We start from the raw sequence: 109040 nt of genomic DNA on the forward strand, positions 1-109040 counted from the left end.
ATGAGGAAAAACATTACCTAAATTCATTCGTCTTCTAATAACTGAATTCTTCTTAAATACATCAACGCTATTAAAACGCTCGTATCATCAACGATTTGACGGAGAGCATTCCAGTTAACCTGATGTAAAATAAATATGCTGGCTTACCGGGTTGGTGACGTATCCGAACATCTGCACTGAACCCAGCCATAACGTCACAAGTGGACGCCGAAGCTGGGTATCCGGCGCAATCGCCAAGGTCACCGGAAAAACCAAATAGCCCACCGTATTCCACAAAAATGACACAAAAACCATGTTGGCTTTCACCGCACGTCGGTGTTCCACCGTTCTTTCTATATCTTGCGGTGCGTAATCCACTGCCGTATTTTTCTTCCTTCGGCGAATTGCCAATCTCAGATAAATAACACCATAACCCATAGCCGCCAAAACCAGCGGACAATAATACCCGGCGACAAAGGTTAAAAGCCCAAAAACATCTTTTTGTACGATGCTGCAATTACCCAGGGGTATTAGCAGATATTTAACGCCCAAATCCAACCATCCTAAGCTTGCTAAACAAGCAGCAGCAATCCACAACACCGTGAGAATAAAAGTCTCCATATTTCGAGCGGAAAATCGCCGATAACAGTACGGATAACAGAGCGCCACGACACGGTTGACAGCGATGTATGTATCGATCCAGTTGGACGCGTAGCGCAAGGTCAACTGCACCGTCATGAACAGTCCACAGAATCGTGAGTCGACTTGGATACCGGTCGCTTGTTTACGGTACACGGACACCGCGACGATCGGATAGGAAACAGCACAGAGTGCGGCGTGGGCCGCTAAATAATGGGCGATTAATAGTCCGCATCCTGCTCGCAGTCGCCAGTGAGAAAAAATCAGGCCGGCTAACAGCGCGTTGACGATGGCACCGGTGTAGCATAGAGGAAGGTGTATGGACGCCCAAGCAGTTATAGAAGAAGTCGACATTAAGGAGAAACGCGGTGTCGCATTGCCGATGATCCCGCTGATATTAGCCGATACATTCATCGTTGAAGACTGAAATTTATGCAGCGATAGCCTGGTCATATAAACTACAATTAAACGGATATATCGGTTGATTTATGCCTAAGCAAAGCGGCTTAAATTAGGGATGAATGACGCAAAATTTTAGCAGCAGCAAAATCGACGCTTTGGTCGCAGAATAAAACTGGTTTTTTTAGCTTCACTCGAGGGACGCTTTCGCAAATTTGCGAGGAATTGTGCTAGAATTTACAATGCAACATTCAACTAATAAAGTGTAGAATCTGACAAAGCGTAGGCTAGAAAAAAAGCCGGTAAAAGAAAATGGCAACTGATTAAGCAACTGGTGAAATACTTTAGAAATATATAATTCCCAGCCGGTCTTAGTACGGGGTGGTAGAAGAGACAGCTCAGTACAGGCTTTGCTGCCGTGCTTATGGTTAATGAAACTTGATGAGACAATGAGATTAATCAGAAGACGCGTCAAATGTCAATACCGTTGATCCCATAATTATTTCTGGAGCTGACATCTTGAACTTCTCTCGCAACGTCAAAATCGTTGTCCTTCCAATAATCACCTTATTTCATCCATCCTCGGGGAACATAGAAATTATGGATGAAAAAATAGGGAACATAACTAAATTCCAACCTGGGACCAATTTAATCTACCATAAACTGAAAATGCCCACGTGTCAGGAGTCAGAACATGGCTTCGGAAGTTTCAGAATTAATTCCTGGAGGAGGTTAACAGGCGAACCTACTCAGTCCGGATTTAAAAACGAAAAAATTATATTGTATAAAAGAATAAAACTGGCGGAACCGGTTATTAATAACCTTTTTGCACCGGATGATGCAAGCAGCTTTCGGAGAATCTGCCCTTTACTGGTCATGTTACCATGTTGCTAAGCTAAGTACTTCCGTCACAAACAATAAGCAAAATGGAAATGTCCGCCAGACGTACTTGGAGTTTCGTATTTCACGCATGCTGCTGCGCTGCGGTGTGATAATGCAACGTCAGTGCGATATTTGTTTGATAGCGATTCCACCAGATTGTCTTGCACAAGAAAAGGGGGTCAAGTAGTGGGAGTTTGTTTTGAGACAGAAAGTCGTGCATGTATAAAAATTTCAAAAATCTAAAGAATATAAATTCTCCAGGGAAGATCTGGTTTTAAGTTTGAATCACTGAATGTTCGTTTTTGCAAATTTGCCTCATCAGACATTTTCAATTTTGGACATTTGAATTCTTATAATTGCTACTACACTTAAAAAGTTGTCAGTTTTCAGCCATCCTTTTTTGTAATTTTTGTAAGATCGGACTTATCATTGCCAAGCACGAGTTAATAAATTCAAGAATTTTCACCCTTCGAAAGTTACGAAAATAACGTAATAGGCATTTACAGTTTTGCTTCTCTCGCTTCCATGAAATTCACCAGTCGGGATGTTAGTCGCAACCGAAATTACTGACTGTTGTAATTTCCTGTAGTAAAGCCTACCAACGGATTGTCCATACTGCCAAGTGTTTCTGTTAATAGATCCAGTAGGGGAAGGTTTTTTAGTATCGACGGTTTTTCAGTTACCTCAAATATCCAATTTCCAATAATATTTTTCCGTATTGCCGAAAAATACCTTCGCACAAAATTTTACATTTAAGTTGGCTTGGATTACAAAAACCGCTCGGAAGATTATCAACGGTTTTTAATTTGGAAAACAGTCAGCCTTGAAATAAAATATGCGAGATTTGAAGAAATTCAAATTAGAAGGATTCTAGTGAGATTTTCGGATCATTTGTTAGCGATGAATATTGACGCATTTTGGGACTGTGTTTCAGCCATTGCTTTCCAACTATGTAGATGTTGATTTTTTAAAACCGTTTCGTCCAAATGTATGCAAATCGTTTGACCGAGCTCACAGTAGTATGCCTTTAATTTTAACGTTGAGAAACGGGCAGGCCCGTGAAAGCGAATATCCCCATGTATGGCCCGAATTCGGTACCAGCTTTTGGTGCGCTTTTATAAATACACTAGTAAGCAGGATGCGGTGGCCGCACGGTCTGCATTCTCTGGGTAAAAACATTGATTGAAACAGGGAATATGCAAACAAGATATTCAGTATTCTACAGTTCCGTAAGCAGTTCGATCTTCAACAATTCTTACTACCACGGTCAGTACTAGCTGACCACAACGGCGCTAATTTATTTCCCGCAGTGTTTGCGGAGAGGGAAATGCTTTCGGAGCGCAGCGTTCGCTGTCCGGTGCCTGTTGGCTCGCGTGAACCTCCCCGTATACCTTTCCAGACTCGACGGCACAGACGCGTCAGTTCCGCCCGGTATTCGATGCTCATGGCGAAGAACATCACCTAAAAAAATTGTGTCTGATAATTACTGAATTTTCTTTCGAACACGTATGTAAAAGGTCACCAGTCCTAGCTTCACGGAAGGCTATTACAAACTAAAAAACAAAATTAACTACCACCAGTACTCTGTAGAGGTCCAAATATGCCTGACCAGGGCACATTTTTCGGGTCTAAATTCAAAAAATTCTGATAATTTGCAAAAAGTTATAATACTACTACCCTAGTTCAATTAAAAAATTAATTTCATCTGCAAAGGCTCAAAGGGCGTGGCTAACCATCAATTAAATGTCAACGTAGTTTATATACTGTTTACTGCTATTTAGAGCACTGGTGCTGCGCAGTCTCATTGTGATAGCTTCGTTTTGATTTTGCGAGCGCCGCACTAGTTGTGGACCCTTTCAGTACGCCCCCCCCCCATGTCATCCCAGCCAAATTAATATTTGTCAGGAATTTTATAAAGTATTAATTAAACCGTAGACAAGAAGTGCCGGCATAACAGGCTGTATTAATGTGCTTTCAAATTAATAACCGATAGCAGATTTTGGAAATTTAAAATGCGCATCAGCGGTGAAACGGCCACCGCATGCGTATATGGGTTAAACATCAGGACTTGACAACTGGATCCAATAATTTGCTCGTGCAATACGGTAAAATTTAATCAACAAAAAATATAGGCTGAAGAGTACTAAGTACTGCACCAATACATTGCAACAGTACGGTACGTAGTGCTGTATGTTCATTTAATATTGTTTGGCCACGCCATTTGAGCCTCTGCAGATAAAATTATTTTTTTAATTATACTTGGGTATTATTCTACCTGTCTACAAAATATCAGAATATTTTGAATTCAGACCCGGAAAATGTGCCCTGGTGAGTTTGGTATAATAAAAACATATGGCTCACCGGGTTGGTGACGTAACCAAACATCTGCACCGAACCCAACCACAACGCCACCAGTGGACGACGCATCTGTGTATCCGGTGCAACCGCCAAGGTTACCGGAAATATCAAATACCCGACCACATTCCACAGAAACGACGCAAACACCATGTTGGCTTTCACCACACGCCGATTTTCCATCGTTGAATCCACATCTTGCGGCAGATTTTCCACGGCTGTGATTTTCTTTCTTCGACGAATTATTAGTCTTAAATAGATAATGCCATAACGTCCAGCCGCTACCGCTAATGGTAAATAGTACCCGACTACAAAGGTCATCAACCCAAACACATCTTTTTGTGCGATAGTACAACTTCCCGTCGGTATTAGCGGATACCTAACGCCTAAATCCCACCAGCCTAAAACAGCCAAACATACCGCTCCGATCCATAACACCGTTAGAACGAACATCTCCCAATTCCGCGCGGAAAACCGGCGATAATGGTACGGAAAACACAGCGCCACGACACGACTGACGGCGATGTACGTGTCGATCCAGTTGGCCGCGTACCGCAGGGTCAGCTGTAGTGTCATGATCGGTCCGCAGAATCGTTGGTCCATTTGGACAGCGGTAAATGGACATTTTGCTGTCCGCTCGATCCATTACCGCTTGGGCGTCGACATACCTTACCCTATGCTACAGCGGTGCTATTGGTAAAGCGCTTTTAGCCGGTCTGATATTTTCCAACTGGCGCCTGCGCTCGGGATGCGGTTTACTAATCGCTCATTATCTAGCTTCACACACCGCACTCTGCGCGATTTCTTATCCAACCATGGCAGTGCAAAATGCGGCGTCGTGTTGAAGATCCCGCTGATATTAACCGACGAATTCATTGTTCTCGTTCGAGATAAAGATAAGATACGATTAACAAACTACCTGATGCAGAAAGCACATTAATTAAGAATTAAGCCGCATTTTTGCTGAGTATGTGAACTCGTAAAAAATTACGGGAGATGGGGCAGCAGTAACGTGATACATTTCAAAATATTTTGCCATTAATGCCAAGCAGCCAGACAAACACTGGATTAGTACCTAACTTCAACTTAAGTAACTAATCCAGTGGTGAACTTGAGGAACAGGGAAACGGTTTTAAGAAGCGTTTGGTAGCAGCGACGAATTAAATTCCTAATTTGGTGGCTTGGGTACTTAAACGCGATGAGATTCACTGGGTCCGTCAAATGCCAGCGCCTCGGGTCAGGAAATTAAAATATTAAAGTAATAGAGTAGACCTCCGAGTAATAATTATGCCCAATTTAAGTCCGTTTAAGTACACCATAAACCGGTAGAGTCCCACGTGCCAGATATTTTGTGCGGTTATGAGTTATGACATTTGGCATTAAATAAATTTTTCACGTTCGACAATTCATCGAGAACTATTACCTCATTAAAAGGCACATTTTTCATTATCGAAGAAAACAATATTGCGTGTGATCGAAGAAAACAATATTTCAACGGGGTCCTTTATGAAGACTGCGTCGTTCAGAAATTTACAACGATTTACTTAGTGCGTAGTAGTAGTGCGTACGATGTTTATCATTCTCGGTCAAAGTGATGTTTACGCATCATATTACCATTTAATGCAGTTATATATTTTTGCTTTCAAAATAAAAGCAGTGATACAAAAATGGCCGAACAGATGTAATTAAAGTTTCCAGTTACGCACGTGCATCTGTACTCGCCAGTGTTATTCTTTTAATACTCGAAATCCTGTCGTCATAAATCACAATTCATACTGCTCCTGACTCCCTGCCACTCCGAACAAATTCTACTCAGCTCCGTTTGCCCAAACATTCTTACTGTCAGTGTCCTTTGCTATTATCGGCGGAGAAACCTGCAGAATGAAGGCATTCATTTCCGAGGCGCAAACAGGTGTATAAAAGGGTCACAAAATATTTTCTGGAAATACTATGATAGCTATTACTTTATTGTACAGTAGCCTATAGCAGATTACGTAAATATCACCGCTCGGGCGTCACAAAACGTTTTGCGACGGTGCCGTATTTTACCACGGAAAGTGTGCATGCGGCTGGCGGTTCCTTCACTGTATGAACCGCTAAACCGCTGCGCTCGACGCGATTTACAATGTGTCGTGTACAGACTCTGTATTATGCCGGCTGCACGTGATTTCGGCACACTTGTTCTCGTACTACAATAAAAGTACTCGTATTATACGTATGCCTAAAATTTGTGTGCAAGCATAAAGCAGTAGGCTTCGCATGATACAGTTAATTTTCCATCAGACATGTGAATAAAATTATTTTTGAAGTATCCTTCCAAGTTCCAACACATGCGGGAAAGCTTAATGAATATAGTGAAGGAGTCTGCCGGTTGTTAAGACTTTCAACTGAATCGTCTAAAAGTTTCTCTGTTTGTTGTAAATTTAGCTCCGCAAAGCATCCATAAAAGGTTTCGTTCAGGCTTTACCATAATTATCATAACCACGCGCCTAAATCGTGCAGCTCAGATTATCGTTTAATAAAAAAATGTGCCAGCACAATTTTACAACAACCGTAGCGCCAATCAAGGCCCAACGACCACTATCATCCTGTATAAAACAGTTCACTTGGGATTTTTTTAAATACATTTCCAAATGTTTCTTCGCATCCGGGAATAGACATATTGCTCTATCAGTTTATTACGCAAGGGGCTAATTACGGCGGGGTATAAGTATAGGACCGGTACCATCGCATCGTCCTCGACGTGCTACCTCGGCGTCTGCAAAACAAACGAAAATAATCATTCAGGAGAACCTGCATTATAATAGTTTACATTGCAAGTTCTCTACCTTAGTAGTGCATTCACTGTATTAAAGCTAAAAGAACGCCCATCCTTGGACGTCACGCTGTGTAAAACATACGGTATGCTACGTTGCGGTACTCTACCTGAGCACTTGGCCATACACTCGTTGCCGTATGTAACACCGTTCACACCGCACACCGGCATGTAGATTTTCGTGCAATGGCAGCGCACCGGCCCACCCGTGGCTTCCGCTGTATTTCCCTGTCCAAAGTTTCCTTGTCCGCCATTTCCCTGCCCCGGATTTCCCTGGGTCCAGTTATTTTGTCCACCATTTCCTGGTGCCCCGTTTCCATTGGCCTGTCCACCGTTGTTTCCCTGGCCCCCACTTCCCAGGCTCCAGTTATCCTGGGATCCGGTAAATTGCCTTGTATTTGTTCCCTGTCGATTCCAGTTTCCCTGTGCGGACATTCCCTGGTTGGACCACCCTCGCTGCCCGCTAACTGCCATATTAAAAAAATTTGCAAGTTAGACAAATGGACAGAAAATTTCGTTCAGAAATTCGACACACCAAACGATATTTAATTAGGCATATATTTATCGGTTAATTGTTGGCAATGCGACACAAACTCTATGTATGTACGCTTATAGTTACACTTAAATTCTACGAATATCGTCTATAAATAAGTATTAAGCCAATATTTAAATTATTTTCTTATGTATTTTGGTTTTTAATTAATTATTCAGTTTTATATTGTACATGGCAGACGTAATAAATTATTCAAATTAAATTTAGCTGCAGAATGGCGGCTTACCGGCAATGGCAAAAATCAAAGCGATGAAGGCTTGTATGCAAAAATTCATTTTCAAGATAATTAAGCCCGTATAAATAATTAATCGTAACAGCTAATACAGACGCAACAAATAATGCAACAGAAATAAGAAACAAAAATTTCACGTTAACAGCTGAGATTGAAATTATTGAGCGAGTGAATGCTGAAGTGGTACGCTGTGTTTTATAGAAAACCCAAATATTTCCCCAAGTAGCAGGTGCCGCAATGGACCCGGAAAGGCAGGAATACTTGGGCGGTGACATCGCTGTATTATTCTGACGAGGCAGGCATTTTTCCGGTAACAGTCATTCAGTGGGTCCTGTTGTCTTTAGTAATGATTTCATGGAAAAACATTGCTGTTCTTCCACGCGGTAGAAGGACGGCCGCGGCAGGAATCTACCGCGTCAGCACCCGGAGACACTCATAATGTCACGGACACTCGTGAGGGCTGCATGCTTCGGCTTGAAGTGTTTGATAACTGTCTGTAGTGTTAAACGCCAACGATATGTAGGTATTATGTACAGGTACATGTGTGTAGACAATATGTATCAGAATTTTTCAAAAATCCACTCAAACGGTTAGGCAGCATAAAAACACGGGAAACATTCAAGTTACCGACAAATAATCCATTGTTTATTAGAACTTTCCTGTCTCAGAACGTGACGCGGTTAGTAATAAGGTGGGTTGCAAGTGTGTTTTTATCATTCTGATAAAGACAGTTTTTATCCGCACGGGCATTGCGCACATAATGTTTGTTGCTAACTTGCTAATAGTTGCTGCATTATTGTCGACAGTCGATCATTATTCGTGCAACAGTCAGTCCAGCAACGGAGAATGCACATCCCTATTTAATTGTTCTTAATAAGAAATTGAAATCTATAGGGAAAAAATTGATTAGCGAGCGTATACCGCTTTGGTCAATATATGGCCGCCTCAGTAATTTTTTTAAATCTGTATCAATTAAATCTTCACTAAGGTTGTGCATAAAAATTGTTGTGTTTAATACAGTGTCTACTAAAACAGTGTGCTAAACTCGTAGTATTCGGACATGAAAGTAGAAAGCCTCACAAAATGCAAGCATCGTGCGCGTACTGTAAACAAACAGACGATTTTGCACCGAGCGAGCTCCGATGTCGCTGAGAATACAGCCCAATATTATTCAGATCTTACGACCCAGAAAAGAGTTACGCTACGCCCTTTGAGGCGCCAAACATTCTTGGTCGATCGATATAACAGACTAATAGCGCTCTGCCGCGCGTTTGGAATGACATAATAGAAGTAGATTCATAATTTACTACTGCCAAAGTGCAGGCATTGTCCTTACACGTGCCGATAGGAGCGCTCATTATGCCGATTTAACAATCTGTGAAGTTTGCAAAGGTGCAAACTGGGTTGACATTTTTCTCAGACATTTTTCTCAGACCACAATTAGATAAAATTTTTCTCAGAGCACATCGTTCACCTATCAATTTTTTTGCACTCGCTACAATGCTAGAAGTTATTTTTAAACTTTGTTATGTTAAAGTACCATCGGATAAAAGTTTCTGACATCACCATAATATTACCATCTTTGAAAGTTTGTAAAATCACCATCGTCCATAAAATAGTGATAGCGATAGGCTGCAGTCGGTAAGGCGGTAACTATAAGCGTAAGTATCATCCACCAAGTTTCTCCTGTGATCACTGACTCACTGGTTATAAAATAAAATAATGGGAATTCATTTGTCAGGAATAATTTTTTCTGAAGGCCAGATTTTCGGGAACTGTATTTAACCCGCTCGCACTACGGTCCCGCATACTGTTAAGCTGATGTGGAAGTTTTATTGTGCTAGCACAGAATAATCACATTGCGCAGAAAAAAGTATTGTTTTATCGTAATATAATTATTACATAGGCAGAAAATTTATAAATTAATCTCATAAACATGATCAAAATCTTGATTTAACAAGCTGTTGATTATGGATTGTGTACTGTTTCCGTAACGAAGAACGAAATATTATGTTTTTCGGCCAACCGTTTCCCTTTCTGAGCCGTCTTCCCATCATTAGAGTCTGCCAACTAATGAAGCAAGCACTTGCACCCCAGCTTGCGCTAGCTGTCGCATCTCATTTCGTTCCGCTTCCCGCTCACGCTCCCTCCGCTCGTGCTCTATTTGTTGACGCATGTCATGTAACGTATCGTGCAGCTTGCGCTGTTCTTGCTGCATCTGCCGCTGCTCAGCCTCCCACATTCTCTCACGGCGTCGCATCTCCTCCACCATATTCTGCCGCTCTTGTGCACTGGCATGCTTTGCCGCCTCCAGACGATCTTTTAGGTCAGCGAGGTGCTTATCGTGGCGCGCCTGCGCTTGCTGTTGCTGCTGTTGGAGTTGCTCGATTTGGTCCGTGCGTTGTTTAACTTCCGCCTGATGCCGTTTCTCCTGTTCAGCTTGGGCACGCTGATTACCAAGAATAATTCGGAACTCCTCCTCGATGTTTTTGGCGAGGTGATCTTGGGTGGCAGCAGTTCGCGGTTTCTTGCGCAGTAAAGAACTGAACTGCGACATAAAGATGGTTTGGCTTTCGTCTTTAATCAGCTGGTGCATGGCCAGCAGGAAAGGTTCTTCAATAATTTTGCCGCCTGTTAACTGCAAGACAGAAGCCGGGCTATTACGTAAGTACAGTAAACGATTTGAAGTACACTATAGGCGATAAACGGATCAATGATGTAATTGCAGGCGAATCCAGCACGAACGACTTACTGGCTCAGTCTGGCTGCAGAAACTTCAAAAACGATTTGAGGAAGTCTCAACGTTTTGCGGTTCTACGTTATGCCAACAGTTTGTCCCTTGATTTAAATTTTAGTCGATGTTTTCGAACACTGTTGTACTCATAAAATTGAAGCGGATGTATCGCAGCGCCAAAAAAATTGTACCAGTATGGCTCAATGCGGACGCTTCTAATTAGCACACACTGCACCTGACCAGGGTGAGTACCTAACGCGTCCATACATAGTAAGAAAATGTCCTTATTTATTTTGTGCTAAAGTACCTTTATTATCTAACGGTAAATAGCGTTAATATCTAGGCAAATAAATCCATAGGTTGAGTGATCTAAGCACCGAGACAAGCTGTTGCACGTACAAATTTAGCACGGAGTAGTACCGCAGAATCTGGTTTCGCTTCGGTCTAAAAGCGCTGCGAAGAAAGCGGTGCATTTTTGCAGCTATGTTTATCAATGATTACGCGTATAATATGTATCACATGTTATCTGCAGTCCTGCAGGTGAACGAACGAACATATTGCCATGCAGATACGAAACTTATTATTAGTCATAATATTTACACGTGTCGCTTGCAGGGTTTGGCTGTAAAATAGAATGATACCGGTTTAACAGTTCCGTTAGACAAATTAAACTCACCGAACGAATTTTTTCACTATAATGTTTGTGCGCCTCCCTTTCGGCCTTCTCGACTTCGTATTGCTCCATTACCTAATTTATCGTCGCAAACAATTAATTAGTCCTTCTGAACATCAGAAGTAGCGCTGTACACAATTAAGTGCTGAAATGGCTATAATACTAAATTGTGCTGCTTAAATTAAACTGGATGTACCTGCAGAATACCTTTTGCCTGCGGTACACTACCGCTTCTGAACAAGCCGAAAACATGCTGTAAAATAATAAACAAAGTAATGATTCATATACACTTCACCTTTTCCTAAAAGCTGAACGTAATTATTATCTTTCACCGTACAGTAAAATGTTGTCTTAACAAAAAAAAAATGGTTGCAGCTTTTATTTTATTGTATAATTATTCATCGGATAACTACGAGTATTGTATGGTGCGGCCGGGATGACCTTTAATCTTTAATGATAAATGTAAATGCCCTGGTACATACACTGTAGTTGACTTTATCTGCATTAATAAATCAAGGGGCCCTTCGGTATATTCACCTCAAGATGAAGAAATTAAAAATGCACATTATAATATATTAAGGGCACAGTGTAGCGCTTTTGCTCGGCGTACTTCAAGGTGGTCAGCCAGTTCGGAGCATGTCAGTTCACGTCGCTTATACTGAAATCGGCGCCGCCATTTCAGAAAAATCGTATCCAAGAGCGAAGGCACAGTATTTTTGAAATCGGTCTTAACCGCTAATCAATAAAAAACCGGATTAATAAGGCGCATACATTGCGATTTTTTATTTAAAGTTAATCGGTACCGCTTTCCGAGAGACGGAACCCTTCACTTTCAGCCGAATCCGAGATAATTGGCAGAAGAAAGGCTCGCACCGACGAATAAACGTTGATGACATCGCCGTGGGCGTCGGTGTGCTTTGGTGACTTCAGGTTACACTGCAATACAATCACTGTAAAATCCGCTGTATTTCTAATATGTAAACGAATCGGGACAACGCACTAAAAGAGCAAAATGCCACCGGTCCAGTCTAGAGCAAGTAACTGCCCATTTTTTATGTGGGTGTGATTTGATAAACTGATATCACAGTCGAAATATTATTGTGAGACGCCTTTAGCTGGCAGTGTAAGCGCTGCTTCAGTAAAAACGAGAAATACGTGCACGCGCGTTAAACTCAAATCGAATTTTCACTCACTTTTAAGTACGCATCACCATCATTCCATCCATGGACGAAATCTCCCCGCAGCGTATCGCGCATAAGTATGATTAAATCTTGAAATACCTTTTCACTGCCTGCAGCAGAGAAGCACTTGTACGCCTGGTGTAAGCCTGTAAGGAGCAAATGTTAATAAACTGTTCAATAACCTGTGCATAGATTACTCTGCAATTTCGATCCCAGCCTGGAGAATTGCGTTAATAAGTCAATCTGGTCGCGTCCAAAGTTCCGCATCACATTGAATACCTGTAGTAAACAACGTCACATTGTGTTTACTGCTGCTTCTGCTTATCAGCACGGGTGATAGACTGCCGGGTCTACGGGCCTGCACCGTGCCGGCAGAAACAACAGTCGCAAGTAAATAAAATGGCGACAGTCAGGCGCAGGGGACGATAAAGCTGACTTCCGGTTCTTACGTTGTTCTGTGCGTGCTGTGTGTGGTAAAACAAAGTCTGCGACAGTCTATTGAATGCAGTCTTTGAAAATGTCGCGTTTATACATAACTATTATTTGAGTCAGTCTATCCATGAAACATTAAAAAAAGTAATTGCCAAATAATTATGCCAGTCACAAATCTAGCGGTCGGTAGAGAAAAACGTTTAATGCTATTCTGGGAAACTGAATACGCGACTTGACGTTTTATATACATTAGAACATCTGGCTGCGCTTTCCTCAATATTTAAATTCGAAATCATTTTCATCATTTACTTTTCAATGCTTCGATATGTGGAGTGTGGACAGCCTATTGACAAATCGATTGGCAAAATAAATCAACAGTAAAATTCGAATTGATGCGCATTCCGGACAATCAACCAAGCTCTAAAGGCCATTGCCGAGTTTGACTAACCGTTACGGAGCTAAGCATGCTGGTAAGGAGGAACAGCGACGAATCCATCTGTGGATCGGCTTGTGTATCGAAAAGACCTTGTGTATCCAGGAGAAATATGGCATGCTTTATCCCGTCGTGACCTTGCACCAGATAGGGTTTTTTGGTTATCCAGATACCCTGCGTGCAGCCTTTGACCTTGTTGGACGTGATAAAGCGGTTTGCATGTTCTTCACTTTCGTACAGGTACGTGGAGACTGAAGGAGCCAATACACCGGCAACAAGCTGCAATCGAATACTATTTGTGTTTACAGCCCAGTTCAAGACACCCATAAGTAAATACTCGTAATCATGGACTTGATTGAACAACTGCATGCTCAGTTAAAAATGCATCTGTTAATATTATGTGGATATCACTAAGGGAGAAATGGGAAAATGTTTTGCGAAAAATAATGGAAGGTCAAAAATTGCGAAACTTCCGAGCTGAACCATAATAATATTAATTTTTCGGTAAATCTGCAGCCGCGGAGGCATTCACCAATACCATAACCTTACCTGCAGCAGGAAGCGATGCATCACATTAAGCAAAGTAGATTTTCCATCGCGGTATTTGCCCACAATCCCCACTGTGCTGACCCTCACATTTTGCAGTTCCGGATGGCGTAGTTCATTAAGCAGTTGCGCAGTGTCTTTTAGCTGTAGCTTACCCTGACCATTTTGCACGGCTACGTGAATTAATTGCTCAGACATCTTTGCTGGAGAATGGTTGAAGAAACGTTATATGATGTAAAGAAGTGTTATAAGCAATTCAAACCATCTCTATGTTACTGTTAATTCAGAGTGTCACACAGGCCCCGAGCCCTGTGACTCCAAGGTCATACGCCAAAGTTACTAATCTTGCTACCTCTGAAGAAGCATAACTTTCTGTAGAGCGAGATGGCATCTTACTGACGATAAAATTGAGCCGGGTCATCTTGGCAGGACGTTCCGGTTGTTTTGATATATGCATAAGCGATAACCTTATTATTTAACCTTTAGAACAATAATAACGATGACTAATAATGCCTATTATCGCCGTGAATATATTACCAGATAAAAGCGCGGGATTATCTTTGAAATTGAACACCCATCCCTCAATTCACCAGGAGTTTGTAGATTAGCACGATGATTTAATGTCATACGACTTGAAAAACATGAAGTATTATATTGAAGCAGAACTGTCATCAGTCATGCTATAGTCCAACCGATAAGGCAGCGAAAAGGGTGCAGCCTTAAATTGTATCACAATAACTGCTGTACAACCATTTGCAAACCTTGTAGCATAAGGGGATCGATCATTCGAAGATCAACCAGTACGGTATAAATGCCGGTAGAGGTGCCAAAAGTTTGGCAGAAAATATTGTGATTTGCTTGTGGCGAGAATCTTAATTACGACGCTAATCCGTAAAGAATGGCTAGACGGGTGTGGGCTTTAGCTGTAAAAAGGAATGACGACCTTTACCTCCATCAGATGAAGGATTTCATTCAGCGTCTCCAGCAGGACGACATTAAGGACTTACCAATCTGCCTGGTCGGCGTTGTGGGAAAATATCGCGAGGGAAAGTCAACAATGCTGAATATCATGCATCGATATTTGCTGGAGGTAAATGACTGTACAGGACTAAACATCGGACGCGGTAGACTTGAACATGACGCCAGTTTTTTTACTGTTGAATATCCGTGCACATAGTCAAGCAACCTTTACATGGCCGCCGCCAAATTTTGAAAATTCTTGTTTTTTCGTAAATAGGTGGTAGATATACTACCATAGTATGCTTAGAAAAAAGTTTTTATCTGAAATATCCAACGCAGTAGCATAATTTATGATCTAGTTGGACTGCTTTGGCAGTTTCGATGGAAACAAAACGGCTGAGGCTATTTTCCACTTATTTTAGTAAGAGTCTGAATAACTTTCGGTTACTTTAAAGTAACCGGTTACTTACGAACGGTTACGAACGGTTACGGTTACGATTACGATTACGATTACGATTACGGTTACGGTTACGGTTACGGTTACGGTTACGGTTACGGTTACGGTTACGGTTACGGTTAAGGTTACGGTTACGAACGGTTACTTCACTTTTACTTTTACGGTTTTCGGTTACTTTAAAGTCCCTAACTGTGGCAAATTTGCCACAGTTAGGGACTAGTTGTCTCTAATTTACCGCTTAGTGCCGTAAAATTTTTTTTTCTGATGATTTAATATCTTTTCTCCTTTTCACTGGTCGCAGCTGATATCTTAATTATTAAATTCGTGACCTTGTGGTTCGTGGTTTGCACCGTACAGATATGGCGAATGGTGGCTTACGTCGGCGAGGGTTGTTACATATCTAAATAATATGTTTCGGAGAGATCCAATATTCTGTTTTAAAAATTTGTGCATTCTGTTACCGTTATTAAAATTGACTTGTGAGTGCTTATAACTGAATTACCGCACCAAGGAAGTAGATACCTGGGTAGCTTACAATGCTGCAACAACTGCAAAAAAACCGACACTTAACATCAGAGTATGTTATAAAACTGTTCGACGTTTTTCAGTGCGATATTTTTATGCAATCGGAATATTTGGTCAGCAAAAGCTAGAAGCAGCACTTGCTGGTGCAACCAAAAGAATAGCTAAAACGGTACCATACTGCCAGTAATAATATCCAGCATATCAGATTAATTTTTTCAGCATAAATTGTGGTGGACAGAAAAACTTAAAATTAACCACAACCGCATATTTGTTTGTGTGCAGTGCGAGAAAGGAAGCAACGTCCGTATCGAAGATTATCTGTACCAGAAAGCGGGTCAAGTGGATATCTTCGAGACATCACCGGATGTGAAGGGTTGTACGCAGGGCATCTGGATTACCAGCGATCCGTACATCATTCATAATAGTACCAACGGAAATTGTGCAGTGTTTCTGCTGGACACGCAAGGACTATATGATACCATGAACAAGGACTCGCTCGATTCGGCACTGTTTCTGCTGACCAGTATGATCACATCGGTCACTGTACGTCGCAACTAGCAAACGATTTTAGTAATAAGTTAGCAAAAAATGCTGCAATAAATTTGCTATTTTCCAGATTTACAATGTTATGCGGAATATCGGACGGGAAAATCTGGATACCCTGGCACAGTTTTCGCGACTGGCTTCACAGATTCGCAGCCAGTTTTACTCGGGTCCGTCAAGGCATCTTATTCAGTATTGCATTAACAAACAGGCAACACACTGCATTTACAGGCCAGGAAAAAGTCTTTCAGGATTTGATTATTCTCACGAGAGACGCTTTGACGGGCAACGAGGAACATGGCTGGCGAGACGGACGACAAATGGTCGGTACTAAGGATACTCGTACCAAAAGTATTCAGCGATAACAGGGGGTTGTAATTGCATTTCTATACTTATTAGTACTTTGAGTAGTACTAACGGCCCGTTAGTACTTTTCCTAGTAGACCAGTTAGTAACGACGGGGGTAACGTAACTACAACGACTGCGATGTACCAACACAATGTACAGGTACAATTGGTAAGGTAATAATGTAGCAATGCCGATATGTTTGAACCGTGTAATATGACGCCGCGCTACGGCAGTTCATGGCACTGAAAAACCTTCAAGTAAATCTTACAGAATGTGCCTGTTTTAGTACCGTAAAATACTGCTATTAGTACCGAAAAGAAAAAGGTCAAAATTTAATAACTGCTATAGAAAAACAAAATGTATAAAACAGACAATATAACATGTGATTTGTAGGTTCAAATCGAGGACCCGGAGATGCGCAACAAAGATACAATCCGAGAAATCCAGCAGGCTTTCAGGAATCTGCGTGGTTTCTGGATGCCACGGATTGCCAGCGAACCGGATGAAAAATCGTTTCGGTTGACATCGGAGTGTAAGTCCTACCAGAATATATTATGTAACGCTCATTGAAAAGTTACCACACCAAGTTTCTGCGGTGGTGCACTTGGTGCACCACCGGACTTGGTGCTATCTTACTCTGGCATCTACGAACAAAGTAATCAAGCCCTACTATACAAAAACAAAGAAGGAATAAAAAAGCTTTAAGCTCTAATATGTAATCTGCACTCTATTTACACGAAATTAAGGAACAATTTACTATCCGCGGGGGTTAATCTGAGTAAATATTAAAAAGCGCTAACTTGTAAATAAAAAATAAGCAGAACTATGCCATTTTCGCAGCAATTCTGCCAAAGTTCAAGCATTATGTCGCCGTCTTCCTGGATGAGGTGTTTGGCCGTATGTTAACGGTGTTCGAGCATCGGCGCATCGAGTATCAGTGTGCTGGTTATGCCGACTTTCTTATGGTATGCCGCTTTTTATACGATTACTCTTTACTGCCATTTACTATATTTTACTATAAACAGCACATCGCCTCACTATTTGAAGATGGAAAAATTCCCCGAGCGGAAAGCATGTTGGATGTAAGCCCGCCAGTCGTTGAAGTCGAACACCTGCTAAAAACTGAAACTAAAAAGCTGCATGCGCAAATAATGTATGTGTTGCAGGCAATGGTGCGATTGGAGTTCCAAGTTGCGATGGAGACGGCTTTTGCCCATTACCGTAAACACATGTACCAGGTAACTGATCAACATGTACAGTTACAGGATAAGAACCTACTGTAAACATCGAAGATAAGACAGTTAGAACTTCGAACGCGGATAAGCGCCGGTGTTTACTTATTTACATTTCAGTGTACTGCACTTGCATAACTGCGCATAACTGTTTGCCGATATGCGCAGCCATTTAAAATGTGAGCTTGAACTTGAACACATAGGTTACGGTATCGGTGGGTTTTGTCGTGAGTAACAGGCGCTATTTGTTTCCTGCCTCCAAAACAGCGCTTATTTTTGTAGGCTGTGCAGATTGATCAACTGATTTCCCTGGATGACTTGAAACGTCACCATACCCATTTCAAGGCTGAATGTCGCTTGATTCCCGAGGCCGTTGTTCTTAACAAACAGACAGAACGTTCGCGGACCTTTGTCCAGAAGCTTGACCTCATGCTTGAGGAAGAATTCAGTCTGATAACCGGTAACCATCAAGCCCGTCTACGGGATGAAGAGAAACACCAAGCGGAGCTGCGTAAGAAAGACGCCGCGGTAATTGACTTGAAGCAAAGTATGCTGGAGAAGGATGCATCGCATATGGCGGCCATGGACGACATTAACGACCGCATGGCTAACATGGCCAAAGAGAATGAGGAAGGCCGACGTAAACTTCAGGCGGAAAAGGAGGCGCGGGAGGTGGAGCATCAGCGCGTCCAGGCCGAAAACCGGCGTCAGTACGAGGAAGCGCAGTGCGAGTTGAAGCAACTGCGCTGCGATATGGAGAAGGCGAAAGAGTGTCAAGCGACCACCTGGCAGCAGTTCATCCCTGAGATAATCGGAGCGGCTTCGGCGGCGTTTGGACAGGTGATGAAGACCTGGAGAAAGACCAGTCAGGCAAACGCTGCCGAAGCACAGACGAATGCGTTCATTCGACAACTGTCCACTCCGTCGCCAGCCACGGTACATACAGCTGCACCGTCGTCCCGGGCGCCCAGGGCCCCCTCCAGTGCCACTAGGAGCGAACGCAACTGCTAATACGCACTGAGTACTGATTTCATGTTTTATTCCTCGCTATTCTACTAGTTTCATTCCAAACTAAAAACAGTTTGCGCAGATTCCTTCGTCTCGCCATTTTAGCGTATAGGTGCAGTTTCCGCAGCAAGTTTTTTTCACGGCAGTTCGATAATTTGAAGCTTACCGTTCTGTTTGTCATATTATGCGTAACGTTTGTGGATACCTGAAAGCGGGATAACTTAAATTTTCGTTTTAAAAGTTCACCAATATTATCAGTTTGGATGTTTATTTGTTCCGTCTCATAAAGCGTCGATTTTATTAGCTGCTGTGCAAGATAAGATGTATCGTTTGATATCACGTACTCAACGTCCGACTAAAATGCGAAATCTGCTAGTCACTTCCTTTGGACCGCCCACCGGTGTCGTCTCATGGGTGATCACGTGACAACCCAGGTTTTAGGCCTGAATATAGTCAGTCCTGGTCACCTCATAGAAAAAACTGCTGCTGAGGCGACAAGTTGCAACAAATGTCTCCACGATAGGTAGCAGTTATTAATCTTGTTACGCGTAATGGCTCCATATAGAAACAAAATGCTGTGTCAGATTGTTCTGCATTTACGACTGCTATGGTTCAAGAAACCATTTTTTACACAGGCTACGACTCAAAGAACGCAAATCAACCGCAAACTAAAACAAATAACAGAAGCCCTTACAAATGTCCGAACAGCTGACCGAATCTCTACGTCTGTACCAGCAATTGTGTAAACTGATGGCTAGTGCACGCCCTAATGTGCCATAATCACCATATAAACTGTTTTAGTATTAAGCTGTTAACTCATAATACTGTTATTATAATTGTAATATTTGTTGTACAAACACCGGGTAAAAAACACCATGAAAGCGACAGCGGGTGTTTTGATGTTCATATTTCTGGCAGCTGGTAAGGAAAGATTATACTAATTGCAGTTTTGCAGCAACTGTATCGCTATACATACTAACTGTTACTACTATATTATTACCCAAATTAACAAAGCTAAAATTTATTCTAAAAGTTGCTAGATTTAAGATTCTGAATGGTAAACGGTCCGAAACAACCGCATATTTTAAGCTAAAAGACAGCAAATCATCTTTTGCAATCAAAACACAGCTTCCAGAGTCAATCATTCGTTGAATACTAGTCTTGAACTTGTGTGTACTATTCGCTGGTTACTTGAAGATACTGGGTTGAAAAAAAGGGATCTTAGTTTTATTGTGGTGTCTCTTCCGGTATGTTTCATTATGGCAGGCATGGTCAGCAAGACGGATTGTTTCTTCCCGTGTACCACCTTTCCTTCCGTTGGACCGGTGTGTGGAAAGAATGGGATCACGTACTCCAGCGAGCGCATAGCCTACTGTCTCGGTAAGGTCTACGTTTTGAAATTACAAGTAGTCTCAATTTTTAAGGGCGAAGAGCCTAACTTTCAGAAGCAAATGCATGTGTTTAGGGACCATCCATAAATTAGTAACGCCAGTAGGGGGTAGGGGGAGTCTTTAAAACGTTACTATTTATGACAAAGGGGAGAGGGGCTTTAAAAAAATGTGTTACGTTTTGTTACAATTATGACGTCACAATGGTAAAGCTTATGGAGGGGTTTTGATTTTATTACGTAACGCTTAGGGGAGGGGGTCTCAGTTTTGTTAACATTGGTGACACAGGGGGAGGGGAGTATTCAAAATCGTGAATTTTGGCGTTACGTAATTTATGGATGGCCCCTTAACTTGCCCATTTACATCTTTGAATTCCCCAGGTGTCGCAGTAGCTCATCAAGGCAAATGCGAGAAAAAGCGCTGCTTCTGCAGCTGCGATGGCGATGGATGAGAGATCTCGTTGTGCTTTCGGTTTTCCTAGAATGGTCAGGTAAACCATTGTCAACACTGTATCGACGCTGTCTTGTGAGTGTCGCAACAGCAATCGTTTGCGCCGGGAAAGGTAACTGCCGGTTGAAGCGGTCTGATGCGATTCTAACTTTTTCGAACTCAATTTTCGAACTCGATTTTTTTAGATTTAATATAATGGTTCAGCTGCTTATTCAGACTTGTAATTTTAGCGAATACCAAGGCCTAAAATAGTGTCCATTAATGGACAAAGTGTCCATCATTGAAAACAGTTTGTCCATCATTGCCGGAAAAAGTGTCCATTATTGTAAAATTCAAATAAAATAAGAAAATTAAATGGGGGTCTATGAATTTCAAATTAATTTTTTTAGATTGTTGTCTCCCCTGTTTTCGAGCTGTTTAGAAAGTTAAAACACTTCCCTTTATGCCTTTTTAAGCGTCTTCAAAGTAATCAAGGTCAAGGCAGTCAGTCAGCTATGCCTACAGTCAGCTGTCTATCTGCCTGTCAAACGCACGAATACTTACCATAAGATTCACAACCGATATTCTCTGCTGTCTTCTTGTGTGTATGAGTACTGCATTTACATGTACACTTTAAGAAATGATTTTTTGCGGTAACACCGTAACGGCATGATCTGTACAATACATTACTCCCGTTTAGCTAGCTTAAAAGCAAAAAACACATTCTCGTTGTCAACCATGTCGTTAAACGTTCCAAGAACAGAGACAGCGTTTCCCCGTTGTATCTCAATACTGATTTTCTGGCGCAAAATCATTGTATGTACTGCATTTACATTGTATTTACAGTATATACCTGGTTTCAATGGCTTTGCTAGCAGAAGATGATTCCCGCAGCAAATGAAATAACCAATAACTCTTTTATTACTGCTTAATTTAGGCTGTTGATTTCTACAGGTATTTACCGGTCGTCTGCTTACTGACCACTAAGTAGTAAAATAACACATGAAGGTTCATGTTACAAAGAGGAAAATTAATATATTCAGTATTTTTATTCGAATTTCTAACCATTTCTTCAGCCCACCTATTCGTTGACTTCGCGCTTCGCGCGAAGAGATTTTACTCGAACAAATGTTTTACACACTTATGCCAATTTCTTACAATATTCAATATTTGAAACACCACCCCGTATATCAGCAAAATTTGTCGTAGTGCGCAAAGGTCACGGAATCGCTTAAGATTTTTCCCGCCCCCCTTGGGGGGGGAGGGTGAAAACGTCCCCCCTCCAGGGGTGTCCATCATTGACTTTGCACTATTTTAGGCCCTGGCGAATACGTTAGCGTTATAGTAGGCTACTGAGTCACTGACCACCTGTACTTCTTTTTGTAAAGTATGATGCTTAGCTACGCTATGCTTTCAAGTATAGATCAACAGGATTTGCGCCCTATGGCCAACAAAAACGGAACGTGTTGTTTAACATGCTTAAAATTGCAGTAGAGTCAACTGATACACTGCAAGTACAGTAAAATCCCTCTACTACATACACCCTCCGTTCTCAGCTTTCTGAATGTTGTAAAGAGGTGTATGTTACATAGGGGCACTACCCCTGGGGGCGGTCGGTAATTTACCCCCCAGGGGGCTGTTGTAGATTGGTCAGTAGTAACTAAGCAAGGTGCAGCTGACGTTTTGTTTATTTATTTCATGCTATTCCTCCAAAAAAAACTCTGTCGCTTCTGTTTTGCGTACCGTTTCAAAAAGCTACCATATTACTGGCAGTTTATTCTTCAGAATTAACCGGTGATCTTTAATTTTTGATGCCTTTTTGCTGTTTTTTTCTGTCAGATCTGGTACTGGACAGATTTGAACCAGAAACCGGAACTTTCTTTGAAACTTTTCTCAACTTATTCAGGCAGCTGTATGTAACGCAGGGGTTGACTGTATGTTAAATACTGTCAGCGGTTCCAAGGAAGGTGTATGCTATACTTATAGAGGGGTGTATGTTATATAGAGAACTGCCCCTATGTTATAATCCACCGAACAGTCCGGTTCCCAGCCGCACGTATACAATAAAGAGGTGAATGTTGTATAAGGGTGTATGTAACGAGGGGTTTTACTGTAGTGCCAATGTTTTTACCAAACTCCACGAATTCGATTTCGAAGCCGAACGAAACAAGATAAACCGGTTTCATGCAGAAAATTAAATGTCCGGTCACATTTTCCATGTAGGACAAGAGAAGTACGTCCTTCAATTAAAACACTGATGTGTTCCTGTTGAGCTGTCTGTTGATTTTGGTATTCAACTTTGTAACCGCAACCCAACAGGCGGTTTTCCACGGTTTCAATTGTAGATGGTACAGTTTGTTTTTAATACTACAGCCCCTACCAGTTCAACTGGATGATGATACGATGTCAGGATGAGCTGTCGTTTTACTTTGTAGCAAAAGCCTTTTACTATCACGCAGTGACATTAAAGTTTCTTATTCGAGTCTTCGACCGCACATCACTACTCAACAATTTACATGTGTCATGTTGTTGAAACGTTGAAACGGTTGAAACGGTTGTTTGTTTCGTTGAAACGGTAGTAATCTTTTCTGCGGAAAGCCGGAAGCAACGGTACAGTCTGTACTAAAGCAAGATTGTCAGCCAACGAGAAGGACATTTTGGTCCGTCGCACCAGCATAATCGTGGCGCGGCAAACTGACGACCGTTTTTGGATTTTACTGCAGGGGGCGTATGAGATTAAATTTTCACACTCGGTACCCACCGTCGTTGCGTTTGCCGTTTACGTCCATGTCATGCATGGAAATTTCATACAGAAAACACAGTGTCAGTTTTTGTTGGATACAAAATCTTTCATGTTTGAAAAGAATCGTTGTTTGCATAGCATATTATTAAGGGAGGCAAGTCAACCGCGCAGTCAAAGCACTATTCCAAAAAATTATGTACCAGCTTAAAGAAATTACGTACAATATGCATAGCAATTACGTACGATATACGGGGCATATGTGCCGGCGAAACAGAATTTACAAAAATGTACATGTCGGTGCCGAATAAACGCAAAGCCAGACGACGCTGTTCCCGTTGAGTTGTCACTCCAAATTCAGCGTTAGCGTGATTTAATCCCACATAATTCAGCACCTATCAATAATTAATTTAACTGACAGCAACGGAGATTAGGAGCGTGTAACTTGCTACCAGGGCAAACCCGGCCACTGTACGGTGCTGAAAATGAAAAAGGAAATAGATGCCCAAAATTTAAGGCACACGTTATTTCGGCTGTAGAACAGTTTTGCAGCTTTAACATTAATAGCATCCGGCTAGATATTTCATCCGTTCGGACGGTATTCCCTGTTTACTGCAGCACATGTTAGTGTAAGAAGGACTGAGGCCGTTATGCATATTGAAGTAAAGCACTTTCAATTTTGTGTTACATAGTATATCAGTAATATACGGTGTAATTTGTGTTCCTGTACAGTCATGGTAAGCCCGATCGACTGCTTATTTTTCTGTGGCGGGATGGTTTGCAGCTCTCGCGAATCGCCGGTGTGTGGAACGAATGGGAAACGTATCTGAGCCAGTGCCTAGCAGACTGTGCAGGTAAATCTGTTGCTTTTCTTTAAAGCAATCAAAGCAAAGCAATAATTTGTGCAGCTACGAAATTTTATTTTTACGCTTTCCAGGCACCAAAATAGCTCACGACGGAGAATGCAAAAGCCAGTGCACTTGCCCTTGAAAGATAGGAGAACTCCTGTAACGCTCGCCCTGTAGTTGTAGTGCTATGTGAAAGGATGTGGAACTGCACAGGAAAGCGCCCAGCTATTTCGGAATGGAGAATACTTTTTTGTGATAGCGTTATTTTTGAATCCCATATGTGTTATTATAAGGTACAAGCGAAATCGCCACCAAAACGTGACGTGATTCATTGCATCTGTTACGTTTCCGCCATATACCGTAATTATCGAATTTGTGGCACCCCCGAAATAAGCGCACCCCCCGTATTAAGCGCACCGCCGCAATCATGTTCGAAAAATAATGGCACCCCCCGAAATTACGGCACCCGGTGCCGTAATTAAATGTTAAGTCTAATAAACCGGTAATTAGATCGTAATTTTTGTTTAAGATTTATACGCTAAAGTTAAAATTTTTAAACGATTACTACCATTTGCGAGCTAGCCATATACCGGTAACTAGGGCGCTCAGTTTCGGTACAGCTGGATGCGCTGTTGTTTCGCTTCTAAGATAATAATTCCTGGAATTTATTGTTTGAAAAATAACGGCCCCTTCTAAAATTTATTGTTTGAAAAATAAGGGCACCCCCCGAAATAAGCGCACCTCCCCGAAATAAGCGCACCTGCTCCTTGGCATTCGAACTATTTGCCGCCCAGTGCGGCAAATTCGATAATTACGGTAGCATGCAGTAAATTTCACGGTCTACAGCAACTCCACTGGTAGTAAAGTGACTTTCACATCACCAGTCGAGCGTTAACGCTTAAAATAAAATAACTGCTAAGGCAATGGATTCTTTACAAAGTTTGCAACGTACCGTTTATTTGCTTATCTTGTTGCATACGAGAAATTCTCATGCAATACATTGTGTAGTTTATTTGTACTGTAAAGGAAAGCTGCGATTGGAAAAAATGCTTAATAGTTGTTCGCATACAGTTTCTAGTCAGACAATGGTATATCGGAAGCTCATAATAAAATGCAAAAGCCCGAGCGGCAACTGTAACCAGAATGCTGAGACAGTCAGCGGAAATACTGAACGCTTGAGAAGGCAGTGACAGAAGACAATATCATTTTCGCACTTTTGCTAACCTAGCTTGATTCGACAGAATTCTAGAGTAAGGTTTACAGGTTTCTAGAGTAAGGTTTACAGGTTTACAGGTAAGGCGTGATTTCAAGGTTTACAGTTTACACGTATTATTCCGCAGCGATCGCTGGCAAAATGAAAGCGATTTCAATTGGATTGTTGGCTGCTATTCTGGCAGGTGGTAAGTACTTTGATGACCATTTAGCACAACTTTAACTAGTAACAGATTCTGATGGTCCACCTGTTTTTATGGCAGCCCTGATAAGCAAGACGGAGTGTTTTAATATTTGCTTCAGCAACTTTTGCTACGGCGGTGGGTCGGTGTGTGGAGCTGACGGAACAACATACTCCAGTGAATGTCGAGCGAACTGTGCAAGTAATCTATATTTTGTTAGCTGTTTGGATTGTACGAGTACATGGTATATACTGCAGCACTTCATTATGAAGACGAAACAAGTTTATCAAACTAGCATATTGTTGTTTCTTGACTATTTATATTTTTACAGAAACCACGGTAGCTCATAAAGGCGAATGCGAGAAAAAAGGATGCCTCTGTAGTTGCTTTTGCAAGGACAGGAGCTCTCCTCTTACGTTCGAGCTATAATCGAATTGATGTCCGTCAGCGCTAAGCCTTATAGAAGGACCTGCTACTTTGGGGATATTATTGTGTTTTCGAATAAAATGGCTGTATAAATAAATTAAAAAGGGCATTCTCGGCTGGCTGGGAGCAGACTTGGTGCTGTGGTTTTGGGCTCATTTTTTACATCATCGCTGTTTTGCCTTTTATGTTGTTATGGTAAATAAACCTGAAGAACGGTGGTATCCATGATCAGATTATAATTTTTTTTAATGTTTCTGTTTTTAAACACGACGAAAAAATGAAAATGCCGAAAAATGACAATACGTATGTGGCTGGAAAATCATTGTTACAATCACGTACTTTGTTATAGGTGCTTTTGGCGCATAGATGCTACGTCGCACCATTGCTTGCGGTAATCATAAACTGACCTTCGACCGGCCTTGTGCATGAGATTTGGTACGCAAATGGCGGTGTCAAGTTCACGTCTTAGCAGATGCCATTCAAAACAACTTATAGACGCAAAATAAAATGAAACGCAATGTTTTGTATGTCCTTCGATACGCAACGAGGAAGGTTTGAAGAATCGGTGTTTGCATAGTATAATATCGAAAAGAACTCAAGTCAGCTGCATATTGAACGACACAAAAAGCATGCCAGCACGATGCTAAGCACGATACAAAATCGCTTCGATAGATTGCAAGTACACTACTATAGTATTTGAAAAAGTCGTCAAACACCATGCCGAAACTCTGAGCCGCAAAAAGACAAAAAGGGTTCTACGCCTAGCGGATGCCATCGTAGACGACTCTGTGCCCATTGTACAACACTTTTTTGCATTCGACCGATAGCTGAAGGCTTGCTAGTTATTGCCTATTAACAGTAACAAACTGATAGGTACAGATAATATTATGAAAGCGGTAATCGCTGTATGCGTGGTCATCTTCCTGGGGACTGGTAAGGAAGTGCTGCCATTAATTTTATAGTAATTTTGCTTGGGGGCAGACTGTGGAATTACCTAGATTATTATTTCAGTCATGGTCATTCAGACGGAGTGTATGTTGCTCTGTCCTAATACGGAGTGCCGCCCTGAAGGGGCCGGTCGGGTGTGTGGAACGGACGGGAACACCTACGCGCACGATTGTATGGCGAATTGTCATGGTAATGTTCTGACATTTTCCAGTGAAATATAGCAACGCTCCAGTACGACATCGTACATACTAGTTAACTAGAAGTATAGCATCCATTTATCTTCCTAGAATCTTTAAATTTTTCGAGGTGCCAGGGTATCGTATAAAGGCTATTGTGGGAAAAAAGAAGAAAAGAAGCGCTTCTGCGGCTGCGATTGCAATGATAACAAAGCTCGTGTTGTTTTCCAGTTGTAGTTCGGAGTGGTGTGCGCCACGATAGGGAACCGCAGCTTAAAGTGCCCTGATATTCCGGGGATACGATATATTATTTGAATGAAATAGGTTTTATCTGTGCATCTGTACACGTGAAGGACTAAAGGTTAATGACATTTTGATGATCTGTGATGTAGTTGCGCGGTTTGAGGTAAACGTCTAGAGCAACGACAGCTTTGTTTTTACGTCATTTGGAATAACGCCGGCACAAACCTAAATACACTTCCTTGTCTGCGAGCCAACTGTCATCACAGACTCGCAGTATAGTACAATATAAAAGGGGATTTATTGGGTTATTCACATTGACAGTGGTTAAACTCAAAATCACGCAGTAATCATCATTTCAACACATAGTACACTTCATCCAGTCTCTTGACAGTACAAAACATTTCCTGAACATACGCAGCATTACCTCGCATCAAAGCAACACTGATTCTCTCCTTCAGAAACTGAGTGGACCGTTTCTCCTGTGTCCTCTCAAAAAGCATTTTACCGAGTGTAGACATCTTACATTTCGATTCTTTACCCCACACGCCCATTGTTTCGAAAACCAAAGCAGAAAAGTTGAAATTATCGCGTATATATCCGTGCTTATGGTTTTTCTTTGCCTCTGCCATAACGGCGGCAGCACCGGCCTCCTGGGACGTCTTGGCGATGTAGGAAGTGGCCATGGTGTCCGGGCAGGTGACGTCCCAAACCCAAGATTTTCCTTGACTAAAGGGGACCGAGGTCATGCCGTCCGGTCGTTTCAGAGTGTCGCGGTACAGGCCTGGTGGTTCCAGAACAGAAGGAATGCTGGCCGAATCACACGCACGATGGATGACATCTCTGATTTCGTTGTGACGAGAGATTTTCGCTTTCAGATGCTTACATCCCAACCCGTGATATCCCCACTTGTCAACAGCGCTGCAGCATTTGCACCGGTGTTCTATACATACTGTAGCGCCGATGCGCTGCGCGATGGAGATTCTCACTTCGGTATTTGACAGCAAGGTGCCGAGGCTTGCCACTGGAACCGCGTTAAGCCACAGTCCGGATTCGGGCTGGGACACAGCTAGCAGCCGGGCTTTATGGTTAACGGAGTAGTTTGACGTAATACTGCTTCTTTTGGAGGAGAACGACCGGTATGTCCAAAGCATGCTGTACAATATTAACATTATCTTGTTGAGCAGTCACGCAAGCACTCGCGTTTGCGGTATGAAGGCGCTATTAATTTAATTAAGGAAAGTGGACTGGCACATGGTGCCAAATTCATGTACAACGTACACGTCGAAACCTTTCGCTTTCGCGCGCTCCCAAAAGCTTTTTCGCGGTGATTTATGACATCCTATAGTGAACAAATACGGATAACTTAAGTCACCGTTTCTCTTTAAATTTTGCGTGAAAGGGCAGACATGCATGAAGATTGTTCTTGCACCGAACCAGGTAACAAATTGTTGAAATTCATTTCAAAATTTTAAAAAAATGGATTAAGCCTAGTTAGATATAATCTAAAAGATCATCAGCTCAAAACGACGTTTGGTACATCTGTGAGCGATTAAGTTTTTTGGAATTTTATTTCACCAACAACTCTCTAAACGGATATTGCGCGCACAAACCGTTTTCGCGCCAGTATTTACAAATCATTTGGCACAGAATGTCAGAAAACAATTCAAAAAGGTGTTTGTTGCGCTGAAACAAAATTTTTCGTAAGTGTACATACATGTACATCAATTTGTTGCCATCTGCCGGCACACTTCCCTTGAAAAGCTCAGGAAGATAATTATGTTGTTTTTATTTTGGCGAATACGGACCATCTTTTTTTTTAAAGTTTGAGCTTCCAGATCTCAAGAGGTGATTTACAATTGGCTTTCGCAACGGCCCCATGTGGAGGGAATTGGTACAAATTTTTATTTACTGTAGATGTGATGATCTGATTTTGATTTGATTTGATTTGATTTAATTTTGAGTAGCCAAGCCCGTAAACGGGCACTCTCACATATCCTTATCCGTTGAAGAATATCAAATATGCTAAGGCTAGTCAAGTCACCACAACTCGTTAAACACCAGTAATACGTACGCTAGAGAAGCAACACGTCACAGAATTGCTGTAGGCTAATACGGGCACAAAGCTGCGTCATGCACAAGGCACAAAGCCACAGAACAACAAGATCAGTATCACTCTATATCGCATCCGTATCAAAGTTGAGTCGAAGTTGAGGCCCCTTCGTACGTCCACGTACGGCATCGAAGTGGTGAATTGATCCACGTAGAATCCGTATTGATCACAGGCGTCGAGGAAACGTACACGCCACTCCGTACGGTCAGCGCTGATGCCGACTAACCACTTCGCACACAGCCTTGCGGGCCATTATGTTGTTTTTATTATGTTGTTGTTATTTGCGGGCCATTCTGTTTCGGTGATGCTGACAATATACTGTACATGTATACATGTCGGTTTTTACCAGTAAAATATTTCTCATAACTGATAAATTCCCCCTATTTAATGACACTGAATTATAATATCATCTGCGCTAACTGGACGCCAAATGATTAAAACGGATGTCTTTACGGTTTACTTGAAGAGGGCGTAATGAACTAGGGGAAATTTCACACAAATTGATTTTAGTTTACAACTGCGAGATTAGGAAATTCAATTTACGAGAGAGGAGATTCAGTCAAAGAAATTTCGGATGACTTTAAAGGGAAGAATGTGGTAATACTAAACCAGCTCGTTAATTACACCGACGTTACGGTCGGAACGGCATTTGGATAATGACAGTTCAATTATACGATCTGTTAGACACTTCTCTTCCATCTGAACGGGAGAACATATGTGATCGCCGACTTTTTTTACTAGTATTGCCTACGCATACAAAAAGAAATTTGTACTGTATAGAATCACATACCGCACATACCAACCTCACAGTGCGGTAGCCTGGAAGTGTGCGTGTTAACCTTAAAGGAGTTGTCTTCCCTTTAATGCCAAACGTTTCCATAACTGCTATATGGCTTCAGTCGTATGCTATAAAAATATTTTTGGACAATAATCTAATTTTACATCATATTTAAGCATATTTTAGTCCTTTTCTGGGGGAAATTATGATTTTCAACACTGGTGACACTTAAAAACCATGAAGGGAGCGGTTAACTATAGCTCAGCTGCCAACTGATACCGCTAACGTGTGTGCCGCGGCCGTCAACCCGATGTACTGGTCGTCGTACAGTATCGGAATTTTGATAATCTGTGTCATGATCTGCGCGCTCAACGGACTGGTACTGATTTTCTATCTCATCAACTTTCGCCTTATCCGGAATTTTCACGTCTACGTTTTTACCCTGTTAAGCGCCAATTTCGTATTAGCCGTGACTTTTGGACCACTGGAAATTCTCAATCATCTATTCGAGCGGTGGTGTGGGGGTACCTATTGGTGTACGTTCCGTATTTATTCTGCGAGTGTCATTCCGACTGCTCAGATTTTTATCCACACCACCGTAGCGTTGTGTCGGTGTTGCGCAGTGATCTTTCCGGTTCAGTATCGCGCTCGGCACACCACCCGTATCGCCGTTGTACTGTCTGCTCTGTGTTGGATTGCCGCTCATTTTTTGGTCGTACCTGCACTTGTGTTGGATGTCTTGCTATTCCGACAACCGGAAGCGGTGTATGGCTGCGAATGGAATTTCTTGGCCCTGCCTGAGCAAACCTGGCTTATTGTCTATCAGGCTGTGTCCTTTATTACGCTGTGCATCGTACTGGCACAGTATGTGGTGGTTTTCGTTATTCGCCGGAATCGTTCACGAAGGTTACAGCACATTCCGCACTCCGAACTGCAAAATAGCGGTATGTCCAACTTCTTTCGGCAATACGTCTAGTTTCAAAATAGCTATTGCAATCCAATAATTACAATTTATAGAAGAAAAACAGTTGGACAACGAACAATTTATGGAAGAAATTCTAAATTTAGATCACCCTTACAATGATTTCTGGGATTTATCATTTTATTTAGATTTAGATCAGGGGGACTAACAGAAATGTTCTTTTCGTTTCAAGGATTAATATTTTTTTACATGACACTTACTATGTACCTGTATGCAGTAGCACACTTCCATTACATAGTATGTCCTTTCCATGAGTGCAGTTTTTGTAGTACGAGTACGAGTACGAAAAGTACGTTTAGAAGTACGAGACGTCTATCTACTTGAGGCAGTCAAAAACCAACCAAACAAGCGCTTGGAAAAAGTTGAGATCAGCGTAGTAAAAATACGTAGTTGATAAATATATTTCGTATGTCAGACGACGAGAAGCTGGGAAAGTACTGTAACTGGCATCGGCGAATCTAAACCTACCTATTTCATCAATTAGCGGTTGGAAAGTCTGATATCAGACCACTATCAGCCAGCATCATGTACTATGATGTTACATAGCATGCATCGATGTATGCTATGTGGTATCATAGTACTAGTATGGTTTGCAGCCTGACGCAAAATTAATACGTAATACCGGAGAGAAGCGAAGGTCTTGTTGATTCAGCTCAAATGATTTTTTCATATGTGACCGTTCAAGCTACGACATGCCGGCAACGTTGGCGTACGAATCTATACATCAGTTTTGTTATTTTCGATCTGTTGACTGCATGTAAAGAGTGATCACATAAAACGGTGTTCGCGTATGGTAAGAATGACAGGGTCATACTGCGGAGAGACTAAGAGGCAAGATCGTTTACGCAGTGGTGCTCGTACAACTCAATTACGGTACTCACCATACGAAAGCGTTCTTTGGGCATCGATAGAATCGATAATGCTTACAAATCAAAATTAGTTTGATACAGCTTGGTCCGTCAGTTTGGTATAAGTTGCATCGCTGACCTTTGCAGGTATTTATATTCAGTCAGTGGGTGCGTCCTCGCATCGGTCAGATAAGCCCGACGCAAAGCCGGAAAGCAGCGCCTTCTTATTGCTGACGTTGTTGACCCTGACTGTCTTCTTCTGCTGGACGCCGTCTGTAATCATCGAACTGCCGATGTTAGCGACGATTGTCGACCCTAGCATCATGTACTGGATTTTCTCACTCGGTGAAGTGCAGGCTATAGTGGATCCCATAATTTGTGTTTTATCCTTGCCGGATCTTCGTCGAATAATTTTTCAGCAAATTCGGTGTTGATTTGAGGAAACCGGCATCTGTAAAAACCCGACAGTGTGGATAATCGTTGTTATTACTGCTGCAGCACAGATACAATCTGACTAAATGATGAGGCTACGGTCTATGTTAAAAGCCAGCGAACAGCCTTTCTTGCCCGCTGAGGCTGGTTGATCAATGCAGCTCCTCTGTTGTGACTATAAATAGACCGAAGACAGCGCATTCCAGTGCTGCCAAAAGCGCAAGCTGAATGCTGCTTGCTGTATCGATCGATCGGCACATGTGTGTGCGAGTGGGTAAATCCGTAGTCAAGCTGAACAGGCAGAGCTACTTTTATAAGAGGTCAGGACAGAGCGTAGAAATTTATGGCCGATGCGATGTAAGAGCACAAGCCCCACCTCAGAACCAGGCAGAGGGAGGGCTTCTAGCCTTCCAAATGCCACGTATTCCAGTTTACTCATTCCATTTACAACTAGACTGCAGCTACACACAGCGCTTGTGAATTCGAAATATCCCTGTTCATGGTAATAATCAACCACAAATCAACAAATATAATACAAATATGTCAAATGTTTGAAATTTAACTATCAACTGCCAGCGCTTGCCATCAGGGTTATCTTGGTGGCTATTGCTTCTTAAAGTGTAACATTTGAAATATTCTATGTGGATACAGGTATAAGCACAATAACCAGGAAATTAATATGACATAATAATATGCTATTCCAATTTTTATTTATTTGGTTTTACAGCGTCATACATTCACAGTAGGTCAACCACTCTACTTACACACTGCTGTATTAAGATTGAAAAAAACAACCAAACTGTCAGATAGCGTAAGGCTACTGATGGTTTATGGTGGTGAGTAACCTTTGCTGAACAGCAAACTCAGACACGACGCTAACCCAATCGTTCTGCTAACGTTGACCTTTATGTAAACTGATTGAAGCTAACACTGCAACAACATCAAGGCTAAGAAGACATTCTAGAGAACACTTTCCAAGACCAGATATTCCATAGCTGCTAGCCATGCAGGATGACATTAATTCATTCACAAGGAGTTCTTCTCCCTCAAGCATTCAGAAGCGATTTCTGATGCAAAATATGAAAGATGAGAGAACACGCCTTCAACTCAAAAGCACTCATAGACAAACCATGCGTCAACAATTTATTGATTGTTTTAAGAAAGATCAAAGTGCACTTAACACAATATTAATTGGCTGATACTTTCTAGCCACTTCCTTCCGTTGCAAACCACACCACAGTATGATTGTCCATACAAAATGTACTTCTACCAGTCGTACTCGTGACACGCTCCTTCTTTGGACCGTGACGTCCTCGGCACGAGCGTCCACAGGATCCATCCGAGCATCCATTGCTGGCGAAAACGGGTGAAACGTCGTTCTGCATGGGTCATCTTCGGAATTATGTGGAATTCATACGAAAAAAATACTAAATCGCTGCAGAGCTATCAGTCAACCGAACGCGAAATGAATGATTAACCAAAGGGCTCAAAGTTGCATAAATATCGCCTGTTGGAAATATTTTGAATGTATCCCACCCAACAGGAAGTAGAGCAGTCGTAATTTTATGTCGAAAATCAGTTTTGGAATTTCGAGGTTTGGCGAAACTGATTTTCGAGTATAACCAGGAGGCCGTTTTGCTCATGTCCGTGCTGTAAGCCGGATTTTAGTGCCGGCTTTTATCACGGTCGTCAGATTTCATGGACATCTAGGTTCATGTGCGTATTCTGCCATTTTGACGGACGTAAAGAAAAATGTGACGAAAGCCGAGTAAAAATAGGCCTTTACAACCACTAGAACCGTTGGCTACATGGAGGCCCCGGGTAAAACTCCTGGTGTAATACAGCTGACAGGTGGTGTCACGTGGTCAGGTCATGAACATAATACGAGAATAGAAATTTGAAGTAAGTTTAGAACAGGTAACGTCCAGTGATATCGCGACAATTCTCCACAAGAAAGGTTACGAAGATAACGTCAGGTGACAACACAACAGGTAGCGGTACAGTTTCAGGCCATCCACAGGCGTAGTAAAAAGCGATAACAATAACTGATGCGAGAACTTCTGCGGCCGACATGATGTGCCGCAGCGCACTCACAAAATACCAGGCGCCGACAACCAACCTGGCATTCTCTTTCAAAACATATACGCACTCCAAAACGGGCGCTAATGACCAACCCGTTTCCAAACTACGGGCGCTATCGACCAACCCATCCATCCAAATCCAGTCCCGCTTCACTCCTGCATCCCAATCCACTCCACCGTATCCTTCGGGCTTTCCACTCCATATCCACACTGCATCTGCTGCACAGGTCACGCGCTCCTTCTTAGGCTTTGAATATGCCGCTGGGGAAAATGTCAGTGAATCCGCAGACGCTAGACCAATCTGCGCTAAATTATTCGGCAAAACTATCCCTTATCGATCCATTCACGGTCGGAAAAGCACGCTTCTGTGGCGGATAAAGCTGCATAATGATGCTGCATCCAGTCACTGCACGTGGCATGTCGCGATTCATCCAGTTCCTTATCGACGAACGCATCTCACATTAAACAGCAGGGCTCTTTACATATGTTGTCCTCGCTGGAGGTCATTGATCTCGCTGACTCATTCTCATCTGCTTTGACTGCGAAAAACATTCCACTCAACCTTGGCGCTTCGGCCCGCACAAGGCGCTCATACGAAAAAGCGATCGATATAGCCGTGCATGCAAAACTAGGGAAACGGAAACCAATAAAACTGCAACTCAAAGAAAGTAGACAAAGAGAAACAAAAATGTACACTGTACGGAACATGAATACTGTACATGCGAAAAAACAACACATGGTGCAAACTAAACGAAGATGCAATTTTCACTTTGAAAAAAAAACGCAAATTAAATTAGAAGAAAAAGCCATCTTAACCAAAATGTAGTTGATGTAACTTAAAAAAACCAACCGAGCATAATGCGCCCGCGTTAAAAACCAAGGAAACAGAGAATTTTATTAAGAAGAAGTTATACCATTGTCAGGTTTCGAAAAACTGATTTTTTCAAATTGCTCATACGGCAAGAATACTATCTTATCTGTCAATTTTGGGCGTATTTTAAACTTTAAACACAAAAACTCTTCTCAGAGTTTTTCCTATTCTAGAATACGCCCCTTCTATGGTAAATTTGAATTTTTCAAAAAACAATGAAATTAGTTATTACATTTTGAAAATTCACAGTACAAAACACTAGATTTTTTGGCTTAAACACATACAAAGATTTTTTTCTCTTATTAAGACGTGTAGTAGAACCATTTTGGTTGTTATAAGCTGTAACGGTTCTGCTGTCAACGTTGGGCCCATCGCGCACAAGCGAATGTGCCGCTCAGACCACGAACACGGTATAACTTCTCGTTAAGGCGAAATGAGTAATCGACCTTTGGTTACATGCCGGCAACTTAGTGGTTCAGTGCGTTACGCTTCAATACTGAATGTCTGAGTCAGTGCAGGCATCTGACAACATATGAGTGCATCGCACCGCACGTACTGCTCCCGCTAATATATTCGCACAAGCCTAGGTTTTATTTGTTGACGTCCAACACACAGTTCTGGATGCAAGGTAAGAACAAACAGTTAGTTCTGTCTGATGGAAGAGTAAAAAATAAGCCGCTTCATTAAAATCAGTTTACAGTTTACGTATGTAAACCAATAAAAAGTGAAGTCGTATGTGAATTTCTCACCACTTTTAACTGATCATTAGGGCGTCCCCCGTAGCCAGTTGAAAATGATTTGATGATTAAACAGGAACTTACTTGTAATTTAGTTTCAGTGAAAGTAACAGGGTAATTTACCACAAATTTTAAAATCTGTAGCAACATTCTTAATTGGCTGATCTTTAGATTGCGATTGCAAAATCATTACTGACAGATAAAAAATTTTACACAAAAGGCGGCAAACTAAATCATTAATTTAACACTCTCAAAATTCCTCTCAAAATCTCATTAACTCATCACCATTATACAAATATTTTTTTTTACATTTTTAAATATGCACCATTTACAGACCAGGGCCCTGACTGTTCATGGCTAAAATCCATAATAATAAGTATCATTCACTCACAAAAACTTTTATTTTCAAAACACAGCTAAGTACTATATTCAATACTGTCCGCCTGTTGTTTTACTGTCATGGTTTATATTTCTTGATGACTTTAACCGAACAAGAAACAAACCGATCGACGATCATTACTTATTATATTTCTTCAGTTTTACATCTGCACTACTTTGTACTGTTCTTTCTTATCAAATCTTGGACTTATTGCCACGTTAGTTTTCTTACCGATGTATCATTTCTACCGGCAACCGACAAGTACTGTTGTTTCCTTTTAATATCTTTAAGCCGCTTAACAAACCTATCAACAGTATCTGGTCGGTCTTCGATAACTGCTGCTTTCAGTTCAGGTGGCATGTGCTCAAAAATCACTCGTACTTTCTCCTGCTCTGTGGCAAGCGGGTTTGTTATGCGAAGGTAGTCAAGAATCTCAAAAACGTAACCCAAAGGATTTTTTAACGGATTATTAGACAAGCTTAGTGTTTGTAGATCAAGGTCGTACGCACTTTTACCAAACACTTTAAGAAACTCTTTCTCAGTTTCATCCCAGTCCGGTAGCTTAGTTTTATTCGTTATAAACCATTTTAAAGCGTCTTTGTTTAAGCGCATCGGAAACATTTCTTTCAGTTTTTCGTTATCCCATTCGAAGTACTCCCCAAAAAGTTTGAATTTTATCAAAAAATCTGCTGCGGATTCTGAGTCTTGCCCAGAAAATGATGGCAAGTCGGTAACGTTAACCTTCCTCTCGACTTTGGCAGGATTTAATTTACTTAGAGCCTCAGCCAATTTATTTACCGCAGCTGCATCCATTTTGCTTTTCTTAGTTATTTCTTCAGCCGCTATTTCGTTCTGCAAAAGATCTAAATCTGCACTGGCCGGCCTAATAATTTTAACCTGTGAATCGTCAGTAAACGTACTATTCAGATCATCAACTCTAATAACTTTGCTCGCATCTGTTACTGGCTCTTTACTGGTAATCGGCATCACTTTGTTACTTCTACTTTTTATAGCTTTTTCGCTTTTACCAACAAGCTCCCTTTCACTTACATGTGTTAACGGTAAGGTGCTTCTTGTAGCAGGCATAGTTTATTAATATTAGCCATTGTAATTCAAGGTTAACAGTTACAATTATTATCATTAGAATTACTACTTAGAGCAGAGCTACATTGTCATTGATACTGGTACATGTTCATGACTTCATGCAACCTAGTACCGTACCGGCATGAACTGGCATTGCTGTCAATGTACGTGTATACATGTACAGTAATAATGTTGTGTATTATACATGTACAGCGTATACACTATGCAGTATACTCTGTATGTATCATCAACTGCTTAGTACGAGTATACGTCATGGGAGTACATTTGCACAAGTCGGGATAACCACGGCCGAACGGAACTACAGTCATACCGGCAATAAACAAAGAGTGAACACAGCTGTTACAGTTCAACAACAGTTATCATTAACATAAGCCTGTGCAGCTGCCGTTGTAAAATATTAATAATTATTATAAATGCATGATGCATTATACAATGAACAATACTACCGGAACGTGTTCTTGCTTGCTGTTAACTACATTTGAAGGCTATCAGCAACTGGCATTGCTGGTGACGGCCAAAAAAATATGTAAATCCCGAAAGCCACTCACGACTAAAAATCGCACAAGTGGTATGCCGGCAGTTATACAGACTAGCACAGCTATCGTAGTTTAACGAAAGTTACTAGTATCATTACCATAATAAATACTGTTCGTTGACCTTGTACACCTTTCTATCTCAATGGGTATATCGTCCCCACACTTCCGTCTGGGTTAAAAACTTCGACTCTTTGTACACATGGGACATAAGAACAAATATCACCTACGTAGTGCACCAACTGCTGTATCCCATTACTTTTAACGCTAACTGCTATCTTACTGAATCGTAACCCGGTATCAAGAACAAAAGTTAACCGATACCATTCACGCTGGTGTTCCATTAAAAGTCACGTAGTAACCACATTCCATGCAATATCGTGCAAAACGGAACAATTTTTTTAACGCAGGGAGAAATGACTCATCGCAACAAAATTAAACAGCATGCTTCACTAGACACGGCTATCGATCTGCCACTTACACAGCCAGTGTGGTTCTTCAACCACGAACTTCACCCGCTTCATCCGGTTGGCACCGTGATCGCCGGCATCCAGGTGCACCGAATCCGCAACAGCAAACACAAAGGTATCCCACTGTAGACCGGTAACAGGCAGGCGACCAGGTGCACAGGTAAAATCGGACAGGTAATAATGACAAATGAATTAAGTCAACTCGAAAAATCAAACAATTAGGCGGAAAAACACACTTAACGACTTCACCACCAAATGCCCTCCATGTCAGATAGCGTAAGGCTACTGATGGTTTATGGTGGTGATTAACCTTTGCTGAACAGCAAACTCAGACACGACGCTAACCCAATCGTTCTGCTAACGTTGACCTTTATGTAAACTGATTGAAGCTAACACTGCAACAACATCAAGGCTAAGAAGACATTCTAGAGAACACTTTCCAAGACCAGATATTCCATAGCTGCTAGCCATGCAGGATGACATTAATTCATTCACAAGGAGTTCTTCTCCCTCAAGCATTCAGAAGCGATTTCTGATGCAAAATATGAAAGATGAGAGAACACGCCTTCAACTCAAAAGCACTCATAGACAAACCATGCGTCAACAATTTATTGATTGTTTTAAGAAAGATCAAAGTGCACTTAACACAATATTAATTGGCTGATACTTTCTAGCCACTTCCTTCCGTTGCAAACCACACCACAGTATGATTGTCCATACAAAATGTACTTCTACCAGTCGTACTCGTGACAAAACTCTCCATTAACAATCTTATTTCTTCCTGGCAAAGTGCCAAAACTGCTGCGGCATTTCCCTTCATGATAGCCAAACTAATGCGCTGTTTAAGAAAGGCCGTGGATATGCTATTTGTATTTGTATAAACTGATATGTTATTTGTAATTAATAGCAGATTCTATGGCGGCCGTTTACTAAGCCATAATTCTGTAACAAACACCACCATTATAATAAGGGCTTTATTTACAATCATAATCATAAAGCGAGAAAACATCCATAATCACAAAATATAAATAATATCGGGTATGGATGCCCATCATGCCCTGGTAGTTTCGCAGAAAAATAGTTCCATAACCATTGACTTGTATCGGTACTGGCATTTCCAGTGTGATACCGGTATTCACGATAGCCATTGGTCAGACATGCTCGTTTGTATGACAGCTATTGGCCAAGCCAAGACCAATGTGAATTGCCTATTTCACCGGACCAGGTATTTTTTGGCCACCGGGTCCCGAAGACAATAGAATGGTTTGTTTGCACAGTCATCGCATCGGCGAATGCTTGAGCATAGGCAGATCATAGCGCGGCCGGACCTTGATAACTCTCTCTGTGCTCTATCGCTCTGTCTGTTCAGCTTGACTACGGTAAATCCGCTCGCATTCACTTACACAAGTATGAGTGTGGCTGTCTGTGCGCGTACTAGCTGTACAGACAGGTTTTCGCTGTCTTCGCTAAGACGCATACCCTAAACCCGTAGCTTCCTTTCTTGCTCGCATTGTACTTGCTTTACTGGGCGCGATAGTTAGCTGTTCCTAATGTGACACGTGATGATGTGTGGCTGCACTTTATCGAAGTTCCTGTATTCATCTTAGACAGTGCAATGATTTATGAATAAAGATGTGACCCTGTATATGGCAACAAATTCGTGTGTAATCATGGAAGCCTTCATTTTCGCACTGTCAAACACTTTTTTGCTTCATTTTATTGCATTCCATAGCCGAATGGCTTGTATGCAGTAAAGTGAAAACAGTTTGTGCGCACAACATCCGGTTGGGAAATTATGACTGTATTGAAGTTCCGTAAGATTTAACACAAGAAGGTGCCCTAGAAGTTTCATTATAAACCGATCACCATCAAAATTTTCACAGAAAATTAACCAGAATTCATGGTAACGAGTTCTGATCTTTTTTTTCAATGTTTATTTTTTTTAAACTCGAAAAGGATGATGGAATCGTGATTTTAGGTCAAAACGATCATTCTGCTTGTGTGTCATTTTGTACAATGCTGGATTGGGAAATTAGATTGCAATTTGACATTCGGTATATCTTCTTGCGTTAAAGCTTTTTTAGAATTTTATTAGAATTTCAACTGCCCACCCGAATTTTCGCACAAACGGTTTCACACCATTGTGTGCAAATTGTACGAAAAATCATTGGCTACAAAATGCAAAAAAAGGTGCATTACGTATCTAAAATGCGCTACAAAGAAAGTTTTATGCATGCACTGGAATTCGGCGCCGTGTACCGGATCACTACACTTAAAAGCAAGTCAAAACTGCATTTAAACACACAGGGTTTTGAATCTGGATCTCGAGCCACACTTGCAAGTTTATGTCGCAAACATTCACTTCAGCTGTTAAGAACATGTGAAAAAATAATCCGAAAAGAAGGGTCATCTCTGGAGATAGTCGCTGTCAAAGAAATTCATGCGAATAGAATTCTTCTAAATGAGTTCGTATTCTCTTCCCCAACTCTTTGATCATGATGATGGTGGCCGAACATAAACAAGTAAATGGTTTTGAGAGCTTTCCAGTGGTAATCCATTCCACATAAAGAAAAATTTTAAAAATAACAAGTAAATGAATTGAGTAAATCTGCTGTTTTAGACATTTCCACAATAATTCATCGCGCTAACGATGAAAGGATGTGACAAAAACCTTAAAGCGCCTGTAACTGTGGCATTATAACTGGTAAGCATGTACTACTAGTATGAGAGCGCGTAGGCAACGTGCTCTGATGCCGGCAATGTTTTCAAACATATAGTGGAACATCCTAAATAAAAAAAAGCCCAAAAGAGTTTACATTTGCAAGCAGCCTGTTTTACATCATCTTATTACTCATATGTTTGTCGCATGGTCTTGTGTGCACGTTCCGATGGTCTGATGATTATAGTCCATGTCTTTGCCTTTCTCATGCCCTTGAAACCCAGATGTACTGACAATGGGAGATTAAATGTCTGATATTAGGTGGATTTCCCTGATTTCATGTCATTTCCGGCTTAGGTTAGTATTTATGCTGTGTGATGAGTAATCGCATGTACAGTAGCTTCAGTAAGCGTCAACGATCGTTACTGCGGTCGTGTTGACAGTTGCTTATGCAACAGTTATTAATTGTATCACGTATGATTCTTATCTTTTTGATGATGATGCTTCAGAGCTGAATTGCTAGCTTGTATGAAAACGGAAATCCTAACAGATTCATTCTACCGACTAAGATCTTGGAAATAAATTCTGGTTATGAATCGGTACTTTGGCATTATGTGTATATGGTAATATACATCATATATCATGGCGCTCCTGGGTGGATTCGAACCACCAACCTTTCGGTTAACAGCCGAATGGCGCTCCTGGCATAACGTACCCGTGACCTTTCTTTTCCATATCATGGTTGAGTTGGAGTTAACTTTACCGGAATCAGATTATGTTATGCTTGATGTTAATGACCGTATAACTACTCTTCAAGCGGATACCGAGCGTCGCCTGCAGATACTGGAGGAGCAATTGAAAGGTCAGCAATACTGTTAATATGCCTTCAATCTGCTCTTGTTTTAATGCCGCGGTCGGTAAAATTCTCTCTTGCTGCTCGTTTACCACTAAGGTTCTTTTGGCTGTAACCGTGTCTAGCGTTGTCGCTAACGGTGTGCTTGGGTACATGTTGTATCAGGCGAAGAGCAGCTATATCTGCAGTCAACTTCTTGGTTAAATCTTATCTATTTTGTTTATATTGTATGTCGAGCGGTTCTGGTAAACCGCATTCCGATAAAACCGGTAAGGTTGCCGACAAAGCGAAGGACGCGTTAGTCGCTCCAACCAAATCAGCTAGTAGTGCTAGCCAACATCCCAGTGAAAGTGACCTTTCAGGTGGCGGTGGTCCGCGCCTACGCTCTGACGGTCAACCAGAATTCTCACAGGGCTTACAAGGTTCAGAATATCAAAGACGGCCAAAACCTGAGCAAACTGATAGTCAGTCGCGCACCACTTCTGAAAGCTCAGATACTGGGACGGAAAGCCAGGTTGTTACTGAAGTAGGTGAAACAACCGGCACCGAAAGTTCGGCACCAGTTAAAATGACAGATCCGGCTATCAAAGCGATGACCGATGGGTTTGCGAAGTTAACGAACACAGTGTTCGACGCCCCATCCAGCGGTCCGCTCCAGTGTACGGAGAAATTTAAACCCTCCGAGCACGATGCGCGCGAATGGATTAAGGAGTTCGAAGAAGCCGCTACACTTTCTAATTGGAAAGATGACATTAAAAAAGAGCGGTTTTCTTTTTACCTGTCTGCCGGTGCAGCAAAACAGTGGTACACGCTCAACAAGCCGTTCACTAACTGGGCCGCATTGAAGACAGCATTTCTGAACGAGTTTGTGAGTAAAGATGAAAAGTGGGAAACTCAGAACAAACTCCAGAACAGGAAGTTTAAGCAAGACAGCGAGACTCTGGTTGAGTACTATTACGCTATTATCGCTTTGTGTCGTAAAGTGGATGAAAATATGGCTGCAGATATGAAGGTTCATTATCTGCTTAACGGATTAGGTGTTCAGCTGCGTAATCATGTCGCGCTGTTAGATCCAAAAACACCTGAAGAAATTTTGGCAAAGTTGAAGATTTTAAAGTTTGAAAGCGGTAAATCTGATGCTGGTGTGCATAACGTTTTAGCCGCCACTTCGGCATCATGTTCGTCACCTAAGAGGAAAGGGGATGAGGTCATCCCAGCTGACGAGGTCGGTGCCTCAACGGCTTGTTCGAAAACGTATTCGCAGTCGGAACTGGACAACGCCGTCCGTGAGGCTGTTGAAAAGGCGATGGAGGTGGCGCGCGATAATACCGCTGTTCCTGTGCTGACTCAGACGTATGTGCGCGGCGGCGGCAGCAACACATTCCGTGGTCGTTTTAGTGGAAATCGTGGACGTGGGCGTGGCCGCGGTGGCAGAGGCGGACCGGCTTCTACTACAACAAGTGCGTCCGCACCAACCACATCACGTGAAATCCCGGCAGAAACGACTGAGGATGGCAAACGGTTTTGTACCTTCTGCAAACGCGAAGGACATCTTGAGGGTCGGTGCTTTGACAAGCGACGTGCCATGAGGAGCTGCAGTCCCGCGGAAACGCGCGAGGTGAGCACCGTAATTTAAACTAGATGGAGTGGCACCGATTCGGGGCGTGGCTACTCGTACTGATCCTCCCGATAAGAGTGAGTTGTCTCCTCTTGCTGTTTATCCAATCACAGAGAATAACGATGAAGAGTTGCAGTCATATCCTATTACAGCTAGTGCGTACGTCAATGGTGTCCCGGTGGATGCTATTATAGATTCTGGTTCAGCTGTCACTATAATGAGCTTGCGCTGTGCGCGCTCGTTAAATGTGTTTGTGGAACGCTATAGTGGCCGTTTGATTAAAGGAATTTCAGGTAAACTAACTGAGCCGGCTGGCATTACCTCGGTCGAAATTTCGATTGCTAGTTGTACAATACGTATAAATGTTTTAGTACTTGATACATATGACCGTGACTTACTTGTTGGTAACGATTTTCTTATGCAAACCGATTTGGTTATCGATTATGCAACACGTAGTGTACGTCGCTTCAGCGACGGTGCTGGTGAGAAATTCCTGCCGTGGTCGGCACGGGATGTCGTGGTGTGCGAACGTGTTAACATACCAGCCGGGCATGTCGCTTGGGTCAAATGCAAACTTAAGCGTAACAAGTTTCCTGGTCGTGTTACTTCAGAAAATATGGAATTCATAACTAGTCCAAACGCTAAACTATTTGCACAAAAGGGTCTGCGAACGTCGCATTCCTTAATAAAAATTGTAAACAATTGTTGTTACTTAAGTTGTGCCAATTTCTCACGAACTAAAAAGAAACTAGTTAATAACGAAGTCGTTGCGTGTGCCCAGCCGGTTTTCGTTGAGGAATCTGAACCGTGTTTGGCGACCGATCGTGTTGTTGACGAGCACCCGTTACCACAATTAAATGTTGGCAGTCAGGTGACTCCAAAACAAAACGAGCAACTTCGTGCATTACTGCGCAAACACTGGAAAGTGTTTCCAACGCCCGAGCGCCCAATCGGTGAAGTGACTGGTGTCGCTCACCATATTGACACAGGCACTGCTGGCCCGATGTCACAGCCGCCGTATCGACGCTCTTGGGCCGAACGAATAGTTATTCGTACTGAAGTTGACAAGATGCTGCGTCAAGGAATTGTCTGTCCGTCTTCTAGCCCGTGGGCTTCGCCGGTTGTGCTGGTGCACAAGCGCGATGGCACCACCGTTTCTGCGTAGATTACCGTCGCTTGAACGCAATTACGAAGAAGGACGTTTACCCGATGCCGCGTCTGGACGATGCCTTGGATCGGTTAGGTGGGTCAACGCATTTTTCTAGTTTAGATATGGCTTGGGGTTATTGGCAGATTCCGGTGTCGGAATCTGACCAAGAAAAGACGGCGTTTGTAACCCCTGACGGGTTGTACCAGTTCAACCGGATGCCTTTCGGTCTCTGCAATGCAGGTGCCACCTTTCAGCGGTCTATGGACCGTATCCTCAGTGAGTTCCGTTGGCAATTTGTAATTGTCTACATTGATGATGTGCTAATATATTCAAAAAGTTTTGAAGAACATTTATTGCATCTCGATTTAGTACTGTCGCGGTTACAGGCAGCTGGTGTTGTACTTAAACCGTCGAAATGTACATTTGCTACAGATCATACAAAATATCTCGGGCATATAATTGACTATAATGGTATTAGTCCTGACCCGGAGAAATTAAGTGCCATTGTTGACTATCCCGAGCCAAAAAACGTAACCGACATAAAGTCTTTTCTGGGCTTGTGCTCTTACTTCCGTCGGTTCGTTAAAGATTTCGCCGCTATGTCCGAGCCGCTGGTGCGCCTCACACGTAAAAGCGAGCAATTTGTGTGGTCTACTGAACAGTGCGCTAGTTTTGAAGCGTTGAAATCGGCACTCATCAGTTCGCCTGTGCTGACTCACTTCGACCCAGCAGCTGAGTTAGAATTGCACACGGATGCTAGTGCGCTTGGTATTGGCGCGTGTCTAGTGTCGAAAACTGACATCGGTGAGCGTGTTCTTGCTTATGTAAGCAAAAACTTTAACCCTGCGGAGACTCGGTACTCAGTCACCGAACAAGAGTGCTTAGCGGTTGTTTGGGCTATTAAAAAGTTGCGCCCATATTTATCAGGAAAATGTTTCCGCGTGGTCACGGATCATTGTGCTCTTTGCTGGTTAATGTCCCGTCGTGAGCTAGCAGGCAGATTAAGCCGGTGGTCCGTTTTTCTGCAAGAATACAATTTTGTGATTGTATATCGTAGCGGAAAAAAACACCAGAATGCTGATGCGTTGTCGCGTCACCCCGTGGAAGCAGCTGACTCCGCTGACATAGATTTCGACATGTTAGTCGCTATGACCACATCTGCTGACATGTCTGTTGAACAACAAGCTGATGGCAAACTTAGTACAGTTATATCTAAGCTGAAAGCAGGTGCTGCTGGCAAGGATACTGTACGCTATTGTCTTCGCGGTAATGTGTTATACCGCAAAGCCCTGGTGGACGGAGAGGAAGCGTTGTTGCTGGTTGTACCTCAACAGCTGAGGCGACAGATTCTGTACGCATGTCATGATGAATCAACGTCCGGGCATCTCGGCTTTTGGCGTACATACAATAGATTACGTTCGCGGTATTACTGGCCACGTATGCGCGATCACATACGTCGGTACGTACGTGGTTGCGAGCATTGTCAGTTTAGGAAAATAAATACAGAAAAACCTGGTGGTTTTATTGAAAGTATCCCGGTGGGAACTGCATTTGAAATGATCGGTATTGATGTCTTCGGTCCATTACCTGTGTCTTCGAAAGGAAATAGATATGTTATTGTTTGTACGGACTACTTAACTAAATACGTAGAAACGAAAGCCGTAACAGCGCAAACTGCAGGTGCAGTTGCAAACTTCTTAGTTTCTCAAATTATATTGCGGCACGGTGCGCCGTCAAAAATGTTGTCAGACCAAGGTGGTCCGTTCCTTTCCGCGGTCGTGAAAGGAGTTACAGATTTGTGCCAAGTTAAACATCTTAATACAACGGCTTACAACCCTGCCTGTAACGGATTAACGGAAAAGTTTAACAAAAGTCTTGCGGTCATGTTGAGTTTATACGTAAGCGATAACCAAAAGGATTGGGACCTGTATTTACCGTATATCACTTGTGCATATAATACGAGTACACAAGCGTCGACCGGCAAAAGTCCATTTTATCTGTTGTATGGACGCGAATGTCGCTCAGTACTAGATAGTCAACTTGGTGCTCTTCCGAGTAATAACATCAGCAACTTGCACGAATACAGTAAAACTATGATTGAACGAATCAGATTAGCTAGCCAGGTGGCTAAGGCTAATATCGACCAAGTGCAGGCTGGTTATATGTTGACTGGCAATTTGAAAAGACAGCATCGTGAGTTCAGGATTGGTGATCTTGTACTGCTGTACACTCCTGTGACACCGGTTGGTTTGTCACCAAAATTAATTGCACATTATTTTGGTCCATACCGAATTATTAACCGCGTGTCCAAGCTAAATTACGAGATTGAGTCAGTACGCAACAAGCGTGGAAAGCGCGTCATGACGGTTCATGTTAAGCGCTTGAAATTGTTTACTCAACCACTGTCGGATGATGATCTTAATGGCGATTGTGATTCGCAGTGGAGCGTCCCGATGGAGTCCGTGGATCCGGAACTGAAAGAGGACATTGAACGCACAGCTGTTACACCATCTCGTCCCATTCCTGATCCAACAGCCGGTCCGTTAACCGATACCGACAATCGCCCTGCTATCCGGACCCTCCGGAACCGCACTATCCGCAGCTCATCACCATAACATTTGCGTTTTTACTGCTTCTCTTGCGACAGTTGATTTTATGACTTGTTATTGATAATTGTGATTATTTTGTGATTGTCAGTTGCTGAAACTTTGTCTGGTGACCAAAGTTCTTAAGATACGGGGTGCTGTGTGATGAGTAATCGCATGTACAGTAGCTTCAGTAAGCGTCAACGATCGTTACTGCGGTCGTGTTGACAGTTGCTTATGCAACAGTTATTAATTGTATCACGTATGATTCTTATCTTTTTGATGATGATGCTTCAGAGCTGAATTGCTAGCTTGTATGAAAACGGAAATCCTAACAGATTCATTCTACCGACTAAGATCTTGGAAATAAATTCTGGTTATGAATCGGTACTTTGGCATTATGTGTATATGGTAATATACATCATATATCATTTAATGTTTGTTTGGTATTTAGTTATGTTTGTTTGGTATTTAGTTAGTTCTTAGCTAGGTCTTATAAAAGTGGCTAAAATCCGACATTACTGGCGTCTACGTGTAGTGTAGATGTAACACTGGTACCGAACCGTGGAAATGAACCGTTTGCCCGACAACGTCCCGTCGTCAGTGTCGGCATCCCCAATGTGGAAATCCGAGATGGGTCGGCGTGGCCATTAGTGCTCCAACACAGCCAGCCCGTCATCCGGGGCATCCAGATCACCGTACTTCATCAGTTGATGAACCCAGGGTTTCGTCTACATGGATCCTTGATCCTCGGTCATCTGCGCACACAGGGTCGGCATCGGCACGGGCTGGTCACCAAGGGTGCTACTATCGTCGGCGTTCGTCGACGTCCCTCACCACCGCGTCACCACACGCGCTATGTGCATTTCGCCTGCCATCGGGATCCAGGGAGACTAACACGACGTTTACGATGTCTACCAACCACCCAGGATTGCGCAGGAAGCTGCAGCCGAGCACATACTCGTATCCTGCGTTATCCATATTGTCATAAACACAGAAAATAAAAGTTAGTGCTAGAGGTTTCTGTAGCAAATCAGAAACTGCCTGTTTTTTTTTAAATAAGCAGTTTCTGATTGGCTACAGAAACCTCTGGCACGATCTTACGCGCAGGTCTTGATTGCGCTACCATCGCAACTCCTTTGACATCATCAGCGGATCCGGGGCGATCCTTTACTTCCGCTCCAGGTACCCGCGGCTTACGACCGACAAGTTTGCGGACTTGATTTTTTAACATAATGGAATTTGACGTTGATATCATGCATTTTACGATGACCTTTGTATTGTGGCACGGTGCTGACTTGCACACCAACATTAGTCGTATTAACCGTATCTATTCCGGCTGCAGGCAGTGCTTCTTCAGCGATGGATGCCGAGCTGTCCGTTGACCAACGACGCGCTATTCACACAGTGACTCGGCATTCAAGTTGATGGTTTCGCTGGTCCCGTCGGTTGAGTGACCTTTGGCATCTATTTCGGCTTGATACACGCGCAGCTGCTTCGCGGCGGTAGTATCCAAGGGTTGATACCGGAACAGCCAGTATTTGCTCCTTGGTGGCCCGTGCCGATGCCGGCCCTGTGGCCGCAGATGACCGCGGATCAGGAATTAACGACGCCACAGATCCATATCAGCTGATCAGTGCGGTGATCTGGATGCCCCGGATGACGAACTGGCTTTGTTGAAGCATGACTGGCACGACGATCCATCAGGAATTTCGAAATTAATTGCCGACACAATCGAAGGGGTGTAGTTTGGCAAACGGTTCATTTCCACGGTTTCGGCATCAATGTTACATCTAAACTTTTCGTAGATGCCAATGATTTCGGGTTTTAGCCACTGTAATAATACTCAGCTAAGAATATATAGTCAACTGATTTATATTCATAAAGTCCCCGCTTCTCTTTAAATCTTGCTTGAGTACATGCGTACAGAATAACCTAAAGATCTCTTTCGGTGACGCTGACAGTATACGAGGAGATTACGGTAGCGCATTCCAGCACTTCCCTGTACATGCTGCCGTAAGCCGGCTGTAGTATGACGATGTGGCCAAACATGGTGCTTATGTACCGCGCCAGATATAGCGATATGTACTGCCGTAATGTCCCACTCAAGGCGGGAGACGGCAGCAATACAGGGGATTACTGAAATACGCTTCTGTCATCCCCTCGTATGCACGTTGGCTTTTGCAATAAAACATTTCTTATAACGACAAATTCCTCCAGTTTATTGACACTGTGAAATATAATATCATCTGTGCTAACTGGACGCCCAGTGATTGAAACGGACGTGTTTAAGAATTACTTGCGCAAGGGCGTAATGAACTAGAGGAAATTTCACACAAATTGAGTTTTAGTTAACGGGAAAGCCGGCTGCGAGATTAGGAGATCTAATTTACGAGGGACGGGGTTCAGTTTTCGAGATTTCAGATGAGTTAACAGGGGAAGAATCCTGTAATACTAAACCAATTCGTTAATTACGGCGACATTACGGTTGGAACGGCAATTGGATAACTACAGACATTTACAGTTTATTTATGGGATCTATGTACGAAGCACCTCTATTTCATTTTCATATGAACGGGTGAACATTTGTGAATTGTGATCGCTGACCTTTTTACTAATATATTGCCTACACATATAAAAAGATATTTGCTCTGTATAAAATCCCAAACCGCACACGGAAAACTCTCATTGCGGTAGCACGGAAGTGTGGATGTCAAGTTCTAACGGTGGGAAAAAGGTGACAGGTGATATCTTAAAACCATGAACAGGACGGTTAACAACAGTTCACCTTCCAACGATACCGTTGACGTGTGTGCTGCGGCCGTCAATCGACTGACCTGGTCGTCGTACAGTATCACAATCCTGGCCATGTCTGTCATGATTTGCGCACTGAATGGATTGATGATGATTTTCTATCTCACCAGCTTTCGCCTTATCCGGAATTTTCACGTCTATGTTTTCACCCTATTATGCGCCAATTTCCTCTTTGCCGTGACGTTCGGACCGCTGGAAGTTCTCAATCATTTATTCGCATCGTGGTGCCGGGGTTCTTATTTGTGTACCTTCCGTATTTATACCGGGAGTGTCATTCAGACTGCGCAGTTCTTTATCCACACCACCGTAGCGGTATGCCGGTGTTGCGCAGTGATCTTTCCGGTACAGTATCGCGATCGGCACAGTGCACACCACCCGTATCGCCATCATTCTGCCTGCGCTGGGCTGGATTGCCGCTAATTTCTTAGTCGTACCCGCGCTTGTGTTGGATGTCCTGCTGTACCGGCAACCGGAAGCGGTGTATGGCTGCGAATGGAATTTCTTGGCCCTGCCTGAGCAAACTTGGCTGGTTGTCTATCAAGCTGTTTCCTTTATTACGCTGTGCATTGTGCTGGCGCAGTATCCGGTGGTTTTTGTTATTCGTCGGAAACGTTTGCGAATGTTACGGCAAATTCCGCACTCCGGACCGCAAGGGAACGGTACATTCAACTTCTTTTGACTCTACGTCCGGTTTAATAAGTCATTTGGATACTACTAGTAGTCAGTCGTAGAAGTACGTTACAATTAGATAATACACATTATTTGAAAATGTTTAACTCGGATACCGTATTCTACGAATATACTTAAGACAGCGTAGTTTTATAACAATTATGTTCTTTAGCTTGATGTTTACTTAAATTTTCCTTTTGATTTGGAAAACAAGGTTGTGCCTCACATTGTTTAACACTTTATAGAGAATTCGGCTCTGTTAATATTCATGCGCATCTGTTTAACTTTAAAGTCAGTTTGCAGCGGCCGTGGCACGCAGTACACAAATAAGCAACTCTACAACGATTCCACTGATTCTGTCTGCTTTGGCCATCGATAGAATTGAGGATGCTTTCAACTAAAATAGAGTTTGATTCAGCTGCATCCGTCCTTTTGGTAATAACTGCATCGTTAATTCATAGTTGGCAAGTTATCGCGCCCCCGAGTCCATCAAACAAGCCCGACGCAAAGCCCGAAAGCAGCGCCTTTTTACTGCTAACTTTGCTGACCTTGAGTGCCTTCATCTGCTGGTTACCGTCTGTAATCATCGAACTGCCGATGTTAGCGACGATTGTCGACCCTAGCGTCATGTATTGGATCTTTAAACAAATTCGGTGCTGAAACTGGATTTGCGAGAACCCGACAGTGTGGTCACTGCGCGGACAGAAGTCGTTATTGCAGAAGCCCAGGCGTTGTTGTATGCAGGTGCAGCAATTATTCGTTTCTAAAGTGTATCATTTACATTTCCCGACCCTATGACTGGCACTGACTGCACTCGAAATCAAATTTCTGTTTCTACGAACGCAAGAATTTACGATCAAGATTGCTTTTTCCTGCTTTCTGCGTTTACAAACAATGTTTTTTTTAAAACCTTCACTTTTCACCATGTATGAATACCGTAAAACCCGATATTAACGCCCTGGGCCTTTATTTTTTCGAGAGCTTCGGGAGGGGGCGCTTAAAACCGCAGGGGGCGTTTATTACGGGGGGGGCGTCAAATATTTCAAATGAATAACGCGCTCATGATATATAAGTTTTAACGAGATTTATATTTGTGGATACTAAAGGAATATTTAAAAACCAAGACATTTGCTAGAAAATCATGGTTTAACGGGTGTTTTTAAATGGAATTTACCTAACTTAAGAAGATGTACCATTTAGACTGTAACGACAACGCTCTAAAAAAGCGCGCCGCCGCAACTAATTAGGCGCCCCGGGGCGATAATTTCGGGGGGGCTTTTATTATTTCGAGAGCTTCGGGAGGGGGCGTTTAAAACCGCACGGGGCGTTAATTTCGGGGGGGGGGGGCGTTAATATCGGGTTTTACGGTAATCAAGGAAAACCTACATAAATCATCACTATATAATAATCGCGTAAGCCTCAACGAAATCCCCACTCTGTCGAGTTCGTCAGCTCCATCTACCGAATCGAACTTCTATGTCTAAGTATCATTCGATAGCCCTTAGTGGGTAGATTTGCCATCGCAACTCGGTTTTTAGAGAAAAACAAACGTTTAAAAGAAAACTTCAAAAAACTTTAACAAAGAAAGCCAATGGGAAAAGTTGAGAATCCACCCCTGCAAAGCTGACCACCCCACCACTGTCTCGACAGCTAAAACGCATTTTGGCCAGCTTTGCTGGGACCGAAGACGGATAGTACGTGTTTATGACTCGAGAACTTAGTATTGGTTCTTGAATGAAATTATGATTTTTTTTTTATCAACAAATGGCTTCAGAAAAAGTAAGTTCTTAGGAAAGAAAGACTGAAGACCTAACAAATTCTGCGAGTAGGGAAGTGCTCAAAACTGTTTCTCAAGGATCTGCCGTTCCCAGGGTTTGACCAGTTTAAAGTTACAATGTTTCCACGGGCGGTTGCCATTGGTACTGATATGCCGCCGAAGACAAAATTTCCACAGAAAACAAATTAAGCCGCAACTTGCGCACCGCAAGTTGCGGGTTAATTTGTTTTCTGTGGAAAAAATAAATGTCCGAGAAAGGTGGAATTGCACGTTTAGTGTTGGTGTTACATTAATTTTCATGTACAAGTATAGAACTTTAAGGTTTATGGACCGCAAGCTGGCAGCTGCATATCCCCCATGCGCTTAAGTTGGGTGATGTGTACTAACTGCAGCAGACCTACGAGTACATGGCTACAAACAAACTTTTTTATATTAGTGATTGCTTCACGGTCGTTGGGCGCGTCATCCAAGGTGGAATACTCCATTGATGAAAACGAGAAATTTTGCGAAACTCGAAAAAATTTCGTCAGTTTTTCATGGAAGGCGGAGCCGCAGGCGACGCCGAGCTGTGGCGCGAGCGGAGCTCGCGAAGCAGCAAGCAAGACAACCTGCTTTATATTTTCCACTAAACAAGCGATGAACGAAATATTACAACGTTTTAAAATGGCTATTTAGTTGTACTATACGTGTACGTACACTTAGCAACCGATATTACAAGATGTTGTTTGTCACTAGAAGATCATCAGTTGTACTCATATGAAAAGTAATAAAAATATTACTTTATGGCAAGTACTTCACAATGGCGTGAAGGATGAGATTTCAATAATAAATAATTAAAAATGAGTACTACGGGAACGTCGCCCAATACCAGCACCACCCCTGTCGGGACGACTACAACGCAGACCATGACAAGCGTCTCCGCTCCCGTTGATGACGGCGATGCCACCGGTCTGCCGAAGTTGGCCAGGTTTGACCCAGAGGTCCTGCGACTGGAGACATGGCGAATCCAGTTCGACAGCCACATGTAGTCGTACGCCATGGCCGACGATAAGAAGAAGCCACTCCTGCTGGGATCACTGAACCCCAAAGCGATGAAGATGCTGGCTTCAATGTGTCGCCCGAAGGAGCCCGGTGCGTATACGTTTGCAGAATTGTACGATAAGTTGAAGATTGCGTATAGCAAGCGTACAAACATACGAGTAGAAAGGGCGACCTTTTTCAGCATAAAACAGAAGTCGGGGCAGTCGCTGCTTGAGTTTTCTAATGAGCTTAGAAACCAGTGCGTAAAATGCGATTTTCCCGATACTTTTGTCGATGATCAGCTATGCGCTGCTTTTATGTCAGGCGTTTCTAGCGAGATAACAAGACGATATTTGTACTCATTGCCAGTTTCTTCAGTTGAAAAGTTTGATAAGCTGTTCGAGGAAGCTGTAAAGTATGAGACGAGCAGAGAAGATGCCAAGCAGATGGGGCCAAGGTCAAGTTCTCCAGATGTCGCGTTCATAAGACGCGGAGGATACAGAGGGCGTGGTCGCGGTAGGTTTCGCGGATCAGGGCGAAATGCCAGAAGCTCGTATAGCAATCGCGCAGGCAGAGCAGCGTGCTATGGGTGTGGCTCGTCAGATCACATGAAGCCCGATTGTCCTCATAAGAACGCTGTCTGTAATAATTGCGGTAAGAAAGGTCACCTTGCGAAAGTGTGTAAAGCGCCTAAGAGAGGTCGTGGCAATCGAGGTTTCAGAAGAACGAATTATGTCGAAGAAGAGCCATGCGATGTTTTACGAGCTGGGCCAACTACAGCGTCCTCGATTTTCGTACCGTTGACTGTGAACAATCAGAAAGTATCAATGGAATTAGATACAGGCTCCTCAGTTACGATAATGAGTAAAATGCTGTGGCATAAGATCGGTTCACCAAAAATGCAGAAAGCCAGTTCATGGTTACGCAGTTATACAGGTGACGTTATTCCCATAATGGGAACAGTTGAAGTACAGGTTAAGTACAGAGGCATAAATAAAACTGTGCAAGCATTAGTGTCGAAGCGCAGTTGCAGTATTATTGGCAGAGACTGGATAAGCCAGTTAGATTTAAGTACGTTAAGTCTGAAGCAGCTGCAGCAGGGCACAGTAAGCAAAATTAAATCCTTCACGTTGCAAAGTATTTTAGAGAAGCACAAGGCAGTGTTCAGAGATGAACTTGGTTGTTGCAAAAACTTCAAAGCACATTTGTATTTGAAAGAGAATGCCCGTCCCGTGTTTTGTAAGGCTAGGCCGGTTCCGTTTGCATTAAAGCAGGAAGTCGAAGAAGATATCGACAGGCTAGTCAGAATAGGCGTTTTAACGCCAGTTGATTATGCAGACTGGGCAGCACCAATAGTATCGGTAAAGAAACCGAAAAAGAAAGTGCGAACATGTGCAGATTTAAGTACTGGGCTTAATGATTCTCTTGACGTGCACCAGTACCCGTTGCCGCATCCTGATGAATTGTTTGCAAAGTTAAATGGAGGCGTAATATTTTGCAAAATTGACCTTAAAGAAGCGTACAATCAGATACCACTGGACGAAGAGAGTTCAAAGCTGCTGGTTATCAATACACATAAAGGGTTATTCAGGTACAACAGGCTACCGTTCGGAGTTGCCAGTGCTCCTAGTATTTTTCAGCAGTTAATGGAAAAGATATTTCAGGGATGCGAAGATGTCGCGAATAATTTAGACGACATTATCATTAAAGGTCGCACAGTGGAAGAATTACTGCGGAATCTAGAGATGGTACTCGCACGACTTGAGCAATACGGGTTAACGGTTAAGAAAGAAAAGTGTGATTTTATGGTTGACTCAGTAGAGTACCTTGGTTTTATTGTTGACAAATCGGGTAGATATATTTCTACAGAAAAGACTAAGGCAATTGTTGAAATGCCGCCGCCACAGGATGTGAGTCAGCTGCGTTCGTTTCTTGGCATGGTGAATCATTACTCGAAATTTCTGCCTAATTTGTCGAGTAGATGTAATTGTTTTTACGAATTGTTAAAGCAGTCTACTGTATGGAAGTGGTCAAGTCAGTGCCAGGAAGTATTTCAGTCGTTAAAGAGCGACTTAACAAAGACAACGCAGTTAGTACATTTCGATCCGAAGCTTCCGTTAATATTAGCCGCAGATGCCTCAAAATATGGTATCGGTGCAGTGTTAAGTCACAGGTTACAAGATGGCAGTGAAAAGCCTATTGCTCATGTATCGAAAACGCTATCAGCGGCTGAGAAAAATTACGGACAGATCGAGAAAGGAGCCTTAGCGCTAGTGTTTGGTGTGAAAAAGTTTCATCAGTACATTTATGGTCGCGAATTTATTTTGTTAACCGACCATAAACCGCTTGTAACAATCTTCGGCAGCAAGAAAGGCATTCCTGTAGTTACAGCTAATCGGTTACAAAGGTGGTCAATAATATTGATGGGTTACACGTTCAAGAAAGAGTACCGCCAAACCAGCCAGTTTGGGCAAGCAGACGGTCTAAGTCGACTACCGTTACAATCCACGGATCTATTCGACAAGGAATAAGCCGGAATAGACGAAACCATAAATAGGATAGAGAGCGAGGTGATGTCTGCATTGCCAGTGTCCGCAGATGTCGTTCGTCGTGAAAGTGAAACCGACACGGAGGTCAGTACGGTAATGCGTTATCACATGCATGGTTGGCCTAAGAAGGTGTCTGAAAATTTGTTTCCCTACTCGCGTAAGAAAGAGGCGTACTCAGTGAGTAACGGTTGTTTACTATGGAATCAGCGCGTAGTGATACCGATGTCACTACGGAGACGTATTACCGATTACTTACATGCTACGCATATGGGCATTGTCAAAATGAAGAGTGAAGCCAGAAGTCATGTGTGGTGGCCTAATATAGACGATGATTTAGAAACCGTAGCGGCAAAGTGCGAAATCTGCTCGTTATTAGCAAAAGATCCAGCCAAAGTTCCGTTGCAGCAGTGGCGGTGCCACAGGGCCCGTGGTATCGGTTACATACTGATTTTGCTGGACCGTATAAAAACCGTATGCTACTGGTAATAGTAGATGCGTTCTCCAAGTGGTTGGAAGTATTCGAAGTGAAGAAAGCAGATACAGAGAATGTGATTTCCATTCTAGAAAGTTTATTCGCCCGTTTCGGTTTATGCAGTGAAATTGTAAGCGATAATGGCACGCAGTTTACATCAGAGCAATTTCAAACGTTCTGTGTATCAGTCGGTATTAAACATATGACCACCGCACCCGGTCACCCACAGTCTAATGGCCAAGCCGAACGTTATGTTGACGTCGTAAAGAAAGGCATCGAAAAAGGGATGCATGCAGGGAAAGATCTTAGAACTGCGTTACGAGAGTTTTTAACACGGTTTAGAAGCGTACCACAGAGTACTACCGGTAAAGCACCGTGCGAACTGCTAATGAGTCGGAAGATGAAGACAGTACTGGACTTGGTACATCCCGAAGTTGCAGTAGTTAAAGGCGACGCGCGTCAGCGTCAGAAAAAGAATTTCGACAAGAAAACGAAAATGCGACATTTTTTGGTTGGTGACAGTGTGCAGGTTAAAGATTTACGAGCACACAGAAAAAGCAACTGGACAGCAGGAAAGTTACTAAGCCAATTGGTTCCACAATGTGGTTAGTGTCAGTTGATGATGCGGAAGTAAGGCGTCACTGTAACCAGATTTTAAAACGTTACTGGTTGACACCAGAAGAACATGCAGAAGCGCTGTCTGCAGCGACGGCACAAGCAGATACAGCCGTATCAGTAAGTGGTAACGATATCACAATTAACGGGTCAGCTAGTGCGCGACGCTTTGAAGCTGCGCTACCCGAGGTGCGACGCTTTGAAGCTGCACTAGATGCACTTCCGGCGCGACGCTTAGAAGCTGTGCCAGAGATAAAAGCAGAACAAAGTGCATTACTGCCTATGGCAGTACAGCCGGAAGTACTACCACCAATCCAATTACCTCCACTGCAAACATCACTTGCCCCACCAGCGAAGAACAAAGTGGCCGGGAAAGTTCCGAAAGCCAAGAGTAATTCCAAGGAAACTGGAAATCCAGATAGTACAAGTACGCGAAGTGGGCGCCAAGTGAAAGAACCTGACAGATATGGATATGACAAGAAGAAATAGCAGAGTATTATTGGTCAAGTATTAAGTATTGTATATATTGTACATAATAATTTATAATTATATATAGATTAAAAGATATTGATTAGCAACCGAAAATGAGCTGCAGAAGCAAGCACGGTTATTCAGTTGTTTAAGTCTTTCGAAGCATCTTTTTATATTTTCATATTAATGTTCGAAACAACGTAATGCCTAAAGCACCGAGACTAGTATTGCGACATAATGCCAAAACAGGCAACACGATGGTTTACGAGTCTTCCAGGCAGCCAGCTAGACGATGTTTTCATTGCAAAAAGCCTGGACACGTGCGGAAATATTGCTACAAGTTAAAGAAATCGAATCGTGATACAGCAGAAACGGAGTCAACTGCGGCCGACGGCGATGTGCGCACTGGAGAATCGACGGGAAGCGATTCAAAGGAGCCGACGAATTCGGACAATATGGAGGTGGATGAAACGCAAACGACAGCCAGAGAAACCCTACGTGAATCAGTCAAGGACGCGGCTACTCAGCTCGGAAATATGAAAGTCGTAAAGCCATTGCCGCCACCAACCAAACCGATGAAGGATAAATTGCCATTATCGGTTAACGCTAATTCTGCTCCTGTGAATGTGTAATCATTTTATTGCGCATTATTAATCGTATCAATCTTGATTTTTTTGATTATTATTTTTTTTATATAAATCACGCTTTTCAAGCTAGTGTGAGGGTGTACTATACGTGTACGTACACTTAGCAACCGATATTACAAGATGTTGTTTGTCACTAGAAGATCATCAGTTGTACTCATATGAAAAGTAATAAAAATATTACTTTATGGCAAGTACTTCACATTAGTTAATTTAGGTTTTTGTAAAAAGTAATTTACCATTGATTGCGTAGGGAATACAACTACCACCAGAAAATCAATTGGAAATCGGATAATTTTTGATAATTTGATTGTCAAGCCGGAGTGTTTGGTTCATTTTCAATCAGTACGTCTAGACTGCAGGTCTGCAACTGCAAGGCTACTGGTACAACGGAATTCGCGATTCGCGCGGCTGATCGCTCGATTCGCGATAGTAAAAATGAGCAGGTAGCATTATTTGTATTTGAAATTTGACTTACAAAGCTACTATTTTGCAGCTGGGCAAATAACATTTCTAATAGTATTAAATTATCATTTACTGGAATGGTGCAAAGAATTCGTTCTGAAGAGCTAAACCGAAAACCGGCCCACTTCCGGAAAGAAAATTTGAAAAATTTCGTATGCTCATGTCAACGGTTGTCCTGGCAGTCCAGTAACATTAAAAATCTATGATTTCTTCAGAAAAATACTTAGAGCTACAGAAGTAGTTGAGAACATTTATGTTTTTTGCATTGAATTAATCTTCTTTTATTATTCCGCGCAATTTGCGCGGGGACAGCTAGTAGATAATATTGCGATACTGTACGACGACCAGGTCAGTGGATTGGCGGCCGCAGCACGCACGTCAGCGGTATCGTTGGAAACGGAGCTGTAGTTAACCGTTTTGTTCATGGTATTAACCCAGGAAAACCGGGTACTGGAAGGGATGGGACTAGAGTCTTGAAAATTGGCAGTCTGGGACAGAAAAATTTAATTAAGAGAAAAATAATTTTTTCAAAATTTCAGCGACCATAGGTCAAGCAGGAGATGACAATGTCGGCCTAACACGCATGGTAACCATGTTGCCCCGACATGTTATCTAATGCCGTTTATAAAAACTGACAGAAAAATCGCACAGAATATGTCAATAGCTCAAACGATAGATCTCAACGAGTACTTTGTGATAGATGCATTGTGATGGTCATCGAGATGACCAGTGGTCAAGGAAAATTTTAGAGCGAAAAAGCACTGATTTGAACCATTACATAAGTGCTACATGTGTATTTCGCAATAGTTGGTCACTTCTGTTTATATTTTGGACAACTGGTCATCGGCTTTAATGTAAATGACGTGTACGGTACATAGTCCGAGTGACGTATACAGTGGAAGTAATGCTATATCTGGTCGTGCAACTTAATGGGATACCGGAAATAAAAAGGAGGAGGAATGTGTGCGATGATCGTCATCGTTATTTGACCGGTGGCCAACTTCTTCAAAGTGTACTAGAAGTGAGTGAAGCTACCGAGATGAAACTATTAAACTATTAAGTGACCAATTACTGAGGTATAAGAAAGCATCGAGCAGCAAGGTCAGTAAAGTTTTGCTAAAAAAATCTGTCACTTACGTTTATTCAAAACTACAAATTTAGGTATTCAGAAAGGAAGACAAGACTACTAAGCCATTTCTCCTATCCGCAATACTCTCCGCTTTTTGCCGACTGATTTCTAAAGGCTACGACGCACGAGCACTCTTGCACCGGAAGCTCCAAATTATGTGTTTTATCACTGTGAAGCAAGGGCAAAAGCTCAACTGGCAGTGTATTAACGCGAGATTAATAACATTCACAAAATTTCTCTCTCATTATTGTAGCTTAATTCAGTTGACATTAGCAAAGAATACACGAAATCTGCCACAACAGAGTAGTAGCCGGTGCAGTACATTCTGTCTGTACATGACAATAGTAACGTTTCACACACAAGCGAAGCACTGTACAGCTGTTACAGCTGTTCGCGCAACTGGTCGAGCCCGACGTTGAGTCATTTTTGCAGTCCATTGTAGGTAGTACGGGTCACATCTATTTTATAATTACCGAAAGCAGTCATTACGCAATTGTTTTGGACTTTATTTACGCTGATGTTAATGGCGTTCAGTCAAAAATACATTTTTTCAAATTTCCGGTCAGTGCTGACCAGTGGTCACTTTGCTGACCACTATACGCACGTCAGTTGATACAGCTTTTTAAGGGCTTTATTTTGATTTTCTGTTGTACCGTGTATGATTTTTCTGCCAATTGTTATGAATTTATAAAGAATATCGATTATTTAATACCTTGCCCAACCGTGTCATGACCGACATGGTATTTTCAATTGACCAGCACTGACCAGTGAACCATTTTTTTCTTTACGTTTCCTCATTCTTTTATAAAGCTAAGCATTTACTTCCCCTGTGATTTTTGTGGGAATTATCTGATGTTTGGCTGGCGGTATAGACAAGCAGGACCTCCGGGAGTCCCGTTTGGTCAGTTTTGACCATCTTTGGTCACCCTCTGGGCCCTCCGGACACGGTGAAGCTATCGGTTATATATTTTAAATTGTCGCCTAACATTTCTTCTTTGAAATAAAACAATTAAAACCAATTTACGACCATAACAGCGGATTATAGAAAGTAAGTCCTCCACCATGTCGGCCTAACACGCATGGTGTGGAACGGGTTAATGTATCACACGTGTTATATAAACCAAATTTTCCCAAAGAAAATGAATGAAACATGCTTACCTATATATGATGTAAAATAAGATTCATGGCCAAAAGTTATTTTAAAGTGTTTACCGGAGCTTTATAGCAGCTATGGAAACGTTCCGTAGAAAAGATCTAGCATTGTAAGAGATACTTGTTAAACAAACTGGAAGAAAAACTAGTTAACTAAGCAGCCTGGCAATTTTCCCATAGATGTGACATCCTTGTAAGTCAACATCCACACTTACAGGCTGCCGCATTGGGAGGTTATACAAAAGATTTCATACAGTAAGGATGTTGCATATCCAATATCCAAACTGCATCCATATCCAATATCCTATGTATGACATACAGTATAAATATCTTTCTAAATGATTAGGTAGTAATATATACGGAGTAGTACTACAAGGCTGCGAGCCGGCATATGAGTATGTCCATCGCGTTCAGAAGTATTTCAGGAGTCCTATAGATGAACTGTAATTGGCTAACTGCCGTTCCGACCATAATGTCGACGTAATTATCGAATTGGTGTTGTTGGGTACGCTAAAGCATTTTTCCTGCTAACTCATCCGAAATCTGACGTTGCCTGCAGAGTGGAGTTGTACCGAGTGGAGTTTATTACACCGTTGTCCAGCATTTATACGTAAACACATCCGTTTGCATCCTCCGGCTTCCAGTTAATGCACCTGATACTGTTTTCGCAACGCACGCAATGTGTAAAATGCTAAAACCTTGCTGTTCGAGCGTTGTAATTTGTCATAAACCAGTACCGCTACGTCGTCCCCTGCAACCAGACTTTATTCTCCGGTCACCCAAGCTTTCCGGCCTTCTGATTTCCGGTTGCCGCACCAGTTTACAACAAGGACGTTGTGGTACTTGTGGATATGTGGTAGGAATCTCCGGGAATTCAATCGAAAAAGTGATTAAAAGAGAAATTACGTAACACAAATGAAGAAGCCAGCAATCAAACGTGGCGCTCTATCAATCATGCGGACAGCGGAAAACAGATGAGGCAGTATAAAACTTAACTTTTTTTGATATACTGACACTGTACGCATGATATGGATCACGGGTGACACCTTAAGCTTAAAAAAATTTGCTCAGATTGATAGTCTCCCGTAAAATAAGAAAGCCGAAGTAAATGTACAGGAATTCGATACCATGTACAGGGCCATTTCCCTTATTAATTTAAGAACGATGTACGAGCCCGACGAGAAATTGTGCCTTATTAAATTTAAATGTAGCAAAATTTACGAACTCAGAAGTCCCGCAAAATTCCATATTACGGCGCGCCGCAAAACACTGCTTAAACACGTAATAGATCAAACACATAATGTGGTTTGGTTGCCGCTCGTACATGCCAGATGTTTTAGTAAGAATAACCGTAATAACTTGTAGTAACCGTAATTACTTGGCAAATGGTGGCCGACAAAAGTCGATGCAGACAAGCAGTAAGAAGTGGTGTATCTGTGGAACGCAATTTTTTATTACGAATTTACGATGGACGTATTATGGTGGTCATCATTCAAAGCGCTAGTTCAGCTCTGCGGCGGTTGCCTGAGAACAATGACAATGTGGAAATGTGCTCGAAATCTGCAGTAATTCGATTAAAATCATGAAAAGACAAATTAGTGAAAAAGAGTACGGTTTGTACTATGTAGTTCGCTCTTCCTCCTTGGTTACCGTATCATTTCAGTATTTAGTGTTTGTAATATTGCTGCGCTCCAAAGTCAATAATTCTTTGGTCTTCCCATACTTGTGACCGTTAATTTTTGAGCGGAAAATCGTTTGTTTTGTTAAAAAAAATAATTTTTGTTTTGAAAATCCTAACAATATTCCCGGGACTACTAAGGAGTTTCTAAAGACTAAGCACAACCAAAACAGAGAAGCACGCTAATATCCTTTTCGAAACACTAAGACTTCAATAAATGTGTGCATATATATTCAAAAAATGCAGGTATTGTTTACTAAACTTGCATTTTTGATAATGAATCTAGCCAGCTGTTTATTTCCAAAATAATTTTTTTCGAAAAATTTGATTTATGTATATGTGTCAGTTTACCGAGTTTGAGTTCATTACATCTTTGCCCATACATTACGTAATCACATCCGTTTGCATCCTCTTGGAAGCCGTCAATTGACGGCCCCGCTGAACATGCCGGCACGCCACGTTACTGTTCTTTGACGTCCTTTTGCAACGCGAGGCAGGCATATTGTCCAGGGAATTGGGAAGGACAAGAGTACAAGAAGACAAGAGTAGAAAAAGTACAATCGTTTTTTTTAAATTCCACCCGAGGTCTACCATGCGATGTTTTAGTGACTGCCGCGTTTTGTAGAAAATTATCCTGAAGTCCGTGGGAGCTGGTTGGGAACCCTTCGAGGTATGTTTTGACACCAAATAGCCTCGAGAGAACTGGACACCGGCTACCCTAGCCACAGTTCTGGTCAAAACTGTTAAGACGTACGAAATATACTGTTTCCTGGCTTGGTGACACGCTGTTTCCGGCGTTGCGTCTGCTTTCCTGTTATGCTTCGTTTTAATATGAAACCGTACAAGTTGTGCGCATACCCTGAATTGTGAACCCGTTTGTGCGCGCAGCATCCGTTTGAATTCTGCTGTCAACTTCTGGTTATTTTAATTCGTGAGCTGGGCAACCAGACGTTCTGCGCAAACGCAGTTTTCAAGGTCACCATGAACAGGTAAGGGGCTGTAGAATGACTTTGAGAGATATTAAAAGTGTTTTCGATCGCGAAAGCGACGAACCTGACTACTTGTCTGATTTCCCGATTTGTTAAGAATTTATGATTGAGTAGTTAAATATTTAAGTATTTATTTATTAGGTATTTAAGCATTTCTTAATTATTTAGGATTTATTAGGTAGTTAAATATGAAATGAATTTTCCGTATTAAGTACATACTTAATAAGTACAGATATAGATACGATTATTCAGGACTAGCTGTCCCCGCGCAAATTGCGCGGAATAATAAAAGAAGATTAATTCAATGCAAAAAACATAAATGTTCTCAACTACTTCTGTAGATCTAAGTATTTTTCTGAAGAAATCATAGATTTTTAATGTTACTGGACTGCCAGGACAACCGTTGACATGAGCATACGAAATTTTTCAAATTTTCTTTCCGGAAGTGGGCCGGTTTTCGGTTTAGCTCTTCAGAACGAATTCTTTGCACCATTCCAGTAAATGATAATTTAATACTATTAGAAATGTTATTTGCCCAGCTGCAAAATAGTAGCTTTGTAAGTCAAATTTCAAATACAAATAATGCTACCTGCTCATTTTTACTATCGCGAATCGAGCGATCAGCCGCGCGAATCGCGAATTCCGTTGTACCAGTAGCCTTGCAGTTGCAGACCTGCAGTCTAGACGTACTGATTGAAAATGAACCAAACACTCCGGCTTGACAATCAAATTATCAAAAATTATCCGATTTCCAATTGATTTTCTGGTGGTAGTTGTATTCCCTACGCAATCAATGGTAAATTACTTTTTACAAAAACCTAAATTAACTAAATAGCAATTTTAAAACGTTGTAATATTTCGTTCATCGCTTGTTTAGTGGAAAATATAAAGCAGGTTGCCTTGCTTGCTGCTTCGCGAGCTCCGCTCGCGCCACAGCTCGGCGTCGCCTGCGGCTCCGCCTTCCATGAAAAACTGACGAAATTTTTTCGAGTTTCGCAAAATTTCTCGTTTTCATCAATGGAGTATTCCACCTTGGATGACGCGCCCAACGACCGTGAAGCAATCACTAATATAAAAAAAGTTTGTTTGTAGCCATGTACTCGTAGGTCTGCTGCAGTTAGTACACATCACCCAACTTAAGCGCATGGGGGATATGCAGCTGCCAGCTTGCGGTCCATAAACCTTAAAGTTCTATACTTGTACATGAAAATTAATGTAACACCAACACTAAACGTGCAATTCCACCTTTCTCGGACATTTATTTTTTCCACAGAAAACAAATTAACCCGCAACTTGCGGTGCGCAAGTTGCGGGTTAATTTGTTTTCTGTGGAAATTTTGTCTTCGGCGGCATATCAGTACCAATGGCAACCGCCCGTGGAAACATTGTAACTTTAAACTGGTCAAACCCTGGGAACGGCAGATCCTTGAGAAACAGTTTTGAGCACTTCCCTACTCGCAGAATTTGTTAGGTCTTCAGTCTTTCTTTCCTAAGAACTTACTTTTTCTGAAGCCATTTGTTGATAAAAAAAATTTATAATTTCATTCAAGAACCAGTACTAAGTTCTCGAGTCATAAACACGTACTATCCGTCTTCAGTCCCAGCAAAGCTGGCCAAAATGCGCTTTAGCTGTCGAGACAGTGGTGGGGTGGTCAGCTTTGCAGGGGTGGATTCTCAACTTTTCCCATTGGCTTTCTTTGTTAAAGTTTTTTGAAGTTTTCTTTTAAACGTTTTTTTTCTCTAAAAACCGAGTTGCGATGGCAAATCTACCCACTAAGGGCTATCGAATGATACTTAGACATAGAAGTTCGATTCGGTAGATGGAGCTGACGAACAGGACAGAGTGGGGATTTCGTTGAGGCTTACGCGATTATTATATGGTGATGATGATGATTTTAAGCCCTCCACGCCATTCTTAAAATGCACATAACAAACTGCTAACAGCACTTAGTAGTAGCCCTCCATAGGAGTCTACTGTCTACCGTACAAACTTTATAATTAAGCCAAACCAAAGCAAAGGAAAATAGATTTTATAAAGATAAGACCGAGTTTTATCTCAGTTGAAGCTCGGTATTTCCTTTACAAAAACTGTTGAAGACTTCCAATTCTGCTGTACATGTGCTGTCAAAACGGAAAGTGTCGCTTATTAATGTTCATGGTATAATCCTATTCTGACTTCTGTATCTATTCTAACTTCCGCAAGAAGATACCTGTAATTACAGTGGATTAACAACGATGCAATTACTAATAGGTCACTGCACTTTTTTCAAGCGCTTAGCGAAATCCCTGGATGATCGTCCGGTACCCACTACCAAAGGTTGGGTTCAGCCGTCATGATGTGGCGGTGGACAGGGACACGAACCGACGCAGGCCACGTTCACGCCTACGAGTGTAAACGCGCTTCAGTGCAGCTGTCATGGTCTAACCCATAGAAAAACAATAAAGGGCGATGGTACTTAGTCTTCTCATACCGTAACACCCAATCCAGCATTCGTTCGTATACGTCCGTCCATCCGCTCCACATAGTGGATCATAATTGCTGTGACCCCGGCACTCAGTCCCACATGTTCACCACTGGTGACATTAATCACTAACGGTACAGAAAAGGATTGCTATACGCTATGTTGTGCCTCTTGTTTTCATCAACATGATCTTACCGGCAAAGAACAACATCGACAGCATAAAAACCGTCACTGAATTTGCCATTGTTACTACGAGGGGCAGCTCTGATACTGACTTGCAAAATAGCAACAACAGAAAAACGTTACTGTGGCACGCGAGATTATTTATATAACACCTAGCCACACAGGAGAGCTGTTCGGGGTTTTCCCAGTTTGGTCTCCTTAACTTAAGCCCACTATTAAATTGCCATTATACTGCTTATTTATGTTGCCAGTGTGGGCTATCCACAAAAGCATAAGAGTGTGGATGTTTCTTCGGACTTGTTTATGTTGACTACGCAATGTGCATTACGGGCCAATACAGCATAAACCCACAGCAGCAAAAAATCGCGAAAATTCAGCAAAACGGCTCTTAATAGCGCTATTGAATTATGAGGTGTTGTGCGGGGTGGAAGCTAGGTATAAAAATAAATCTGTTACGCTTGGTCGTAAACACGTTTATCTTACATTACTTTGGTTATCAGTTATCACTGACATGTAAATACTGCATTCAGCTCAAGAATTTGTGCAGGTTGTCCTAATAGCAGCGTGCCTAATCGCAGATGCCGTCATCGGTAAGCAACATTGCTGCATAAGAACAAATTACTCAAGTATACTGTGTATGTGACAAAGTATCAGGCATGTGACAAAACGACCATGCGCAATTCGTAAGACCTCATAATTCACCTCATAATTATAAGGCGGAAGTTCCCATAATTGCCCGGTAAAATGTCTTGTATGTACCTGTACCTCTTCTCTACCTGCTGCACCAAAGTATGCCACCACCATGAGTTGTGAAATCCATAAAAGCGGCTGTTTACACACAATTTAAAACTTCCGCTCGCCATAATGGTTACCAGCTGCACTAGGCAAATATTTTGCTTTCATTGTGCGACATACGCTGTTGTCTGTTGTCGAATATCGCATTGTCGCCTTCATCGAAGATAAATCCGCAAATGTTTGCTGACGATCGTAAAAGGCAGAACAGTGGAAAATATTGATCAGCTGCCGGATAAGGCATTCAGATTGCTTCCGCAGTGCTGTAAACATTTCGTGTCTACAGACTGTTTTGGAGGCTGCTGTGCAACAGGAAAACCACAACAGTCTGGAAAGCGGGGAATTCCAGGTGTGCTGCCATTGCAGTCTTAACCGTATAAAAACAAATGTTCACCGATATAAAATGTGCTATAGTGAAACTGGTTCAGTAGATCAGTGCGATTGGTAACTGATTTTAAATTATTATTCCGGTCAAGAGTTCTTGTTTGAAAATGGGCAAGACGATTAAAATCATCTTGGTGGCGTTTCTTGTATTATGCGGTGAGCTGTTACAAATAATAATTAATGAGTTTAACATTACCAGCATTACCAGAAGTATCTCGCTGTTTGTTGAATTAATTTACGCGCTAATTTATTTATAACCTTTTAAACAGTGATCAGCCAGATCGCGGCGCAGACGTTCTGCGCGTGTCCGAAAATCCTGCATCCGGTATGCGGATCTGACGGACGTACGTACTCCAACGAATGCCTGGCAGAATGTGCCGGTAAGCAACCCGAACTGCGTAATGTAAGCCATCAGTGCCTTCGGCCTATAGGATTCTAATCAGATGCTGGTTTGTACAGGAGCCGCTGTTTTATGTAATGGGAACTGTCCTTGCATGAGCGGATGAACGGACCCCACTTACTGTACAATTTGCCTCCTTCCTCCTTTGAAGCATTTATGTATCAAACGGCCATACTTTCTTGCTGGCGCTTATTTTCGCATGTACAGTTGTTTCTTTCCTTTCTGTTCTCATTCAGATTGTGTACATACAGTAATTTGCTGCCGATTTCTAAATTGATTTGTGTACAGACAAACAAGAATCAGTGTGCAGCAATGATTCAAGTGCAAGTACAGAGTGTAATTATACATGCTGATGCAAATACGAAGTGCGTGATATACAGTATTGCCTACCTGATTGTGAGTTCATCAGTTATTTTAGTACATAATATCGAAAGACATTGAAATTTTTCAGAAAAAAACGTTGCATTATGTGTCATTTTTCGGTTTTCGAACTCGGAGTTGTTTGATGATGTGCGCGCAATAACCAACTCCTATAATACAAAAAAACCAGGATGTAAGAATTTTGTCATCGGAGAGTATGTGTGAGCACTACATAAATTAATGGATGTAAGAAATCCAATATCCGCCGCATGGTTTATCTACCTTATTGAATTGATGCGGACCATTTGTGCCACGGTGTTTCCATGATGTTATTCAAATTTCAAATGCGTTTCAAAATTTAAACTTAATTTAAATTGGAAAGAAATGCCAGAATTCAGGTTCCATGTCAAAACGATCTCTATGCTTATGTGCCTTTTTCTGCAGAACTGGAAAGAGATTGGTTCATAATGAGACTATTGATTCGCCTTCTTGCAATTAAACTTTCGCAATTTATTTCGCCCATAACTTGCCAACCGGATGCAGCGCGCACAAACGGTTTCCACATCAACGTATAAAAAAATTTGGCTGCCGAATGCAACAAAACGATGCAAAAAAGTGTTAGGGACTGTGTGAAAGTGGAAGTTTTCGTGTATGTTCCCAAATTTGACACCCTGTGCCCGGCCACTTCCCTTGAGCCATACACACCATCACCATATACGGTGATTTCTTATGTATAGTGGTGCCCTTGTTTTCGGAGGGACTTGTGTATAGCATAACAGGATACATACAGTACGGCAATGATTTCGATAAATCATCGACGATAAACAGGATATTAATACTGATCTTTCGACACCGTTAACTCTGAAGCAGGACGCCAGCTTGGTGACACCAAGTTTTTAAACAGTTTTCTGTAGCAGCTATCTTTTGGCCGCTGCATTCGGCATTCCTTCCTCCACCGATTAATCCAAGGGATCGTCAACAGGTTCGATGCACCGAAGCAGTAACGACCCAACATCCGGTCAACGGAGGCGGCGATTAGTCTGGCCGTTGCCGGCGATACAGCATCCGGTCGCTTCCTGGTCAGGACGGATACGTAAGGTCGCCGGCATAACCCCGATGTTATGTTGTGGGCGTGGCATTCGTAGTACACCATGTAGGAATGGTAGTCTGTCGATAGTACAAACGCCGATGCCATTCCTGCAAGTATGCAAACCGAAACACACATAAAAAAATTGATTTTGGAAGAATCACTTTTTACAAACATCTAAAAAACTACACTAATAATAAAATGATAAATAAATGAATTAATTTTAATTCCACAATTAGGCGTACGTATTCCAGCACAAATCATAATTATAGTTTCAGCATTAACGCAGAATTTAAAAAAAAACTAAATTATTAAGCAAATGTTCATATAAAATTTCTTAGTACGTCTTGGTTTGGATCAATCAAACTGAAACCTAGGAAGCCAAAATTTACCCAGAAAAATATCGCTTTCATTGGTGGCATAATCCACGAAAAATGTATCTTTAACTTGACCACTTATGGCTATTTGCAGTAAACTGGCGGTTGGAAAACAGGATGTACTGTCGTTATCTTGATGACTGATTTCGACGATGCTGCTAAGCCGTTCCACCATTAAACCATTCTCGTCGCCGGCCGCGTCCGGGATCTTTTCCGTGAGGCGGCGGAACTCCGCGATATAATTAGCGACCGGCAGATCGCTGGATGTCCAGTAGCTGTTCCAGTACAGATACCCGTACCACTTTCCTAAAATCTAACTAGCACAAAAATGCAAACTTCTGGGTAGCTTTTCCGCACAGCACTTCTTTAAACCTTTATCAAAATTTAAATTTTATATGTACTATTGTACGTAAATAACAGTTATAAAATCCCTTCTCTTATTTTTATAAGATTACATGATGTTAAAACAGTTAATTAATGAATTTATTTTATTTTGGCGGCTTCGACTCAACTTTGACCAGCGTAAGCAACCTACCAGTTTGGGATCAATTTTCATTGGTTGAATGTAATTCGGCAGTGCCGGTTGTGCGTCGGTTGGACAGTGTATGCTGTGGTAGCGACGGAATGGAATATGGTCGGTGGTCAGCGTTGTCTGGTTCTCCGTGTTATCCTGTTTGCGCCACATAATCTTCCCCTCCGAACGATCTGTAAAGCAAACAACGGAAACAGGGTTACCACACTAATTTATAATAAAGACAAGAAATTATAAAGAAAGCAGTCATAGAGAGTGTCGCTTTTTTGGCCAACCTGAGTATTACCAAGAGCGGTGCATAGTACGAGGAAAACGATATTGATGAACACACGAAATTCCATAATTCCCGGTAATGTTCGCCGATATGTATTGAAACATAAAAAATAACAGTGATGGCATGCAAACTAATTTATTCTGCTAAAAACCGTAATATTGGAATCAGATGTCGAATCATGTCAGTGTTGCTAAGCTGTGTTCATTGCTCTGGATTTGGCGTTATTTAATTCAGCTGTTGTTTTTGCTGGAAGAATACATAACCTTGGTTGCATCTGTGTTACGAAACACCGTTTATCATCGTAGTTCGATTTGTCGTATTCAGCGCGCTTAACGGAAGTTACTGTAACAAGCGTGCTTTTGTATTTATCAGCCGACTGTGCTTGTGCAGTACTGGGACTTGTGCAGCTGGTGGTGCTGTTATGTTAAGAAATACGGAATTAAATACCTTTTCTTCCCCGGTTCCGCCGCGCTAGGCGCATTGTGGGCGTAACTACTGTATTTGGTTATCCACAGCCATGGCTGTTTTGGCCGATTTAATTACTTGTTAATAGAATAACTGTTAAACCGCTCCGCTTGAGAAAAAAATATAATGTTGTAATATTTAATTTACTATTGAACAGAAAAGCCAAACTACAGCAGTCAATGATGCTTAAATTGTTTGATGTTTTCCCCAGGCAGACTTTAGGTTACTGTTTATTTCTTGACGTTAAATTAAAATTCGGCTGATATAATTTTAGCAAAAACAATACTAAATAAAACAGTGCTTTCCGCGCATTACTATAGCACTGAAACTTAAGGAAACTAAAGTCCAAGAAGTAAGTACTTCAAAAAAGTACCGCCTGGATTCTGCTGAAAGCAGTGTCTGATTGTGGCATCTCAGTGTGAATTGTGAACCCGTGAAGCTGTCTCTCTCGGTGTAACCCGTTACGCAAGCCGTAAATTACGTGGCGTTGAATATGTAGTAACGCTCCTAATGATGCGGTATCCACAAAACTAAGGCAGTTATATAGGTAACTCATGACCTTGTGGAGTAACGCGGCAGACTGAATGTCGCATTGTTGCGTAACCCTTCGTAAAATGTAAGATGAGCTTACATAACGCGGAGCGGTAAATTTATGACGAGTATCTATATTTGTACAAGATGCTTGTTCCTGCGTGAATAAAGCGATCCTTTATTCCAGTTTGATTAGCGAAAAGCAAAATTAAAAACCGACACACAATATGTGTTAAAATTATGCATTTAAAGATTAAAAAATTTTATTTGCAGTAACGGCTGACTAAAAACGGTAACAGTAACTGCCTAGTACTGCCTAGTTCCACGCAATTGTAGAATATTTGTTTTCTTTTTTTGGCCAGTGCAGGAATCTTCTTTTTGCAAACTCATACAGCACACGCGTTCATTAGGCAGTACATTGATTCTAAAGTAGAAGTACGAATACAGACGAGTCGTAATGACGATCGTTTAAAAGGGAAAAAACCGTTTTAGCCGGAGAAATACTGCGCAACCAGGGCATTACTGGCGGTGTCGTCGGCCGCGTAATAAAACATTCCGTACAGCAAATTTGCATAGCATAAATCGGCCGGCCGCACCACGGGACAATCCTGAAGCTGGGGCAGCCACACCGCGGTGGTCATCAGGGACATGTCGAAGCAGTACCGACCCAACTCTTTATTGACCGCGCTGGCGATGTTAGTGATGGTTTTTGATAGCAGCTGATCCGGGCGGGTACGCGTGATGACGTTCATATCCACCAGCTCGCAGATGCCGGTGGCGGTGTTGTAGCGGTAGCAGTAGTAGATGATGGCCATCGTGTCGTAGTCCGTGTACAGTACCAGCGCCGGTGCGGATTCTACAGAATTTGAACGGAAAATTAGAACCATTGTAGGCCCATTTTTACGAGTAAATCAAGAAATATCTACGATTATTATAATACTGTATAAGGCGTAAGATAACTGAATTAGGAACATCGGACAAGCTATTTTAAAAGTTCCAAAACGTATAATCCTATTTACAATTATTATGAACGATTATTTTAAAAGCAATTTCCAATTTATAATTTTCATAAATTCACAATTAATTTCCATGCGTTATGACTATCAATACTTTAGTAACAGGCATTTTTCACTTTATTTCATTAATTAATTAAAAAAACATTAGGCAGCAAGGGCGTAATAAACATGAGCTGAAATATTGTAAGTGTAAATACAACTGCACATACAGAATTCGTTTTGGAATTCCATACAAAAAGTTTTTAGGGTCAGCAAAATTTTTGCCCAAATAATAGCATGACTTTCGTCCCTGACGGTTAAAGCGCATCGACATTTTTTAAATTTGCTTGTTAATTTCTTACGTATGGTCGTTTTAGACGCATCGACATTCGGGCCGAAACCGTCAAACAGAGTGGACTTGAACACGCCGTCCGCATTCAGAAATCCGACAGCCGCCGAGTTCAGGCACTTGCGGGTGGTGCGGTCCACTCGCGTATACAGCTCTTCCAGGACGTACGCGTCGGTGTTCGTGGACGGTTCGATGGTCAGGTCTGTCAGATTGCTGACGTAGATCAGCGGATTGTAGTGCAGCGTAAAGGGCACCGCGGCCGTGGGCGTGCCACGCCATTCCGCATAAATGTACCATTTTCCTAAACTCTGCAAAATAATAATTGTTGAGGGAATTTTAGGGTAATAATATAAAACTTATTCTATAAATAAACAATATTAAAATTTTCCGGAAATTTGTAAAATATTTGCAACGTATGCGTGCAGACAGTGGGGAGTATGGCAGAATTGTATGACTGGAGGTTTTTCTTGGCGTACCATCACTTAAGTAAGTTAATATTCTTATTATTTGTTATCTGGATATAGATATTAAGGAATAATTCAGTTACATTACTTACATATGTTGTTGCTAAATACGTATATCATTACAGAAACGTAAAAGTAAATAATTCCATGAATAAATAATTAATACTTAAGTAAAAGTATTTGATTCGTAATTTTTTGTAGCCACCGTTAATGCACCAAAAACCGTTAATGCACCACCACCGTTAATGCATCGTACCCGGAACGAATCGAAATTATTCACGGGTTCGATGTAGTTGGGGAACTGCGGCGTTTTGCCGGTACAGCTGTAGTAGGAGCTGTCATAGGAGCGGTCGTTGGAGCGATCTCCGTAGGAGTTGTCGTAGCCATAGTCCTGGTACCGATCGTAGCTGCCTGATCTGGAATAGGAATCATACTTGCGGGAATAGTCCAAGGAACGGTTGTACAATCGGTAGTTGTTATCGTAATCACGATTATAATCACCCGGGGGATAATACCGGAAGTCACCCTTTCCGACGCCTGAAAAAATTTATCGGAATCAATTACACCTTGCCAAAATAAATAACCATATCTAGTTAATAGCTAAATTAGTACAAACAGCCTTCAGAATACTATTTATGGTTATTAATTTGTTATATAACGAGTCTGTTTGCTTTAATTTATTTACGGTATGTGCTGTTTTCAAAAAGCTGTTTAGGTTTTAATCTGCAGCAGTTAAATTTAAAATACTCTTAAAATTATGGCTTCGAGATCAGCCTTACATATTAACACGATAATGGTGGATAAAACCGTATTATGCATATTAAGTATGATTAATTCAATCAATTGAGATGCCAAGCAGTGGTTAGTCCGCATAAAATTGATTACTCTCTACCTGGATTGTGCGTGTGAACTGCTCTCCAGCATGTTCATCTGGATCACTGTTTTCTGCTCCAGCATAACGCGTTATGCAATCACTATTACGCGGTCAATCACTGCTGCGGTAACGCTGCACAGGATGCGGTAACCGCAAAAACCCGGCGTTTATGTAACACACACCACAGCGGTGTCAAGGTTGTGCAACGAAGATGACTTTGATGTTAAGTAACGTGGTAACAGTAAGGAATGCCGCGGTTGTTGCGTAATGAAGGTGAAAGATGTAACGCTTGCATAACACAGAGTGATGCGCTTATTGCGCTGTATCAGCACGGGATTTAGTGGAGGTATCCCGTTGTATAATACAGAGCATACACTAGCACAGAAAAGGAAAACTTTTATAGGACTTCATTTTATTATTATTAGGTTGTTAATTTTACAGCAACTCTCCCCTTCTGACGCCTGCAGGCAGTTATCGAAATTAAATGCAAAATGAGAAAATTACTACCTTGCTTATAAAAATGGTGTTGTTGTTAAAATTACTACCTTGCTTATAAAACTGGTGTTGCATTTGTAATATACTTCTATTTATGAATGATAGCCACCTGCGTGACACTCGTAAAAGTATTTCATGACAGGCTACAATTTCCGGCCTGTTAACAACTGCAAAAAATTAAGTATGTGTAAAAAGCTTTTAATTTATAAATGTTTAGAGTTTGTTAACTATCAATCTGTGACACAGGATCGACATAAAAACAACAAAAAATTCGACATCGACATAAATTATTAATTATCTATAAAATTATCTACTGTGTATGTAAGGCGTCCATAAATCAGTGTCAATAATCTCAGTAAATCCGTGATTCCGCTCCGCATAATCGCAATTTTGATCACGAAGCTGAAAAACAAATCTGTTGGGAAATGCATTAATTTAATTAACTGAATACGATACGAGTACGGAAACAACCTGTTATAGCTATCAAAGGTTGGACACATTCAGGTTTACCGGAAAACATAGGTAACATATAAATTTTGCGGGACATAAATACATAAATGTTCAGCATTTATGGATCTGATGCATTATCCTCTCCCGCTAAATACAGCATGCCATAGAGTAAATTATTATAACAATTATCCGAAGGCCGTAAAAAGGGGCACGCTGGTAACTGCGGCAGCCATGTTCCCCGGGTCATCATGGCCACTTCGAAGCAGTATTTGCCCAGTAATCCATTGACCACGCCGGCGATGTACAGCGTCTCGTATGACGTCAGGCTGTCCGGACGCGAGCGGGTGAGGACGGTGACAATGGGGGAACTGCAGAATCCCGATGCGGTGTTGTACGCGTAGCACAGATATAACACGATATAGGTGTCGTAATCGGTGGACAAAATCAGCACTGGAGAACTTGCTACAACAAGCCGAACCATAAACGAACTACTAATGTACAGATACTATTCTATATGCAGTTTTTCCCATTCTACATCAGTTATTGTTTACTATTTAGATAATAACTTATGATGAAAAAAATGAAGCTTGAAGAAAAAATTTTCGAAATTGTTTTATTTGATTAAAAAAGCTAAAAAATTTTCTAAATCATCAGATAGCATTTTTCATTTCGAAAAAATGCTTAAAAAAATCTAAATCATTTAAATATTAAACATTTCCTTAGATTTTCTGCCAGTTTTACGCGCCAACCTTATTAGTTGCTAATCTGATTTTTAAATCTGCACCTAGATAAATGGTTAAAATGTTATTTTTTCCGTATGCAATAAAAGACTTCGTTTCTAAGAAATTTTTATTTTTTTCAAGTAAAAACTTGCCGAAAAATTTTGTGGTCCTTACCGATTAAAGGTTCAGCCGGCGTAGACTGGTAATTTAGTCGGTTTGGCGCATTAGTTTGATAGTTGTCGAAAACCGTCGCTTTGTAGGCACCATCTTCCGTCAGATAGCCAATAGCCGCGCTGTCCCGGCAAGTTCGATCACTCCGCTGCACACTACTGAACAGCTCTTCCACGACGTACGCTTTCTTGTTGGTGGACGGTTCCAAGGTTAAGGCAGTCAGATTCTTCAAGTACATCATGGTGTTGTAATTCAACTGGAAATGCGCTCCATCCGCCGCTGCATTGCCGCGCCACTCGAGATAGGTGTACCATTTGCCTAAAGTCTGCATAAGCAATATCTTTCCAGTTGCCATTTAAAAAACGATTTGTTTGATGAATATGTACCGCCTAAATTTGAATAGCAAAGAAAATCTAGAGATAGCGTACCCGAAACAGATCCAGTTTTTTCATTGGCGGGATATAATTGGGAAACTGCGGCCCGGTTTCCCGGCAGGGATCATCGTACTCGTTGGGATGTGAACTACCTGGGTATTCATGTCCATCGCGATCGTGATCAGGTGAGGAGTATCCAGAATGCGGGGAGGCTTCATCATAAGGATTCGCCGAGTTAAAGTATCGACTGCGATACCGCGATGCAGCATACCGGGAACTGCCCGCGCTGAACCCTGTAATACAACGGTATTCACAGTAAAACTAATGCTATCTTGTTACATATTACCTACGATTAGTAACCATTGCCGTAAGAACCAAAAATACCACAAAAAAAGTGAAAAGCAAAAACTGTGCAGAGAAGCATTAAGAAATAAGGGTATTACCGATGACTACAAAAATGATGATCAGGAGGATAACTTTGATCATTTTAAAAAGCCATTTATAACTTAACCAACTGCAACTGGGAGGGTAAAAAAATGTATTTTAATAGAATTTTTTTTGTGTTAGTGACACTGATAATACTGAAGACTCTGCGGACTAAGTTCGTCCTCAAGCCCGGTATAGCATTCTCTCTATGGAATTCACAACCACATTGCATAAAGACTGTGGTAACGGTTATTAGGTAATCTCGTTACAGGTGCAGATGTTCTTTTATCGCTGCCGTAATTACTTTTTGCCATCACTCCGTTCTAAAACATTTGGGCTCGTAGTTGAGCAACGCTGTAAACTGGATGGATGTTGTACAATAGTAGTGAAATCAAAGGTCATTATATGGTTTGCAAACGATTTTTATGCTTAGAATTAGATACATCATACAGCGAAAGCAATGCAATTAGTTGGTTTTTCGTGCGTTTTCTAGTGGTGTTTTGCGATTCTCAAATATAGTAAGGTTGTTTCATAAAAATGAACATATTCATATATTCATCGATTGCCTTTGCGGTTCTCTTGCTGTTGCCCGGTTAGTAATGTCCGCGTAGTGTCCATGCAGTTCAGTAAATTTGTACTATACTTAGTGCCTACCTACTTACCGACTGTATTTAGTCAAAATAATCTGAATATTAATAAATTTTTTTAAAACAGCTTTTCATTAACAGCATCACAATGTTTTGTATTACGACAGTATTTCGGAACTTCATATGTGGAGCCGAAACAGTTCACAAATCCCACGCTAAATTCGTGGTCTATTTTATAGGCTCCAATGACGGCAGCAAGTCGTGGAAGAAGAAAAAATATTACTTTAAGAGCCAAAAGAGATATTTCTGCGATTCCCGCTCCCGCCATCACCCTTCCTACCACCGGGTGCCGGCACCATGCGCAGCCAATGCCAATCCACAGCTGTCCAGTCATATTAAACCCATGCCCATCGATCCATACCGGGTGAGTCAGCCAATTAACCCGAGCTCCCCAGTTTCTGGTGTTATCTAGCTAGTAATTATGGTACAATTTTTGTTAAAAAACGCCCTTGTTTCGTGTAAAAGGCATATTGCGTAAAGAGGCGAGTCTCCTTTTGAAACCCATGTTGGTGATTTATGCCAATTGGTGTGTATTGTGTACTTGTTGACTATACCGTTTATCGATTTTATTGTTAGATTTTTGGAGCGAATACTGGCCGATTTCAAGTTTTTTGTTCAAGATGTGTTTTTAGGAGTGATTATTTTGTGTTTTGAGCAGATGCTTGGCAAATGGTATCAGCCCTTGGTATTTTACAACAACGCCAGCGTTAATTCTCTGGGATACAATTTCGCCGTCTACTACAACAACATTGGGAATGAGACGCTACTCGCCGGCACCGATACACCGGCACTGCTGATCGAATATTACGAAAGCGCCATCGATGCCGATACGCAGAAGTGTGGCACCAATGTGGCCTTGAATCAACTGGCAGCAAACGGCAGAATGCGGCAGCTGTGGTTCTACAGTTTCATCACGGATCCGACGCAGTACGGGACAGGTAAAGACAGTAACGACCAATCAGATCTGTGTTTACAAAAAGTAAACAAATAATTATGCCCGAAAAGTGAAATTGCACGAATATTTTGGCAATGGCATTTTCCTGCTTTGTCCTAATTTTAATTGTGGGCATTTTTCCAGCATTGTGGCCGGATGTAGTGGCGTCGACGGACTATGATTCCTATGCGATTATTTACGAGTGTGACCGCGTCAGCAACACCAGTCGTAGTGCCTGTGAGGAGCCCTACATCGCTGTGCTGACCCGTGACCGACCCGATTTGGTGTCGTCCGCGGTGATAACGCGCGTGTCCAAGGAGATCGATCGCATCCTGGGCAAGTACTGCTTCGACGCCTCACACCTGCTGACACGCCCCTGGTACCCGGCACTGGGCGAATGTCCGCTGTATCGGCCCAGCATCGACTGCTACACGAAGCAGTACGATGCGTGGAAACTCCTGGCGGGTACCGGACCGGGCAACGGACAAATCACGCCGGATAGCGGACCACAGACAGTGCAGTTTTTTGGTTAACAACCAGTTTATTTTACACTTTTACAGTAATGTTGATGCGGTTGTATGTAGTTCGAACAGTATTTCAAAATGTTGTCTGTGTCAGTTCTGTTACATCTTATAATTCGAAGGTGGCGGCTATTATACAGTTACTCCTATTTTATTCGATACTCAGTAAAACATGCTGTGTGCTTCTGAATTTTGTCCAAACGCATGGCAGACAATATATCATGGCGAATTGTCGACTAAAAATCATGAAAACGCAAAAACATTGCAAGGTTAAATCAAATGCCATGTGTAACTCTTTCATTTGGCCATTTGTTTTCTTAGTTAGCAGATACTTGCCGGCAAAAAGTTCCAACAAGGCTGTTTTTATCCGTGAAATGCATATTGAAACGTTGTGCAATAAAGTAAGATGCGTTAAAGATCAGTTTTTCCCGAAAGCAAGCAGATAATTGCGAAACAATGCAAAAGAGGTGTTACAAAACAAACTTTATACACGTAAGCCTGAAACCACTAGGTTCATCCGTACGAGTACCGATACAAAGAAATCTCGGCTGCGTTGCTTTTCTAGCGATATTGTGCAGAAGCGGTCTTTCCTTACACTGTAATAGAAATGAAGCCATTTATTGCAGCCGCTATTACTCTCGTCTTGTTATTTGCCGGTCAGAGATAAATTAAATAACTTTTGCCAGTTACTAAGTGACATATCAGACATTTTGTCAATATGAAGTGCTTCGATGCTTACAATATCAACATACAGTTCGTCTTCCGTCTTACTCGAAATTTATGGTTTCAATTTTTTTTGCAGATTTCAGCGACAGCAGCAGCCAGCACCAATGGAAAACAAGGAAGAAACTGATGCGGCATTTTGGTAAATCGGCCTCCCGGTACCATTCATCCTACCACCGGGTGCCGGCCCCGTTCGCAGCCAATGCCAATCCGCAGCTACCGAGCTACATCGAGCCAATGCCCATTGATCCGTATCGCGTAAGCAACCGTCAGAAAAAATTTGCGCCTGTAAATAATTCTTTCCATGAGAATAACAGTATAGCAAATAAACATCGACATTATTCCGTAAAAAAATACAAAAAATCCACAGAAGCGAAAATGCATTCTTATGAACACTTTCATTTACAGTAACGTCTTAATAATAAACTTCGAATTTCTTTTTCAAACATATTACAGTGTAAAAAGCTTTCTGTTAAATATTATGACATGTATAAATGCTTTTCTTAAAATAAGCCATGGTTAATATAACGGTAGCCTAATTTAAATAAATATTGTGCATTGAAATCGAGTTTTGATTTCGTAATGAAAACAAATGAGGGTTTTACGTACCGCGTAGATGCTGGGCAAATGGTATAACTACCTGTCGTACTTTCCCAACACCAGCAGCAGTGACCTAAGCTACAATTACGTCACCTACTTCAATAATATGGGCAACGAGACAATCGCCCCGGGCACGGATATCCCGGCGCTGCTGGTGTTAACCTATGAGAGCACTATCGACCCGTCCTCAATGTCATGTGCGGAGGCCGTCGCGTTAACACACCTTCAGGCGGATGGCGGACTACGGCAGACATTTTTCGCCGATTATCGCACGGATCCGGCGCAGTATGCTATTTGTAAGTGTTAGTATTGGCTATCGTAAGTGGTCTTCCATTTTGGATGCTCACTCCACAGCAAAGTCGTTGTTTTCGGCATAATAAACGTTTTTCCTGTACGATGTCGCAAATGAGGCAGTTTACCATGCCAAACTAATTTCCGGTTCTAAAGAAAAGTAATCTCATACAACTGTACAGTGTACACGTTTGAACTGCTTTGATTTTAGTTTTGTCGCTTTAGGTTGACCTTTCAGATGGATTTATTTTGTAAGCATACTTACCAGAAAACTTTTCTAACTCTAAATGAAAGAAATTCGTCTAAATTTCGTCCTGGAGGACATGCATGGCGAGAGAAAGTGCAATTACATATAAGTGTACTTTGTGACCGTAAGTGCACCAGCAGATTGGTCACATTTCTCATCCATAATTTACAGATGGCGAAGAAAATGTGCGCAGCGAGCGGCTTGTAATTTGAGTGCGAAAAAGACTTCAAAGTATGCGATAAGACTGCAAGTAGCTTTCAAACAGTAATTTCTGAAATATGGTAGCAAAATTTAGTCCTGTTATTTTACTGTGTTTCAGCACTCTGGCAGGTTTTGGTGGCATCCACAGACTACGATTCCTACCTGTTCCTGTATGAATGCGTCCGTGTCAGCAACGCTAGTCGCCACGTCTGCGAGCAACCCTACGTGCAGGTGTATACGCGCGACCGTCCGGATTTACTCACCTCCGCCGTGATAACGCGGGTAGCGCGGGAGACTGACCGCATCCTGGGCCGGTATTGCTTCGACGCTTCGCAAATGCTGGCGAGCACATGGTTTCCAACGTTGGGTGAATGTCCACAGTATCAGCCGACCGCTGACTGTTACACCAAACAGTACGACGCTTGGAAATTCCTGGCGGGAACCGGACCGAATAACGGTCGCATGGCACCGCGTTACCAGCGGTTTGGCAAGCCCTTTTACCGCTAAAGTCGGTTTTTGCGCCGATTTAACGTGTTTTGTCTTTTGCTGCAAATCTCGACCAATTTAAGCTTTGTGCAGCCGAATAAACGTTTAGCACAAATGTTTTTTTATCTTCTGCTCGATTAACGACGTTTATGGAAGTTAAGCTCAGTTTACTGTTTGTCCATAATTTGGAGACGGCCGCAGTTGCCCCACTTTCTTAATAAAATGAATATTTAAGTGAAAATAATTATCTCGAGCAATTCCATATTCATAGCATGATACTTCCGCACTAATCACGCGCTGGACTGTTATCGGTGCTGCTGCACGTACTGTAATGCATTCAGTAGTCAGCATTTAAATTATCGTTACGAAAGAAACCGTCACTACGATATAAGAGGTATGCAAGAATAATTTGAGTATATTATAGTTATTTCTGGCATTTCTTTTGTTTCTTCTCATGCAGTTTGTGGAAAGCTTAGTTGCGCAACAGATTGCGCGCACACCCTGCAGATTCCTTTTACACCGTACAAAAGGTTTATTACAAATCCAGGGTTTTGAACCCCAGCTGATTATTTACTTATACAAACAAATTATGGTAGAAATTCCGTACTGTTTGCATTTCCGTGTTTTCTGACCGAAGCGTATGAAAGATTAAAGATTCTAATATTAAGTGTGCCATACTCCGCTGCAAAAGTTGTCGTATTCCGAATTTTTTTCTGTGGTTAAAAAACAGTACGTAAATCGCGTGCGTGATTGCTTTTTTTGCGGCTGAAAAAATCAGCATTCTCTCGGGAATTTTATTTTCAATAGCAAGTCGAATTTGCAAATGTCAATGCTGAGCTTTGTACAGTGATTTTATTAGTACAGGCTTGCTAGAAACATCTAATACAAGGTCCCACAGAAGCAGTTAGCGGGTTACTGCAATGGGGAACAATAATCACGACAGTTGCATAATGTCAGTTGTGTACTTGTTGGATTTTTATCGTCGCTGTTGCGTGAACACGTTAATCACGCTTATTGAATAACCTGAAGGAGAGCGTTATGATGTTATACTGTAGTAGTATGATGCTAAAGAAATTTTTGCCGGTTTCTTTTCGTCTCTCTTGTGCAAGCTCCAGAGACCTGGATGTTGCGCAATAAGTACTCTGCAAATCAGTTTTTTCCACTAAACAGAGTCTCCAATGCCAAACCAGGTTTAAAACATGAAAAATTATTTGTCAGAACAAATCAACAACGGCTGAACCTTTCGGTGTTTGTTTGTAAGCATTCTCGACCGATAAAACGGTTTTTACTAGCGCTGCTGAAATTAACGGTAGAGAATGAAATCATCGTTATCATTTATAATCGCCGCCTCTCTTGTTATAATTTTGATTTTTGCCGGTAAGATATGGAATTTAAGAAATAAATCACAAAATTCCGGAAATCCTTGTAATGCAATTTACTTTTTTATCTGTTTGCAGATTTCAACAACGGCAGTAGCCAGCACCACTGGAAGAAAAGAAAGAAGATGAAGAAACACTTTTGTAACTCTGGATCCGGTCACCACTCTTCCTACCATCGGGTGCCGGCACCCTGCACAGCCAATGCCAATCCGCAGCTGCCCAGCTCCGTCGAGCCAATGCCCATCGATCCATATCGTGTAAGCAGCCGTTGTCGGCGAACTAATTTTCGAGAAAAGCAATAAATATTTTTACAGAAATGCCAGTGTGAAAAATTATTTTAACCATGACCATAACAAATGGTGTACATAAGTTACGCAAGGTAAACATGTTTTGCTTGCTTAAGCAAAAAAGAGTAGTTTTTAATAATTTCTTCTGTGCGCTTGATATAAAAAAGTTGAAAGATAATTGTAGCTTGTGCGGTATTACGAAATGATATGAATGTTATATTATATCTGCAAGTAAATATGTATCTGACATATCGATAATAATAATAATAATTTGCTGCATATATGTATATATATATATATATATATATATATATATATATATATATATCAATAGTAATACAATAATATATACAAATATTGAGTTATTCGTGAATATTTAAGTAAGGTTAATCAATCGCTTTAAAAAAAAACCGTTTTACTGCGCAGATGTTGGGCAGATGGTATCAGTACTTGGTGTACTTCCCTAACGGCAGCGTCAACGCACTGGGCTACAATTTCGTCATCTATTTTAACAACCTTGGCAACGAGACCCTTGTCCCGGGCACCGATATCCCGGCGCTCCTCGTGGAGGATTACGAAAGCGCCATCGACTCCACTACACAATTATGCAGCAGCGGTTATGACGGTTTAGCGTATCTGGCTTCGGACGGTACGATTCGTACGACTTCGTTCGGCAATTATAACTCGGATCCTTCGCAATACAGTTTAGGTGGGTGTCATGCTGCGCACGGTACCGAATTTGTATACAGCACATTCACTACGCCGCCACCGTAGACGCACCGGCAGTTTCTTGTGACCTATATCAGAATATGTGTACAATCTGTAACCACGCAGAACTATTGTTCCAGGGATTTTCTCGAATGTGGTAGCATCAACGGATTACGATTCTTACGCGTTTCTCTACGAGTGTGACCGCGTCAGCAACAGCAGTCGCAGTGTATGTGAAGAACCGTACCTGTACGTTATGACGCGGGATCGGCCGGATATGGTGACCTCCACGGTGATAACGCGCATGTCGAAGGAGATCGATCGCATCCTGGGAAAGTACTGCTTCGACTCCTCGTACATGATGACACGCAAATGGTTCCCGGCGTTGGGCGAATGTCCAAACTACCAGCCTACCTTTGACTGTTACACGAAGCAATATAACGCCGCAAAATTTCTGGCTGGTACCGGACCCAGCAATGGACGCATGACACCGCGTCCACGTCCCTTCCGATTCTCATTTTTTGGTTAATGCTCATATACATATCTAACAACTTGTGGAAAATCAAATAGTCCAAGTTATATTTGGATACTGAGACATTTAAAACACTAGTATTTCCCACGACAAGTGAAGTGAGGAGCAGCAGAAATCTGTACTGTATAGGTTATACTGTATGCAAATGTTTATCTTCCGACTCTTCGAAAGATAAATTCACGACAAATGTCCTGGATAGTTGTTTAAAAATAAAATATGGTATTTTCGTTTCCGCACATTCTTTTACTTTAAGCAACTCAGTGCAATTTTGGTAGACACTCCTATTTTTTCGTGTCAAAAGATGCATTTAGTAAACTTACTGGCTGTTACACTGTCCTCTCATTTGGGGATCACCGGACAATTAATAACTCCGTTCGTGGTGTCTGTTGAAATATTAATTGATTTATCACGTAGAAGCCGACAACAGATATCATAGCGTAATTTGGTAAACAGCTTTCCAGACCCTCATCCAGTTATCCCTAACAGTAGAACGTCATCGACTGAATTTATTTCTATCCAAGTAAAACACAAAAGGAGCAAAAGGAGCATTTTTGCATGTAAAAATATTCTGTTTTATAGCAGCAACGGTCAGCATATCAATAAATTAATTACTCGAGGTTATTTTCTACAGTCGTTAATTTGACTTTGCAACTGTCTTTAATCTGTACGAGTACTGTTTTTATATCATTTACGCACAACACATTTTATTTTTATTTTTTTAATTCATAAGCAATTTTTCTTACTTTTTCTAATAATACTCATGTAAGTTTGTTTTTATTGCTAATATTTTTTTCCGTTTTTCCAATTATTAACTTTAATGTATGTTTTAAATAACGAATTTTAATCTATTTTTTTAATTTGTTTAATAATTTTAAGCGCTTTTTCCATATGCATGGTGCAAACTGGTATTTTCAGAAGTAACGAGGTAACACCTAACTGTGTCTTAGCGAACGGATGTTTTACTGCTGACAATGTAATTAGTATTGATTAACACATAAACTCCCATCAACAAACACGGTATTACTAGAATGACACAGTTCATCGAGCGCCGTTCAGGTGGACAGTGTAAACTGGCGGCAACAAATTACTCTTGGTTTAATTAAGCGCCAGCGCTGTGTGTCCGTATAAATCAGTTCATTATCCACGGTCCCAACGCGATGCGATTCTCCGGATACAGCATCTGATTCCATCCACCGGCGAACGTCACCCGGGTGGTTTTCAGCGATGGCGGCTCCGTTGTGGCCCCGGCTTTGCGTTGTTCTATACGTAAAACGGCAAAGAAAATTAATCGAGGGTAAAACAGCGGAAAAATTCTCCGTTAAAAGGCACAATGGGAAAAGCGGATGTTGACGATAGTTTTAATAAATTGTTTGTGCGACAAGTGCACTGCTCTGGCGGCGTTATGCAAGCGAGACAATCAAGCGCTGCTTACCGAGGAGTTGCAGCAAGGAATTCCAAAAGTTGTCGCTGTACGGTTGACCAGATGAGGACGGTTTGCGGGTACGCATACCGGTATTCTGGCGGAAATTAATAAGGGTTTTACCCAGTTCGCTGTTTTGTAAGGCCGTTTTGCGGATATCCTGCGAAATATATTAAAACTGTATAAAAAAAATAAATTAAAGAACCAAACTTATAAGAGCAGCAGAAAGTAGATCCGTACATACATTCAAAGCATTGCACTCATTTCAGTTGTATTTCGAAAAGGCTTTTATGGCTGAGAGATGAAGACGTTTCTGCTTTAGAAAGTTTGCAGCCGCGTATAGAAGTAATAATTCAACTAAAGCATGATAATTTAGAATACATTTGCATTTCATTGATTTCACATTTAGACGAGATTTAGGTATGAACACTGCACAAAATTTAATATTTGTACATTAACAACATGAAATAAATTTGCAAGAATAACTGTAATATTCAAAACCATTATTAGCAAAATCCTTTTAGCAATCTGTAAATAAAAAGTGACACTGACACCAAACAATATTAATTCAATAACGATAAAATAAGAATCACATAAAATAATGCAAATCTGACCTAATTATTATAATAAATGAAAGCAATAATAATAATAATAATAATAATACTGGCGGCGAAAGTACTCTCTTTTCGTCTTCGCAGACTTACTCGTTGGGCGATCGTTTCCTCCGTATCAAGCTGGCCTTCATCGAGCGGCGGCGACGGCATCGTAATCAGCCAACTCCGGCCAACGCTAACCACGACACACAACACCACCAGCGTCCACAGCACCTGAGCAGACATTGCAAAAAAGAGGGCCGGTAACGTTGCTGCAGCGTTCGACGATTCTTGACACTGGCTAAAAGCAGCAGCAAATGTCAATCACTTATACCCTGTCTAGATCGAGCAAATCCCACTGTGCCTCGAATTGCGCTGAGTGGATTAAAATGACGCTGCGCACCAGCGCATATATGTATGTTCCCTTCTCCGGGTGAACGCAGCCTCTTCCGGTAGCGGGCGGCCAGGAATGCCTAATCGAATCAAATGTACCTGTAAAACGGATGGGTGCGTTCCTAACACCCGGCAAGCGCAGCGATGGCGATCACCTCAGGGGACGGGGTTTGGTCATTAGTCACACAGAAATGTGTGTACTTGAGACATGAATGCAAAGCGGCTAGCGAGGAAAATGTATAAAAAGCGCAAAGAGTAAAATTCAGCAGAACCGGCAGTCGACGTAAGCGGAGACGACAAATATTAATCTCTATGGTAATTGGTATATAATGATGATTGTGTTATATGGATTATCCGTTTATTTGGGTTAGAAAACGGGATTTTGGTCGAGTTGCGACTTTAAGCAATGTTATTGCCGGTGTCGGTTTGCAGTGGGGATCAGTGTGTCATTTAGGGGATTGAACGCGTGGGTGCAATGGAAGGTGTGCATTGCTCAAATTAGTCGGTATGGGATAATCTGTTACATGCCGACGAACATAATCAAATATTTAATGCACCTAAATCATGCAACGCAGTATCTCGTCTTTCGGTGCCTGGTGTGTAACAGATTCTGCTGTTTCAGTGTACAGACTGTACGCTCAGTACACTGGATGATACAGTGAAAATCATAGCAATACATAAGCTGCGCATTTAACCCTTCTAGCGCTAATGGGTTGAGCCGTTTTCTTTAGCTACCCTGTTGCAGTTTTTATCTCACTATAATTCGAAACACGCTTCCGGTTCGGAAATCTCTAGTGTAAAGGATGTTGGATATGTACAGTGATTATTTCAAAAATTGTTCAGTATGTATTTGCTAACGGTTCAGTTTTCGTGGCTTGCCAAACCTCAAAACCTTAGAAATAGTGTACCCTTTTTTTTAACTTTATCTATAGGTTCATTAGTCAGACGTCTCCTTTCTACATGACTGTATCTGTACGTTCTGCATATCTACATAGTTATGCAACCAGTACAGTACCTCATGTGCCGCATTTTTTCACCCGGCTTTTCGTATGTAGACTGTCGAATCGAAGCAATTTATGTCTAACATTAGGTTTATGTTTATGCGGTACATATGTACAATGTAGGACGAAATGGTCGCATAGCCCCATACCCAGCATTCTGTACGCATGCGATGCAGTGCACTTGTACGAACCGGATATTTTGAACTCAGTCGTACAGTGCACTGCACTGCATTCGTACTGAATGTGGATATTTTGGGTATGCGACCATTTCGTCCTAAGCTGTACTTTATGCACTTCGGCTTTATGTTTATGCAGCACAGCTTTATTTTTATGTTTATGTTTATGAGAAAAAGCCTTATGTTTATGTTTATGTTTATGAGGTATATACCTAACCCTAATGGGGTCATTTTTGGGGAAAAAGGATTTTGAAATTTACTGAAAAAATGTTTTCAGAATGCCTTGTGCTGTCAAACCTTAACTTCGCTGCAGAACAGGTATTTCCATCTCTGTCTTTTCTACATAGACATATCTGAAATCAAAAAAGTTTGGCTAATGGCCATGGCTGCGATGAATGGGGTCAGCTTTTGGTCGCATTTTAACCGGCTCAGGCGTAGTTATCAGTACATACTTGCTAACCGGGGCTTAAAAAATAAACTGAAAACGCGTTACATGCCCTTCCGGAAACAAGAGCATAAGTGTACCCGCGATTTGAATGGACTGCGTAAAGTAACGTAGAAGAATTACGGCAAGACAGTGGCACTGGCTACTGATGACTTTATTAAGATAAAACCAAGTTACCACAGCAATAAACTGGCAAAATTTATTACCTCAGTTTAATTGGTTTATTAAATCAATTTATCACTGTTCTTTAAATATCAAAATAATCCCCAAATTTTCTTTCTATAACAATAATAAAGACTACTTAACTTAATAAAACTTAATAGTTACAATAGTTATAAAGGATTAAATGCAATACTAAATACATGTAAAAGGCACTTCTTTAATGTTAAACACAATGCATTAAACGGCTTTAATGTTTTGTATTCGTGATGGAAACTTTAACGATAGGTAGCGAAATAAAATAAGCGTTAACCAAATTACCAAAATACGACGGAATAACTCGTGAGAATCTACAGATAGGCTGCTCTTTTAACCCGCCATGCATCCAACGTTAATAGATATTTACAATTAGAAAGAACTAGTACTGCTGTCTTCTCATACAGTGTATGTACATTATATTCCAGTGGAATATGGTTTAAAACACCGGTCGGCCATAAAAACACCCACTGTTGTCGGAATTGTTTGACACATTTCAGCAAACATTTTCTGGGCAAATTCGAAACAAAAAGTAAAACGTTCATGCACTGCATGTACAGATAATTTACACCGGTTTACCAAAACTAAAAGCCGAATTTGTGACTCATTTAAATTGGAATCAAGCCGATCAAGAACTTATCTCTGCTCTTAAAGAAACCGGCTCTGTACATAGCGTTAGAAGGATGCATACGCTAAAACTTTCGATTTCGCGCACCCCGAATCACTTTTTTGTAACACTTTATCAAGGTAAAGATCTGTATTACAACGGAAACCCCGTACGATCTGGTCAGAATAAACCAAAAAATTAATCGAAAAACTGCTAACGCCATTCGATTCAGCATGTCTGGAAACTGTGTCACATGCATTTTGTTTTTGGTAATTATCCGCTCCGGCTCCCGTTGGCAAGCGCCGGTAGAGCTGGTAGAGCCGGTAGAGCTGGAAGCTCAAGGTGACCTTCAAAACAATTTCAAAGTCAGGTTGCATAGTGCACAAAATCAGTAAATTTAAACTGGCCGTACTTTTTCAGATCAGCAAATTAAAAAGATTTTACTGTAACTCCTACAAAAATTAAAAAAGCCAGGGCACACATCCCACTAGGTTAACGAGTGAAACGTTGTCTGAAACGTTTGCGCGCGCAACATCCGGTTGACGCGATATGGCCTAATAAAATGGGCCATAAGTTCACAGCACTTTCCCGTAATTTTAAAATAAATTTTAAATTTTTTTAAATTTATTTTAAAATCGGAAAAAAATGCTATGGATCAAATATTGGTTCGTGTCTTTTACGGCAAAGTTTCAGGAAGATCGGGTAATAACCAAACTTTTGGCACACAACAAAGCATTCAAACTTATCGCCCATTTTGTTAGGCCATATCTCGGCAACCGGATGTTGCGCTCGCAAACAGTTTTCGGACCAATGTATACAAATCATTTAGCTTCAAGAATGACATAAAGTATTACAAGAAGTGATTCGGAGTGCGCGAAAGCGAAAGCTTTAGTGTATGTGTCCCATTTTTGACACCAGGTACCGCGTAACAGTATGTACTTATCTATTAATTTCCGTATGGATGCTTAACTAAGCAAAAACAACGCCATCATTCACTGCCAGCTTACTGCACCGTGATATCTGAAACATAACCTCCAACGGCCGGTAGCAGAATAAACCGATCTACGCCAGCTTACAAATTTAAGAGTGTAAAACAACCGTGGTTTAAGCAAATCAAAGTAATCTGTATGGAAGTCACCACAGCGCGCGTTTGAAAGAATAGGCATTATATTTTGTTCTATGGCGCTCATAGGGAGCCTGTGCGACAGTGTGTGGGCAGGATTTAGTGTTGAATTGGCCAACATTCCGGTAAAAACCCGAGTGCCCATTAAGGATCCAAATTTGCAAGTATCCGAAGCAGCGTCGCTCAATCTCATCACTGGCCCTGCCAGCGACAGCAGTAATGAGGTGGTGCACCCGCGCGCGGCTATCGCTTTTGCCCCGGTCATCCCGACACTGGACGCTAATTTACCGAAAATTCCTGTACCGAATTTCAGGTCGGTCATGTTATTCAATAGAAAAAATAATTACGCTTGTCAGACATTAACTTAATCGAACAATCAGTATATTTTATCAAAATCGGAATATGTTATAATTACAGTACAAATTTAAAGTATTCGCAGTTGACTTTAGCTTTGTTAAATAAATTAGTTGGAAATAATATTATCATTCTTAAATTGCTTGAGTATTTGTATAATTTAGCTGTTGTTAGGCTAATTTGTAATTTTGTTGTGCTTTTAATTCGTTTTATTAGTAAATGTACGACTTATAATGCTTGAGAATTAAACCGGAAGAGATGCTCTCATTTTTGGCAGGCCATGCTCCTGTGAAGCAACAGTCCGGACCACCCCCTCCCCATCCACCATTAACGTGCCACCCCGCAACCGCCTAGCCCTTGAGCCATCCATCCGCGGCATGCAGGCCGGGCATCCACGCGGTGCTCCCCCGCGTACGGCCATCAAACCCATTCCCGGAAAGGGTGTCCACTGCAGTCTGCTGTTCGAGGACACATCAGGTCTGGACTGTCCCTGTCAGAACTGGGGCGAACGCTGTGGGCCACCGCGCTCCATCTGCGCCAATTTCTCCTCGGAGTTCTCGACGTGCATGTGCATTCTTGCAGAGTGTGCGCGAGGGGACCAAGTGCCAGCCGGCTGCCGTTAGTATCCCGGCGCGTGGAGCGGATTTCTGGATCTTTGCGCCGGCGCCGGTGGTGGAAGTGGGGTGTGATGCCGAGCCGTGTCAAATCGTTTCCGGAATTAACGTAATAACTTCCAAGCGAACACTGCTCTAGATAGCTGCCGGTTTTTAATGTTGATTTTATGCAAAAAATTTTTATTATTACCATTATTTTATTTAATTTCAATATTAGTTATTTATTGCTCATCAGGTTTTTAACTGATAAAGACTAAACTGATTTTAAATTTTGGAATTTATTCAATTATAGATTTTAAATAAAATCAGAATCTCCGTACTTAATTTAAACTAGATTCGTAGTCACATTTGATTATCTAACCTAGAGTTGATGCTGAACCTGTCAGCTTCAGTGATCTAACTACTAACTAGTTCTTTATCGGTCTGCTGATCACTAGCGATCGATCGGTCTGTTTTCTGCAAAAGCCCTCAGAAACTATGCTTGCGTCAGTTGTGAGAAATTCTTTGTGCCAAACTGTGACATTGTTCTTTTGGGTGAAATTTTCAGACGTTGATGGGCGTTCCACCTTACAGCTGGACCATCAGTCGCATCCATTCTACCAGCGCCAACAGCATCGTCCCGGACGACATCAGTATTCAGTAGTAATCCGGACATCAGTCTAGACGACAACGCCAACATTCTGAACGGTGCCAACTGTCTGCGTAGTGGGCGCGGATTAACCGTTGACCTGGACAAGGTCAGTGCGCACCGTGATCGTCTGGGGCCGGTGGAGCGAATCAAAGACTTTTTCACCGGTCGTCAGCTGCCTATTGCCGCATTGGCCAGTAGCCGCATGGAAAAACAGTCTAAAGTTGACGTCTACCGGATTGTGGCGCGTGACGGGGATGGAACGGTCAGCAACATGGTGACACTAACTGTTAGCACATTCTGAATACGACCAACAGTTCATATGCAGTCCTTCCAAAAGTATAATTTTCATTAACAGGTTTTCTTCAACAATCAGTGTCCGGTGAAAATTAGAACGGTTCCCAAGGATGTGTGAACTTGCCGCCGAGACAGTTACAATACCCTAAATACATTTCGAGTTGCTTTGTAATGGATCGTAAAATTCTGGGTGTGACAGATTACATCTTATCTTGGCTTTGAAGACGACACCAAATGCCCCGTTGCCGATGATTTCCTTATGCAATAAATCACACTCGCAGCTGCAGCCGACCGTTTCGACCGCACCCTGACAACTGGGAGCGCAAAATTTCGTCGCGCCACTTTTTGCCGCGAAGACATTTCGACGCAGACGCTAAGACGTTTCGGTCTGGGACATATAGTTGTGAGACTTTTCGCAAGACATCTGGCAGCGAAAATTTCGCCGAAAAAAATTTGACGCCCTTGTTTTCCAAGAACTTTTTTTTCCAGGTATCTGTTCTTCGTTTTTCTTTTTTTATTTTTTCTTTGTTTTGTTTTGCTTTCTTAGATTTTTCGAACTTCTTCAGTCTCATAAATGCCCAATATTTCCATACGTTTTTTTATGTTTTCTTTTGTTTTAACAATGTTTCCTGTGTTTTCTTAAATATAATGTATTCTAATGTTTCCTAATGTTTTCTTGTGCTTCTTAATTCTTATCAGTTATCTAGGTTTTTGTGACTGGTTTGTCTAGCTCAGGAAGCTGCCTTTTTTAAAGACGGTGTCGAAAGGGCCTTGCGTCGGAATGTCTCGCGGCGAAAAGCCACAAACTGCGCAATGTCCGGCGCCGAGTGGTCGCAAAACAAATTGGCCTTGCGGCGAAATGTCGCGGTACCAAAGAACTAAAAACTAGGCGGAATTTATAATGGCAGCAGCAATGCTTTAACCTCAGTTAATGTTACCGCTTCCTGACTCCACTGGGGTACTGGAGCCCCGGCTGCTGGGAGGCTGGTGCTCTCTGTGATCGGCTGTGTGCGGTGACCGTGGGTCAGCGAGAAGCCGGCCGACCGGGGGTCGGCGGAAGAGAGCGACCAGTGCCCTGCGCAACCGAAGGCCCCAAACAAAACCCCAAACAACCCAATATAAGGATCGATGCAGCAGTTGGCACGGTTCTGCGGATGCATTTGGTGAAGATTCGGAGTTCCCTTTGGAGTAGGCAAATTCGGCTATCTTTATGTCGCCAGGGCAGACGTCGTTACGTTGCCAATACGGAGCGATGCGGCGTGCTGATCCCAGCGTGGTATGGTAGGATCCGTGGTATGTCAGGATCCAGTCAGGTTTTTCCATGGTGAAAATTCACTGCTGTGTAGGTAAGGTGAGCATCGCTAGCGCAGTGTCGTCCGGTAGCCACCCGAAGTGATTCGTCTTTGAAGTCCCAAGAGTAGGACAGCTAAATCCGCGTGCGGTAACACCGTCCAGGAGTGGAGGTTAGCTGTAGGTGACAGATAACGGAACCGGTGCACTTAGCCGTCAGACAGGGCGCAGTTGTCGTTGGAGACCTGCCTTTTTTGTCGGTGCGGCTATAGCTGATGTCCTGCCATGCTGACCGAACGGGGTGCCGCAGTCGTTGTTGGGTTGCCATTCCGTCGGAAGTAGGTGTGGCCGTAGTTAGAGCACGCCTTGTCGCCGGAGGTAGGTGCAGTTGTCGTTGGAGGCATAGCGTTGTTGGATACAATCAATGCGGCCGCCGTTGCAGGTAGTGTCTGGCCGTCGGAGGAGAATGTTGCCGTGGTTAGAGACCTGCCTTGCCATCCGACCTAGGTGCATTCATAGCTAGAGGTCTTCCTTGCCGTCCGAGGTGAGTGCACCGCTGTTGGATTGCTTTGCCGCCCGAGGCGGATGCGGCTTTAGTTGTAACCAGCCCTGCAGTCCGGGGAAGGTGCAGCTGTCGCTGTTGGCTTTCTTTTCTTGAAGGTGCAGCGTGTCCTGTCGTCCGAAGTAGTGCAGCCGTCTTGCTGGCTTATGTGCCGTCGGCGGGAAGGGAAACCGTAACTGGAGGCCTGCTTCGCCGTCAGAAGTGGGTGCAGCCGTCGCAGCTGCCTTTCTGTCTGCCAGAGTTCCATAAGTGGTGGCTCGCTTATCTGTCAGGTGTGTTCGGCTATAGTTGATGCACTTGATGGCTTGCCTTTCCGTTCGAGGAAGGCGCCGTCGTTGGTGGGCATGCTTGACGTCGGAGGAGGTTGCCGACGTTCCCAGGAGGCCTGACTGCCGTCGGAGGTAACCGCAGCTAAAATTGGAGGCCTCGTAAGACGTCCGAGGAAGGTGTGACCGCAGTTGGGTGTCTGCTTGCAGTCGGAGGTAGGCGAAGCCAGAGTTGGTGGCTTGGTATGCGTCCCGAGGAAGGTGAAAACCAAAGCTATGGGTCTGCTTGCCATAAAATGTGGGCGAAGCCGGATTTGGTGGCCTGGTATGCCGTCCGTCTAACTGCCGCTAGGTGTCTGCCCGCCGTCGTACGTAGACGCAGCTTTACCTGCAGCCGTCAGTAGAGGCCTACTTGCCGTCAGAGGAGGGCGTCGCTGTCTCTAGGGGGCTTGTCTGCCGTGCGAGGAAGATGCAGCCGTCATTGGTGGGCCAATGAGCCTACTTAAAGTCGGAGGAGGGCGCCGCCGCTGGAAGGGGGCTTGCTTGCCGTCGGAGGTAGGCGCAGCCGAAGTTTGTGGCCTGGTTTGCCGTCCGAAGAAGGTACAACCTCCGCTGGGGGTCTGCTTGCCGTCGGAGGTAGGCGCAGCCGAAGTTGGTGGCCTGGTTTGCCGTCCGAAGAAGGTACAACCTCCGCTGGGGTCTGCTTGCCGTCGGAGGTAGGCGCAGCCGAAGTTGGTGGCCTGGTTTGCCGTCCGAAGAAGGTACAACCTCCGCTGGGGGTCTGCTTGCCGTCGGAGGTAGGCGCAGCCGAAGTTGGTGGCCTGGTTTGCCGTCCGAAGAAGGTACAACCTCCGCTGGGGGTCTGCTTGCCGTCGGAGGTAGGCGCAGCCGAAGTTGGTGGCCTGGTTTGCCGTCCGAAGAAGGTACAACCTCCGCTGGGGTCTGCTTGCCGTCGGAGGTAGGCGCAGCCGAAGTTGGTGGCCTGGTTTGCCGTCCGAAGAAGGTACAACCTCCGCTGGGGGTCTGCTTGCCGTCGGAGGTAGGCGCAGCCGAAGTTGGTGGCCTGGTTTGCCGTCCGAGGAAGATGCAACCGCCGCTGGGGGTCTGCTTGCCGTCGGAGGTAGGCGCAGCCGAAGCTGGTGGGCTGGTATGCCGTCTGAGGAAAGTGCAACCGTTGGTGCAGTGTCTGCTTGCCGTCGGAGGAGAGCGCCCCCGTTGCTAGGGGGCCTGTCTGTCGCCCGAGAAAGGTGCGGCCGCCGTTGATGGTCTGCTTGCCGGTCTGTTGAAATGGTCTGTTGAAATGGGAGCTGCCATTAGTAGGGGGCCTACCTTTCCGTCCGAGGATGGGGCAGTTCGCGTGAGTGCCTAGCTTTCCGTCGGAAGTGTTCCCCGCCGTTGGAAGGTGGCTGTCGTTGCCGGTGGAAGAGCGGCCGTAGTCGGGGTCTTGCTTTGCTGTACGAAGGAGACGCAGCCGTAGCTGAAGACCTGTGTTGTCGGCAAAATTAAGTGCAGCTGTTGTCGATGGCTTGGCTGACGTCGTGGGTACGTGCGAGTCGCGACCGTTGTTGGAGGCCTGCCCTGCCGTCCAATGAAGGGCTCGAGGCGAAAGTGGTGCAGTTTTCATTTATGGCCTGTCTTCCCGTTAGGCCCAGCACGGCAGCTGATAGACCGATCTCGTCGTTGGACGCAGTCTCTGCTGTAAGAAGGGAAATCTGTGTTTCTTGCATAATTGATGACGGCTGTAATTTGTCCGTTGAGCAGTGGTTGATCTTGTCCGCTTTTCCCTTCGCACTGATGTTTCTCTGTATGGGCGCTTAACGAGTGAGTGGCGTTCAAAGCTGAGTGTGAGCTATTCGCTTGGCCCTTAGGATGTAGTGCGGATTTGGAAGACGCATAAAAAGCTAATCTGAAATTTTCTGGTGAGGATATAGCAGTTGCCGATGGTGACAGTCTGGCAGACCCTAGATAGCGATAAACGAGGAGCTGAGCCATCGCACGGATAGCAGCTGGATAACAGCTGTTGTAGATGCGCGGAATACGGTGCGCGGAACGGCTCAAAATTCCGAAATCCAAGATGCAGATCAAGGAAGATGAAGATCTCGGTTCCAAGAGAGGATAAAAGAACATAGATCACTCGCGCGCACACGATATCGAAGGAGCAAAGACAGACAGCAATGAGAACTGCAGAACCATCCAATGCGAGCACACGAACACTGAACAGTGTCAAGTGCAAAACAGCGTGCCCGTGCATGACGGCGGCCGCTTTGATCTAAGCGCCACGGCGACGCGCAGCGCCACCAATCGACTCACGTAACTCGCACACACGGCGAAAGGAGAGAGAGCGGGAGCGCATGTCCTCCAGCTAACATTAACATCAATTTACTCGTTAATTGTCATTTAAAGCGTGGAATACGTTTAAACAGTGATTCGAGTTGTACGGGATTGCACAACTTACCATAAATGGAAGTTCGGCACACATTGAGTCGTATTATCGCACTAGTAACGCTTTGGAGCTGGACAACTGTTTATCGACAGAATAACGCTAGGCTGAAATTATTCATGGACAGAAAATTGCTGCTTGTAGCGCTTTGCTTGGCTTGCTTGTCCTCCTTAAATTTCGCTTGAGTCTCATGCTCTTATCACTGTACAGCTTAATTAATTACGATAAGCCACTAACGTACATTTACAAGGACCGTGAACTTCACGGTATGTGGATCTAAAAGCCGAATTATGCTCCGAAAGTGCTATGAATGGATAAAAGGTAATGCACACATTAATTATTGAATTCAACGTCAGAATCAACGAAAACACCTTGGCCAGTGTGCTTGGTTGGCTCAGAAATGATTGGGGACGTGTTATGCTCGCAACAAAAATCTACCATAAGACATACTCAGCTCATAATCTGCTCGGTACTCCACAGTAACCTTTCCATTGCCGGCACCAGACAAAAGCTTGTTCTATTACAGTTGCTGTTGATGTTTTTTAAGTACTGTAGCATCGCTGTAGTCACAGTGTACTGTTTGGCGATCGCGTTACTTACTGACCTGTTAAACTTTCACGTTGATTTACTGGAAGGCACAAGCGACGCCGTACGGTTCCAGCGAGCGATCACCCACGAAAGTACATCAAGCACATTCATATATGTATATGGTAACCAGTTTGTTGAACCGTTTAGTAAAATCAATGCGTTTGCGAATGGATTCAAAACATTCATGAAAATGCCTGATACGTTGTTTTTTTTTCACCCATGATACAGCATGCGAACGCTGCAACCAGTGCATAAGTTGAGGTGATGACTTTTAACTAGTGCTCCGTAAATTTTGTAATGCGAAGTGGGAAGTTCTTCGGAAGTTTGCTTTCGTTCATCAAACTTATGTCCTGGTACTTGTATACCGCAAAAATATTATGTTTGGTTTGATAAATGATAAATTGCGACGTTCATGGCAAAGTCAGCAGTAATTATGGATATCTATTGTTTTACGGTGTAGCTACCACTGCGAATACCAGTACCAGTGCCACTACTGCTGCCAACGTTAGTAACACAACGATTACCACTACCAGTGTGTGTAGGTTGGGACATTACCATTTCCACTGCCAGTACCACTGCCAGTAGCATTAACCTGAGTTGCCCAGTTTTTCGAGCTTAATTTGAATTTATCCATTTAAAGTGCAATCACAATTTGACGTTTAGCGGGCTCTTTGGGATGTACATAGCACTAAAATAAAAACTGGTCGTCATAGACTCACAGTGTACGTACGTACTATTGGAAAATTCCACACCTCAGCGAAATAATTATAATAATTATTAGTAGATTTCTAGTCGTTAATTTTGTACAGATTTATAGTAGGTTTTAAAGTAATTGCTGTCTACCATAATTATTATGACGCTGACAGTACTGCAACTTTACCGATATTGTTGGCATTGGAAATTTTGAACTTGGTTTTCTTACATACCGGCCAACGCTGTATTTTACTACTCGAGCTGACCATTTGCGAAAATAAATATTGGTGCGTAGGCTTGTACCGATAATAGAAGTTTGTATTGTACAGAGTACACTCACACTGTGCTTCAGCATGTCGTATATGTGGTTTTCTCCACTGCGGTTCTTACGCGTGCTTGAAGTAATGCTCTTGTTAAGATTCCTTTTGATATACAAGCCGTAAGTTACAAGAATCACTGGAAGACATGGTTATCGGTTACAGTACGAGTATTATCTGCTAATTTTCCGATTTCAGAAGCAATCTGCATGTAGCACGACAAAGCGGGAAAACACGTTTTTGTGGGACCAAGGTTGCAAACATTATGGAAAGCCAGGGCGCGAGCTCCTATCCTCTAAATGACCCATGATTCATGAGGTCAGTGCTATAACAGTTATTTTCGTCCAACTCGGAGAAACAACAATCACAATACTCTCCCTTGTCCACATTACACACTGCATTCCCCGCGTGGCTTTTGCAGTTTCTTTTCCATGGCGCTCTAGTGGTAGTTGTCGTAGTGGGTGTGGTGGAGGGTGTGGTAGGAGCGTCTATTATAAAAGAGCGCCGCCGTTTTTACGAGTTTTGATTCAGTACTTCGAAGTAATATTTCATAAAATAAAACAACAATATAAAAATATTTCATAAAATAAAATGAAACAACAAAAAATAATACTATTTTAACTGGCATATTCTTTCTGATAATGCTCTGGCGCCTCAACTGCAACACTGCGGGCAAGTGCTTGACTTACATTTGTTAGCCTGGTAGCCCTGGTCAATGAGATCCGACAGCTGGGTATGCTGGACACAGTCGTGACATGTTTCATTGCGGTCGAGGCATCGTTTCACAGACTCCAAAGCGTCCGAGTAGGGAAACATAGGCACTGGTACCAGATTGTACCACATGTCCGACATAGAGTGGTCAACGTGTCTACGTATGACTTCCGCCATGCTTCCGAAGCTGGCTTTAAACAAACAAGTTGGATAGATAACCAGCAGAAGAAGGTCTTTGAACTCAGACTTCAGGCATGACCCGATCACCAAAAGCGGATCGTCGTTTCTCGGAAACAACATGCAGTAGTTCATTCCTATAATTAAAAAGGGCCCTCACTGGTTGCAACTGCAAAGCTGTAGCATTGAAAATTCGAATGGCAAGAACGAGTACTTCCGAATGTTGTGAAGACAGAGCACTGTAATACAAAAAAATGGAGAACCCAGTTGAAATTTTTTGCCGCATTGTATGTTTCAAACAGAGATGCGCAATCAGTAAAATATGGAACCAAGTTGCAGACCATAAAAAGAAAAGCACAAAAAGCAATTTGAATTGAACTAAAGCTAACTCACATACATACTGTATAATCATAGCTAATAATTATACATAATGCGCTATGCCGTAATCGTGACGTTGCTGTGTGAGCTGACGAACTTACTGTGTGGTTGACTGCTCTCAGATTGAGCGGTCTATTCTTACAACATTCAGATGTCCACGCCAAAGAACCATTCATCAACTTTATCAATTAAAATTTCCTTAGTTTAACTGAGGAATGACTTCGCAACAGTATAAAATATTTTGCAGCCGTATTTTTGCAGGAACACGTTATGGAATAACAATTCTGTGAAATTATGTGGCTCAAAAATCTAACAGTGAAAGTTTTTAGCAGCTGTTTTTGTTAGATTGCCTTATACTTTAAAAAACGGCAAATTAATAAATGGCATAACATATTAGATGAATATTCTATGAGCTATGAATATTCTTTTTGTTTTAGTACTAAATGTGTACTAGCGTGTGATACTTATTAAAGGTACTGTATCATAACACTCTAGACTGATGCTACGCGCCGTTCGGTGCCTCGAGTATTCATTTCTGCAGGCACTTGCCAAATGAATAATATTGGAATACGGTATTGATGTTGATTAGCTTACCGGATGAATGGTCCGGGTAAAATGGCTCTCGAGTAGTTGATGGGCACTGAACGCCAGGTATAGCGCAGACAGCCTATAGGATAAAGTTGATAATAAGAATTCGTAAATCGAATGCAGCTCTATCAAGATGATTTTTGAACTGTACAGCTTCATATTGCCGGCTGGCGCTTTCTTCAGTTCCACTGTAGATATAATACCCGGTCGCACGCCCGACTACAAGCTGAAGGATTGCAAGGACAGACAAGGCTAAAGAAAATGGTGACATTTTGAAATAGTGCTATGTTTAGCGCAGGATAAGCAACAGTAATAAAAATATGGAATCGCTTCTGGGTGGTTAAATAGGAAAAATTAATATGAGGATGTACGGGTATACAGATACATACTATCTGTAGCTTTTGTCAACTATACCAGCTACTTAGAACCTGCGCATACGACTTCGGTAAGCGCCCGCAAAGCATTGCAGAGTCAACACTTTTGCAAGTGTTATTCCCAAAATCCGGCTTTGGCTGATAAACCGAGAAGAACCCCAGCCGGCAAACTTGCTTACTTGCTTTTGTCGAAGAAATTCTTGAAACGGTCGTTCAATTTTCGCTAAAACCATTACAATTTGGGGGATGCCAAAACTAGTCCGCTAATCGGTTCACCTTGTTTCATGGTAGCACTTCAAGTAGTTTTCAAGTACACGGTTTCTGCTGACTATGGATGGGTCTGGAGAAATGATGACTGCCGATTTACAGTTACTCGTATCTCTTCGATCTGTACCTTCAACATACTCTGTATTGTACATATGTCTGTATTGATACGAGCCGAAAAAAATGCATTTGCAGCGAAAAAAATGCGTTTGCCGAAAAATGCAGATGCCTGGTTGCCTCTTATAAAAATTTGCTCAATAATAATTAATTCTCAGTAATATCAAGAATTATAAACTAAGTATATGCATACAAAATGAAAGTGGTTTCTAATTAGGTTATTTTTCCGTGTAATAGACAATGGAAACGTTTTTCCTGATTAGCTACAGAATGTTTGCAACGGTGTACAGAATGAACAAAAATACTGTAGCGTAATAATTCATATGAATATATATTTATATATATGTATATATGTATTTATATGCATATATATATATGTATATATATATATAATTTTATGTATATATATTTTACATCAACACTTTACAACGATTTGTTCTTTATACCATAAATAATAATAATCATAAATATTCGACCGAAGCGTAGCGGAGGTCATCTATGTTCAAGTATTATGGAAAATGTGGTGTCCGTCCGTCGGTCACCGCCAACTAATGCACGCATGCACAGAGACCATACAACCACCACGTGCACGAATGCACGCTCGCCGTATATACTCACGCCTCATGCAAACTACGGTATCCGTCCGTCGGTCACTACCATACCATATAAAGGCGCCTTGTGGCCGTAAATACTCCCTGTGGATGGGAAAAGCGGTGTCCGTCCATCGGTCACCACCATTTTAAATAACTCAGCGGGTTTTATATTGGACCACCGCGATCTTTTACATTTACTGAAATTTATTTGTAATTAGTATTGACGGTCACCATGGTTGCGCAGTTCGTAAATTCATATAGCTAAATCAAACACTAAAATTGCCCTTACATAAAGGTCACCGCAAAATACAACTGGAAGCCGGTAAAGTTGCCGGTATTAGTTAAAGTGAATAGTTTGCGAAACCCGGAAATATCGAATCTTCAACGTGTTTAAATGGTTCGCAAGGATGCCCACGTGTCAGCAGGAAATACAAATCGCAAAAGGCCTCGACACCGAAAACCGCAAAACCGTAAGTTTGAATCTTATTTAACCAGACATTAAATAAACGTGCATTAAAATTACAGACGAAACCTCAGAAAGTGAGGACGACATATCTCAACCACGGTCCAAACGCCAGCGACAACAGCAAAACGAGCTGGTTCGAGTGCGAAATACCGCTAATCAAGCCAGACGAAGAGCCGCGATGACCTCAGCGCAACTACGAAGCAAACGGAGGAAAGATAGGGAAGCGGCTGCTCGACGTCGCCATGAAACCTTATCACGCAATACAGGACATAGTTTAAGAAGAAGAGATCGGGAACGTAAAGCACGACGCCGCGAACAGCCTTCACAGCGAGCGCAAGAACAAAGGCAAAATACAGAGGCTCACGCACGTGCCCGGCAGACAAACTTCTGAGCAAAGAAACAGACGCCTCACCGCGAGACGCTTTAGTCGGGTTGTGTCTCGAGCATCAATGGAACCTAAATTACTGGCCCATTCACTCCAGCAGCATATGATGTCACTTAAATGGAAAGAATGTGGTATTTGCAAAGAATCCTGGCCGGGGTTGAAACTGGATAATAGAGAACGTTGTGCACAATGTCGAAAAGCAACTTCTAAATTCAGCGAACAGAACAATATGGATCCAGGTGCTGTGCCTGCAGTTTTGAAATGTTTAACCTATCTGGAGCAGCAGCTGATTGCACGAATTCATCCCGTCCTATCAGTGTACAAGATTGGCCGTGGACAACAGTTGAGTTACAGTGGGAACGTTATAAATTTCATGCAGGATGTGAGATCGTTTGCAAAATCCTTGCCACACAATATACACGAGTTGATGTCCGTTGTATTGGTAAACCGCAGTGAAGTGAATAATTATACAGTATTCAGCGTATCATCCACACGAATCCGCAAGGCACTGCTGTGGTTGAAGAAGCACAATATATGGTACAGAAATATACAAATAAGCAATGCCACTCTGTCGATGCTGCCCGAGGACGGGAATGTTCATTCTGTACTGCAAACCATTATTCGTACGCCATTAGACGTAACGGAGTCCGACGAAAGAATACACGACACTGGTGTGGTTGTAATGCCGCATGCAAATCAGTCCGCTCAAATCAAGGAAGCAATTGGGATGGAAATTTCTCAAATACCGTACCCGGAAATGTCGCCTCATCCAATTGATGAATTCAACACGCCCGGGTATATTGCGCAAGCGTATCCCTGCTTATTTCCAACCGGCGCGGCAGACCTGCGAGATAACCGTGGGAGAGCGATACCGGTGTCAGAAAGCGAATATTTCAAGCACTTGATGCGATATCAAGGGAGAAGATTTGCGACTCATCCAACATTTAGATTTTTTGCCATGAACACGTTATTCCGTTGGCAAGCACTAAAGACGGGACAAGTTTTTGTGAGGAAGTCCGCCTTGGGCAACATTACTGCAGACGAACTACGAGACAGGCTGGAGGCCAACCCTACTTTAATCAAACAAATTATGAATTATGGCTATAAACTCAGAGGCACGATGGCATATTGGCATCACCGCAGTTCCGAGTTGATCGACATGGTGAAAACCATAGGAATTCCAACGCTGTTTTTTACTTTGTCGGCAGCAGATTTGCACTGGCCAGAGCTCTATGACCTTTTGGAACCTGCAGCCAAATTCGACAACTTACAGCCCAATGAATCCTCGAAACTTCGAGCGAAATTACTGCAGGACAATCCAATGGTGGCTGATTGGTTTTTTACTGAAAGGGCAACGCACTTTATTCACAAGATTTTGACTCCCAAATTAAAGATTAAAGACTACTGGTACAGATTTGAATATCAACATCGCGGAAGTGTTCACCTGCATGGGTTATTGTGGCTAGAAGATTCACCACACTCTGCAGACTTTAAAATATTGGATGCCATGGGAAAGCAGCAAATAATCGATTATTTCGACACTTTAATTAGCGCTTCCAATCCCGACCTGAACCCGCCTCCTACTGCTGTCCATCCGTCCCAACTGCGGCCCGATAAAATTACAGACTGGAACGCCGATTACGTTCAACTTGTGAACAAAACGCAGAAACACACCATCTGTCGAAAAGAGACATGCTTGCGAAAAAAACGTCGGGGCACTGAACAATGTCGGTATGGTTTCCCTCAACCGATTGTTCCTGCAAGCCTGATGGAAGAAACAGATGGCAGACTGGCGTTTATTCCAAAAAGAAACGACCCGCGAGTCAACCGGCATAACCGCAGCATTCTGCAAGCCTGGCGAGCAAACATCGACGTTTCGCCTGTTGTTGACCAACACGCTCTCATCAACTACGTCGCGAAATTCGCGTCAAAAGCGGAACCTTGATCGGCATCGTATGCAGAGATTTTGAAAATAATCTTGGACGCCGAGAAGGAAATTGGTGGTACGGCAAAAAAGTCTGTTCAGCGTCTTTTGTTGAAGTCAGTTTCGGAACGTGATATTTCTGCCCAAGAATGTATGCATCTGTTAATGGGAACCGAGTTGTACAAGTGTTCGCGCCCGTTTGTCAATTTAACAATCAGGCACGATGAATGGATGCCACTTGCTGATGATACTGAGCAGACCGAAGCTGACGCACCATCAACAAAAACGATCCTGAACAAATACAGGAACAGGGCACCGGAATTGGAAAATGTTAGCCTGCATGAAATAGCCGCCAAGTACATTTGGACGAAAATTGGATGGAAAAAAAGAGCCCGCAACAAAGAGGGTGTAGTGAGAGTTTTCCCCATCACTGCATTATCAAACGACCCAACGAAAGACGAAGAATTCTATCGGCAGCAGGTAATTTCAACAGGAATTCTGTACATAGCATAAACACTAGGAAAATTATGTACGCATATATGGTAATGTACCGAAAAGCACATTTTTTCGTACAGGTACTGCTGCATTCACCGTGGCGAGATATGGATGACGCTTTACTGAACGACGGAAGTTGGGAGCATGCGTATAATCAACTCGATATGTCTGTTCCCGGTCCTAATATGCCGGATCCGGATGAACTTGAAAGTTCGGATGACGAGGCAGACGTCGCATTCGATCGGGATCAGGACGAGTTCATGGTTCTACAAGGGCATGGACCAAATGCCGCGGCACCGATAGTCGAACTAGGTACACGTCAGATGGATACAATGTTTGACTGGCAAGCAGCGTATCAGCAGTATGTGAATATTGCCGAAGCAGAAACCTTTCTCGAAAGATCTAAAGCCGATACCGATGAAATAAACAATCCTGTTGTGTTGCCCAACATAGCATTGTCGCGCGAACAGGAGGACGTTCTTAATCACTTTGACGCGCAATTAGACGGTTCCGTGCCTGACCGATGCACCATAATACAAGGGAAAGCCGGAAGTGGTAAATCGACCCTAATATCCTTCTTGCGAGCTAAACTCACAAACCAAACTGGGTTTGGAGAAAACTCATACCGCTTGGTCGCACCTACTGGTATGGCAGCTAATAATATAGAAGGAATGACCATCCATACCCTTTTCCGGATCCCTGTCAACAGAAAATTTGTACCACTTGCAAACGAAGAGCTGAACAGGTTGCAGTCCGAATTCGAAGAAATACGATGCATTATTGTCGATGAGTTTAGTATGATTGGGTGCAGTCTGCTTGCCAAAATGGATCAGCGTTGCCGTCAAGCCAAGCCTGAAGCCTCGGATATCCCCTTTGGTGGAATGTACATTTATTTTTTCGGTGACATCAATCAGTTGCACCTGTTTTGGACCGCCCACTGTATGGCGATGGCTTTTCCAGCGATTTGGCTGATCAGGGACAGCTTGTGTTTCGGAATGCATTTACGAAATGCTTCATTCTTACATCTTCCCACCGTCAGAGTGGAGCAGATCCAGAACAGCAAGCGCTCAGAGACGCCCTTGACCGCATTTCCACCGGAGACTCCTGTGGAGTCTCAGGAAGACTACGACAAATTTGTTAATCGAACATACGCACTGCTGTCACCAGACCAGCAAGCCGAATTTAAAGGAGCGCTTCATATATTCTCAGAAAAAGAGCCTGCTAAAAGTTTCAATATGAACGCTATTAAGCAACTCAATATGCCAGTGGCCAGGATCAAAGCTGAACACAACGGCCGCACAGCTTCCAAAGGTAAAGGCCTACAAACTTTACCGTAATGGCATCATACAATAATTCCATTTTTAAAGGTTCTGAAGATCAGGCGATGGGTCTGGAACCAGTACTGTACCTGTCGCGTGGAAGCCGCGTGATGCTGAAACGCAACATGTGGACGAGCAAGGGACTGGTCAACGGGGCGCTCGGCTATGTACGTGACATCATTTATTCGCCTGGCACATCACCAACGGATACCTTGCCGTATACCGTTCTGGTGGAGTTCGATAAATACACAGGCCCAACATTGGCGAACAACTGCGTTCCCATTGTGCCCATTACAACTCAGTAGAACGACAAGTCCGAGAAATGCACAAGAACGCAAGTCCCTCTATGCCTGGCGTGGGCTATCACCATTCACAAATCCCAAGGCATCACGTGCAATCACGCCGTCGTCCACCTCGGAGCTAGGGAATTCGCCTCTGGTCTAATATATGTTGGGTTTTCACGTGTTAAAAGCTGGATAGGCTTAGCGATTGAGCCCATGTTTTCATTCAATCTACTACAAAGTATCAAAACGAAGAAAGCCACCTTGCAAAGAGCACGTGAACTGGACCGGTTGAAAAGGCTGCATTAAACAACATACTTCTTTTTTGCCCACCATCTCGTCAATATTCTGCCGCTGTAATAATGCATAAGCGATGTTCGTGCCAACGGATTGCTCCATTTACAGTAAAGTTCAACTCAGTAACACCATTAAAAATTAGCTGAAATCTACCTTTCACGCTACGCTTCGGTCATGCAGTGCCCGCAAAAAGCGAGTGCACTTTTCTAGTGATATTACGAGTAGTACCATAATATTACTAAACCTTAAGGTATTCCATCGACTGGCGTGACGTCACGCTATGTGACACGCAATGTGCAACACAGTGGGCAACCCCAGCGGGTTCCGTGTTTTTCAAAACTTTCAAATTAGTACAACCCGTTCGTACTATGGCTCAAAAAATGCAGAAAAAAAATCTAAGTTTGTAAACTAAAACTGACAAGTGAAACGTTGTCAAGGAAACGAAAACTTTTTGATTTTCTTTAGTATAGAGATCTATGAGGTGGTTGCCAGTCCAGAGACCTCCATGCTAAACGAAAATTCTTGGTTCTTGATCTGTGATCAAACGAAGCGACCACAACCTGATCAGTCAACCAAAACGAAACAATTAAAATTTAATCATGAAAACGGTCAAACAATTCAGATTTGATCAAAACAAGTGATCTTTGTTTAGCGTAGAGGGCTAAGGCAGACTGCCTCATAGACCTCTATGGTAAACAAGAATTACGTTAATCGTAAAGTTTTCGTTTGTATAGCAACTTTTTGCTTACCAACTTTCACATTCCAAACTTCAAATTTTTTTCCGCATTTTTTGAGCCATAGTACGAAGGGATTGTACTAATTTGAAAGTTTCGAAAAACGCAGAACCCGCAGGGGTTGCCCACTGCGTCGCACAGTGCGTGTCATCTACCGTGACGTCATCGTACAAAGTGCAAGCTCGATGGATTACCTTAAGGTTTAGTAATATTATGGTAGTACAAAACCAACAGTAACTCATACAATCACATTATCAGTTGTAAGCGTCACGAATTATATACCGTAATTATCGAATTATAAGCCCTGGGATACAAATTTCGGAACGCCCTGCGGAGCTGCTTCAATTATGGACATGAGCTTGTATTTTTGGGGGGCTGTGATATTTCAAATCTGTTTTACTGGCAAGGGCGTAAAAATTAAATGGTAACTGTGAGGTACCAGTACAAGCCGCTGCTGAGAAATTCATTTTTCCGAGCATTTTATTAAAGCCCAGGGCTTCTGTCTTTCGGGCCTATAATTTTTGAATCACTTTAATGGGGGGCTCAAATTACGGGGATGGATTCTATTGTGGGGGGCCTCTAATTCGTTAATTACGGTGAATGTGTACTACATAAAAAGAACACTGATACAGTTTAGTAAATGAATAGCGATAAAATAAAAGTAAAACGAAATAATATTGATTGCATCAGTGTTATTTCGTTTTGCTTTTATTTTGTCGCTATTCATTTACTAAACTGTATCAGCGTTCTTTAATAAATATTCAGTATTAAAAATGAACGTAACATTATGCATATTTTAATAATACTGGCCGCGAAATCTTCCTCTTTTTATGGTGTGTAGACTTACCCGTAATCAAAACGTACCTGTAAAACGGATGGGTGCGCTACCTAACACCCGGCCGGCAAAGCGAGCGTGATCACCTCAGGGGACGGGGTTTGGTCATTAGTCAGGCACAAAGGTGTACCTGAGACATCAATGCAAAGCGGCTAACGAGGATGAAATTATACAAAGCGCACAACGGTAAAAGTCACCACAACTGGCAAGCGACGTATGCGGAGA

General features: G+C 42.4%; 14 protein-coding genes and 3 long non-coding RNA genes across 19 annotated transcripts; 9 read left to right on the top strand and 8 right to left on the bottom strand.

Annotated features, from left to right (window-relative positions):
* Positions 1–6753: 6753 nt before the first annotated feature.
* On the bottom strand, positions 6754–8074 carry LOC129591107 (uncharacterized). The gene is made up of 3 exons (XM_055486638.1): positions 7849–8074; positions 7180–7536; positions 6754–7012 (listed from the first exon to the last, which is right to left on the bottom strand). Exons 1-3 carry the CDS (start codon positions 7895–7897, stop codon positions 6945–6947), a joined length of 474 nt encoding a protein of 157 aa, XP_055342613.1. The 5' UTR covers positions 7898–8074; the 3' UTR covers positions 6754–6944.
* Positions 8075–9672: 1598 nt separating this feature from the next.
* On the bottom strand, positions 9673–14261 carry LOC129591159 (atlastin-3-like). Of its 2 annotated transcripts, none has more exons than XM_055486698.1 (9): positions 13857–14261; positions 13323–13586; positions 12640–12721; positions 12455–12588; positions 12065–12197; positions 11872–11996; positions 11458–11514; positions 11265–11336; positions 9673–10492 (listed from the first exon to the last, which is right to left on the bottom strand). In XM_055486698.1, exons 1-9 carry the CDS (start codon positions 14049–14051, stop codon positions 9911–9913), a joined length of 1644 nt encoding a protein of 547 aa, XP_055342673.1. In that variant the 5' UTR covers positions 14052–14261; the 3' UTR covers positions 9673–9910. The 2 variants fall into 2 exon arrangements, with proteins under 2 accessions (XP_055342673.1, XP_055342674.1); XM_055486699.1 differs by having other exon boundaries at positions 12455–12552; positions 12625–12721.
* Positions 14262–14632: 371 nt separating this feature from the next.
* Positions 14633–19229, top strand: LOC129591158 (atlastin-1-like). Its single transcript, XM_055486697.1, has 9 exons — positions 14633–14943; positions 16078–16338; positions 16412–16508; positions 16570–16661; positions 17080–17218; positions 17527–17651; positions 17712–17768; positions 17853–17924; positions 18201–19229. The coding sequence occupies exons 1-9, from the start codon at positions 14752–14754 to the stop codon at positions 18927–18929; spliced, it is 1764 nt and encodes a 587-aa protein (XP_055342672.1). The 5' UTR covers positions 14633–14751; the 3' UTR covers positions 18930–19229.
* A 477-nt stretch (positions 19230–19706) lies between these two features.
* On the top strand, positions 19707–26416 carry LOC129591086 (uncharacterized). Its single transcript, XR_008690805.1, has 6 exons — positions 19707–19847; positions 20193–20306; positions 20695–24337; positions 24421–25731; positions 25807–25926; positions 26057–26416. It is a non-coding gene; the product is annotated as an uncharacterized LOC129591086 (long non-coding RNA).
* A 463-nt stretch (positions 26417–26879) lies between these two features.
* On the top strand, positions 26880–32750 carry LOC129591145 (uncharacterized). The gene is made up of 3 exons (XM_055486683.1): positions 26880–27084; positions 27163–27288; positions 32384–32750. Exons 1-3 carry the CDS (start codon positions 27039–27041, stop codon positions 32668–32670), a joined length of 459 nt encoding a protein of 152 aa, XP_055342658.1. The 5' UTR covers positions 26880–27038; the 3' UTR covers positions 32671–32750.
* Positions 32751–41921: 9171 nt separating this feature from the next.
* On the top strand, positions 41922–47738 carry LOC129591076 (uncharacterized). Its single transcript, XM_055486596.1, has 3 exons — positions 41922–42364; positions 43516–43973; positions 47565–47738. The coding sequence occupies exons 1-3, from the start codon at positions 42145–42147 to the stop codon at positions 47736–47738; spliced, it is 852 nt and encodes a 283-aa protein (XP_055342571.1). The 5' UTR covers positions 41922–42144.
* A 788-nt stretch (positions 47739–48526) lies between these two features.
* Positions 48527–49404, top strand: LOC129591154 (uncharacterized). The gene is made up of 3 exons (XR_008690821.1): positions 48527–48714; positions 48819–48893; positions 49054–49404. It is a non-coding gene; the product is annotated as an uncharacterized LOC129591154 (long non-coding RNA).
* Positions 49405–66061: 16657 nt separating this feature from the next.
* Positions 66062–67203, bottom strand: LOC129591136 (uncharacterized). Its single transcript, XR_008690817.1, has 3 exons — positions 66810–67203; positions 66624–66742; positions 66062–66535 (listed from the first exon to the last, which is right to left on the bottom strand). It is a non-coding gene; the product is annotated as an uncharacterized LOC129591136 (long non-coding RNA).
* Position 67204: 1 nt separating this feature from the next.
* Positions 67205–68746, top strand: LOC129591077 (ovoinhibitor-like). The gene is made up of 5 exons (XM_055486597.1): positions 67205–67232; positions 67328–67387; positions 67876–67938; positions 68243–68353; positions 68433–68746. The coding sequence occupies exons 1-5, from the start codon at positions 67205–67207 to the stop codon at positions 68477–68479; spliced, it is 309 nt and encodes a 102-aa protein (XP_055342572.1). The 3' UTR covers positions 68480–68746.
* A 526-nt stretch (positions 68747–69272) lies between these two features.
* On the bottom strand, positions 69273–71172 carry LOC129591134 (uncharacterized). 2 transcript variants are annotated; one of them, XM_055486669.1, is made up of 4 exons: positions 71016–71172; positions 70733–70902; positions 70213–70510; positions 69273–69930 (listed from the first exon to the last, which is right to left on the bottom strand). In XM_055486669.1, exons 1-4 carry the CDS (start codon positions 71068–71070, stop codon positions 69566–69568), a joined length of 888 nt encoding a protein of 295 aa, XP_055342644.1. In that variant the 5' UTR covers positions 71071–71172; the 3' UTR covers positions 69273–69565. The 2 variants fall into 2 exon arrangements, with proteins under 2 accessions (XP_055342644.1, XP_055342645.1); XM_055486670.1 differs by having other exon boundaries at positions 71005–71172.
* Positions 71173–72212: 1040 nt separating this feature from the next.
* On the bottom strand, positions 72213–74703 carry LOC129591126 (uncharacterized). Its single transcript, XM_055486660.1, has 4 exons — positions 74587–74703; positions 74064–74344; positions 73357–73651; positions 72213–72855 (listed from the first exon to the last, which is right to left on the bottom strand). Exons 1-4 carry the CDS (start codon positions 74678–74680, stop codon positions 72488–72490), a joined length of 1038 nt encoding a protein of 345 aa, XP_055342635.1. The 5' UTR covers positions 74681–74703; the 3' UTR covers positions 72213–72487.
* Positions 74704–75600: 897 nt separating this feature from the next.
* Positions 75601–77508, bottom strand: LOC129591137 (uncharacterized). Its single transcript, XM_055486673.1, has 4 exons — positions 77337–77508; positions 76948–77186; positions 76523–76844; positions 75601–76088 (listed from the first exon to the last, which is right to left on the bottom strand). Exons 1-4 carry the CDS (start codon positions 77377–77379, stop codon positions 75745–75747), a joined length of 948 nt encoding a protein of 315 aa, XP_055342648.1. The 5' UTR covers positions 77380–77508; the 3' UTR covers positions 75601–75744.
* Positions 77509–77742: 234 nt separating this feature from the next.
* LOC129591131 (uncharacterized) lies at positions 77743–79603 on the top strand. Its single transcript, XM_055486665.1, has 4 exons — positions 77743–77911; positions 78146–78330; positions 78625–78904; positions 79045–79603. Exons 1-4 carry the CDS (start codon positions 77857–77859, stop codon positions 79431–79433), a joined length of 909 nt encoding a protein of 302 aa, XP_055342640.1. The 5' UTR covers positions 77743–77856; the 3' UTR covers positions 79434–79603.
* A 362-nt stretch (positions 79604–79965) lies between these two features.
* On the top strand, positions 79966–82099 carry LOC129591138 (uncharacterized). The gene is made up of 4 exons (XM_055486674.1): positions 79966–80077; positions 80224–80402; positions 80761–81040; positions 81602–82099. Exons 1-4 carry the CDS (start codon positions 80029–80031, stop codon positions 81988–81990), a joined length of 897 nt encoding a protein of 298 aa, XP_055342649.1. The 5' UTR covers positions 79966–80028; the 3' UTR covers positions 81991–82099.
* Positions 82100–83095: 996 nt separating this feature from the next.
* On the top strand, positions 83096–85088 carry LOC129591128 (uncharacterized). The gene is made up of 4 exons (XM_055486661.1): positions 83096–83346; positions 83427–83605; positions 84062–84344; positions 84484–85088. The coding sequence occupies exons 1-4, from the start codon at positions 83286–83288 to the stop codon at positions 84870–84872; spliced, it is 912 nt and encodes a 303-aa protein (XP_055342636.1). The 5' UTR covers positions 83096–83285; the 3' UTR covers positions 84873–85088.
* A 783-nt stretch (positions 85089–85871) lies between these two features.
* On the bottom strand, positions 85872–87150 carry LOC129591155 (uncharacterized). The gene is made up of 3 exons (XM_055486690.1): positions 87000–87150; positions 86308–86455; positions 85872–86135 (listed from the first exon to the last, which is right to left on the bottom strand). Exons 1-3 carry the CDS (start codon positions 87132–87134, stop codon positions 86005–86007), a joined length of 414 nt encoding a protein of 137 aa, XP_055342665.1. The 5' UTR covers positions 87135–87150; the 3' UTR covers positions 85872–86004.
* An 11909-nt stretch (positions 87151–99059) lies between these two features.
* LOC129591147 (uncharacterized) lies at positions 99060–101081 on the bottom strand. The gene is made up of 4 exons (XM_055486685.1): positions 100883–101081; positions 100738–100810; positions 99567–99902; positions 99060–99365 (listed from the first exon to the last, which is right to left on the bottom strand). The coding sequence occupies exons 1-4, from the start codon at positions 101000–101002 to the stop codon at positions 99166–99168; spliced, it is 729 nt and encodes a 242-aa protein (XP_055342660.1). The 5' UTR covers positions 101003–101081; the 3' UTR covers positions 99060–99165.
* Positions 101082–109040: the final 7959 nt, after the last annotated feature.

This window comes from Paramacrobiotus metropolitanus, unplaced genomic scaffold (genome assembly GCF_019649055.1).
Source record: "Paramacrobiotus metropolitanus isolate TYO unplaced genomic scaffold, Prichtersi_v1.0 Parri_scaffold0000044, whole genome shotgun sequence".
Taxonomy (NCBI): domain Eukaryota; kingdom Metazoa; phylum Tardigrada; class Eutardigrada; order Parachela; family Macrobiotidae; genus Paramacrobiotus; species Paramacrobiotus metropolitanus.

Bases quoted from the DNA above. Each gene is read 5' to 3' on its own strand.
- LOC129591107 (XM_055486638.1), bottom strand. From the start codon at position 7,897: ATGAATTTTTGCATACAAGCCTTCATCGCTTTGATTTTTGCCATTGCC. The intron at 7,537-7,848 runs GTAAGCCGCCAT...TTAATATGGCAG, and splicing joins TTTGATTTTTGCCATTGCCG to TTAGCGGGCAGCGAGGGTGG. The intron at 7,013-7,179 runs GTAGAGTACCGC...TTTGTTTTGCAG, and splicing joins GTGTATGGCCAAGTGCTCAG to ACGCCGAGGTAGCACGTCGA.
- LOC129591159 (XM_055486698.1), bottom strand. From the start codon at position 14,051: ATGTCTGAGCAATTAATTCACGTAGCCGTGCAAAATGGTCAGGGTAAG. The intron at 11,997-12,064 runs GTACCGATTAAC...TTTATTGATTAG, and splicing joins GTTCCGTCTCTCGGAAAGCG to CGGTTAAGACCGATTTCAAA. The intron at 11,515-11,871 runs GTACGCCGAGCA...ATTATTTTACAG, and splicing joins AACTGGCTGACCACCTTGAA to CATGTTTTCGGCTTGTTCAG.
- LOC129591158 (XM_055486697.1), top strand. From the start codon at position 14,752: ATGGCTAGACGGGTGTGGGCTTTAGCTGTAAAAAGGAATGACGACCTT. The intron at 17,219-17,526 runs GTAAGTCCTACC...CCATTTTCGCAG, and splicing joins GTTTCGGTTGACATCGGAGT to CAATTCTGCCAAAGTTCAAG. The intron at 17,652-17,711 runs GTATGCCGCTTT...TACTATAAACAG, and splicing joins GTTATGCCGACTTTCTTATG to CACATCGCCTCACTATTTGA.
- LOC129591145 (XM_055486683.1), top strand. From the start codon at position 27,039: ATGAAAGCGGTAATCGCTGTATGCGTGGTCATCTTCCTGGGGACTG. The intron at 27,085-27,162 runs GTAAGGAAGTGC...TTATTATTTCAG, and splicing joins GGTCATCTTCCTGGGGACTG to TCATGGTCATTCAGACGGAG. The intron at 27,289-32,383 runs GTAATGTTCTGA...TGACCTTTGCAG, and splicing joins TTGTATGGCGAATTGTCATG to GTATTTATATTCAGTCAGTG.
- LOC129591076 (XM_055486596.1), top strand. From the start codon at position 42,145: ATGGCGCTCCTGGGTGGATTCGAACCACCAACCTTTCGGTTAACAGCC. The intron at 42,365-43,515 runs GTCAGCAATACT...ATAACGTTTTAG, and splicing joins ACTGGAGGAGCAATTGAAAG to CCGCCACTTCGGCATCATGT. The intron at 43,974-47,564 runs GTGAGCACCGTA...TGTGATTCGCAG, and splicing joins GTCCCGCGGAAACGCGCGAG to TGGAGCGTCCCGATGGAGTC.
- LOC129591077 (XM_055486597.1), top strand. From the start codon at position 67,205: ATGAGGTGTTGTGCGGGGTGGAAGCTAG. The intron at 67,233-67,327 runs GTATAAAAATAA...TACTGCATTCAG, and splicing joins TTGTGCGGGGTGGAAGCTAG to CTCAAGAATTTGTGCAGGTT. The intron at 68,354-68,432 runs GTAAGCAACCCG...TGGTTTGTACAG, and splicing joins ATGCCTGGCAGAATGTGCCG to GAGCCGCTGTTTTATGTAAT.
- LOC129591134 (XM_055486669.1), bottom strand. From the start codon at position 71,070: ATGGAATTTCGTGTGTTCATCAATATCGTTTTCCTCGTACTATGCACC. The intron at 70,903-71,015 runs GTAATACTCAGG...TTTGCTTTACAG, and splicing joins CGTACTATGCACCGCTCTTG to ATCGTTCGGAGGGGAAGATT. The intron at 70,511-70,732 runs GTAGGTTGCTTA...TGTGCTAGTTAG, and splicing joins TGAAAATTGATCCCAAACTG to ATTTTAGGAAAGTGGTACGG.
- LOC129591126 (XM_055486660.1), bottom strand. From the start codon at position 74,680: ATGCGGACTAACCACTGCTTGGCATCTCAATTGATTGAATTAATCATA. The intron at 73,652-74,063 runs GTACGATGCATT...ATTATTTTGCAG, and splicing joins ATAATTTCGATTCGTTCCGG to AGTTTAGGAAAATGGTACAT. The intron at 72,856-73,356 runs GTAAGAAATTAA...CAAATTCTGTAG, and splicing joins TGCGTCTAAAACGACCATAC to AATCCGCACCGGCGCTGGTA.
- LOC129591137 (XM_055486673.1), bottom strand. From the start codon at position 77,379: ATGATCAAAGTTATCCTCCTGATCATCATTTTTGTAGTCATCG. The intron at 77,187-77,336 runs GTAATACCCTTA...GTTGTATTACAG, and splicing joins CATCATTTTTGTAGTCATCG to GGTTCAGCGCGGGCAGTTCC. The intron at 76,845-76,947 runs GTACGCTATCTC...TTGCTTATGCAG, and splicing joins AAAAACTGGATCTGTTTCGG to ACTTTAGGCAAATGGTACAC.
- LOC129591131 (XM_055486665.1), top strand. From the start codon at position 77,857: ATGAACATATTCATATATTCATCGATTGCCTTTGCGGTTCTCTTGCTG. The intron at 77,912-78,145 runs GTTAGTAATGTC...TCTATTTTATAG, and splicing joins GGTTCTCTTGCTGTTGCCCG to GCTCCAATGACGGCAGCAAG. The intron at 78,905-79,044 runs GTAAAGACAGTA...GCATTTTTCCAG, and splicing joins TCCGACGCAGTACGGGACAG to CATTGTGGCCGGATGTAGTG.
- LOC129591138 (XM_055486674.1), top strand. From the start codon at position 80,029: ATGAAGCCATTTATTGCAGCCGCTATTACTCTCGTCTTGTTATTTGCC. The intron at 80,078-80,223 runs GTCAGAGATAAA...TTTTTTTTGCAG, and splicing joins TCTCGTCTTGTTATTTGCCG to ATTTCAGCGACAGCAGCAGC. The intron at 81,041-81,601 runs GTAAGTGTTAGT...ACTGTGTTTCAG, and splicing joins TCCGGCGCAGTATGCTATTT to CACTCTGGCAGGTTTTGGTG.
- LOC129591128 (XM_055486661.1), top strand. From the start codon at position 83,286: ATGAAATCATCGTTATCATTTATAATCGCCGCCTCTCTTGTTATAATT. The intron at 83,347-83,426 runs GTAAGATATGGA...ATCTGTTTGCAG, and splicing joins TATAATTTTGATTTTTGCCG to ATTTCAACAACGGCAGTAGC. The intron at 84,345-84,483 runs GTGGGTGTCATG...CTATTGTTCCAG, and splicing joins TCCTTCGCAATACAGTTTAG to GGATTTTCTCGAATGTGGTA.
- LOC129591155 (XM_055486690.1), bottom strand. From the start codon at position 87,134: ATGTCTGCTCAGGTGCTGTGGACGCTGGTGGTGTTGTGTGTCGTGGTT. The intron at 86,456-86,999 runs GTAAGTCTGCGA...TATATTTCGCAG, and splicing joins AGGAAACGATCGCCCAACGA to GATATCCGCAAAACGGCCTT. The intron at 86,136-86,307 runs GTAAGCAGCGCT...TTTTACGTATAG, and splicing joins TTCCTTGCTGCAACTCCTCG to AACAACGCAAAGCCGGGGCC.
- LOC129591147 (XM_055486685.1), bottom strand. From the start codon at position 101,002: ATGTCACCATTTTCTTTAGCCTTGTCTGTCCTTGCAATCCTTCAGCTT. The intron at 99,903-100,737 runs GTAAGCTAATCA...TTTTAATTATAG, and splicing joins TTACCCGGACCATTCATCCG to GAATGAACTACTGCATGTTG. The intron at 99,366-99,566 runs GTAAGTCAAGCA...CTTTTATAATAG, and splicing joins GGGCTACCAGGCTAACAAAT to ACGCTCCTACCACACCCTCC.